At 45.7% G+C, this 121,896-nt stretch overlaps 3 protein-coding genes and 1 pseudogene across 3 annotated transcripts; all 4 read left to right on the top strand.

The window, feature by feature from the left end:
• The first annotated feature begins 1,985 nt into the window (after positions 1-1,985).
• On the top strand, positions 1,986-59,400 carry STRIP2 (striatin interacting protein 2). Its single transcript, XM_050782520.1, has 21 exons — positions 1,986-2,189; positions 7,323-7,392; positions 11,646-11,720; positions 19,621-19,755; positions 21,236-21,356; positions 22,159-22,227; positions 22,437-22,543; positions 23,260-23,387; positions 24,463-24,666; positions 26,239-26,474; positions 26,736-26,801; positions 27,539-27,602; positions 28,636-28,707; positions 31,244-31,318; positions 32,325-32,422; positions 32,893-33,019; positions 35,620-35,720; positions 38,916-38,982; positions 51,560-51,664; positions 53,579-53,783; positions 56,300-59,400. Exons 1-21 carry the CDS (start codon positions 2,061-2,063, stop codon positions 56,548-56,550), a joined length of 2,505 nt encoding a protein of 834 aa, XP_050638477.1. The 5' UTR covers positions 1,986-2,060; the 3' UTR covers positions 56,551-59,400.
• On the top strand, positions 38,989-44,493 carry LOC126949767 (small nuclear ribonucleoprotein G-like). The gene has a single exon (XM_050782551.1). It carries the CDS (start codon positions 44,196-44,198, stop codon positions 44,382-44,384), a length of 189 nt encoding a protein of 62 aa, XP_050638508.1. The 5' UTR covers positions 38,989-44,195; the 3' UTR covers positions 44,385-44,493.
• LOC126951898 (uncharacterized) lies at positions 55,227-55,379 on the top strand (annotated as a pseudogene).
• A 16,459-nt stretch (positions 59,401-75,859) lies between the features above and the next one.
• SMKR1 (small lysine rich protein 1) lies at positions 75,860-88,845 on the top strand. Its single transcript, XM_050782550.1, has 2 exons — positions 75,860-76,195; positions 88,161-88,845. Exons 1-2 carry the CDS (start codon positions 76,193-76,195, stop codon positions 88,353-88,355), a joined length of 198 nt encoding a protein of 65 aa, XP_050638507.1. The 5' UTR covers positions 75,860-76,192; the 3' UTR covers positions 88,356-88,845.
• The last annotated feature ends 33,051 nt before the right edge of the window (positions 88,846-121,896 follow it).

The following is a 121,896-nucleotide window of genomic DNA, read 5'->3' as shown; positions in this document are numbered from 1 at the left end:
TGAAGCAGTGATGAGCAAGGCGTGGGTTGTGAATTTTAAAGCAGAGTGTAATTTTTTAAGAGTTTAACAAATTATACCCTGAAAAAACTCCAAAGTCAAGTAGTTCAGGCCTTGAGCCAGGGACTTTCTTGGAAATTCATATCAATTCAATTCTGTAAATGCCCCTCCCCCCCCCCCACCACCAGGGACATTTTTCAGTATCTGGAGAGATTTTTGATTGTTGCACTAGTGGGAGGATACTACTTACTGGCATCTAGTGAAGAGAGGCCAGGTATTCTGCTAAGCATCCTACAATGCACAGGACAGCCCACTACAATAAGTGTTCAGCCCCAATTGTCAATAGTAGAGAGACTGGGAAACCCTGTGTTAAACGTACTTAAATTAGGGGCATACAAAAATGAGCTAAATTTGGTCTTACTCGCAAGTAGCCTATATGTGGATGGGGAGAGGAGAGGGACTGGAAGAAGAAAGGGAAGATGGGTGGGTACAGTAAGGAGATATTGAGGACCAGGGTGAGAAAACCCAAAAAGCTCCAAAGAGTGCTCTCAAACTTGCCTTGTTCTGTCACCTATGAACTGGCAAAAGGAAAAGTGAGAGAGAGAAAGATGGTAAGAAAGGGACAGAGTTGTCCCTAAGATATGGGAAGGTGGATTAATTCCTCTAGACCCCTTGCTTTGGGTATATTGTGGAAAATGTTAGGATTTTGGATCTAGGCAGAACTGGCTTGACACCAACACAGCCTGAATGAGTTGAGGGCCAAAAGGAAAGCTTTGTGGAGGAGGAGGAGGTGATAACTAACTAGAATCTTTAAGGGAAGGGAGAAAAGGAATCAACCAGGAAAAGAGAAGACAGTCTCCTCCAGAGAACCGCATAGGCAAGACCCTGAGACGAGATAGAATGATACCTTGGGAACTGCAGGGAGGAATCTGCAAGTGCCGGTTTCCTCATCAGTAACATTGGATTCGTAAAAATACCCTGTCGGGGAGAGGTATGATGTGATATCTGGAAAGCGCCTACTGCAGTGCCTGGCACCAAGCACAGTTCAACAATCCCCCAGACCCTTCCGAAAGCAACCAGGCTAGGGAGAGCGATTTGGTCCCACCCGTTCCCCTGGGCCTATGTCTTTGGGGATTCTATTGCCAAGTCAGACTGTCTAAATATTTACTACAAGCTGCTTTTTTAAATTCAGGAGAGGGCAGATCAAACAGCTTCTTTTGCTCCCAGTAACAATGAGCCCTTAGGAAGCATGTTAGAAAAGAGAGAGGAAGGAAAGAAAGGACTGGCGAGCAGGTGAGGTGAGGGTGGTGGCTTGCTCTCCAGCCAACATTTACACACCATGAGGAAGAGGCCCCCTACAGCAGAGAAGGGCAGATGACAGGAGCAGCCCTCGAGGGCATCACCAATTTCAGTGACGGAAAAACGCCCCCAACACACCCTTAGACCCCCAGTCTCCCAGCCAAGCCCTAGCTCCGGGCGAGATGCGTTCTCTTCAGAAAAACGCTGAGAATTCTCAGCTTCCGGAGACAGCGAGTCCCTCGTTTCGGGCGATGTCCCTGGCCACCTGGCGGTGCCATCCCTCCTCTGCGACTAAGCGGGATATGGGACGTGTGCAGAAGCCGGGATGTGGGGGTCCGGGTCGGTGGTAACAGGGAAACGGAGGCTGCAGTGGAGCAGGAGGCGGAGACTAGAGCTCCAGAAAAGGTCGCTACAGGGACGGGGGTGAGTGCTGAGAGACACCGAGTGAGGAGCACAGAGATAAACCTCCTGAGCTCAAGGCCCAGCTTTCGCAAGTCGTGGAGTCTGTAGCTAACCTAGGAGTCTCTGGCTGCCAGCAATGCAGCAGGACTAAAAAGATACCCCCAAAATCTCTTCAATGAGCCCCCACCTCCTCGTGTCCCGCTCCGGCCGGTCGAGCAGCCAATCGCCTCGCGGGGCGGGGTTGCGGCCAGCGGCCGTAACCAATAGCGGCGGAGGGGGCGGGTCCTGGCTCCCGGCGCGCGGCTGTGGGGTGGCCCCGGGCAAAGCGAGCTGAACCCTGAGGGGAGCCGCTGACTAGCAGCATGGAGGACCCCGCCGTGCCCGGGACCGGGGGCCCTCCCGCAAACGGCAATGGCAACGGCGGCGGCAAAGGGAAGCAGGCGGCGCCCAAGGGCCGCGAAGCGTTCCGAAGCCAGCGGCGGGAGTCAGAGGTGAGGAGCCCGGAGAGCTTCGGCTGGGGCCCGGAGACGCTCGCGGGCGGGAAGCGGCGGCTGAGGTGATTCGGCCTCGGCCCCGGAGCCCTCGGCGCGCTCGGTCAGCCCCGCGCAGTGGGCGCCTGCGGGGTCCTAGCGGCTGTACTCTGGGCTTTTTGGCCCCGACCCTTGTCCGCACGTCTCCTGCCGCGGGTTGGGGGCTTTCTAGCCCTCTGGCTTTCCCCCGCTGCGCGAAGATGAGCGCGATATTGAGCGGACCAGATACTTTCCAAATATTTATCTCACTTAATCGCTGCAGCCCCTTGAAGCAGAAATTCCGATCCCAGTTTATGGAGGGGGGAACAGGAGCGGAGAGGTGAAGTGACTGGCTTGAGGGATGGAAGGCTGGAGCTCAGCTGCAGGAAAGCAGGATTGGCGAGTGGGGCAACCGCACTCCCCCACCCCAGGCTGCCTGCGGCGGGCCCCTGGACAGATCCACTGTGGCCGAGGGACTTCTGCCCGTTCCCTGCCCATCCCCTTCCCCCACATCCCCCATAAGTCTTAGGCCGTTTAGGGAGAGCCTTCCGCGGACATCAGGCCCCTGCAGTCCAGGAGTGGCTATCTGGAGGGAGCAGTCCCAGGATACAGATAGGAGTATGAATATTTCGATCTCTTCCTCCTCTCCTGAAAAAAGAAACGCTACCTAGGAAGATGAAAACATTGAATTATTATCACTCCCCTATCCTCTCATTGAGGCAGTTTCCATCAGTTGGATCTGAGCGGAGCCGGAATCAGAATAGATGACAAAATGTCAGATGTGGCAGGGTCTGCAGAAATCATCTGGTATAGCCCTTTAATTTTACAGACCTAAAAGAAAGAGGAGTGACTTGCCCAAGATCAGACATCTGGCATACTTTGTGGTCAAGAACACCAGGCTTTGGAGTAGTCGGACCAGGTTTTGAATCCCAGCCCTACCATTTACTGCCTGTGTGATTTTCGGCACATTACCAAACCTCTCTGAGCTCCAGTTTCTTCATCTGTAAAATGAGATTAACACTGCCTACCTCAGAAGGTTGTGATAAAGTCAAAATGAGATAATTGACTATAAAATGTTTGGCACAGTGCAGGCACAATGCATGTAATTAGTCAGTACATAGTAACTCTGAGTATATTACTATCGTCATCATCATCATCATCAAGTGGCAGAGCTGGTACTAGAAGCCAGGTCTTTGGCATTCCAGACCTTGCCTTACCATTTAAATAGCATTTCAGTTTCCAAAGTGATTTCATGTATGCTTTCCATTTTGATGTAGGTAGAGTAGGAGGAATCCCTTCATTTTTTAAAAGGTAGAAGTGGAGATGAAAAGACTGGCCCAGAGTCACCACCTTGCAGAGGAAGAGCTCAGCCCTCCTGTCTTGCTAGATGATATCCACCACATCATCTCCCTCCCTACCTCAAGATGAGTCTGATCTTTTAGGGCACCCTGTACCTCCTTCCCCCACAAAGACATTGTTCTCGCTCAAATGTTTTTTTGGTGAGGTGAGCCATTCATTAATTCAATAATTATTTATGGAGGACTTTCTGCCAGTCACTATTTTAGGTGCTAGGGATATATCAGTGAACAAGATAGGGTCTTCCCCCATGGGGAGACAAATTGTGAGTAAATAAATAAAATAATTTCACAATCGTATGTTCTATGGGGGGAATAAAAGTCTCTGCCTGGGTCTCCCTTCTAAGGTTGCAATCTGTTCCCCACCTGTCAAGGCTTCTTCAGGCAAAGGCTCTGAGAGTACAGTCATTTGAGACTCGAAAGCTTTCCACCTGCACCGCAGTTTACCTGCTGATTGTCTGCAGCTGCACTCTTCATGCCTGGAAATGAACAACTGCTGCAATCATCTCTATCTGGGCTCATTGCCTGCCGAAAGCCTGGCTGGAAAGATTAGCTTTCCTTTACCTTCTGCGGCAGCAGAACTCCTTTTACCTGCCAGTACATCCCTTATCACCACAGTACCCAGGTGCCAGATCTGCTTTTCTTCTCTGCTTCTTTTTGCTTTCCCGTGGAAGGCAGTCCTTAGAGGAGATGGGGTTTTTTTTCCTCTCCAGGGCTTTTAAAAAATCACTAGAAGAGAATTACTGTGGCACAAGTTAAGAGAGTCTCATCATGTATCACTGTTTATGGAAGCACTGTTGACCTACCTTCTCCCACTGGCTTCGTGTGTGAACGAACATCCCAACCTAAAAAGGAAGCTAAAGAATAATTGTTTGCTTAATAAGAAGAGTCTTAACCTAACAAAAGGATTCACCTCAGACCTCTTTTAGCCAGATCTGGTTTATTGATCTCCAACTCCTTGACAAAGTTTTAACTGGTCTGTGGTAAAACGAGGAAAATTCAGGTCATCGAAGTGACTTTTTCTAAAAATTTAGTTCAATATATTAAATTTAAGGATGTATACAATTTAAAACAGTGTTTTCCAAACTGTTTTAGGGGGCAACTATTAATTGAGGCTAAAATTTTTATTTTAAAAAATAAAGCCAGTGTGATGGCTCATGTCTTTTATCCAGCACTTTGGGAGACTGAGGCAGATGGATAGCTTCAGCTCAGGAATTCAAGACCAACCTGGGAAATGTAGGCAGACCCGATCTCTACAAAAAATAAAAAATAAAAAAAAATTTAGCCGGGCATGATGGTGCGCGCCTGTTGTCCCAGCTGCTCAGGAGGCTGAGGTGGGAGAATCACTTAAGCCCAGGAAGTTGAGGCCACAGCGAGCTGTGATTGTGCCACTGCACTCCAGCTTGGGTGAGAGGAAGACCCTGTCTTTAAAAAAAAAAAAAAAAGAAAAGAAAAGGAATAAAATAATATAAAATAGTGCATCATATGCAGTAAAGGTAAATACTTTGTTAAACTTTTGTTCCAGTTTTGTGTGTGTGTGTGTGTGTGTGTGTGTGTGTGTGTGCGCGCGCGCTGGGATATAATGTAAAATGTATCATTTTTCCAAAAAGTTTGAAAAACAGTTTTTAATGGCTGTTCTTTATTCTGAGATTCTGTCCTTCATTTTGGGGGTTTAAACAGTTCTTTTTTGAATTTTTTAAAAAAGTTTTTAAAGTCCGTGCCTATCAGAATAAAACAGCAACAACCCTCTGTCATTTGCCACTCTCCACCTTTTTCTTTTTCCCTACTGTTCCCTGTAATCCAAAAGTTTGGAAATCTTTGCTATAGTGGATTTAAACATGATTCGCCTTGTTGACAGTATAAATTGACGTAATGTTTTGGGGGAACAACTTATATACAAAGAGCTTTAAAAATGTTCATAAGATTTGATTCATTAATTTTCTTTATAAAAATCTGTGCTTAGGAAATATCCTAAATATAGAAAAAAGCATAAGTCTATTACAGTTTCATGCATATAATAAAGGAAAATTAAAAACAATTTAAATATTCAACAGTAACTAGTTAAGTAAACCAATAAATGTACATCCATTTATACAATCGTTTAAACTAATAGTCATAATAATATGAGAAGAATGCCTTTATAATATAATATTAAAATCATAAATAGAGTGACCACCCACATAGTGCTACCAAGTGCTAGGCTGTGTGCCTTTTTGTATTAACTCATTGAGTCCTTAAAATAACCCTATGAAGTAAGTCCTGTTATTATCTTCATTTTACAGATGGGAAAACTGAGCAGGTAATTTTCCAACAATTCCCTGACACCAACTAGATGTCCAGCAATTCAATTCAATTCTGACACTAACTACCTAGAATTATCACAGACCCTGCAAGTTAAGGGCTCAGTCCTACAAGGCCCTACTTTAGACGCCAACCATAGGTGGGATCCCCAAGCTATCTACACTTCAGCCTGGCCAACTACAAATTAAGCGGTTATCATGATCTTCCATTCAGGTTCCATAATTTGCTAGAATAACTCACAGAATTCAGGAAAGCATGTAATTAGAATTATAATTTTATTATAAAGGATACAACTCAGGAACAGCTAAATGGAAGAGATGCAAAGGACAAAGTATGGGTTTGGGGTGGTGCAGAGCTTCCATATACACCCTGGGCAGCACTCCTCTAGCACATCTGTTTATTCCCCAACCCAAAAGCTGCCTGAACCTAGTTGTTTCTGGGTTTTCATATGGTGTTTCATTATCTAGGCATAATTAAACTATTGGCCATATGACTGAACTTAATCTGTAGTACCCCTCCCCTCCCTGGATGTGGGGATGGTGCTGAAAGTTAAACACTAATCATGTGCTTGGTCTTTCCTAACATAAGTCACCTCATGAGCATAAATTCTGGTAAAGCTGACAGTGACTCATTATGAATAACTGACACTCCTATCACTCAGGAACTTCTAAGAATTTCAGGAGCTCTGTACCAGGAACCAGGGGCAAAGAACAGTATATTTTTTATGTCACACTGAGGTTCAGAGAGGTTAACTTGTCCAAGATCAAATAGTATGTGACAGAGCTGAGACTGAGAATTTTAAAAATTAATATATATTAACATATACAGGAAGGAAATATCCCAAAATGTTTAAATAAGTTAGAAGATGGGATTATATTAAAATATATTTAATAGGATTAACTTTATACATACATCATCATAGGAAATCTAATCTTTACTACAACTTGGCGTGGAGATGTTGTATTATTTGACAGTCCTAAAGTTGCAGAATATTAGAGCTAAAAAACCTCTTTAAAAATAAGGAACTATGATCCACAGCATGAGACTTGATCTATATCATACAGTGGGTTGATGACAGAACTAAAGCTAGAATCCAGTGCCCTTTGTTTCTGTCTGTCTCAAATTTATATAAATCAGCTAGATGCTCCTCTGGTCTGTGTTCATGTAGATTAGATGTGGACACAGACCGTAGCTTTCATATGTTTTTGAGATCCTGGCCCTTTATTTAGACTTTCTGATTTTGCATGGGAATCCTCAGCCCCTCGCCACACTGAGCCTCAAGTTTTGGCTTGGTATAGGGTACCTCTGAGATGAAAGACCCAAATAGGACTCTCCTAACTGTCTCCCTGATCTAACCTTGGCCTCCATGAGGGGAAGAAGGTAAGTAAGGGTACAGTCTTCCCTTGGCAACCCCTTTTTCCAAGTTATCCCAGTTACCAACAAGATTTCTCTGTTACAGGGCTCTGTGGACTGTCCCACTCTGGAGTTTGAGTATGGAGATGCAGATGGGCATGCAGCAGAGTTGTCAGGTATGAGGTAGATGAGTCAGTAGCTAGTGGAAGAACGGCCAGGAGGAGAGGGAAGGGGCCTGTGATCTCCCTGGAAGCTTGTCTGTTCTTACCAAGTGGCTGTTGAACCAAGGCTGTTCTCCACATTCCTTTTTCTCTCCACCCCAGAGTGGTAAATATCTCTTTATTTGTCTTCACATTTCCTTCTGTGATTCTCCTTGGCTATGGTATTCTTCATTCTGTCATTCTATCACTCTTTCCTGCTCACTCTTCTTTATTCTCTTTGAAAATAACTGATTTGGTGCACTCTCAAATCAGTTTTCTCTCCATCTTCTCCCTATTCCTCCTCTTTCTCTTCCTGTCACCCGTATCTTTGCCTGCCTCCTCCTTTCTGCTACCTTTTTCTATCCCATGCCATCTCTTTTTCCTTTGTCTCCTCTACCTCCATCTTTTCCTTCTTCCTCTCTCATCTGCCCCTTATTAAAATCTCAACAAAGTCTGAGGAAAAACTCCATAGTCAACTGGCCAGCTGAGCAAGGCTGGACCATCATAGTGGAGTTCTGCTTGGATGTTTATGAGCTGGAGTTAAGTGATTGCATTCATCTTTCAGTGCTGGCCTGCTTCTCTCTGTCTGGATTTTTAGCTTAGGATAAATGTGATCTCCTCACATTAAGGGCCTCCATGTTACATGTGCTACAAATGCCAGTTATTAATACACGAGCTTTGGGTGAGATGGTGTGAAAGTTAAATATTCTGTCACATGGAAGTGATACTTTGAGACATGCTTTTTCAGAGAAAAGAGACAATTTTAAAGAAGTTCTTGTGCATAAGCACAAGGAATAAATTTTGTGATGAGTGACAGAGAAATAGAGAGCTAAGTTTAATAACCAACGAAGGATTAGAATTCATAATAGGAATATGATACAAATATATATATATATATATAAAAGAGAGGAGAGAGATGAGCAACCCAACAGAGAAGTGGGCAAATAATGTAAATGGGAATTTATAGAAGAAAAAGCCAAATGGTCAATAAATATATGAAAATATGTTGAACTTTATTAGTAAATGAGGAAAAACAAATTAAAATAATATTATTTCACAATCAGCTGGGCGCGGTGGCTCAAGCCTGTAATCCCAGCACTTTGGGAGGGAGGCCGAGATGGGCGGATCCCGAGGTCGGGAGATCGAGACTATCCTGGCTAACACGCTGAAACCCCGTCTCTACTAAAAATACAAAAAAATTAGCCGGGTGAGGTGGTGGCGCCTGTAGTCCCAGCTACTCGGGAGGCTGAGGCAGGAGAATGGCGTGAACCCGGGAGGCAGAGCTTGCAGTGAGCTGAGATCTGGCCACTGCACTCCAGCCTAGGCGACAGAGCAAGACTCCATCTCAAAAAAAAAAAAAAAAAAAAAAAATATATATATATATATATATATATATATATAATTTCACAATCATCAGAGTGCAAAACTTAAAAGCCTGGGGTTGGTGAGGGTGCAGAGAAATTAGTACTTTTATGCACTGCTAGACATTGGGGAGCAGAATATAAAATTGAAAAGCATTTTGCTTTATAAAATTGGAAAGCATTTTGCTTATATCTTGCAAAGTTGAAGATATACACATATTGTGACCCAACAAGTCTACTCCTAAATATCCATTCTAAAGAAAATTACACTTGGGCACAAGAAAATATACAGAGATGTTTATTGCAGCCTTATTTATCAGTGTAAAAAGTTGGAAACAACCTACAATGCTCATCAGTAGGGAAATGGATAAACTATAGCATATTAGTGCATTAAGCTATTGAATAGCCATTAAAATAATTGATCTAAATCAAGATATTTATTTATTTATTTATTTATTTATGTTTTTGAGACAGGCTCTGGCAATGTTGCCTACGCTGGAGTGGCACAATCTCAGCTCACTACAGCCTTGACCTCTTGGGTTCAAGTGATCCTCCCATTCTATCCTCTCAAGTAGCTAAGACCATAGGCATGCCCTATCATGCCCAGCTAATTTTGTGCCACCATGTCCAGCTAATTTTGTTTATCTTTTGTAGAAACAAAGTCTCACCATGTTGCCCCCAGGCTGGTCCTGAACTCCTGGGCTCAAGTGATCCTCCTGCCTTGGCCTTCCAAAGTGCTGGGACTACAGGTGTGAGCCACCACACCTGGCCTCAACATGTTTCAATATCAATAAATGCTTGACCGGGCACGGTAGCTCACATCTGTAATCCCAGCACTTTGGGAGGCCGAAGCAGGTGGATCACCTGTCAGGAGTTTGAGACCAGCCTGACCAATATGGTGAAACCTCATCTCTACTAAAAATACAAAAATTAGCTGGGCATTGTGGCGTGCACCTGTAGTCCCAGCTACTCGGGAGGCTTGAACCCGGGAGGTGGAGGTTGCAGTGAGCCAAGATCGCGCCACTGCACTCCAACCTGGGTGACAGAGAAAGACCCCGTTTCAAATAATAATAATAATAATAAGTGCTAAAGACAAAATTGGGAGAAAGGAGCAGTAACAAAGGAATTTATACAATGGGATACCGCTTGGATAAAAAAGTTTTTAAACAGAACAATATCATATGTTTATAGGCATATATGCATATAGCAAAAGTAGAAAAATAGGCATATGAGGATACACACCAATTTCATTATAGTGGTTGCCTCTGGAGAAGGGAAGAAGATAGACTGGGGAGCAGCAGTCTGAAGCAAATATAACAAATGCTAACATTTGTTTGATCTGGGTAGAAGATAATACACAGGTGTCTTAAATGTACTATTCTGTACTTACCTGTATATAAAAATTCATAATCTAAAATTTAAAAATAAAAAGACCAGAACTACAGTTCAGTACCTAAGAGCCTTGCCCACTTTTCTGATTTGGCTTATGGTGCTTTACTCTTAAAAATATATATATTCACCTTCTACACTAATGACTGAAGAATTTAAGATTCAGTGATGGGATTTGCTTCTGGTCACTCCTGGATTCTGGAACTTAGGACTCAAAAGCCCTGACTCCCAGACAAGGTGTTTCTCAACCATTACACAGCTGGCTGGAGCATACGTGAACTTCTCTTGCCTTGTGAATTACCTGTGACCTAGTTAAATTTCCAGGAAGGGTCTCAGGTAGGGAGCAGAGATTTAAAGGAAATCTGTTCTATCTTTTGTTGACTTCTGTATTTCAGTTCTTCATCTTCTGTAAGATGAAAGTACGTATATAATGTTCTGCAGAGAGACAGCAAGAGAGTAGGAAAGGGCATTTTTATTGCTTTTCTTTTTTCTTTCTTTCTTTCTTTTTTTTTTAAGAGACAGAGTCTCATTCTGTTACCCCAGGCTGGAGTACAGTGACATGATCATAGCTTACTAAAGCCTCAAACTCTTAAGCTCAAACGATCCTCCACCTCAGCCTCCTAAGTAGCTAGGACTACAGTCATGTGCCACTACACCTGGCTAATGTTTAAATTTTTTGTAGAGATGGGGTCATGCTATGTTGCCCAGGCTAGTCTCGAACTCCTGGCCTCAAGCAGTCCTCCTGCCTCAGCCTCCCAAAATGCTGGGATTATAATCCTATAGGTCTGAGCCATCACACATGGCCGGCATTTCTATTTCTCATAAGCTTTCTGCATTTTGTATTGAGAAGCTGCTGTTAGCAAAGTTAGATTTTCCTGAGTGCAACAGCCCTTTGACAATCATAGCTGTTCTCTAGAGTTTTTTTTTTGCAGCCTCTGCTTAGTGGCTGTGGGCAGGAGTCTAAACTTGTATACCCTTTGAGGAAACTTAGCAGGGAGAGAATGAACTGGCTCCAATCCTGAAGAGCCATCTAGCACTTACTTTTCAGCCCTTGCCTTGGTTTCCTGATCCAGCACAAGGATCTTTCCTCTAAATTTCAGGAGTTGTGTTGCCCTCCTCTTCCCTTAGAGACAGGATAGTTCCTGGTTGGGTTGACAAAGCAGGAGTTGCAGCCCTGAGAAACAGGAGTGATGAGATTAAGCTCTCTGTGCTCCAGTCCTCCTGGCCCTCACCAAATGTTGAAGGCTGCCTTCTCTGCTGCAGCAGCCAGCTGGCAGGAAGAGGACAGGTTTGATGGTTTAATCTCCCAGGGACACAAGTGGCTATTTTTAACTGCTCTGAAAAGGAGGAAGCTGGCTTTGGATTGAATTGGACACAGGAATGTGTTGGAAGCTTTAGCTCTTTCATGCCACCCTCTCTACTTTGGGCCGCTTCTTTAAGGATCTCCCAAATGTGACTGTTCTGTTTTTCCTGCCACAGAATTGTATAGTTACACTGAGAACCTGGAATTCACCAATAACAGGAGGTGCTTTGAAGAAGATTTCAAGACTCAAGGTAATTCCAGATCTTTATTCATAGAGACCTGCTTTTTCCTTCTATGATATCCCAGCCTGATCTAGTAAAAGGCTAAAACAAAGTGGGATCCCTCATCCTCTCTGTATTAGTTAGGGTTCTCTTAGAGGGATAGAGCTAATAGGATAAATAGATAGATATATAAAGGGAAGTTTATTAAGTATTAACTTACACAATCACAAGGTCCTACAATAGGCTGTCTGCAAGCTGAGGAACAAGGAGAGCCAGTCTGAGTCCCAAAACTGAAGAACTTGGAGTCCGATGTTCGAGGGCAGGAGGCATCCAGCACAGGAGAAAGACGTAGGCTGGAAGTCTAGGCCCATCTCTCCTTTTCATGTTTTTCTGCTTGTTTTATATTTGCTGGCAGCTGATTAGATTATGCCCACCAGATTCAGGGTGGATCTGCCTTCCCCAGCCAGCGGACTCAAATGTTAATCTCTTTTGGCAGCATCCTCACAGACATACCCAGGATCAATACTTTGTATCCTTCAATCCAATCAAGTTGACACACAGTATTAACCATCACAGATCCACCCCTTGTCAACTGGAACTCATACACATCTCCTGAGATCATACATAATCTTCAAATAAAGACAAAAATAAGGGCATAATTATGCCTAACATAGTACAACTATCCTTCGTACAACTGGAAACTCACCAGTACCCAACCCAAATAGTATTATATAAAGTTAACAATACTTAAATGCTGATATGAAGTCAATAAATCTTATGTCACATGATAAAGGAGAAAGGAAATAAAATGAAGATATTAGTACAAGTGTATACATGCACAAACATGTTTTTAACAAAAGAAGGAGGAAATACTCATGACAATTACAGTCCTCATTTCTGCAGCTAGTCACTTGGTTGTAGCTGGTTTTGATGACTACCTTCTTCTACTACCCATTCTGTATTCCCTTTGCCTTCAGCAAGCAACTTGGCAGGTCGTGGTTTTTTCCTGGTGGAGTAACCCAAACCTTCATTCCTGAGGGGTCCGGGTCATTTGTAGTCCTGCCTGGATTGGGTTGTTGTGGTTTCCCATCAACCTTAATCACAGGGCATAGTAATACTAAGAGACACCCTAATGGATCTCCTGTATTCCATGCATACTCTTTCTTACCTCCATTGTGGAGTAGTAGACTGATTTCATCTTGATAGTCTGGGTCAATCACCCGAGCCAACACTGTAACTCCCTTCTTAGCCTGTTGACTTAAAGGTAGAAGGACCCCAAAGTGTCCAGGTGGCAATCTTAACTTCCAGTTTAATGGAATCATTGTTGTGTCTCCTGGTGGCAGTGTTCCTCCCTCTGGAGCTAAAACCTCTAGGCCAGCGTAACGTAATGTCGCGGAAACAGGAAGCAAAAATTTTGCTAGCAGATCACTAGGGGTGATGGTGAGTGGTGCCACTTCCACCCCTTGATTCCTGGACCAGTGAATCCTGACTATGGGAAAAACAGTACCATATACTGGATGCTGATTGAGAGCATACACGGCCTTCTGGAGAACTTTGCCCCAGCCCTGCAAAGTATTGTCACCTAGTTGGCATTATATTTGTGATTTCAAAAGGCCATTCCACTGTTCTATCAATCCAGCTGCTTCAGGATGATGGGGAATGTGGTAAGACCAGTGAATTCCATGAGCACGAGCCCACTGCCATACTTCTTTAGCCATTAAGTGAGTGCCTTGGTCAGAGGGAATGCTTTGTGGAATACCATTACGGTGGATGAGGCATTCTGTGAGTCCATGGATGGTAGTCTTGGCAGAAGCATTGCTTGCAGGATAGGCAAACCCATATCTGGAGTAAGTGTCTGTTCTAGTGAGGACAAACCTCTACCCTTTCCATGATGGAAGAGGTCCAATACAATCAACCTGCCACCAGGTAGCTGGCTGATCACCCTGAGGAATGGTGCCTTATCTAGGGCTCAGTGTTGGTCTCTGCTGCTAGCAAATTAGGCACTCAGCAGTGGCCATAGCCAGGTCAGCCTTGGTGAGTGGAAGTCCATGTTACTGAGCCCATGCGTAACCTCCATCCCTGCCACAATGGCCACTTTGTTCATGGGCCCATTGGACGATGACAGAGGTGCTGGGGAAAGAGGCTGATTGGTGTCCACAGAACGGGTCATTTTATCTACTTGATTATTAAACTCCTCCTCTGCTGAGGTCACCCACTGGTGAGCACTCACATGGAATACAAATATCTTCAGTTTTGACCACTCAGAGAGGTCCATCCACACACTTCTTTCCCCAATCTTCCGTCACCAATTTTCCAATCATGCTTCTTCCAAGTCCCTGACCATGTAGCCGAATCATTGGCTATAGCCCATGAATCAGTATATAATCGCACATCTTGCCATTTCTCCTTCCATGCAAAGTATAGAACCAGGTGCACTGCTCAAAGTTCTGCCCACTGGGAAGATTTCCCTTCACCACTGTCCTTCAGGGATGTCTTAGAAAGGGGCTGTAGTGCTACAGCCATCCACTTTCAGGTGGTGCCTGCATATCATGCAGAACCATCTGTAAACCGGGCCCTAGTCTTCTCTTCCTCTGTCAACTTATAGGGAGTTATAGGGAGCTTATAGGGAGCCTCCCCATGCAGGCTGGGGGTGGCAGGACTGGAGACCATGGGCATTTGAGCCACTTCCTCATGTAACTTACTTGTGCCTTCAGGACCTGCTTGAGCCCGATCACGTATATACCACTTCCATTTGATGATGGAATGCTGCTGTGCACGACCCACTTTATGGCTTGATGGGTCAGAAAGCACTCAGTTCATGATAGGCAGTTGAGGTCACATGGTGACTTGATGGCCTATAGTCAAACGTTCAGTCTCGGGCCGGGCGCGGTGGCTCAAGCCTGTAATCCCAGCACTTTGGGAGGCCGAGACGGGCGGATCACGAGGTCGGGAGATCGAGACCATCCTGGCTAACACGGTGAAACCCCGTCTCTACTAAAAAAATACAAAAAAAAACTAGCCGGGTGACGTGGCGGGCGCCTGTAGTCCCAGCTACTCGGGAGGCTGAGGCAGGAGAATGGCGTAAACCCAGGGGGCGGAGCTTGCAGTGAGCTGAGATCCGGCCACTGCACTCCAGCCTGAGTGAGACTCCGTCTCAAAAAAAAAAAAAAAAAAAAGTTCAGTCTCCACCAAAGACCAGTAACAGGCCAAGAACTGTCTCTCAAAAGTAAAGTAGTTATCTGCAGAAGATGGCAGGGGCTTGCTCCAAAATCCTAGAGGCCTCTGCTGTGATTCACCTATGGGAGCCTGCCAAAGGCTCCAAACAGCATCCCCATCTGCCACTGACACCTCAAGCATCATTGGATTTGCTGGGTCATATGGCCCAAGTGGCAGAGCAGCTTGCACAACAGCCTGGGCCTGTTGCAGAGCCTTCTGTTCTGGACCCCACTAAGAACTGGGGGGGAGGGGGTCCAGATAAATGGGCAGGAATAACACACCCAAATGAGGAATGTGTTGCCTCTAAAATCCAAATAGGCCCACTAGGCATTGTGCTTCTTTCTTGGTTGTAGGAGGGGCCAAATGAAGCAACTTATCCTTCACCTAAGAAGGAATTTCTCAACAGACCCCACAGCACTGGACCCCTAGGAATTTTACTGAGGTAGAAGGTCCCTGAATTTTAATCAGGTTTATTTCCCATCCTCTGGCACACAAATGTCTCACCAATAAGTCCAATGTGTTTGCTACTTCTTGCTCACTGGATCTGGTCAGCATAATGTCATCAATGTAATGGACCAATGTGATATCTTGTGGAAGCAAAAAGCGATCAAGGTCTCTCCGAATAAGATTATGACTCAAAGCCGGAGAGTTGATATACCTCTGGGGTAGGACAGTAAAGGTATATTGCTGTCCTTGCCAGCTGGAGGCAAATTGCTTCTGGTGGGCCTTATGGACAGGAATGGAGAAAAAGGTACTTGCCAAGTCAATGACCACGTGCCAGGTACCAGGAGATGTGTTAATTTGCTCAAGTAATGAAACCCCCTGATACAGCAGCTGCAATTGGAGTCACCACTTGGTTAAGCTTACGATAATCCACTATCATTTTCCAAGATTCATCTGTCTTCTGCACAGGCCAAATGCGAGAGTTGAACAGGGATGTGGTGGGAATCACCACTCCTTTGTCTTTCAAGTCCTTGATGGTGGCATTGATCTCCACAGTCCCTCCAGGGATATGATATTGTTTTTGATTTACTATTTTTCTAGGTAGAGGCAGCTCTAATGGCTTCCATTTGTCCTTTCCCACCATAGTAACATTCAACCTACCGGTCAGGGAGCCAATGTGGGGGTTCTGCCAGCTACTAAGTATGTCTATGCCAATTATGCACTCTGGCACTGGGGAAGTGACCACAGGATGAGTCTGGGGGCCCACTGTAAGTCAGGCCTGAGCTAAAACTCCATTAGTTACCTGACCTCTATAAGCCCCTACTTTAACTGGAGGACCACAATGACATTTTGGTTCCCCTGGAATCAAGGTCAGCTCAGAGCCAGCATCTAGTAGTCCCCAAAATGTCTGATCATTTCCCTTTCCCCAACGCACAGTTACCCTGGTAAAAGGCCAGAGGTCTTCTTGAGGAAGAATCGGAGAAAAATTCACTGCATAAACTGTCGGTGATGTAGTGGGGTCCTTCCTCAAGGGAACCCGGCCTCCCCTTCATTCAAGGGGTTCTGGGTCTATTAACTGGCTCAAGTCTGGAAATTGATTAAGGGGCCATGATTCTCTGTTTTTATAATTCAAATTAGTCTTTTGTCCATTCGACCGAGGAGTTTTCTGCTTGTATAATTAAGTAGGAATGCAGTAGGCTTCCTATCAGTTTCACTTCTAGGAACACCGTGATGAATTAGCCAATGCCACAGCTTTACATGAGTCAGACTGTTCTGATTGCTCCTTTGCCTCTGCTATCCATTATGGTAGCTACACCTACCTTGCCTTTGATGGTCGAGTGCTTCCACTTGGCCCCTGCTGCCTAGGGATCCAATTATTCCCATTGTATTTAAATTTTGCAGTTGAGTGACTGTGGTTCCCACCATTACATCTGACATAAGGAGAAAAGCAATTACAGGACTCTTCAAAGATGAAGTAGCTGCCTTCACAAATCTGTTTTGTAAGGCATTGGTCAAGGGTGTATCTTCTGGACCCTCCCAGCTGGGATGAGTAGGTCTAAAGTGACTAATCCACTCCACCATCCCAATCTCCCTAAGCCTTTGGATCCCTTCCTGTATATTAAACCAAGGGAGATCAGGCATTTCCAGCTCACTCACAGTGGGCCATCTTTTAATCCATAATTCAGCTGAACAAATAAACTATTAGAACCTTTTTTAACTCCCCAAGCTGCAACATTAAATGCAGAGTCCCTACTTAGTGGGCCTAAATCAATAAATTCAGCCTGATCCAACTCTGTGTTCCTTCCTCCATTATCCCACACCCTTAATTCCCATGCCTGTTCTCCAGATTGCTGTTTATATAAATTAGAGGACTCAAATAGTTCTTTTCGAGTGTAGCACACCTCCTCATGGGTCACACTCTCAATCTCACCTCTAGGGGCCTGCCAGGACTTTCGTCTAGTTATAGGTCTAGAACCAAACAAAGGTGTTGGGGGTAGCTTCTGAGGAGAAGCAGCATTATCTTGCCTGGCAACTGTTTCAGGGCAACTGCCATCACTGTTGCTTCAGGCAGCGCAGGGTTTATCTCCTCAGACAAAGGTGGAAAGGCTGATGGCAGCATGGGTCAGGGAGGAGATATTGCCACTACTGGGGATGGGGAAGCTGTTCCTCCTGGCAAAAAAGGTTCATCAGAGTTTACAAACTCAGTGTGCCCAGCTTCACCAGGGTTCTCCCACATGTCCCCATTCCAAGTTTCAGGGTCCCATTCTTTTCCAATAAGTGCCCTCACTTTAACAGTAGACACCTGACAAGGCTATAAATGTATCTTTAAATGCATCTTTCATTGCAGGTCAGCCACTCGCATGACAAGAGTTTGTGTCTGTTTTTCCACAATTTCAGCTCTTTCTCTACAGGAGATAAGACTCTCACTCAGGGCAATCTTAGCAGATTTGAGGCTCAGTATCTGCTTCTGAAGCTGGGAGACAGAATCCCTGAGTTCATCATTTTCTTTCATCACTTTGTCCACTGAACTTAGGAACAACCAACCAGCTTTCTTATGTTCCTTGGTTCTCCACATATGGTCAAAGGTATTATGTATAGTCATTAACTCCTTGCCTCTCATGACCGGTGAATCAGGAATGTCAAATGCATTTATTTTGCATAACTCTCTAAATAGTTTCTGCCAAGGACTATCAGTGTTCTCCATACTATTAGAAGTAGATTCCTTAGCATTTTTGGATCTAATCATATTAAGCAGCCAGCTCCAGAAATCTCAAAACCACTGAAAGAACTCCATTCTTAATATTCTCTTCCTCTAGAACCACTCCTGGTACCCAAATCTGTATTAGGGTTCTCTTAGAGGGATAGAACTAATAGGAGATATATATATATGGAGAGAGAGAGAGGAGTTTAAGTATTAACTTACACAATCACAAGTATTAACTTACACAATTAGAAGGTCCCATAATAGGCTGTCTGCAAGCTGAGGAGAAAAGAGAACCAGTCTGAGTCCCAAAACTGAAGAACTTGGAGTCTGATGTTCAAGGGCAGAAAGTATCCAGCACGAGAGAAAGATGTAGGCTGGGAGGCTAGGCCCATGTCTCCTTTTCATATTTTTCTGCCTCCTTTATATTTGCTGGCAGCTGATTAGATGGTACCCACCAGATTAAGGGTAGATCTGCCTTCCCCAGCCGGCTGACTCAAATGTTAATATCTTGGCAACACCCTCACAGACATACCCAGGACTAATACTTTGTATCCTTCAATCCAATCACGTTAACACTCAGTATTAACCATCACAACCTCCATAACCATGTAGACTTTCCTTCTTGCTTATGGGATACAGGGTTCTCTGTGTCTCAAGTGGAGAGCAATGGAGTAGAAGCATGAGAAGCTGGTCCTGTGCTGCCTGATACAACCCTTGACCTTAATGTTTCACCCCATCTTCAACTTTGTCCTACTCTCAATAGTAATTTCATGTGCCCACACTGTGACATTCTCAGACATTCTCATCCATTTCCTTACTTGGTCAGTGGCAATTTGATTTTCAGTTCAACAAATGTGTGGTGAGTATTCTGTGTCAGATACTGGAGGCAGGAGTGAGAAGCAGCTTTTACAAAGAAGTTAAGAGCAGAGGCATCATGTGCACATCACAAAACTAGCTGAGGCTCAAACAATCCTCCTGCCCCAGCCTCCCAAGTAACTAGGATTACAGGCATGTGCCACTATACCCAGCTTCTGCCCAAGGGCCTTCTCACGCAGCCTATACAGGGCAGCCAGAAAGTGCAGGGAATCAGTGTGCTCCTCTAGTTTAGCACCCTTCATCCAAGAGGAAAATGCTGTATCAGAAAAGTTTAAAAAGTGTTGGGGAAGCAGAGTATTTGGCCAGAGCATTAGTGAGAAAGGTCATTTTATATTGGGCATGTAAGAGTGGGAAAGAGGTCATTTTGTATTGGGCCTGTAAGGATGACTAGGAATTGAATATGTAGGGAGACAAAGGGAATTCCTTGAGGAAAGGCAGAGAGACAGGACAGTATGGGCTGTGTGTGGAGGATAGAGGGGATGTTGAAGATGAGGCTATAGACTGGGTTCAGGCCAGAACATTTTGGGTCCTTTTCCCATCCCTTATTCTTTCTCAGTGAAATAAGGAAAGCTTTTGGAGAAAATAATCTTTTTGGGGGGAGCTGAGATCAGAGGTGGCTATGCTATGAGAAGCCTTTCCAGGAAAGGTGGCAATAGCTGACACTAGATGTATATGGCCTTTTATTCCCAGTGCAGGGCAAGGAATGGCTGGAGTTGGAAGAAGATGCCCAAAAGGCCTATATAATGGGACTCTTGGACCGGCTGGAGGTGGTCAGTAGGGAACGGCGGCTGAAGGTGGCCCGGGCTGTTCTCTACCTGGCCCAAGGTGAGTGACTACCCTTGCTAGCTTTAGAGGGGTGGAGGCTTGAGAGGGAAGTGGGCATTATCAGGACTGAGATGATGCAGGCTGTGCTAGGAAAGCAAGGTTTCTTGCCTCTCAAGGACAGATCTTGTCACGTGCTAGGAGTAACCTGTGCTTATGGGGAAGATGAGATAGTGTTGAGTGCTGTTCTAGATCCCTTGGGATCTGCCATTATCTTACCAGGCATGTCAGAATTTTTTATAGGGTTCTTCTTTTCCCTACCCTGTACTGTAATCATATGTGAATACTAGCAAGAGGGTCAGTGTGGCCAGAGCTGATGATGTACCACCAGCTGATCATGGAGACAAGACATCAACTGTGGCCTGGCCCCAAAACTGAGGAGAAATAGGAGAGCGTCACAGATACACATGGACCCCTTGCATTGTTTCTCACTGGCATTTTGAAAGTTCAAGCCAACATAGCTGCAGGAGTGGATGCTGTGAGTAATTTGGAGATGATCAGACCTAAATAGAGTAACTGGGGAAAGCTGGTCAGAAGAAACCTGTTAGCCAGGTGTTGGAAAGGGAAATGAGATAGCCTAGCTGGAGTGAAAATAAGCCTACGATCATAAATATGAGGCTTGTTAACAGAACCAACCAGTTGGGAGCTAAAAAAAAAATTCTAAAAAGAAATAATAAAGAAGGGAAAGGGTAGACATTAGGTGAAGAGAAGACTAGCAAATAGGACTGTGCCCTCCTGTATCTCTAGGATCTGGTGCTCTGGCCAACTTCTAACTCCCAGTACCTTCATGTGTTTGCCCAAGGACTTTATTTATTTAATTTTTTTAAAAACAAAGTCTCACTATGTTTCCCCGGCTGGTCTTGAACTCATAGGCTTGAACTATCCTCCTGCTCCAGCCTCCCAAGTAGCTAGGATTACAGGCATGTGCCACCATGCCCAGCTTCTGCCCAAGGGCCTTCTCTGCAGCCCATACAGGGCATCCAGGAAGTGTAGGGAATCAGTGTGCTCCTTTAGTTTAGCACCCTCATCCAGTGACTGACAGGAGTTAGTAGAGGGATAGCCTGACTGTCTCACCCCTCTTGGATAGAATAACTGTGAGTTGTGTGTTTTATACTGTTTCCAAAGTTATCCCCTGAGTGAACTCTTTTGGCTTCGTTTTCTTCCCTATCTCTACTGATGATTCCTGGGAATGATTCCCAAATAAGCTAATTGTACTGGAATCCTTACTTACCTCAGGATCTGCTTCTGGAAGAACCCACCCTTAAGATGATAGGCCATTGATGAGCACATTGGACCTAACCCTAGAGACTACCTCTCTTCTCCCCTGACTCATTCCAGGAAGTTCTTGGGGTCCCTGTCATACCTATGTCAGCCTAATTATTGGGCAGAGTATTATAGGAAAATCTTAAGATCATGGGGCAGGGTAGAAAGAACTGGGATACTGCCATCTCTCAACCCCTGTAACAACTGTCTGCTCCTTTAGGTACTTTTGGGGAATGTGATTCAGAGGTCGATGTGCTACACTGGTCCAGGTACAACTGCTTCCTGCTGTATCAGATGGGGACCTTCTCCACCTTCCTGGAGCTACTCCACATGGAAATTGAGTGAGAAGCCTTAGGGGAAGGGCTGGCCTACACAACCCCCATTCCTTAAAGGGGCCTCATATTCTATGCTGCTTCCCTTACTATAGAGAGCCCCTGTGAGGAACTGGGTCTACTCACACCTCAGCCCAAAGCTCATTGACAGTTTCCCTCCATCCAGCCATGTTCTCTGATATTCTGTTCTCCCTCCCTGAGGTTGGATACATCTGCAGCTTCTGCCTCACTTACAGCTTTAATCCTGGGCTTCAGGGGCCTATCCTGAGTGGGTTCTCTTTTTTATTCAAGGACTCTCTTAGCTCAGCCTAACTCTGTAATTCAAGAGGGAAACTGTTCTGAGTGCATGACCCAAGAAAGACAGGAAATCAATTCCTGTCACTGTCCCCAATTCTTTCCCTCATGGGCTATAGTTCTAGAGGTTGCCTTATTTGCTGCTACCACTACAGTGACCCCTTGTTTTGTCTCATGCCCATCACCCAGGAGTTTGAGATAGGGTGCAATCTGCTTATTATTCATCAGGTGTTTCTTAGCATCTGTTTTATGTCCAGCACAATACTAAGCATAGTGGGGAATGCAAGATGAGTGGATACCACAGATCCTGCCCTTGCCTTGTCTTCACCATATTACGATAAGAGAGTTTGCTGAGGTGGCAAGGGAATTCTGTCGGCTCCTTTACCCTAGACCAGTTTCATTAGTGGCTGCCTAGCCAGGGAATGGCAAGCACTCATGTTTGTGTGAGTGATAAGTAAGAGCACAGAGAGAAAAGAGGTCTTATGCATTCCTGTTCTTTTTCTCCTCCCCCTGGCAGCAACAGCCAGGCCTGTAGCAGTGCCCTTCGGAAACCAGCTGTCTCCATAGCTGATAGCACAGAGCTCAGGTGAGTGGGGCTAACTATGGGCTTGGAACAGGGCGGATGATTAGCACCTGGGTTACCTTTTCCCCAAATCCCAGATGACTCAGACCATTAGGAAGTTGCCCTCTAGCTAATCTCATTGGGTTGGGCTCCCACAGAGACCATCCCTGAGGTCTCTGACTGTGGGCTGGGAATTGCCTTGGGAACCTCTTGTGACTCTTCTGTAACCCCAGGGTGCTGCTAAGTGTTATGTACCTAATGGTGGAAAATATTCGCCTGGAGCGAGAGACGGACCCCTGTGGGTGGAGGACAGCCCGGGAGACCTTCCGCACTGAATTAAGTAAGAAATGGCACTTGAGGAAGGTGTGGATGGGGTGCTAATGGGAGAGGGGAAGCAGAGCATCTGCCTAGGAGAGGCACAGTCCTTTTTTTCTTTTGTTTTCTTTTTTAAAATTAATGTCCTTTCTTTTAGGACAGAGATACTGCATGGCAGGCACAAGGGCTGGGCTTGATTGCCCCCCTGTATCTATGAGCTAAGACCAGCCATGTAACTTCTCTATGCCTTGGTTTCCTTGGTTATAAGTGGGAATAGCCGTTCCTCTCCCACTCCATCACGAATCCCACATGAAAAAATGAGTTGAGTCACCTTGAAAACTGAGTTCTGCTCAAATGTAAGTTGGTGTTGTCATCTGACAGGGATAGGATATGAAGGCCTATGGGATTTTAAAAATATATTTATTGATGTGGGAAAGTGAATGACATTGAGTCTTTTAGCCAGAAAGCAATGTCTTCATTATTGTTACTTCTAGTTTGACATCCAACCCCAGAGCGTCACCCTAAGCTCTGGGGCCTAAGCCATTTTAATTCCATTGCCTACCTTCCTGCCCTTGAGGGGCTTCCTTCTGGGAGGCTAAGCCTCCTTCTCAGGACCAAGTACTCTGGAATTCTTCAGGGGAGGTGAGTGTCTTCCTCTGTGTGTCCAGAATCAGGGTTACATGAACAAGGTTTTAGCTGCCTCATCCTCACTTTCTCATTCCCCTCTCTCTTCACCCCTAGGCTTCTCCATGCATAATGAGGAGCCTTTTGCCCTTTTACTCTTCTCCATGGTTACCAAGTTCTGCAGTGGCCTGGCTCCTCATTTCCCCATAAAGAAGGTCCTGCTTCTGCTCTGGAAGGTGGTCATGGTGAGTGATTCTCCCCAATCCCACATTATCAGATCAGCAATACCCTATGCCACCTCACTTTGTTCTAGTTGCATTCCAGGAGCCTGGAGCCAGGGAGCAGAATAGGGCAGCCCTTAGCCAACTGCTAATTTGGAGGGGCAACAAGGCTGTCCTAGAGACATCAGATGTTCTATGTTAGAATAGGTTTCATGTTTCTATTGGATGGATGGGATATGCCACTCCATAAATTGGGGATATCAGTGGTACCTTCTCTTATTAAAGCCAATGTTTGATGGAAAGAACACTGGTTGAAAGTTGGTAGATCTGGGCTTTGCTGATACTGAGAAACTTTGGGCAACTCTCTGTACCTCAGTTTCTCTAGCTATAAAAGGTTGGGATGAGTGCCTGCCCTCCCTCCAGATAAACAGAGGATATGTATTTTTTTTTTTAAATAAAAATAATTTTTTTACAGACAGGCCTCCCTGTGTTGCCCGGGCTGGTCTTGAACTCCTGGTCTCAAGCAATCCTTTCACCTTGGCTTCCCAAAATGTTGGGATTACAGGCATGAGCCACTGTGCCTGGCCAGGATTTGCTTTTTAAAAAATAATGAAGTTCTTATAAATATGTGGTTACGTTTTTGTTACTAGTTATTCAACTTGATCCTTCATTTTTGGCTCCCATCTCATAAGGCAGGCCTAATAGGGGGAACTGCCTCTTGACTGCAGAGGAAATTGAGTGACTCTGGGGATTTATAGCACCTGGATGTGTTCATTAAAAAGGGAGCTAGCTTCCTATTTTTTTTCTTTCTTTTTTTTTTTTTTGAGGAGGCCCCCAGGAATTCCTTTCCTAACTTCTGTGATATTTCCCATACTGGGGCAGTAAATAATGCTTTATCCTGACCCCTGAGCTCCTCAGTTGCCGTGGGGATGGTAATCATATTTGCCTCTTTCTGTTTTACTACCTCCTTATTAAGGAAAAGCTCTGAAAGGACGGGAGGTTGTGGCTCTTTCTTTTCATCCATGTTTCCCTGACCTTGACTCTCTCTTACTTCCCTTCCTTCCTCTCTCTCTCTGCCCCTTTCCTGTTTCTTCCTTAGTTTACCCTCGGTGGATTTGAGCATCTGCAGACTCTCAAAGTACAGAAGCGGGCAGAATTGGGCCTGCCTCCACTGGCTGAAGACAGTATCCAGGTGGTGAAGAGCATGCGTGCTGCCTCCCCGCCCTCTTACACTCTTGACCTGGGAGAGTCTCAGCTGGCACCCCCACCATCCAAGCTGCGAGGCCGCCGTGGCTCTCGAAGGGTATGGACTGAAGCAGACAATGGTATTGTGGCACTCACTGGCCAAAAGTCAAGATTCTAAGCTACTCTGGATGTAGTAGGAAAAAGCAGTAAATGACCTGGCTCATCCTGCCTGGGTTGGCCCTGTGACCAACCTGAAATCTTAAGAGTCTCCAGTTTGACTCTATCCCCCAGCCCTGACAGCCCTCTGGGCTATTGTGATGTGACACTGTGATATCACATCATATAGCCATGTCTTGCTACAGAATCATTGGCCTGAACTTCAGTGCCTGGAGTTCCTTACATTCTGAACAACACTTAAGGGTATAATCCTGAGAATAGGGACCCAGGGTACTGGAACAGGTCTCCAACCTAATCCATTTTTCTGGGGTAAGGCATTTTACTATTTTGAAGCAGCAGGAAGGTTTACTGTCAGCCAGCCATACTCTTAACTGGCCCCGGAACCAAAGGCTTACATTTAAGAGATGACTGGGTAGGGGTCTATGTATATAACCGTGTGACACTTAACGACAGGGATACAATCTGAAATATGTGTCATTATGCAATTTTGTCACTGAGCAAACATCATAGAGTGTACTTACACAAACCCAGATGGCATAGCCTACTGCATACCTAGGCATATACCCTATTGTTCCTAGACTACAAACCTGTACAGCAGGTTACCATACCGAATACCATATGCAATTGTAACCCAATGGTGTTTGTGTATCTCAGCCTAGAAAAGGCACAGTAAAAATACAGTATTATAATCTTATGGGTCCACAATTATGTATGCAGTCCATTGTTGACTGAAGCATCGTTGTGCAGCACATGACTGTAGTCTGCTGTCCTAAAAAGGTCAGAATGACAGGTTATACTGAGACCTGACTATGTTCTTACAAACTCCCTTGCCTGACCTACTTGAGTTCATCAACAGGCTAGACAGCAGTGCTCAGTAATCCAATCTCCATTATCTGCAATAAAATTTTTTAACCTTTATTTTTGTTTTATAAAGTAATGCTTACTCATTGTAGAAAATTTGGAACAAATATAAAAATGTGATGACGGGAGAAAAGAAAAATCACCCACAATCTTAACAACCAGAGACAGTCACTGTTAACTTTTTGGCCTATTTCTGTCCAATCTTTTTTTCTCTGTCACAAGATTTAAAATTCCAAACTTGCTTCCCTCTGCCTAGCAGCAAGCTTCTGTCCTCCTCTTCCTCAGTCAGCCAGCTGGTGTATGCTCACAGAAGGCAAACTAATTGAATGTTCACCTAAGCAGAGCATAATTAGGAAGGAAAGTGCTGGCAAAAAAAGGCATCACTGCTTTCTGAAAGCTAAGTAACTGTGACTTTGGGATTATCTATGCTCTGTTCCCTGGCTAATGGCAGGGTTGCCTGAGAACTTCTTGTTCTGTTATTGGTTCGGGTGGGGACAGTAGGGTTGAGATGGGGAATTGGATGTTTTCACAAGGGCTGTGTTCAGATTCCATGTTCCCTGAAATCTGGAGGTCTGTGGATATGGAGTGGCCTCAGACAAGGATGCCCAGAGTGAGCTCTCTGTACGCCTACCCTCTTTTCTTTCCCCTCCAGCAACTCCTCACTAAGCAGGACAGCCTGGACATCTACAATGAAAGGGATCTCTTCAAGACTGAGGAGCCAACCACAGAGGAGGAAGAGGAGTCTGCTGGTGATGGAGAACGAACCTTGGATGGAGAGCTAGACCTGCTAGAGCAGGACCCTCTGGTGCCACCTCCACCCTCAGAGGCACCCCTCTCTGCTGAGCGGGTGACTTTTCCCAAGGGCCTGCCCTGGGCCCCAAAGGTCAGGTAGGTTTAATAGCATCAGGGACCCCTATGCTTTGGGGTTTCAGTCTCTAAAGGCCCAAGATGGAGTAGTCTATGTATTCAAGGCTCGTTAAGTTGGTCTGGCAGTCAGAACTCCTGGGTTTGAAATTCCTTCTGTTGATTGCTGCCTTTTTCCACCGCTCCAGTCCTCTGATTGGAGGGGTAGGAGCCTGGAAAGTTTCTCTCTCTCAAAGTTTGCTTTTCTTCCCTTCTCTGGGATTGGTCTTTCCACCATCTTCTCAGACAGAAGGACATTGAGCACTTCTTGGAGATGAGCAGGAACAAGTTCATCGGATTCACCCTGGGGCAGTAAGTGACTGGTTAGAACTGGCTATAGAGTGGTTCCTAGGGGCCAGAGGAGCAGGTAGCTTGGAATGAGGGATGGTGCGTGGTAGTCATAATGTAACCTAGAGCCCCTAGGCCGTGGACAACTCCCAGTGACTACTTTGGGTTCTTTATATGGATTTTTTTTTTCCTTGAGTTTCTTCCACTTTTCCTCAAAGAACTTTTGTGTTTTTTGCCAACTGTAGGACTTTGAGCAACAAGTCCTTTCTCTTTTGGGCCTTAATTTTTTCCTGAGGTTATTGAGTTAGATGGTTTCTATGGGCCCTTCCTGCTCGAATGGGCTAAAATTCTGTGAAGAAGAGACATGGTTAGAACGGATCCAATCTTCCCCCATTTCCCCATCTTCATGAATCCTTCCCACTGACCTCTTGAAAATTGAGTCTTTATCAGTGGAGTTTCACAGTCAAGATGTCATTGGGCTATACCCCTTTTAAGTAGGAATCTACCACTCCCACACCAAGTAAGAACCCAAAAGACTATAAAAGTCTCCTGATTTCCAGGAACATTTCTGTGTGCTATTATTATATTTGTGTCCTGAAGCACTGATGTGGGATCTACAAGCTTGCAGAGGAAGGTCTAGGGTACTGGGGGTAGATGTTGTTGAAAGTAGCATGGTCCGTGTGACTCTAGGGGGATATTGGGGTATCAGTAGTTCTCTGTACTTTGGAAGCTTATGATCTGGTATGTCTGGCCTTTTACAGGGACACAGATACATTGGTTGGATTACCCAGGCCCATCCATGAGAGTGTGAAGACCCTAAAGCAGGTGACCAGGGTGGGCTCTCAGTCTTCAGGGATAGGGAGCCATCAAAGCAGGTCAGATTACCAGGCTCCTGGATACTGGGTGGGGCTTTTTTTTTTTTTTTTTTTTTTTGAGACAGAGTCTTGCTCTGTCCCCCAGGCTGGAGTGCAGTGGCGCGATCTCGGCTCACTGCAAGCTCTGCCTCCCGGGTTCACGCCATTCTCCTGCCTCAGCCTCCCGAGTAGCTGGGACTACAGGCGCCCGCCACCTCGCCGGGCTAATTTTTTGTATATTTAGTAGAGACGGGGTTTCACTGTGTTAGCCAGGATGGTCTCGATCTCCTGATCTTGTGATCTGCCCGCCTCAGCCTCCCAAAGTGCTGGGATTACAGGCGTGAGCCACCGCGCCCAGCCCGGGTGGGGCTTTTATACCGGACTCTTTCTGGACCTTCTGTATTCCCCCTGCAGTCCTTTGGCCGGTTAGGAAAACTTAGGTCTCTCTTTACTTACTCAGTTTCCCATATTCAGGTAGATTTTAAAATTCTCCTTTCTTCCTCTCATTTCTTTTTCCTCTTCCCATTCTTCTCTCTCTCTTCCCATTCCTTGCTTCTTTTCCTTTCACTTCTCTCTCTCCATAAGTCCACTGACTTCCAAAGGCCCAGGATTGAATAGGAGCCTGCTCTATATCCATTGTATGCATGGAGTCATCACTCCGTGCATACATGCACACGCATCAAAACTCTTAGGGCAGTGGTCCAGGGGCAGGGGCCTGTTTCTGGCTTCCCCTTCCACTTTGTTTGAAGATAAATGCTTACGTATTTGCTGCTCTTCCGCGAATGTAGAAACAGAATAAACAGAAACACTGTGCACAAAGCACTTTGACTGGTGCTGATAATGCGGAGGTGATTAAGACTCCTGCCTTGAAAGAGTTCATGTCTATGTGGGGTGACAAACGCATAAGCAGAACATTTCCTTGCTTTTGGGGAATTTAAGTAAGAGATTGGTACACATGTGAATGAGGCCCTCAGCCCTTGTTGATGTCTTCTTATCTTTGTCAGCACAAGTATATCTCCATCGCAGATGTGCAGATCAAGAATGAAGAGGAGCTGGAGAAGTGCCCTATGTCTTTGGTGAGCCAAGGAGGTCCTGCACAGGAGAAGAGTAGAAGAAAATCTGTCTTCAGTGTTGTCACAGAGCATGTGTGCATGCATTCATTTCAGCATATTAGGCTCTAACTGTGTTCCAGGCAAGACAAGGTCCCTACTTTCATGATATATTGAAGTTGAGGAAGAAAGATAAAAAACAAAAAGTTAAGTAAACCAAACTATCAAAGAATGGTAAATACAATGAAGAAAATTTAAACAGGATAACATGAAAGAAGCATTGGTAGACTACTAAGATTGGGCAGCCAGTAGGTGGACCTCTGAGAAGGTGACATTTAAGCCAAGATCTGAGGGACAGGGAGCCAGCCATAGGAACATCAGAGGAAAGAGCATTCCAAACAGAGAGAACAGCCTTAGCAAGGGGAAAGCAGGTTTAGAGTGTCAGAGGTAGTGAAAGAAGGCTGTTGTGGCTAGAACACAGGGCCGAGGGCCGGGATCCTACAGATAGAGTCAGAGAGGTGGCCTAAGGCCACTTTGCCAAGGGCCTGTAAGCAAAAGTAGAGAGCTTGAAGTAGACTCACAGTCAAAGGGAAGGAAGCCTTTGGAGATTTTAAGCAGGGGAGTGATATGATCTGATTTATGTTTCTAAATACATTAGCTTCTGTGTAAAGATTGGACCAGAAAAGTGTAGACCCACTCCAGGGAGATTAGTTAGGAAACCCTTGAAATAGTCAAGGTGAGAGATGATGCCGACCTGGATTTGGAGATGTAGCTGACAAGACTTACAGTGCATTTAGATGTGGTTAGAGAGGCAAAGAAAGGAATCAAGAATAAGTACCATTTGCCAGGATGTGGGGGGAATATCAAGAGTTCTGTTTTGGTCATACTAAGTTTTAGATGCCCATTAGATACCCATGTGGAGCTGCAGGCAATTGGAAATACAAGTCTAAAATTCTAGGGAGAGGGCTGACTTTGAGAAATAAATTCGGAAGTTGTTTGTAACACTTATAGGCAGTGTTAAAGGCCATAGAACTGACTGAGATAACCCAGGGAGGGAGTAGAGACAGAAGAGAATGGAAGGCAGGACAAAGTCCTGGGGCACACCAGTATGTTGAGGTGGGCATGTGTCAGGAAAGGAGCCAGAAGAGTACGAAAGACAGTGAAGTGGCTGGAAATCCAGGAGATTATGATATCATAAAAGCTAAGAAAGTCTTTCAAGAAAAAAGGAGTGATCTGCTGGGTAAAATGCTACTAATAAGTGGCATTATGGTAAGAACCAAGGTGCCCATTGGATTTGGCAACATGAAGATAATGACCTTGATAAGAGCAACTGTAAGTGAAGTAGTGGGACTGAAAGCCTAATTGGTATGTATTGAAGGGAATGTCAAAAAAGGAGGTAGATGATATAAAAGTTTTGTGAAGAGGAGAGAAAGTGGATGGTAGCTGAAGGAGAATGTGAGGTCAAGGGGAGGATGTTTTATAGCTGAGAGATACTAGAACATTTTTTTTTGTCCTAAAATAAATGATCCAAGAGGGGATAGTTGCAGGACTGAGGCATTCAACAAAGCAAATGGGTGTGGGATCCTGAGCACAAGTAGGAGACTGGCCTTTGTTCGAGCACAGGCAGTTCATCCTTCATGTTAAGAAGGAAGGAATAAGACTCTTTGTAGATGTAGTGTTGAGAAGATGAGTGTGTGCCTGTCTGAGTGCTTCTGTTTTCTCCATGAAGCATGAGGCAGGATCAGCAACTGTTTAGGCATGGTGGGCAAAGGAGTTGGTTTGAGGAGAGGGAAGATGGTTTGAAATCGGCCTTTTGGAGAGCAGGAAGGCAAACATGCCAGGATTGCCAGGCTCCGCTGAATGTCCATTTAGGACTTACATCCATTTAAGCAGCAGATGAGTTGTGTGGGACAGAAGGAGGCTGGTTATTCTTCCCTGGCTCAGGGTCTCATGGTAGTGAACCCTTGCCCTGTAATAGGCCTGAGCAGCCTATTGGGTCCCTGAGGCCCCAGCCTCCTCACTCTGATAAAAGGCTTAGTTAATGTCATCAATAGGACAGAGATAGTTATATATGAGGGGGCTGGTCAGAAAGGAGAAAGTGATGTAGGGGTGAATGGAGAGGGGAAGAAAATCATTTCCATCCACTTAAAAGCTTCTTTGCTGATATTCCTTCCTGTTTCACCAGGCCATATGTTACCCAACTTCCTTTTAAACCCTCACTATTGAGCCACCTACCTCTCCTTCCAGGCTTACAGAATGTTCTAGAGTTCTCAGCCTCAGATCAACACTATAGGAAGTGCTTCTGTAGCATCTGTTCCAGTTTCCCAGGTCCTGAGAGGTCATCCAGGCCAACCTGATGGTCCTATTGAAGAGAAAACTAGGACTCAGAGAAGGAATGTGACTTATCCAAGGTCATACAGTGAGTCATTAACACAGCTAGGGTAGAAACCTAGATCTGACTCCCAGCTTAGTGCTCTTTTCAGGTCACCCCTCACAACCAAGAAAATAAAGCCTTTGGTCACCTGGAAAGTGGCATTGGCAAACCATGTATTTCTTGCCATAGGGGGAAGAGGTGGTACCAGAGACGCCATGTGAAATCCTCTACCAGGGAATGCTGTACAGCCTCCCTCAGTATATGGTAAGGAGATGGTTAGGCCAGAGCTGCCCTTCTCTGCTACAAGGAACAGACAGCTAAAAACCATTTCAAGCGGACCTGTCCAACACTTGAACTTGTTTTCTGAGCCTTTGTGCCTTTGGCAAGGCATTCTCTGACACGTGAAAATTCTGAGCTTTCCTCAGTGCTCCTCTGATGGTGCTGTTCTCCCTAGTCCTTCTTTGGGAAGGGTGGGGAATAAGTTGGGGTCTCTACAGGATACACTGGGGACCCACCCTCCTCCGAGATAAGTACTGTAGTCCCTCTGAGATCTGCTGTGGTCTGTCATGTACTAGATAGCCTCAGGCTGGGAGTGGGGAAGATACCAATGGTTCGGGTTAGAGGAAAGAAAAGAGTGGGAGAAGTTGGGCTTATGCCTCCCACCTTATTTCTACACACTGTCCCTCTCACTCTGTTCCTTCCATCCTCCCCTTTGAAAAGAACAGTCTTTTTTTTTTTTTTTAAGTGGAGTCTCACTCTGTCGCCCAGACTGGAGTGCAGTGGTGCGATCTCGGCCCACTGCAACCTCCACCTCCCAGGTTCAAGTGATTCTCCTGCCTTAGCCTCCCGAATAGCTGGGATTACAGGCATGCGCCACCACACCAGCTAATTTTTGTATTTTTAGTAGAGACGGGGTTTTACCATGTTGGCCAGGCTGATCTTGAACTTTCGACCTCAAGTGATCTGCCTGTCTTGGCCTCCAAAAGTGCTGGGATTACAGGCATCAGCCACCATGCCAGGCCCTGGAAAGAACAGTCTTAAAGCAGAACAGCCAATGTGCTCCCTCTGGCTTTCTGCTTAGCCTCACAGGCAGGCCTCTCAGGACTGGGCACCTGTTTGCTCTTCTGGACGCTGGGGAGATATGGTCATTGAGGGAAAAACTTGGAGAATGGCTTTAAAACACTTTTTATAGGGCAGTTAGGGTGCAGAAGAATCACTCCCTTGCTGAGTGGATTTGACAGTGGTGAATTTCTTTATTTCTACTTCCCAGATCGCTCTGCTTAAGATTCTGCTGGCTGCAGCTCCCACCTCCAAGGCTAAGACAGACTCTATCAATATCCTGGCAGATGTCCTACCTGAGGAGATGCCGTGAGTGCTTCAACGGGGGCAGCTGCTGGATACTAGCTGTCTTGTCTGCAGGCTCTCTCTAGTCCCCACTCACCTTGTTAACACTTACAGAGATTGTCTCCAAAGAGATCTCCTCCTCTCTGCCCACCAGTACTCCCTTCCCCCTTCAGGGCTTTCTGCTTTGCTCTTTTTAGCTCAAAACTCAGGATCTGGAGGGTGACACCAGTGTCAGCGACTGGCTGCCCAGGTATTTGGGTGAACATTGCCAAGGGATGAGCTTGCCAAAAGAGAGATAGAAACAAAGAACTCAATGGAGCATTTCTTCAGACAGGCTCATAAGTGGGAACTCTGGAGGTTTCCCTGGCACAGAAGTTCAAGTTTCCCAAGTTCTGGCTCTCTTGTGTATATTATATCACACCCAAATACCTGGATCCCTGCAGGGCTCCCTTTTAGGCCACTTTCTGCGCTAATACCTTCTCTCGCCATTGTAGCATCACTGTTCTCCAGAGCATGAAGCTGGGCATCGATGTGAACAGGCACAAGGAGATTATTGTAAAGAGTATCTCTACCCTGCTTCTGCTACTCCTCAAACACTTCAAACTCAACCATATTTACCAGGTGAGCAGCTAGGAGCACTTCTCCACAGGTCTTGGGTGTTTCCCAGGCCCGATCTCTCAAAGGAAGGGTGCGAGGGCCCTTTTAGTTCTGATGAGCATCTTCCAGCCTTTTCTTTGTTCTCCCTCAGGGAATCCAGACACCCACTGCATGAGTTTGGGATAGGGTTATGGAGTGGGAACTGTCCTAGAAAGGTGCAGATGTCTGTGTCCCTTGTAAGTTATCCCAGGGTTGTGGGTAGGAATCTCTAGCTTCTCAGGAATATGCCCAGCCAGTTTTTAGAACAATGCAAGAGAGAATGTAAGCATTTCACAAAAATGGGGGGGAAGGTATATTGACCATAGTTTCCTATATGTGAAGCACTTTTCCAACATTTGAGATATAATTCTGAGAATAAGGCACAGTTCTGGCTCTTCAAGGCCTTGAAATCTTATAAAGGATACAGATACATAAGTAGCCAATTATAGAGAGATAAGTGTGCTGATACCGATAAGCACTGGTTGCTATGGAAACACCTAATCCACCTTGAGATGGAGAAGAAATGACTTCTAACCTGAGTCCTAAAAAAACAGATGTTAGCCAGGATATGGGAATTGTTAGGGAAGGAGGACAGGAGGCATTTCAAGCAAAAAAGCTGATATGCAAAACTCCAGAGGGGGAAGAGAGAGCAAAGTACCTTTAAAAACTGTTATTAAATGTTGCTGGAGTTCTGCCTGGGGTGGGAAAAGATGGGCGTGGTCTGGTGACACATGAAGCTGGAGGAATCGGCAGGGAGCATATCATAATCTATATGCTAGCACACAATTACTGAGCACCTATCCTGTGCCTAGCACCCTGTTAAGCTTGTCTAGGTCCTCATTTAATTCTCTCCACCCTATGAAGTAGTCTTATTTAATACCTCTTTTATAGATGACAAAATCAAAGCTAAGAAAAGTTAAGAAGCTGCTTTCCCATAAAACATTGTTTGCTATGCTAAGGAGATTGGACTTGGTTTCATGGGCATTGCCAAGATATAGGGACAAGATGGGGACAGCAAATGGATGCTGTCTGTGAGGAGACCATGGAGAAAAGAGGAATGCTTCTCATTCTTGCCCAGAGGCTCTACCCCATTTTCCTCCTATGAAGTCAGAATCAAGCTTGCTGGTAGAAAAGCAGGTCCTCAGAGTACAGAGAGGCTTCTGCAGGGTCTATGTCCATGGCCTTATCAACCAGAGTATTTCCACTTTCATGCATTCGAAGACATCATTGGGTGTGTTTGGTTGCCCTGAGTGCTCCCACTTTTGCCAGTGTTTGCTGAGCAGCAGCAGGGCTGGGAGGAGTAGGGGTAGGTAGGAGATAGTGTTTCTAGTGGAAAGAGAACAGAGAACTGTGGATGTGTGTTTACTTCTGCTTTTCTTGGTGGGAAGCGTGTGGATTCATAGCCAGACAGGTGGATGGCTTGATGGGCCTTGCCAGTGTGTGTCAGTGAATCCTGACAGGGCCACAGGCACATCTCAAACTGAAAAAAGTTTTCCATCAGATGATACTGGATATGTGTTGGCTCTTTTGTCTGGGGCTTTGGAAAATACCCTGGATTTTACGAATAAAATAAATAACTTTCCAGGGAGAAAATATTGAACAGAAGAGGGAAGTGGTCTTGGCATAAGCTGACTCCACTGCTCTAACTACATACCCAGGGCCGTAAGGCAGCTTAGCTTGCTGCTTGGCTACTTGTTGGCGATCAGAGAGCTGAGGATTTAAAACATCACAGTTCTCTGCTTTCTCAACCCCATTTCTATACTAGAATACTAGGTTCTGGATCTGGAGATAAACTGTGTTTGACACTCCTTAGTGTGTCATGGGTAACATAACCCCCATGACACTGCTCTTATGGCAACTTGCCCTACTAGGTTGTCCTGTATACAAACCACATCTGGATTTGGGAGAGTAGAATGGAGTCTCCACATTCTGGGATTTAGCCTATCAAAGACACCTTAGACTTCTCAATGCGGTATCTGTTGGCTGAAGGGCTCTTGTTCATTCATTCATTAAAATATTTACTAATATTCTTTTCCCCCTCACCCCATACTCCAAGCAGCCAGTATACTTACTGATATTCTAAATACTAAGGATAATATGGTATATCAGACATACTGGAGCTGGAGCCCAGTGGTCCATTTGGTTATTATGTGCTGTCACCATCCTGACTGAGTGATGCCAGGAGTAAGCTGCAGCTGTCCCTGCTATATCAATCACAGTTGAAACATTATGAGCCAGAGGTTTGGCATGGAAAACAACTCCCTCAGGGAGCCTTCCCTTCCTTTTGGGCTTAGGAACAAATCTCACAGCAATTCTTTCTATGTTTTGGAGTGAGATTTTATTTTCTGGCTTCTTTATTTTGTGCTTGTGACATATACTGCAGATTATCCCCCTCCATGTAGGATGGGCTGGGTGAAGATGATTCTTCCCATTTCCCAGACAGGAAGACTGATAACACAAGTGGATAGTAGATAGTAGATATTCTCAGGAATGGGTATTAGATTTGTACTTCCTCTCTTTTTCTCAAACATATTTTCCATTCTCCTCCAAATAAGCAGCCCTTTCTGCTTTGATTTTTAATTCAGTTTGAATATGTATCGCAACATTTGGTATTTGCCAACTGCATCCCCTTGATCCTGAAGTTCTTCAATCAAAATATCTTGTCATACATCACTGCCAAAAACAGGTATGAACTCTGGACAGGTTTATTTCAAGGGGCTATTTTGGGGTGGTTGAGAAAATTACATCATCTCCGAGCCTTTCAGTTTTCCTGGTGTCCCTAGTCCCTCCTGTCTTAGAGCTGTCACTGTTAAATTTAATTTTCTTGAAGTGTTAGCTGATGGAGCGTATGGTTTGCCTTCTTTAGGGAGGTATTTGTATTTTAATAGTTTTAAACACTGAAAAATGTCATGACTTAAATTAAGTGGCAGCGATGAATTTTTAGCTCTGTCAGGTGGATCCAGGGGTTGTTTTTTGTGAAACAACTTGCTTATCTGGCCAGGCCTTATTTTAGTATAAATCATAAGTTGGAGCAATTGGAACAGTTATGCTGTTTCGTAAACTGTAATGCATTATACAAAATTTATAACTGAAGGTATGTAATAGAATTTACTGGGGTACGTCAATTTGTAGTTTAAAAAAATAAGGTATTTCGCATTCATTATTTAATCTCCTCAGCAATGCTAAGAGTTGTTATACATTTTATTCTCATTTTGCCAATTAGGAAACAAATTCAGAGATATTAACAAAATTAACAAGCTGGTGAGACCCCTGAAGTAAGCATCAGAGACAGGATCAGAACACAGGCTTCCCTGTGAATACAAATTGCTTTCCATTCGTCCAGCCAAGCAGGGACTTGGGGATTACAGAATAGATCCTTGTTCCTTAATATTCTACTTTCACAAGAACTGGAAATATGTTAATCAGTAGAGTTTACCAGAGGCAAAATTCCTAAAGTAGAAGTAAGAGGGCTAATCTCATAGTTGGGGTGACTAGAGATATTGCCACACTAGTCTGTCAGTACTGCCTGAAATTCCACCATGGAGAGGGAGCCTACTTATATGTAGCTTAAAACACACACACACATCCCCTATGGAACCTGAAGTCATGAGACCTGGATTCGTGACCTGGATCTGCCACTTGCTAGTTATGTAATCTCAAGCAAGACACTGTTTCTCTGAACCACAGTATTTTCATCTTTAAGAATACCTTTTCTGACTGTATCATAGAATGTTGTAAGCATTGGTTAATATTAGCATATGCAAGATTGCTTTAAACACTGTCCCTTGAGGGTAAGCATTGGAGGATGGGTTTTTCCTAATGATATGGAGACCTGTGCACTAACCCCTTTAAAATGGGCACTTCAGATGTGCTACTTGAGTTACCAGGGAAAATGAAGTACAGGTCAGGCTGTATCAGGGTCAGAGCTGCAAGCAGGCACCTCTGTGTATCAGTCAACGCTCTGGGTTATAAGTAACCAAAGCTAGCTGGACTAGACTCATGCAGAATAGTGACTTTGTCAGAATGAAATGACGTGTGTCATCTTGAGGAACCTAGGACAGCAATGCAGCTCTGGACCTCAGGGTTGGTCTGTAGTGTGGGGAGGCCAGAAAGCCTTCCACTTCTATCTGTAAGACACCAGGCCTCTGTATTTCCACTCCAGTTTCCTCTCTCACTGACAAATGTATCAGACTGCGTTGTTTGCTTCTCAGGCCGCATAGTGAAATATGTCTATGTGAGCTGAACATGCCCCACCTCAGAGACTGAATTGACTCTCCAATCCCTATTCCAGATTCCCTAGGTTCACCCCTAAATCAACTGTGGCTAGGGGAGTGGTATACAGAAACTTAATGTTCTTTCTGCACCCATGGACGTAGAATGGGGGGGACAGACAATTCAATAGATATCCATTTGGTTCAATTTGGAGTTGGAAGAGTGGTAGCAACAGACTACACCTTTTGCTAAGGTTGGCCTGAACAAGATGATCCTCTTATGCATGAACTGTAAGTTTTACTTTTGAATGATCTCTGAGAACTTGGAGATCACAACTCATTATTGCAGAATTTTCTCATGGATCTTACAATCTAGATGTTCTAGATACTTGTAAATTAATTTTATGCCCCCTTAGGCTAGATTTCAGTTCACTAAGGGAAAGGCACAAATCCATCTTTGATTTCCCACCCCCATTTCCTGGTCGCCAGCACCTACTTTGCCATAGGGCTTCGTCAGTAGGAGGTGGGTGGATAGGTGAATGAGCCAGCCAAGAATGTTCATCCTAATGGAGCAGTACAGAACTGGCAACCCTGGGAAAATCTGATAGAGTAAATCAAGATGATGAACAACATTACAGGTAGTTTGACACAGTCCTGTCCCAAGCTGACTCTTCTTCTCTCCTACTCTGGTCCCCCAGGTTATCTTTGTCTGAGTTTCTTGGACAAAGGTAAACATTTCTGGCCAAATAAATTGTTGCCTTTTGCTTGTATAGAAATTTTGACTTTTGAAATGTAGAGACAGGTTCATTATAGCAGTGTGAACTCGTCTTTATAGCCACTGCTTTACCAACATCCTTTATTCATTTCCAACTGCACTAGTTCAGATAGATTGGTGTTCAAAACCTCATGGAATGTCAGAACCAGAAGGAGCATTAGAGATTAGCTAGTCCAGATTCTGTGTTGTGTCAATGAAGAAGGGAGAAGAGGAAAGAGAGAGCTGTCATTTATTTTGTAACTATGTCCTTGTCATAATGCAATGCCTTATTTCCCCTCCTAACTCATGCCTGCTTCCCTGGGCTCACCACAGAGCTGTAACTTGCAGTCCCCCACTGTCAGCTATTATCATTCTTGAGTTCCTAGATTAACCTTTCTATAGGAAGCTGCCCCTGTCTCAAGCTTCCTTTAGGAGTGGCTTCTGTAATCGTTCCCCAGAGCTCCCAGCTTTCAGAAAGATCTGGTGAGAGACACAGGAGGATCATTTCATCCTCACATCCTCAGATTGTTATCCAGTGGGATGGGTTTGGACCATGTCTGTGGGAGCAGTTATATTCACACATACAGTTAAATGCAGAAACACAAATGCACTTAAGTTTACGTATTCCTTTAAAGAAGCAAGGAGTGCTAAGAAAAGAGGCTCTCTTTCTGCTCTTTTTTGCATCTACCAGATGGGGGCCAGCCTCAAAGAACTCATTGGTTCCTCTCCTGATAGGAAAGGAGACTGGAGCTAGAGTTGCCTGGCACCAGAGCCCTCAGTTTCAGCTGAGGTCACTAAGCAATTTGGGAACTGGATAGGGGCTGCTGGAGAGAAATAACTCCTGCCCTTTTCAGATACAGCCAATTCCTGCTGTTGTCATTTACCTAAAGCCTGTCCTTATCTCTGCATCTTACAGCATCTCAGTCCTGGATTACCCTTGCTGCACCATCCAGGATTTGCCGGAGCTTACTACTGAAAGTCTGGTAAGCAGATGGGGATTTGGTAGCCTTTGAAATTGCTAGGTGGTACAGGTTGGCATTTGCTCTTTCATTTCTTCTCCAACCCCTTAATGCCCTGGTTTGAGAGTCTTAGATCAATGAAGGTATATTGGCAAGAGCACAGATGCAGCAGGGGTTTAGAGTTGCTGATCCAGTTGAGAAAGATCTGGAAAAGCTTAGCCTAGCATTTTTCAGAGAAGAGGAAACAGCCAGTGAAGAACACCAAGGAGGAGAGGGAATTTAGAAACATAATGGGACTGAAATTGAGTGTGAATATCTATGCTAAATGCAGGAGAATCTCTTCTGGTCTAGCTCAAATAATTATCTGTCTTCTTTCTGCTGTGCTACAGGGAGTTCACTTCTTATTTTCATATAGGTTATAAACCTAGCAATGTGTACCTGAGAAAATACTTGTCTAAGTCTCTCGGAGGCAAAAGTCTGTATAGCCACAAAAGGATTGCCCAGAAAGTTTCTCATCTTGAAAACAGCTCTAGGCAAAGAAAAGTCACTCACAGTTATTCTCAATTCCATGAAACTGACTGAACAACAGCCATACTGAAGATGAGGTACCTACCTCATCATGTATTGCCACAGCTCCTTAGATATGCCACAATCCATACCTCCAGCCTGTTGCATTGTAATTATGCATTTGTGTCTGTTTCTCAATTTGACTGTAGAATCCTTGAAGGAAGAGATAGTATCATCATTTTTATATCCTTAGAGTCTAGCACCTTGTCTGGTACATTGAAGAGCTCGATAAATGTTAAATGATTGAATCATTTAACCGATGTAGTAACCGATGGTTACTACAACCCTTTGTCCTCCAATTGTAATTCTTGCAAAATGTTGAGTCAGAAAAGTATATTATGCAAAAATAGAAGGACAACCTCTGTGGTACAAGTTTTATAGAACCATAGGATTCTTGGCTGGAGGGGACTTAAGAGGGGGCTTAAGAGCCATTTGATCCATCCCCCTTATTTTGAAGATGAGAAACCTGAAGGCCCAGTGACTTGTCATGGTTTACTCCTCATAGGTGACAGAGCCTGAATTAGACATGAGTCAAAAGACCCATGTCCTGAGACACCAACCTAGCACCGTTTTTTACCACTGGGATAGAGAGATTCCCTGGTCTTATTTAGACATGGCCTTAGCAGCCAAAGGAGTTGGAAGCTTTTTATTCCTACAGAGAAGTAATAAATTTTCTAACCTTCTTTATGTTATTTATGATGCTAGTCAGTCTTTTATCAAATTTTTTATTAAAAAAATTTTTTTACCCACACTACACAGATGTAGCTATTCAATCATTAAAACTACTCTATGAGGTTGTATTACTATTTTATAGATGGAGAAGTTAAATAGCTACCAGTTGAAAGTGGAAGTCAGGGTAGAAAGACATGCATCCCCTGCCATTCAGAGTTGGAATGAAGAATACGTTTTCCACAGAAACAGTGGTACACAGTAGCATTAAAATTCTGCTATTAGTAGGACATTTCAGAAGATAAAGTCAACTTTTATGGCCTGAATTTATTTCTTCCTATAATGTGTTCTTTATTTTCAATTCCAACCCCATTTGTTCGTATATAGAAATTGATAGGAACCACGATTTCACATCTCTCCCAATTGACCTTTGGGATATGTGCATAAAATTATTGAAATGAAGTGAACATAATAATTTATTATGTTTTCTAAGAAGACTAGTATTATCCCAGAGTGAAAGCGTGTATTTATTCTTCCTAAAAAATAGTCATGCTAAGTATTTTACTCCTTTCTGTGAAGCAATAGTGGCACCTGGTGGTTCCATTTAGTAACCACAGACTTTTTGTTTTGCTTGAATTTTGAATGAACCCAGTCATGGGCTGCAGTAACTGGTGAGTCTATTCCACATATGTCCTCAGTATGGTTTATCTAAACTTGTGACTTCTATGCTCAGAAAGACTAGTGTTCAGATGAGTAAGATATATCTCTTTTTTTCAGGCTTAACAAATGGCAAGCACAGAAAATGTACTGGCTATTTGAATATATAGGATTTTCTTTTCTTTTCTTTGAGACAGAGTCTTGTTCTGTCACCCAGGCTGGAATGCAGTGGTGCGATCTCAGCTCACTGCAACCTCCACCTCCTGAGTCCAAGTGATTTTCCTGCCTCAGCCTCCCGAGTAGCAGGGACTATAGGCAACGTGCCACCATGCCCGGCTAATTTTTGTATTTTTAGTACAGATGGGATTTCATCATGTTGGCCAGGCTGATCTCGAACTCCTGGCCTCAGGTGACCCACCTGCCTCAGCCTCCCAAAGTGCTGGGATTTCAGGCGTGAGCCACCACGAATGGCTATAGGATTTTCTTTAAGTTTTTTTTCTGATATTAAAATAAATATATGTATTGCAGAAAATTGGAGAAACAGAAAAGTATGAGGAAGAAAAATACTCTTATGTCACCTACATATAGCCACTGTTAATATTTTGCTGCAATTATATATATATATTCACTCATATATAAACACATTAACAAAACTAAGACTTTATACATAGATGTTTCATTTGGCAGCAAAATTTAAATGTTCACAATATCATTAAACATTCTAGAGGACAATATTTTTCTTCCTTTTTTGAAGGCAAGGTCTTGCTTTGTCACCCAAGCTGGAGTGCAGTGCACTCGGCCTGAAGCACAGCCCACTGCAGCCTCAAGCTCCTGGACTGAAGTGATCCTCCCACCTCAGCCTCCCAAGTAGCTGGGTGTAGCTGGGACCACAGGCATGCCACCATGCCAGGCTAATTTATGTATTTTTTGTAGAGACGGGGTCTTTGTGTTGCCCAAGCTGATCTTGAACTCCTGGGCTCAAGCAATTTGCCCTCCTTGGCCTCCCAAATTGCTGGGATTACAGGTGTCAGCCACCACGCCCAGCTGAGGACATAGTTTTGATTTTTTTTATTATTTATTTATTTTTTTTATTTATTCATTTTTGAGATGGAGTCTCACTCTGTCGGCCAGGCTAGAGTGCAGTGGCGCCATCTTGGCTCACTGCAACCTCTGCCTCCCAGGTTCATGCGATTCTTCTGCCTCAGCCTTCCGAGTAGCTGGGATTACAGGCACATGCCACTACACCTGGCTAATTTTTTGTATTTTTAGTAATTTTTTGTTGTACTGTGTTAGCCAGGATGGTCTCAATCTCCTGACCTCATGATCCGCCCTCCTCAGCCTCCCAGAGTGCTGGGATTACAGGCATGAGCCACTACACCTGGCCCAGGACATAATTTTTAATAGTTACACATAATATTCCACTATTTAGTTTCAAAAAAGATTCTTCTCTGTCGTTGACATTTATTTATGTTTTCCTTGTGTAACTCCAAAACAAACATCCTTACATGCGAATCTTTTTTTTTTTTTTTTTTTTTTTTGAGACAGGGTCTCGAAGTTGCTCAGGCTGGAGTGCAGTAATGTGATCACAGCTCACTGCAGTCTTGACCTCCCAGGGTCAAATGATCCTTCCACCTCAGCCACCCAAGTAGCTAGGACTACAGGCACATGCCACCATGCTTGGCTAATTTTTAAATTTAAAAAAATTTTTTTTAGAGATACAATCTCCCTAGAGACAGAATCTCCCTATTTTGCCCAGACTGGTCTCAAATTCTTGGGCTCGGTGATCCTCCTGCCTTGGCCTCTCAAAGTGCTGGGATTACAGGTGTAAGCCACTATGCCCAGCTGCACGTGAATCTTTGATTATTTCCTTTAGATTCCTAGAAGTGGAACTATTGGGCTGAAGTAGTCTTTTTTTTTTTTTTTTTTTTTTTTTTTGAGACAGTCACCCAGGCTGGAGTGCAGTGGCACAATCTCTGCTCACCACAGCCTCTGCCTCCCAGGTTCAAGCGATTCTCCTGCCTCAACCTCCCAAGTAGCTGGGATTACAGGTGTGTGCGTGCCATTGCTGCTCAGCTAATTTTTGTATTTTTTAGTGGAGGCAGGGTTTCACCATGTTGGCCAGGCTGGTCTTGAACTCCTGACCACAAATGATTTACCTGCCTTGGCCTCCCAAAGTGCTGGGATTATAGGCTTGAGCCACTGCTGGGCTGAGGTAGTCTTGATTTATATTTTTTCACTTTTCTGAATTTGAACTGAATTCAATTCAACTTTATTTGAAACTCTAAAAAGCATGATGAACATGAAATAAAAGTAGAGCTAATGGCATATTAATTTCTGAAGTATTCCCATTTTGTCAAAACAATTAGCTATAGATAGGCCATCCTCACCAATATACTGAGTAGTTTCCCCTCCCACCTGGTACAGGAAGTTTAAAAATTTGTGTGTCTCCAAATGTTGGTATTCATACTCAATCCACTAAGCTAGGAAAAAATTGAAATAAAATTCCAAACTTAAATGAAGGATGGTGAACGTATGTTATGTGGAAGTTAAGTGTGGTCTTTGAAAGGAGATTGCTGGAGAAGGCAGTGGATGTGGACTCAGCATGTATTTTGCAATGCTTAGCATCTGAATGGTTGTTGAGAGCAGTGGTATGAAATGTAGGCTGTGCAAGGAAATGCTTTGGGGGATGGAAAATATTTTTATATGTATTATACTGATATCTTTTTTACTTTCTATACTTATGTGTACATTCCTACAATGTTATTTAAAACTATGCATTTATGAGTAAACATACATGTATTTCAGAGTTATACTGTAAATGTACCATAAGGCATATATCCATTTTCCATGAGTTATTTATGCAAAGAAAGGACCATGGATAAAAATTTTTTAGCATTATATCAATTTTCCTGTTGGTCACTATTTCTGTAATGGGTTCTTGGGGAGATTAGAATCTCCAGGATGATTTTTCAAACTCACATATCCAGGTATGTTAGTGCCCCTTACTGAAGCACTTGTAGTTTGTTAAAGTTTCCCAAACAATCTTGAATTTTTTTTTTCTCCTTCCTCCTAATCCACTTATTTCACTTGAGAACCATTACTCTCTTTTAAGCTATCCAGATCTATGTCCTTAATCTAGCAGTAATTTATCAAAAACCCATATGATAAGAAAATTATTCTATAATAGTGTTGGTAAAGAAAAGACTAAAATAGAAAAAAAATGCCGACAATTGATTGGCTAATGAGGTGGGTGATGCCAGATGCAAGACTGCTGAGCCTACCACAGGAGCAAGAGAGAGGACATGCATTCCATCTTAAGGCATCTATGAGCCCATGTAGACACCATGAGCAAAACTCACCCTCCCGTGTTGAAAAAGTTTATAGACAAGAAGTTATCATTGAAATTAAATGGTGGCAGACGTCCAAGAATATTGTGGGGATTTGATCCCTTTATGAATCTTGTGATAGATGAGTGTGTGGAGATGGCAACCAGTGGGCAACAGAACAATATTGGGATAGTGGTAATACAATGAAAGAGTATCATGTTAGAAACCTTGAAACAAGTATAAATGATGGCTGTTCAGCATAGAAATCCATGTCCCCTCTCCAAAGAGCCTGTTTTACTATGATGTAAAAATTAGGTCATGTACATTTTTTTTTTTTTTTTTTTTTTTTTTTGAGACAGAGTCTCGCTGTGTCGCCCAGGCTGGAGTGCAGTGGCCAGATCTCAGCTCACTGCAAGCTCTGCCTCCCGGGTTTTTACGCCATTCTCCTGCCTCAGCCTCCCGAGTAGCCGGGACTACAGGCGCCCGCCACCTCGCCCGGCTAGTTTTTTGTATTTTTTTAGTAGAGACGGGGTTTCACCATGTTAGCCAGGATGGTCTCGAACTCCTGACCTCGTGATCCGCCCATCTCGGCCTCCCAAAGTGCTGGGATTACAGGCTTGAGCCACCGCGCCCGGCCATGTACATTTTTATATCGGACTTTTTTTTTTTTTTTTTGAGACGGAGTCTCGCTCTGTTGCCAGGCTGGAGTGCAGTGGCGCGGTCTCGGCTCACTGCAACCTCCACCTCCTGGGTTCAAGCGATTCTCCTGCTTTAGCTTCCCAAGTAACTGGGATTACAGGCACTCACCACCACACCCGGCTAATTTTTGTATTTTTAGTAGAGATAGGGTTTCACCATGTTGGCCAGGCTGGTCTTGAACTCCTGACCTTGTGATCCACCCACCTCGGCCTCCCAAAGTGCTGGGAAAATTACGAAATATGAAAATTAGCTGGGTGTGGTGGCAGGCATCTGTAATCCCAGTTACTTGGGAGGCTGAGGCAGGAGAATCACTTGAACCTGGGAGGCAGAGGTTGTAGTGAGCAGAGATCGCACCATTGCATTCCAACCTGGGCAACAGGAGCGACACTCTGTCTCCAAAAAAAAAAAAAAATTTGTTAGATAAACTTGTAATAGTCAAAAAAAGAAAGTTTAAAATAAAAATAGGATTTCATTTTCAGTTATGTGAACCATAATAGATAAATGAATCAAAAGAATCATTTGTCAAGTCATAGTTATTACCATGAATTTGACATCAGTTAAGTATTAAGACCTAGCTTTTTTTTTTTTTTTTTTTTTTTAAGACAGAGCCTCACCCTGTCACCCAGGCTAGAGTGCAGTGGTGTGATCTTGGCTCACTGCAACCTACCCTCCGGGCTCAAGTGATCCTCCCACCTCAGCCTCCCGAGTAGCTGGGACTAGAGGCACATGTCACCACGCCTGGCTAATTTTTTATATTTTTTGTAGAGACAAGGTCTTACTATATTGCCCAGGCAATTTTTAAATTTTTTGTAGAAACAGAGTGTCACTATGTTGCCCAGGCTTGTTTCAAATCCCTGGTCTCATACAATCCTCCTGCCTTGACGTCCCAAAGTGCTGGGATTACAGGTGCGAGCCACCATGCCTGGCCAGCATAAGTTTTTTTAATAGTTTCAAATAAATGCAGGGCTAACATGGCCAGGAAAGCCTGAAGCACAAAGCAGAGAAATAGACTAGGTAGTATGGAAAAGACAAACAAACCTGGCTTTGCCACTTATAACTATAAGGGATCTTGAGCAGGTTTCCTGTAGGCTATAGAAATTTCATCTATAAAGGAAGGAAGGTTGAGTCATTAGATAAGCATCCAACTTTCCTTGGACTATAAAATTCCCCTACATTCATTATAAAATAACCAAGTTAATATTAATAATTTTGATTTATCAGTGCAGAGCTCGTTTGTCACACAGGGACTTCAGTAAGCTGTTGAGGAGGTTTGAGATATAGTATTAGATCTCACCCTTAGTAGCCCTTCTTTAAAAGTTCAATCTGATCATAGGCTGACTAGATTCAGTCAAGTGCTTCCATTTAAAGAAGGAAACCTCACTGTTTTTTGTTCTTGTTTTTCCTGGGAACGATTATTTTCTTCTGGTTTGAAGTACGAATTATGGTAGGACCAAAGAATGTGCTTTTCCACCATTGAGTCTTCAAGAAGCTCGGAAAGCAGGGGATCCAACTAAATTTCCTCTGAATTGCCTTCTGTGTGCAGGATTCCAGAAGTGCAGCTAGAAGGTGAACAGTAAATAAAGAGTCTTCAAATGACTGAGTACTGGTGATTGGGTGCTTAACATGTGACCTTGGGCAAGCCCCTTCCCCTTTCTGGGCCCCAGTTTTTGTTTCTGTGGATGACAGAATTGGGACTAGAGCAACTACATTCCTTCTGGTGCTCACATTCTAACCAATATGATTCCTCAATCCAAAAGGAAGAAATGCTCCATTCTTCCCTTAGTCATCTGAATTAATTAGCTACATAATTGGCATAGCCTAGATTTTATTTGGCTTGGCTCACTCACCTGGGTGATGGATGGATCTTTGAGAATACAGCCCTCTTAGTGCCCTGGAGATACTCTGAAAGGGTGGGATGTAGTCCTTGAACTGAATATTTAGACCTAAGGCATACTGCAAACAAATATTCGTGAGAGTAGGTTGTGGGTATGTTTTCTTTTTTAACTTTAGTTAATACAAAGGAAGTAAAGGTCTTGCTTTGGCTAGTATGAAGTACCAGGAACAAGAGAATGTGACGTGTGCTGCTGTTCACAAATTATATCTCCTCATAGAGGCTTCCATTTTAATATGCTGGGTCTTGGAAAAAAAAAAAATAGAGAAAGGTGACCTGCCTTAAATGAATATAAACATGAAGAAAAACTCTCAAGTTTGGCAAATGTGAACAGGTACCTGTGGAACCAAAGACCTGTTGGGAAAAAGTTATCTGTTGGGTTGGAACAGGCACAGGCTAGAGCAGTGCTGCAGGTAGAGCCTGCTGCAAGCAAGGGAGACAAAACAAGCTAGGGTTTGGTGGCCATCCTGAGAGAGCCACTGACCAGTGTATGTGCTTTCAGTGCCAGCTCCTGGCAGCATCTAATGTGAGAAGTAGAGCTACTTACAGTTGTCTGGGGAAGTAGTATCAGAGGGAAAAGAGAGTTGGCACATGCCTATAGTCCCAGCTACTTGGGAAGCTGAAGTGGGAGGATGATGAGTTTGAGCCCAGCCGGGGCAAAATAGTAAGACCCAGCCAGGTGCAGTGGCTCACACCTGTAGTCCCAGCACTTTGGGAGGCCAAGGTGGGCAGATCACCTGAGAGTCTGGAGTTTGAGACCAGCCTGGCCAACATGGTGAAACCCTGTCTGTACTAAAAATAGAAAAATTGGCTGGGCATGGTGGCATGTGCCTGTAATCCTAGCTACTTGAGGGGCTGATGCAGGAGAATAGCTTGAACCCAGGAGACGGAGGTTGCAGTGAGCCAAGGATAGCGCCACTGCACTCCAGCCTGGGCAACAGAGTGAGACTCTGTCTCAAAAAATAAAAAAAAAAAAAAAAAAAAGAAAAAAAGAGGAGGAAAGGAGAGCAAGGCCATGGGCAACTGAGACTATCTTCAAAGAGGAAACTGGAGTTCCTTTCCTGGAATTCTTGAGACTGAGCCCTAAGGAAAAGGCAGCAGCCACAAATGGCTTACCCTTACTCAAAACTTCACTTTTTTTTTTTTTTTTTTGAGACGGCATCTCACTCTGTCACCAGGCTGGAGTGCAGTGGCGCAATCTTGGTTCACTGCAACCTCTGCCTCCCAGGTTCAAGTGATTCTCCTGCCTCAGCCTCCCAAGTAGCTGGGACTATAGGTGTGCGCCACCATGCCCTGCAAATTTTTGTATTTTTGGTAGAGGTGGGGTTTCACTGCGTTGGCCAGGATGGTCTCTATCTGACCTTGTGATCCGTCCGCCTTGGCCTCTCAAAGTGCTGGAATTACAAGCGTTAGCCACTGCACCCAGTCCAAAACTTCACTTTTAAAACTGCTTGGTGGGGCACGGTGGCTCACGCCTATAATCCCAGCACTTTGGGAGGCCGAGGCGGGTGAATCACTTAAGGCCAGGAGTTCAAGACCAGCCTGGCCAGCATGGTGAAACTCCATCTCTCCTAATACAAAAATTAGCTGGGCGTGGTGGTGCACATCTATAATCCCAGCTACTCAGGAGGCTGAGGCACGAGAATCACTTAAACCGGGTTGCGGAGGTTGTAGTGAGTTGAGGTGGCGCCACTGCCCTCCAGCCTGAGCGACACAGCAAGAGTCCGACTCAAAACAAAGAAAGAAAACTTTACTTGATTAATCACCAGTCCATTTCTTTTTGGGATTTAAATATGGACCCTCCCTCAGAGCATCTCTGCTAGGTAAGTTAGCAAAGTTGTTTGGATTACAGTCACATATCCCAAATGCCAAATGTTATAAGTCTAAGATTATTCATTGCAGCATTGTTTATAATAATGAACAATTGGGGTCCAGGCATGTGGTAGCTCACGCCTGTAATCCCAGCACTTTGGGAGGCCAAGGCGGGTGGATCAGTTGAGGCCAGGAGTTCAAGACCAGCTTGGCCAACATGGAGAAACTCCATCTCTACTAAAAATACAAAAATTAGATGGGTGTGGTGGCCTGTGCCTGTAATCCCAGCTACTTGGGAGGTTGAGACAGGAGAACAGCTTGAACCCAGAAAGTGGAGGTTGCAGTGAGCCGAGATTGATCCACTGTATTCCAGCCTGGGAAACAGAGCTAGACTCTGTCTCAAAAAAAAAAAAAAAAAAAAAAAAAAAAGACCAGGCGTAATAGCTCAAGCCTGTAATCTCAACACTTTGGGAGACCAAGGCAGGCAGATCACCCTAGGTCAGGAGTTCAAGACCAGCCTGGCCAACATGGTAAAACCCCATCTCTACTAAAAATAGAAAAATTAGCTGAGCGTGGTGGCAGGCGTCTGTAGTCCCAGCTACTTGGGAGGCTGAGGCAGGAGAATTGCTTGAACCCCGGGGGGGCAGAGGTTGCAGTGAGCCGAGATGATACCACTACACTCAAGCCTGGGCAACAGTGTCAGACTCTGTCTCAGAAAAAGAAAAATTGAAAGATTGGTAATAACCTAAATGCCTACTAATATAGGGCCAACTGGTTAAATAAATTATGGTACATACTTGCAATACAATATTAGGTAACCATTAAAAAGAATGAGGTAGTTCTTTTCAACTGGAGAAAGTCCACGTAAATCACAGAATTATAGAATGCTCAGAGCTGAAGTGATCTTAAAGATTAGCTAGTTCAACCTCCTACAAGAAACAAGGAAAATGATTTACCTAAGATCATACAGTCAGGGATGAGGCCATAATCCAGGTATTCTGGTATCTATTCCAATGCTGCTTCTACAAGGGGATGCCTTCTCTCCCATATTATTCTTTGAGATACTGAGGAATGCAAGGCTTTTTATGCCTCTACTGTATTGAAAATCAGGATGAAGGAAGCTCACAGTAGAAATACACTTGCTTATCCCATATGTTTTGTGTTTCCCTTGTGTCTTAAAAATTTAAAACTCTGGCCGGGCACGGTACTCACGCCTATAATCCCAGCACTTTAAGAGGCTGAGGCAGGCGGATCACCTGAAGTTGAGAGTTTGAGACCATCCTGACCAACATGACCATAGAGATCCTGACCATCTCTACCAAAAATACAAAATTAGCTAGGCGTGGTGGTGCATGCCTATAATCCCAGCTGCTCAGGAGGCTGAGGCAGGAGAATCACTTGAACCCGGGAGGCAGAGTTTGCGGTGAGCCGAGATTGCCCCATTGCACTCCAGTCTAGGCAACAAAAGCAAAACTCTCTCTCACCAAAAAAAAAAAAAAACTGAAAGTCTGCCTGTCTCTCTTAACCGCACAAGATATAATGTCTGTAGAACTTGGTCTATTTGGGGCAGGCCAGACTAGCTGATGCACTAGAGCAGAAAGTCCCATAGAAGTTTTCCCTAGAAGCAGACAGATGGTTCTCCTGGGACAATGTTGAACATTTACTATAGGATGGAGAATATTATTTATAAATAATATTTCTGTTGAGATGGAGTTTCTCTCTTGTTCCCCAGGCTGGAGTGCAATGGCGCGGTCTCGACTCACTGCAACCTCTGCCTCCTGGGTTCAAGTGATTCTCCTGCCTCAGCCTCCCAAGTAGCTGGGATTATAGGTGCCTGCCACCATGCCCAGCTATTTTTTTTATTGTTTTAGTAGAAATGGAGTTTCACCATGTTGGCCAAGCTGGTCTCGAACTCTTGAACTCAGGTCTCGATCTGCCTGCCTCGGCCTCCCAAAGTGCTGGGATTACCTGATCTATAAATAATATTTCTAAACAAGAAATTTCCCTGAAACTTTTTGGCTCTCGGTATTAGGTATTAGGAAAGCCTAATACCCTCAAAAACCTCAGATGTTCATTCCACATTAGCTATATGCCTGTGTTGCTTCAAATTAATTTGAGGGAGGAAGAGGTAATTTTCCATTCACCAGACAGCAGCTCACTTCTACATGTCGTCTACTCCTACATTCTCCTATCACATTGTGGATGTGAGGAATTTCCAAGATGTTAGTTTGGCTGTCATGTGTGCTCATTGATTTATATAGCTTCTGACACCAGTATGTATTTGCAAGCCCCAAATTCACATAAGGACTCATATTTTTATTTCTGAAAAATGTTTCTATGAGTAGATACCTGCTTTTAATCTGACATCCATCTGTTGTCTCTGGTTAGGTGTTCACAAACTATCAAAAAATAGATAAGAAAAATACCTGATTAGAATAAACCATCTGCCATTTTTCCTTCCATGCTGAAGAATTAAGCATCTGACTGTAATATGGTTTGATAAAGGAGGGTTGAGTTTGATAAAGGAGGGTTGAGGTTGATTTAAAAAAAAATTCAATTATAATAGATATCAGAGCCATCCAACATAGTTTAAAATCTATAAGAATTAGACCTAATCCTAACAATTACATAGTTTATATAAGTGCAAAGTACTTGTATATAGGGGTAAAATCCTCTCATCTCTTTTCTGATCCTAGAGCAATAAGCTATACAAGAAAACTTTCTTGAATCAGGTTCCTGTGTTCATGTATCATCTGTCTAACCAAAACATGCTGTAGATAGAGTCTTCCAGGATTGGCAGCTGAGGGGGTTTTCAAACTGTGGGCTTTGGAGACCTCAGTGTGTTAAGAAACAGGAAGGTGAGGAGGTATTATTTCATACAGGAAGGCCTCACCTAAACTGACCAACATTGACTTCCAGGCTTCTGTGGGAATTAAAGCCTTGTAGGTATTAAAATAATGATGGATGTTCCCTATTATAGGAAGCTGGAGACAACAGCCAGTTCTGCTGGAGGAACCTCTTTTCCTGCATCAACCTCCTGAGGCTGCTCAATAAACTGACCAAATGGAAACATTCCCGGACCATGGTGAGTGTGGTTTTACATCATGGAGTTGTCCATCTGACTGAATTTTTAAAAGATCACTAGTAAATTTTTGTGTGCTGCCTGGTTTGTGATCTCCATATATAGACACTGAATGCTGCATGAGATTTAGCATCTTATAGTTCTGGGCACTTATTCTATATTAGATGATTACCTATCAGTCCATTTCTTTTCAGGGGTCCCAATCTCAGACCCTCCCTCAGGGCAACTCTAGCAGGGAAACTAGCAATGTTGTTTGGATTACACACATTCCCAAATGATACAAGTGCAAGGTTTATCTTTGCAACATTGTTTATAATAATGAAAGCTTGGCTGGGTGCGGTGGCTCATGCCTGTAATCCCAGCACTTTGGGAGAAAGAGACAGGCAGATAACAAGGTCAGGAGTTCGAGACCAGCCTGACCAACATAGCGAAACCCCATCTCTACTAAAAATACAAAAAGCCAGGAATGGTGGCAGGCACCTGTAATTCCAGCTACTCAGGAGGCTGAGGCAGGAGAATCACTTGAACCTGGGAGGCAGAGGTTGCAGTGAGCTGAGATCATGCCACTGCACTCCCGCCTGGGCGACAGAGCGAGACTCCGTCTCAAAAAAATAATAATAATAATGAAAGCTTGGAAACAAGCTAAATGCTCATTAAGCAGGACCAACTGGTTAAATAAATGATGGTATGTCCTTATAATAGAATGTTATGCAATCATTAAAAAGAATGAGCAGCCAGGCTCAGAGGTGCATGCCTGTAATCCCAGCACTTTGGGAGGCTGAGGCAGCACGATGGCTTGAGCCCAAGAGTTTGAGACCAGCCTGGGCAACATGGTAAGACCCCATCTCTATTCAACAAAAGTAAAAGAATGAGGCAGTCCTATACTGATATGGAATGATTTTCAAAATATATTCAATAAAAAAAAACAGGTAAAGAACAGTGTGGCAGGATATGTAGTTGGCTACCATTTGTGTTAAAAAACAGAAATAAGCTGGGTGTAATGGCCCATGCCTGTAATCCCAGCACTGTGGAAGGATCACTTGAGGTCAGGAGTTTGAGACCAACCTGACCAACATGATGAAACCCCATCTCTACTAAAATTAGCTGGGTGTGGTGGCGGGCGCCTGTACTCAGGGGAGGCTGAGACAGGAGAATCGCTTGAACCCAGGAGGCGGAGGTTGCAGTGAACCGAGATTGCACCACTGCACTCCAGCCTGGGCAACAGAGTGAGACTCCATCTTCAAAACAAAACAAAAAAATATAAGTAATGTATGCATACATAGAATTATCTCCAGAAAATAAAAAACTGTGACAGTGGAATTGATGTGTGTGGCTGACAAAATTTTCTTTTCATTTTATACCATATGCTTTGAATATTGAAAACTTTGAATAATAAAATATGAATGGAATAGTTCTCTCTCTCTCTCTCTCTCTCTCTCTCTCTATATATATATATATATATATATATATATAAAATTTTATTTTTTTGAGACGGAGTCTCACTCTGTCACCCAGACTGTAGTACAGTGGCATGATCTCAGCTCACTGCAACCTCCGCCTCCTGGGTTCAAGCAATTCACGTGCCTCAGCCTCCCTGGTAGCTGGGATAACAGGCCCATGCCACCACGCCTGGCTAATTTTTGTATTTTTAGTAGAGATGGGGTTTCATCATGTTGGCCAGGGTGGTGGGTGATCCACTGGCTTCAGCCTCCCAAAGTGCTGGGATGACAGACATGAGCCACCGTGCCCAGCCCCCCTATATATTCTTGAAGATTAGATCTAGGTAGAGCCTGGATCATAGATCCCTGAAAGCTCCCCAGGGACTTCTGAGGCTAGCTAGGTTTGGTTTAATTTGTCTGTAAAGTGGAAATTCCAAGAAACGTTAGATGTTTATCCCACCCCTCTTTCAATGAACAGATGCTGGTAGTGTTTAAATCGGCACCAATCTTAAAGCGGGCCCTCAAGGTCAAACAGGCCATGCTGCAACTTTATGTCCTAAAGCTGCTAAAGATACAGACCAAGTACCTGGGGCGCCAATGGAGGAAAAGCAACATGAAAACCATGTCAGCCATTTACCAGAAAGTGCGTCACCGCATGAACGATGACTGGGCTTACGGGAATGGTGAGTCTTCCCAAAGCTCTTGACTTCCTGGAGTTTCCTGGGGTTTAGACAAAACTAAATAAATATTTATCACTCCTCTTTTGGCATGAATTGTTACATATTTTAGATGAAAAAGTATGTGATTATAGGTCAGGCATTAATACGCCAAACTTTAAGGTTATGCCTCAAATTCTAATATGTACCCTTGTCCTATGTAAATTACGAAAATCCATTTTATAAAACAAGTAAATGGAGAGATAATTGCCTTTCCAAAACATTCTTTTAAATGGCAGCTTTCTCCAAAAGATTTTTTAAATTAAAACAATTTGTTATTATTACAAAGCAGTTAGGAAAAAAAAGATAGAAAATATAAGCAAACAAACATTTTACTATATTATATTTATGCTGTATTTGTACTATCCAGAAATTGCCACCATTAACATCTTATTGTATATTCCTCCAGATCTTTTTCTATACATATATATGCATATTTTATTAAAATGAAAGCAAGTTATGTATGCTATTTTGTAATTTTCTCTTTTAACATCATCTCTACCTTTTCATGTTAGTACATTTTCATTTCATCTAATGAAGTTCATATTCACAATTTTCTAGTTGTCCCAAAATGTACTTCATAGCGATTTTTCCAAGTCAGAATCCAATCTAGGACCACAGGTTACATGTGGTTGTTATACATATGTTAATTATTTTTGTTTTCTGGTTTTGTTTTTTTTTTTTGAGAGAGAGGGTTGCTCTGTCACCCAGGCTGGAAAGCAGTGGCATGATAATGGCTCACTGCAGCCCCGACATCCTGGGCTCAAGTGATCTTCCCAGCTGCCAAGTAGCTGGGACTACAGATGCATACCACCACCACACCCAGCTAATTTTTAAATTTTTTTTGTAGAGATGGAGTCTCTCCCTCTGTTGCCCAGGCTGGTCTTGAACTCCTGGACTCAAGGGATCCTCCTGCCCTGGCCTCCCAAAGTGCTGGGATTACAGGCATAAGCCACCATGCTTGGCCTCTAGCAGTCTCCCCACACCCACCATTAATGCTAACTAATTGAAGACCTAGGCCAGTTGTCCTGCAAAAGGATTTCTCTGTTTTCTTCTTTGTGGTGGTATCTACTTTATTCCTCTATCTATGGTATTACCTGTAAACTTGAAGTTAAATCTAAAGGTTTGATGAATTCAGTTTAAACCTTTTTGGCTGTAGTATGTTCTAGGTAATCTTGGGAACTGTACATTGCCTCACCTCAGAAGGCAAGATATGGTTGAACTACCAGAACTTGTAAGATTGATCAGAGTTTGGAAAAATTTGTTTTGGAGAGCTTTTTTATTGTTTTGTATTTGACGATTATTTCCATAATTGTATTTGAGAATTTTTGGTAATGACTTGTCTTTGCTGGGTTTGTAACCTGCTTGAATTTTAAAGGATGATGCAGTAAAGAGTTCAGAGAACTCTACTTACTTACCTGGCAGGGAAAATACCATGATCATGAAGGTGGTTTTCCCAGGACAAGGCTTATCCATTTTACTCCAGATATGCTGACCCCTGCTATTCCTCCAAATGTGGGAAACTCAACTGCATAATTTGTGGTAGTGAGGGACTATCTTTTCACTAAAAAAGGGTTTAGAGAACTAAAGGAAACATATGATAGGCACATAACAAGCCAGGATGCAACTTCTGCTATAAGACATAAAGCACAATTATCTATTAAATTATTGTACATTTTTCAAACATGAAAATGTTTTATCCTGCAAATGGCACATCTGTTGTTGCTGCCATTATGAGCCCAAACTCACACTACACTTCCTTATGATAAACCCTTGCATGTGGGACATGAGAGATCTGGGAGATTTGTATCTTTAGCCCTGAAATAAGTGTCTAAGTGAATAGAAGCAAAACAGATTATCTGTTTTCTGTTTTTACCTTCATTGAAGCTGTCACCTCATCATCTTAAAATAAGCTGATATATAGATTTATCACATGCTGGAGGAGATTCCACAGAATCAGGAAAGTCTTCAGTAATTGGTCCATTCTGATTCTCCATGTTATACCCCTCTTGCCCCTTCCCATTCCTTGAGAGCTGGCTACTCCATTCAGATGGCACTCTCATCCCCTAGGGTAAGCTGCATAAAAGGAATTTAATTACCCTTTTGGGAAATATAATACATATAACTAGTAATACATAAAGCTAGTAAGAAAGGGAAATAATGAAAAGGAAATATAATAGAAGAAGTCCACCTCCCTCTGGGCCCTCATTTCCTTTCTCATAGGTAACCACTATTACTACTTTCTAGGCTACCCTTCCAAAGGTAATTTCTGCATATACAAGCTTATGCATGTGGGCATATGTGTATTTTTTAAACCTAAGTGTCAGCATGCTGTATACTTACTTTGTACATTGCTTTTCACACACACACACACACACACACACACAAATTTCTGAGCAGTTCCATTTTTGGAACCATGATCTGTGGTAAGACAAGCAGTGTCTTGCATTAAATGTATTTTTCTTCCTCTCTTTCCAACACAGACATCGATGCCAGGCCATGGGACTTCCAAGCAGAAGAATGTACCTTGAGGGCCAACATTGAGGCTTTTAACAGCCGTCGGTATGACAGACCCCAGGACTCTGAATTTTCACCTGTGGATAACTGCTTGCAGAGTGTGCTGGGGCAGAGGTTGGATCTGCCTGAAGATTTCCACTATTCATATGAGCTCTGGCTCGAGAGAGAGGTGTTTTCACAGCCCATCTGTTGGGAGGAGCTTCTCCAGAATCACTAAGTTCTTGTCAACAAGCATCAATAGATGGAGGTCAGCTCCAGTAAATGGTGCTCTGCCTACCCTTTCCATACAGACTTTGTTACCAGTTCTAGGAGTGCTTGCCACAGGAAGATCAGCCTAAGAACATCCAGTATTGTTCAGGGCTCTTCTGGGGGCTCTTGGTCCTAGAGATGGTGCAAGGGTGGGATCCTGAATCACAACAAAATGATCAACTTGCCCTGGGGTCAGTTGGGTGCCCAGTTGGCCTAGGAAATCTTTTGGTGGATCAGTCCTAGACAAGCTCTTTGGTAGGACCTCTTCCTGCTTTAGTCTTGGCTAGAACCAGGCTAGCCTTTGCTGGCTCTAAAAGAGGAAATTTGTTACAGCATTTGACCCATGGCATTCATCACAGATAGTGGGAGGTACCAGTCATAAAATAAGGAGAAAGTTTTCTTCTTGCTCACCCTGGATTCCTAGGACTTATCAGAGATTTGGAAAAACCAACTTTGAAATTAAGTTTGCATTTTAAATTTCAAATTTGGACAGCCTCTTTCTAAAATCATTAACTCTAAGATTATTTTAGAGCACCTGCACCTTCTTTGTGAAGGATGATGATTTACTATTCCCTCAATACTGCATGTTATAGAAAAGGGTGTTGTGTAAAGTGTTTTTTTCCTCATTCTGTAAGAGATCTATATTCAATGTGAAAATTATTTCCTTGTGTACTCTGTATAGGGCATGGAATGCTCTGCCATTTTTAAAGAGCCACAACCAATATGAAATATTCAGGTCCTTTCTAAGGATGTTTCGTATTTTTCTTAAATGACTCCAGTCTTAAAATGGCTGAGCACACTGCAGAAAATTATCCTTTTCATCCAATTCATTTTTTAAATGACAAGTTAACTACAGGAGGCTTTATTTATTCAGATGGTATGTCCACTTGTGCTCATGATCAATATATTTTTCTAATTGAAAAGAACAGTAAGAGCATCACGGCTTACCATTTTTCTTTTTCTCCAATGTTGATTAATGATTTTTTTCCCTTTTATTGCTAACAGTTTCAAAGTGTCATGTGGAGATTTAGCAATACTGTTTCTACCTAAAAGTATTGCACGTTTCATTGAAAATGTAAGAATTGATATACCAGCCTCTTTATATTTCTCTTTTATAGCAAAATCACATACTTCTCAAGACAAACAAAGTTTTTTAAAAAGTTTCTGATTTAGTTAGGATCATATGTTTTTGTTTTTGATTTTTGTGGGTTTTTGTTTTTTTTGTTTTGTTTTGTTTTTTGTTTTTTTGAGACTGAGTTTCGCTCTTGTTGCCCAAGCTGGAGTGCAATGGCACAATCTCGGCTCACTGCAACCTCCGCCTCCCGGGTTGAAGTGATTCTCCTGCCTCAGCCTCCCAAGGAGCTGGGATTACAGGCACGCACCACCATGCCTGCTAAGTTTTTGTATTTTTAGTAGAAACAGGGTTTCACCATGTTAGCCAGGCTGATCTCAAACTCCTGACCCCAGGTGATCCGGCCGCCTCAGCCTCCCAGAGTGCTGGGATTACAGGCGTGAGCCACCGTGCCCGGCCTCTCAAGCTTTTTTCTTTTTTTTTTTTTTTTTGAGACGGAGTCTCGCTCTGTCCCCCAGGCTGGAGTGCAGTGGCCGGATCTCAGCTCACTGCAAGCTCCGCCTCCTGGGTTCACGCCATTCTCCTGCCTCAGCCTCCCGAGTAGCTGGGACTACAGGCGCCCGCCACCGCTCCCGGCTAATTTTTGTATTTTTTTAGTAGAGACGGGGTTTCACGTGTTAGCCACGATGGTCTCGATCTCCTGACCTCGTGATCCACCCGTCTCGGCCTCCCAAAGTGCTGGGATTACAGGCTTGAGCCACCGCGCCCAGCCTCTTCAAGCTTTTTTACTATAAATGTTGCCCCTCTCCCCCAACTTAGTCACTACTGAATCTTTTTGTGATGGCACCAGGTCACTTTATGCTGGGAGATCTAGTCAAAATTTGTTTATTTACTCTGCCCCTTGTCAACCACAGTATAATTTGGAGGACATGAATAAAATACTTGACAGTATCCAAGGGAGCAATACCAAAATCTAATAGGTAAATTTTGGATTTTACTTCTTTGTGCTTTAAAGTACCAGGATTTCTGTCTTTATGGATAGGTCTTGGAGAATGTAAGTAATGGACGAAACTTTTTTAAATAATTTGTAAATTTTACCTAAGTAGGAGAGTAGTCCTTATTGCAACCAAAATAATTTACTGAGCATGACTCCTGTAAATTAATCTACAGTCAGACTAGTATGATTTTAATATGATTTGAGTAAAAAGATAATTTTCAAGGAAAGAGTAATCATCCATCAATTTCTTTTAAAGCCAGATAGTATTCAATTTATGTCAAGAACAAAGAAGTTGCCCTTTTAAAAGCATGTACATGAATGCTTTTTGAGGCACAGAAGTGTGCTAAGCTTTAACATTTTGTATTTATTTACAACTCTTCTCTAAGGGAAGGTTACTTCTCAGTGCAGATGGAGAAACTGAAGCATTAAGGATAAATGATTAGTTCTCAATCACATCATTTTTTCACAGATTTGCTGGGACTAGCTTTCAGGTATTGACAGCCAGCCCCATATATTAAGGTAACCAGGCTGAATCTCCCGATTTAAGAATCCATGTATGTGGTTAGGAATAAATTCAAATTCACCAGTCTCCAATGGTGATTACTTTTACTACATAGAGAAACATTATTTGAATGACTTATAGAGGATTTTTTTTTGTGAATATTTCAGTAAAGTTTGGGTTGATTGTTGATAACACTGTTCATCTACTGAAGCACTTTAATAAAAATAAAATGAACTGGAATTAGAAATTTGGTGTTTAAATTCTTCAACACAAGAGAACCTCAAAGTCAGATATAGAAAGGAAGGATATAGGCCAGGCGCAATGGCTCATGCCTGTAATCCCAGCACTCTGGGAGGCCAAGGCGGGTGGATCACCTGAGGTCAGGAGTTCGAGACCAGCCTGACCAATGTGGTGAAACCCCGTCTCTACTAAAAATACAAAATTAGCCAGGCGTGGTGGCGCATGCCTGTAATCCCAGCTACTGGGAGGCTGAGACAGGAGAACTGCTTCAATCCAGGAGGCGGAGTTTGCAGTGAGCCAAGATCGCGCCACTGCACTCCAGCCTGGGCAACAAGAATGAAACTCTATCTCAAAAATAAAGAAGGATATAATAAAGTTAATATATAAAATATTATTTTACCCCCAGAGTGTTCCCTGAGGATAGACTATGACAAGCAATAACTCCAGATCTTAGTGACTTTTGACAAATGTTTCTTGTTCACGGGTCTGGGAGTCAGCCGCAGCTCTGCTCTACTCAGCTTGGCTTGCTTGGCTTGGCTCTGCTCCACAGTCATCTTTTTTTTTTTTTTTTTTTTTTTTTTTGAGACAGAGTCTCACTCTGTCGCCCAGGCTAGATTGCAGTGGTGCTGTCTCGGCTCACTGCAAGCTGTGCCTCCCAGGGTCATGCCATTCTCCTGCCTCAGCCTCCCAAGTAGCTGGGACTACAGGTGCCCGCCACCACTAATTTTTTGTATTTTTTAGTAGAGACAAGGTTTTACCGTGTTAGCCAGTATAGTCTTGATCTCCTGACCTCGTGATCCACCCACCTCGGCCTCCCAAAGCGCTGGGATTACAGCACAGTCTTCTTTTTCTGGCACTAGACTGATGGAATAGCCCCTACTTGGGACATACACTTTTTATAGTGAAGAGCAGGAGCAAGAGACAAACCATACCATGCAAGCACATTCAAAGCTCTTGCTTGAATATGGTATAAATAAAATTGTTCATATACCATTGACCAAAGTAAATCATGTGGACAAGCCTAACATGAGACTGGAGAAGCATACTCTACCTACAGAGTGGTAAACACAGGTGGTATAATACTCTCATAGTAGAGAAAGTGAATTGGTCATGAATATCTGCTCCTATATTACACATAACACACAGCCCCTCCTCAAGGAAGACCAAAAATCTTATCCAGTCATGTGAGACCTAAATTCTAGGATCTCATCTAGATGAAGGTGTAGATGAAGTGTTTCTTGATCCCGTGACTTGTTAACTTAAACAACAAGATATGTCTACCTAAAATGAACAACAGAGACCAACTCTCCAAAGCAGAGTTTATTTGGGAATAGCAGGGGATTGCAATCTGGGATATGTGTGCTATAGCTGACCACAGGCTCATCCAAAGGGGTTGTGGCAAAGGGGAAGCTTTTAAAAACAAAAAGTCCACATAAACTGTTTTGAAACAAAGACCATTGTTGCAGGAGTTTGTTGCAGGAGTTGGCAGTAGCTCATGGGTGGAGACATTGATTGTTAGGTGAGTATCCTTGTGTAAGTGGCTTATCTAGAATACTGTGGTTTTGAGGACTTTTTTGCATAGTTCCCATCACAGGCATACTCAAATGAGGGCCCCTCCTCCATGACCTCAAGTCCATTTTGTTTGTTAGAGTTTGACATTAGTGACTCCATTTTGATAATTTCACAGTTAATGCATTGTGGTGATCATTTCACAATGTATACGTATATCAAAACATCAAGTTGTACTCCTTAATTATATAAAATTTTTGTCACTTTGATATCCAGGCTACATGAAGTATAAACCTATGTGAAGTATAAAACTTGCCACACTGGTACTCTGGGAACATTGGTGATAAGTGTGTGTTTAGGGTGGTTTGTAGGGGCAAAGAAAGTCTTGACATTATTTCAGAAATCCTAGGTACACCAATTAACATCTGCTTTACCTACAATAATAGGTCCAGGTCAGACTTTTTGATAATAGTGTTAAGTGTCATAGAATGTTTTCTGTAGTAAAAGAATGTTTTACAAAATACAGAATTTGCTATAAACATTTGTGAAACACCCAGTAGATTCTTTAGCAGCTGGTACTATTCTGACGTATGGTTAATGCTAACATATACAGTTGGCCTTCCACGTCCATGGGTTCCACATCCATGGATTCAACCATTGTGGATCAAAAATATTTTTTAAAGTTGCTTGTGAGGCCAGGCGTGGTGGCTAGTGCCTGTAATCCCAACACTTTGGGAGCCCGAGATGGGCAGATCAACTGAGGTCAGGAGTTCAAGACCAGCCTGGCCAATATGGTGAAACTCCGTCTCTACTAAAAATACAAAAATTAGCCAGGCATGGTGGCTCATGCCTGTAATCCCAGCTACTCTAGAGTCTGAGGCACGAGAATCGCTGGGAGACGGAGGTTGTAGTGAGCCGAGATCATACCATCGCACTCCAGCCTGGTCGACAGAGTGAGACTCCGTCTCAAAAAAAAAAAAAAAAGAAAATTGCTTGTGTACTGAACATGTAGAGTCTTTTTTTTCTTGTCATTATTCCCTAAACAATACAGTAAAACAAGTATTTACATAGCATTCACATAATATTAGGTATTATAAGTAATCTAGAGATTATTTAAAATATACAGGAAGATGCACATAGTTATATGCAAATACTACCTACCATTTTATATCAAGGACTTGAGCATCCAAGGATTTTGGTATCCTTAGGAGGTCCTGGAACCAATCCCTCACAGATACTGAGGGACAACTATATTGTCTTCGTCTGTTTTCTGTTATAAGACTACCAGAAATTGCATAATTTTATATAAACAATAGAAATTTATATGGTTTACAGTTCTGGAGGTTGAGAAGTCCAAGAGCATGGTGCTGGTATCTGGTGAAGGCCTTTATGCTGCATCATCCCATGGCAGAAGGCAGAAAGGCAAGATAGCACACTAGACTGAACTAGGAAAAGGGGGACAAACTCATCCTTTTATCAAGAACCCACTCCTGAGAGAATCAACCTAGTCCCACAATAACTCCATCAATCCCTTCATGATTGCAGCATCTTCATGATCTAATGACTTCTTAAAGGCCTCACTTCTCAACATGATTGTGTTGGGAATTATGCTTCCAACACACAAACTTTGGGAGACATATTCAAACCATAGCACTTCTTTTTTTTTTTTTTTTTTTTTGAGACGGAGTTTCGCTCTTGTCCCCCAGGCTGGAGTACAATGGTGTGACCTTGGCTTACTACAACCTCTGCCTCCCAGATTCAAGCAATTCTCCTGCCTCAGCCTCCCAAGTAGCTGGGATTACAGGCATGCGCCACCATGCCCGGCCATAGCACAAATTTTATATGATGTTTTTTGACATTAGAGACCTCAAAAAGACATTTGAGAGTAAAAATGGCTACAGTATGATTTTATTATCTATATATTAAATATAAACTTTATCTGCCTCTGAGTCTCCTCCTTTCCCATTTTCTCTGAACAAAAAAAAAAAACTAGAATGAAGAGAATAATTTACCTCCCTTATCTCACCACTTAACACAGATTGTTTATATGGTGGTGATTTAACAACATAAGGAAATGTGTAATCTCTAAAACAGAGTAGAACAAATAGATCAAAGCTCTATTAATATTGGTAAAGCATTGTAACAACATGCAAATTATTTCTGGAAATGTTGGTATAGGTAAGTCCCTCATGTGTTTGGAAAACACATGAGTTACCCTTACAGCTCATATGTTTTTATTTTTCCAATAGTGAATTTTCAGTAACCTCTGGTATTCCATTAGAATTGCTGGTCTGGGGCCAGGTGCGGTGGCTCACGCCTGTAATCCCAGCACTTTGGGAGGCTGAGGCGGGCGGATCACAAGGTCAGGAAATCGAGACCATCCTGGCTAATACGGTGAAACCCCGTCTCTACTAAAAATACAAAAAATTAGCCAGGTGTGGTGGCGGACGCCTGTAGTCCCAGCTACTCAGGAGGCTGAGGCAGGAGAATGGCGTGAACCCAGGAGGCGCAGCTTGCAGTGAGCCGAGATCGCGCCACTGCACTCCAGCCTAGGCAACACTCTGTCTCAAAAAAAAAAAAAAAAAAAAATAGAATTGCTGGTCTGGAAAGTTTATATAAGTCCTGAGCACCTTATACCTTCAAACACCTTTCTAAGTGAATGACTTCTCTAAATATTTGCCTATTCTAATATTCTCCTTAAAATGTTAAACCTTAATACTTGCAAACAAATTATCCTGCAGAAATATGTTGAAATGGGCTGTTTATGTTCTCCCCAAAATACATATGTTGAAATGCTAACCCCAGCCGGGCGTGGTAGCTCACGCCTGAATTCACAGCACTTTGGGAGGCTGAGGCAGGTGGATCACCAGAGGTCAGGAGTTCTAGACCAGCCTGGCCAACCATGGTAAAACCCCATCTCTACTGAAAATGCAAAAATTAGCCAGGTGTGGTGGCAAGTGCTTGTAATCCCAGCTACTCGAGGGGCTGAGGCAGGAGAATCACTTGAACCCGGGAGGCAGAGGTTGCAGTGAGAGCCAAGATCACGCCATCATACTCCCCTGGGGGATAAGAGCGAGACTTCATCTCAAAAAAAAAAAAGAAATGCTAACCCCTAAGTTGACAGTATTAGGAGGTGGGGCCTTTGGGGGATGATTAGGCCATAGGGACAGAGCTCTCATGAATGGGAACAGTACCCTTTTGAAAGTGGCCCAAGAAAGACCTTTAATCCCTTCCACCATGTAATGACACACCAAGAAAGCACCACCTATAAGCCAGAAAGCAGACCATCATGAGACACTGAATCTGCCTTGATCTTGGACTTCCCAGCTTCCAGAACTGAGAGAAATAAACTTCTGTTGTTGATAAGCTACCCAGTTTATGGTATTTTATTATAGCAACCTGAAGAGACTAAGACATGTTCTTGAGCTGAAAGGGATCTGAGGTTACCGAAGCCAGTCTCCATCCAATGCAGGAATTCCTTTACTAGCATCCCCTAGGTGCTTATCTATCCTCTAATATTTTTACTGACAAGAACCTTACTACTTCACACTTTCATTAGTAACAACTGAACTGTCTATGACAGAATTAAGTGACTCAATACAATACTATCTTTTGGTATTATTTGGGCCAGAAGAACCATGATTACATTTACGGAATCCAGAAACCAAACTTTAGCTCTTAGTTGCACTTTCTTCCCCACTGTATTAGTTTCCTAAGGCTGCTATAACAAGTTAGCAGAAACTAGTGGCTTAAAACAATAGAAACTTGGCCAGGCACGGTGGCTCACGCCTGTAATCCCAGCACTTTGGGAGGCTGAGGTGGGCGGATCACGTGAGGTTGGGAGTTCGAGACCAGCCTGACCAACATGGAGAAACCCCGTCTCTACTAAAAATACAAAATTAGCCAGGCGTGATGGCGCATGCCTGTAATCCCAGCTACTTGAGAGGCTGAGGCAGGAGAATCACTTGACCCTGAGAGGTGGAGGTGGTGGTGAGCCAAGATCACGCCATTGGACTCCAGCCTGGGCAACAAGAGTGAAACTCCATCTCAAAAAACAACAACAACAACTAAAAACAAAAACAAAACAAACCAGTAGAAACTTATTCTCTCTCTCTCACACTCTCTCTCTTTTTTTTTTTTTTTTTTTTTTTTATGAGACAGAGTCTCACTCTGTCGCCCAGGCTGGAGTATAGTGGCACAATCTCAGCTAACTGTAACCTCCACCTCTTGGCTTCAAGCGATTCTCCTGCCTCAGCCTCCCAAGTAGCTGGGATTACAGGTGCCTGCCACTACGCCCGGCTAATTTTATCTATTTTTAGTAGAGACGGGGTTTCACCATGTTGGCCAGGCTGGTCTTGAACTCTTGACCTCGTGATTTGCCCACCTTGGCCTCCCAAAGCGTTGGGATTACAGGCATGAGCCACTGCGCCCGGCCAATTATTCTCTCTCACAGTGTGGAAGCCAGGTGCCTGAAGTCAGGTGTCATTAGGAAGGTGCTCCCTCAAAAGATGGGAGAATCTGTTCCCTGCCTCTTCCAGCTTCTGGGGGCTCTGGGAATTCCTGGGCTTATGGTGCATCACTCCAGTCTCTGCCTCTGTGGTCACAATTCTTCCTCCCCTTCTCCCTCAAAACTCCCTCTGCTTCTCTCTCATAGAGATGCCTGTGATTGTATTTAGGGCCCCCTTGGATGATCCTCCTCTAAAGATCCTGAACCCAATCACAGCTTTGGCCATATAAGGTAATATTCAGTTTCCTGGGATTCAAATGTGTAAAAATCTTTTTTGGAGCCACCATTCAACCCACTTTACCCACTAACACTCATCAAAAATCTAACAAATAGCAACACTGATTCACTTACTCCCTCTCTGTCATCATTAGTAGTGTAAGGCAAGTCCCAGAAGTTATTTTTAATTGAAAAATGTTTGCAACTGTAAATGTAGTCAAAGGACATTCAAGTAAAGAAAGATTTTCTGGCTTGGGTAGGGGATATGCCATGAAGAAGCAGGTATCCAGTTGAAGAATACACTTCTGTATTTATTGATATTTTAATTAAGAATATACAGGTTAAAAATTCAGAGGATACAAGAGTACGCAATGAAAAACGTAATTTCCTCCCGTCCAAATCCCTATCTCGTTCCCCAGAAGTAATGACTACCAATATTGTTTTATCCTTTCAGAAAACTTCCACAGTACTCATCCATCTCCTCCCTACCAACATTGTTTTTTACACAATTGGGAACACAAGACATGCTGTTCTATATTTGTCTTTACCATTCGTCTTGGGTATCTTTCCATATTAACATTCTCTCATATGACTATAAATTAATATACTCAGTTAATAATGTATGATTTTAATTACTTAATAAATAAGTCTTCCCTAACACCACCTTCAAATACGTTTCACCTAAGAAGGGTATAGAGGGGAAGAATCGTGTGTAGCGTGTGTGTGTGTGTGTGTGTGTGTGTGTGTGTGTTGCAGTGGGGATGAGGTTAAGGGAGATTCACTCAGTTCCTGTAGCAATAGGTCAAAACAGTCTGACATATCATTTCCTTCCAGCAGTTCTGGTTATTCAGACTCCCAAATCCTGTAAATGTAATGAGACGGTGCCCGAGTGTGCTATGGGGAGGTGTTCAGGCTGTTTGCTCCTTTAGTAATTAGCCAGATTTAAATTTCAAAAATCAAGAATTATAAATTTTTACTTTTATTTTATAGAAAAGAAAATAACCAAAGTCTTTCTAGGGAACCGCAAGACTACAAAAGTCATCCCACCTCTGCACAAACACCTTCAGGGAAAGTGACTTCTTTACTAAGTAAGACAGTGCCATCTGTCCCCGGGCCTCCAAATGGAAACATTACTTCAAACATTCTGTAACTTTTTGTTCAAATGCTTAATGGAACTGGCAGGACAAAGATCTTCCATGTGGATGCCTGTGAAAATATGTCTTTGCCAGAAGATAATATTTTACCCAGAAAGGCAGTACAGCATAATGGCTCAGATAGAGGGTGCTAGACCCAACTTGGTGAGCTATTGTATCACGCTCTGCCTCTATTAGCTGTGTGATATGCGACAGATGATTTAGTCTCTGTATGCTTCAGACTCCCCATCTGTAAAGTGGGGCTAATATTCCTACTTACCTTCTATGGTTGTATTAAATGAGTATACATGATTTGTATATATAGTGCTTAGGAGAATGCTTACTAAATATGAGTGCCCAATAATTACTATTATTTTTCCTACCTCATTCCCCTCCCTCTCAATTCCCCAGCAAGAATAATAAATAGCATTTTAACTCTCTAGATCAGGGATTGGCAAATTAACAGCCCATGGGCCAACTCTAGCCTACTACCAGTTTTTATACAGCCCATGAGCTAAGAAAACATTTTTACATTTTTAAATGGGAAAAATCCAAAGAAGAAAAATATGTTCTGACACATGAAAATGAACACAGATGTGCTCATTTGTTTACATGTGGTTTGTACGGTCATGCATTGCTTAGTGATGGGGACACTTTCTGAGAAATGCATCATAAGGCAATTTCGTCCTCGTGCGAATACCATAGAGTGCACTTACACAAACCTAGATGGTATGGCCTCCTGCACACCTGGACTATATGGTATAACCTATGGCTCCTAGGCTACAAACCTGCACAGCATGTTACTGTACTGAAGACTGCAGGCAATTGTAACACAAGAGTGAGTATTTGTGTATCTAAACATAGAAAAGATACAGTAAAAATAAAGCAAAATACAGTAAAAATGGTAGACCTGTAGAAGGCACTTATCATGAATGGAGACTGCAGGGCTGAAATTGAGTGGTGTGTGAAGGTGAAGGCCTAGGACATTGTTACATACTCCTGTAGGCTTTATGAACACTCTACACTTAAGCTACACTAAACGTATTTAAATTTTTTAATTCAATAACAAATTAACCTTTGCTCACTGTAACTTTCTTACTTTATACACTTTTTAACATTTTTAAACTTTTTGACTCTTCTGTAATAACACTTAGCTTAAAACACACACACATTTTTGTGCAGCTGTACAAAAATATTTTCTTTCCTTATATCCTAATTCTCTTAAGCTTTCTCTATGTTTAATTTTTTTTTTAGTTTTTAAACTTTTTTGTCAAAAACTAAGAAACAAATACATTAATCTAGAGGCCTACACAGGGTCAGGATCATGAAGACACCACAGGGTGATGAGAGTTTTTCAGTCCCATTATAATCTCATAGGACCACTGTTGTATATGTGGTTTACCACTGACCAAAATGCCGTTATGTGGTGCATAGCCTATAACTGCTTTTAGGCTACATCAGCACAGTGTAATAGTTGTAAAAGAGGACACAAGGCCGGGTGAGGCGGCTCACACCTGAAATCCCAGCACTTTGGGAGGCCGAGGCAGGTGGATCACGAGGTCAGGAGTTCAAGACCAACCTGGCCAACATGGTGAAACCCCGTCTCTACTAAAAATATGAAAATTAGCCAGGCGTGGTGGCAGGCTCCTGTAATCCCAGCTACTCAGGAGACTGAGGCAGGAGAATTGCTTGAACCCAGGAGACGGAAGTTGCAGTGAGCTGAGATCATGCCATTGCATTCCAGCCTGGGTGACAGAGCAAGACTCTGTCTCAAAGAAAAAAAGAGGACACAGGGCCCACAAAGTCTAAAATTTTTACTCTCTGGCCCTTCACAGAGTTTGCTGACCTCTGCCCTGAATATGGATGATTCCTCTCCTAAGTCTGCCCCAGCTGGCCTTGCATCCCAACGTCTTGCATTCTCACTGCTAGGACTCTAGTGGGTGACCAGAGGAAATTACCTACAAAGAGCGGTTTATTTTTTCTGTAACTTCTTATTTAACATAAGGGCTACCAAGGGTGGGGCTATCATGAAATGAATCCAGTGATATACTATTGCACTTAATGAAATAGAAAGAAAAAGAGAAAGAAAAAAATAAAGGAAAGATGGAAAGAAGATGCCACCAGAGTAGAAAAGAGGAAATAAGAATTTTTAAGTGTAACTTCTAAGAAAGATAGTGATAGAATATTCTAAGTTTAGATTTTCTAAGAATGCATGCTTCAATTCTGGTAATTTTTAAAAAGAACAGCACAGTTAGCATTACTATTTATAAAGAAGACATAAGGATGTGTATTCATAAATAGATAAAATTAACTAGTGCTATTCTGATGTGAGAATAGTTATCTAAATTTAACATCTTCTTCCACTTTACACAGGAAGATTTGCTCAGTTCTTGTGGAATAAACATCTAAGGTCCTAAACATTGAGTGATTCTTAAGTAAACTGGCATTTAAGACAAATGCATATATAATCAATGATGTTCTGATACTAGCAAGAATCTGAAATATGTGCTATAACAAAGTCTACCATCCAGCCACACACCTCAGCAGCCCTCCTTACCTCCCTGCAGGTCAATGCTAAGGCTTTCTTCCGTGTAAAGGCTGAAGATCCATTTGGTTGATAGAAAACAGTCCTGCCACTGAAATTGTTTCAATCATCACTAAACCATTCATTTTATATCCTGCCTGTCCACTGGCAAAACATGCTTGCTTGTGCTTTATATCTTTTAAAGCAAGGCTTCTTGGAAACACTTTAAATTTACATAGCAGGCCGGGCGCAGTGAATCATGCCTGTAATTCTAGCACTTTGGGGGGCCAAGGGAGGATCACTTGAGCTCAGGAGTTTGAGACCAGACTGAGCAACGCAGGGAGACCCTGTCTTTATAAAAAATTAAAAATAAAAAAAATTAGCCTGGCTTGGTGGTGCTAGCCTGTGGTCCCAGCTACTGAGGAGGGTCAGGTGGGAGGATCACTTGAGCCCAGGAATTCGAGGCTGCAGTGAGCTATGATTGCATCACTGTACTCCAGCCTGGGCAACAGAGCAAGACGCTGTCTCAAAATTAATTAATAATAATAATAATTAATTCACATAGTACTTTCACAGTTATTCTATCATATTGCTTTCACAGCAACCTAAGGGGAAAAAGCGAAGCTCAGAGAATTGCCCAACTAATAAGTAGTGAGGCCAAGATGTGAACTCACATTTTCTGGCCTCAAGTCCAGGGCACCTTCCTAAATAATTATAGTGGTTAACAGCACAGGCTTGACAGGCAGACAGAGCTGGCTTTGACTCTGACTGTGAACCTGGGAAAGTTACTTTCTCACCTCGTGTACAAAGTGGAGAACATAATGGAAACGACCACACTGGTTATAGTGAGTGAAAATGCAATATGTGTGCAAACGCCCCTTCAGTGTTAGCTACAATTTGCAGTGAGAAAAGGATGAAATGATATGGATATCAAGGGAGGGACTGATACAAGAGCATTTCCAAAGGACACCTAGGCCTGACCAATGAACTTATCATTCTAGATGGATGAAGATGAGCTAGAGGAGATGAAAGGCAGGAGCCTGGGAGAACGGTGCAGCCAGTGGGGACCGGACAAGGCAGGACGAGGGGAGATGCCCAAAGTGCAGGGAATGATGGGGGCTGAGGACCAGAACTCAGAGGGCAGCCATTTTTCACCACAGAAACTGTGTCATCATGAGAGTGGTAGGCACTGACGTGACTCCCTGAGCCAGCAGGGGAGGGGACATTGAGGGAGAAGCGCACAGGGCTGAGGAGTGGGCTTTGAGATCATCCCCCACTTGGAGTGCAGCAGGAAGCAGATAGGCACGTAATGACGATGTAGGCCGGGATGAGCAAGGAGCAGAATGTATGCCTCAGAAACAAGTGGGGGACTTAAAGGAGGAGGGGAGGCTAGCAGCCTTCACTTAGGCTCAGAGGTCAATGAGAATGAAGTCTCCGGGCTTGGCAGAATAAAGGCAATAATACTTCCCAATGGACCATGAAAATTATTCCATTAACATCTATCTTACTGCTGTGGCATACAATGAGGAGGCTAAAGGAGGCTGCTCACTGTGGAGGAGACAAGGAAACCTCTCTCTAACTGAAGTCCAGATTCGTGCAATGCCAGAGGCTGAGGCTGAGTTTAACGGGCACAAAGTGTCGCCAGTGATTAATGAGCTCACAGTTTGTGCTGGGCCTTGAAGGTTGAACAGGCTTCTGATGATAAGCAAGGAGGAGAAAACACTCCAGCTAAAGGGGACCACATAAGTAGAGGCTGGGAGGCATGGAGCACCACAAATCCCAGAGACAGAGGAGAGTGGCCAAAACCAGGCATGAGGGGCCAGCAAGGGTAAGTAAAACTAGACAAGCAGATGGAGGCAAGATTCGGAAAGACTACACATATTCATACCATACTAAGGAGTGCTTTGTAGGAAATAGTCATCAACAGTTTTTGAAAATGGGTGAGACATGATTAAATCTGTGCTTTAGAAAGAATACCAGATGGAGTGCAGAAGCCTAAGGAGGGAGCAGGGCTGGTCAGGAGACTTCTATAGCAGCCCAGGCCAGAGACAGCACAGGCCTGAGCAGGGTGGTGATCTGAGGAAGAGCAGGGTGGGGAGGGGCGGTCCCCCAGAGGGACAGGGCTTGGCAAGCAGTGCAGGAGGGTGCACTGAACGGCTTGCAGCGGGGTGATTGGGAGCAGGTGGCACCATCCACAGACTTAAGAACGTGAGGGTCAGGTGTGGTGGCTCATGCCTATAATCTGAGCACTTTCAGAGGCTGAGGCGAGAGGATCCCTTGAGCCCAGGAGTTCGAGACCAGCCTGGGAAACATAGGGAGACCCTATCTCTATTAAAGAAAAAAAAAATTAAAAAAAAGAAAGAAAGAAAAAAGAAAGTCAGCTGGGAGCAGTGGTTCACACCTGTAATCTTAGCATTTTGGGAGGCCAAGGTGGGCGGATCACCTGAGGTTAGGAGTTCAAGACCAGCCTGGCCAACATGGTGAAACCCTGTCTCTACTAAAAACACAAAAAGTAACCAGGCTTGGTAGCACACACATGTAATCCCAGCTACTCTGGAGGCTGAGGCAGGTGAATCGCTTGAACCCGGTGCGGGGGCAGTGGCTGCAGTGAGCCGAGATCGCACCACTTCACTTCAGTCTGGGTGAAAGAGCAAAACTCCGTCTAAAAAAAAAAACAACAAGTCAGGAGATAGCCTCAAGTAGGTACAGATGAGAGTGTTCTAGATATAAGGAGAGAGAGGGATCAAAGGTGACCAGTTCCTAGCGTGGGTACCTAGATGGTTGCATCATCCAAACAGAAGGAGATGCACCTTTGCTGTAAGAAGTGTTTGAAGTTTTTGACTTTATTTATTTAGAGGCAGGGTCTTGCTCCGTCGCCCAGGCTGGAATGCAGTGGTGCGATCGCAGTTCACTGCAATCTTGACTTCCTGGACTCAAGCGATCTTCCCGCCTCAGCCTCCCAAGTAGCTAGGACCACAGACGTATGCCACCATGCGCAGTAAATTTTGTATTTTTTTTTCCATAGATGGGGTTTCACCATGTTGCCCAGGCTGGTCTCGAACTCCTGAGTTCAAGCGATCCACCTGCCTCAGCCTCCCAAAGTGCTAGTATTGCAGGTGTGAGCCACCACACCCAGACAGGTTTGATTTTAGATGCGGCAGGGTAAGGTTCCTAAGAGTTGAAGTTTCAAAATCAACTTCATCAAGGTATAATTCATATATTGTAAACTGTACTAATTTGAAGTATATAATTTAATTAATTCTGACAAATGTATATACTTGTGCAGGGCCAGGTTCATGGGCTGTTTGACCCCAGTGAACACACAGAGTCCTATTTTTTTATTTTTTATTTTTTTTTGAGAAGGAGTCTTGCTCTGTCACCCAGCCTGGAGTGCAGTGGTGCAATCTTGGCTCACTGCAACCTCCGCCTCCTGGGTTCAAGCAATGCTCCTGCCTCAGCCTCCCAAGTAGCTGGGATTACAGGCGCCCACCACCATACCTGGCTAATTTTTGTATTTTTTAGTAGAGATGGGGTTTCACTGTATTGGTCAGGCTGGTCGTGAACTCCTGACTGCAGATGATCCACCCGCCTCGGCCTCTTAAAGTGCTGGGATTACAGACTGCGTGATCTGTAATGAGTGAGACACTGCGCCTGGCCAAGTTCCACTCTTAGAAGGGCCACAAGCTTGGGGTTTAATGCTCTGAGTTTCACAGTGTGAAAATTTCTTAGTAATTTTACCTTTGAATTTGTGTTTTGTCAATGAAATCCGAAGGGAAAATGGAAAATGGAGCATGTTGGGGGAAGGGGGTTGGTGCCTTAGCTCCTGCTGAGTCTCACCTCTTGTCACCCCCCACCACCCCCAATCCCCACCCTCGCCCTACCCCACCCCCACCCCCATCTAGCGCAGGGCATGGCAGTATCCCAGCACATTCAGAGTGAGACATGCGAGTGTCCTGTCCACCACAGTCATGACACCGAGCACATCCTGGCACAGAGGGTGCAATCCCTTGAGGGTCACCCATCTGCTATGGGAAGACAGCTAGGAAAGGTAGTGTTCCCGTACCCAAGGAAACACATTAAACAGTAAATAAAAACAGCGTAACAGGTTGATAGAGACTGCAGAGAAAAGGAAAGCATTCTAATTTAGTACCTTTAGTGGCACTTTTCCCTGCTTCTTCCTGTTTTCATTTTGTACTGAGCCATGCAAATGATGCAGCCAGCCCTGCACCTGTGTAACTACCGCCACAATCAGGATGGAGAGTATTTCCATCGCTCCGGAACTTTCCTCTTAGCGCACTGCAGAGTCAATCCTCCCCCGCCCATGGCACACCTCAACCACTGATCTACTTTCAAGACAGCTGAGTTTTAAAACTTGTAGCAGGAGGCCGGTGCAGTGGCTCACGCCTTTTATCCCAGTGGGAGGCCGAGGCAGGCGGATCACCTGAGGTCAAGAGTTCGAGACCAGCCTGGTCCCTATCTCTACTAAAAATACAAAAATTAGTCGGGCGTGAGAGCACATGCTTGTAATCCCAGCTACTTGGGAGGCTGAGGCAGGAGAATTTCTTGAACCCAGGGGGCGGAGATTGCAGTGAGCAGAGATCGTGCCATTGCACTCCAGCCTGGGCAACCGAGCAAGACTCCATTTCAAAAAAAAAAAAAAGAAAGAAAAAAACAACCTTGTGGCAAGGCTCTGGATCTCTGATCTGGAGCTCAGGAAAAGCAGGAATGGAACAGATTTGGGAGTGATCCCATAGGGGTAACCTTGGGAGAGCTGAGATAACCCAGAGAAGTGTAAGCAGCTGGGGTGGGCCGGCTCCATCCAGGGATGAAGACAGGGCAAGCAGAGAAGAAACTGCAGGTGGAGGGCAGGAGAATTTGCCATATCCAGGGCATATGGACTCATAAGAAAAACTCACAGACATATTAAAAGTAGTTGGAAGTTGGGTTTGCTTTGTTAATGAAGGATTAGGGAAAGCATATGTAAGAGAACCTAGAACATAAACACTCCTCTTTGGAAGCCAGTTCATCTTTCAGGAGAAAAAAACAAAACACCTCATCCTTGCAGAGCCTTCCAGGACCCTACTCCTGCTTCCTGGTCTTGCCTCCTCCTCCTCTCCCTAATTTTGGCATAATTGACTGCTCCTTGTCATCCAGATGTGTTTTAAGGTCACCTCCTCAGAGAGGCCTTCCTCAGTCAGCAATCTAAAAGAGCACCCAGTGGTCACATCAATTTAATGCAATATGCCATACTGTCCCTATCACTTTTAATGTCTGCCAGGCCCTCCATTTCAGCCTTGACCACCTCCCCCAAATCACCGCTTAAAAGAACAAGGACTTTGCCTCATTCAGAGCTCAATTTCCAGGGCCTGGAAGAGTGTCAGGCACGTGGCAGATGCTCAATAACTGTTGAATAAAAAGCATTGACAGGCCGGGCGCGGTGGCTCAAGCCTGTAATCCCAGCACTTTGGGAGGCCGAGACAGGCTGATCACGAGGTCAGGAGATCGAGACCATCCTGGCTAATACGGTGAAACCCCGTCTCTACTAAAAAAATACAAAAAACACTAGCCGGGCGAGGTGGCGGGCGCCTGTGGTCCCAGCTACTCAGGAGGCTGAGGCAGAAGAATGGCGTGAACCCGGGAGGCGGAGCTTGCAGTGAGCTGAGATCCGGCCACTGCACTCCAGCCTGGGCGACAGAGACTTTGTCTCAAAAAAAAAAAAAAAAAAAAAAAAAAAAAAAAAAAAAAGCATTGACAGGCCGGGCGCGGTGGCTCACGTCTGTAATCTCAGCACTTTGGAAGGCTGAGGCGGGCGGATCGCCTGAGGTCAGGAGTTCGAGGCCAGCGTGACCAACATGGCGAAACCCCGTCTCTACTAAAAACACAAAAATTAGCCGGGCATGGTGGTACGCATCTGCAATCCCAGTCACTCAGGAGGCTGAGGCAGGAGAATGGCTTGAACTTGGGAGGCGGAGGTTGCAGTGAACCGAGATCGTGCCACTGCACTCCAACCTGGGCGACTGAGAGAGACTCGGTTGGAAAAAAAGAAAAGGAATGACAAGTCATAGAAAAGAATGAGTCGTACCACCCAAAGTGTAGCCTTCCCCTGCGGGGAGTGAGGCGGAACTGTACCTACTGTATCTTTCTTGCCCAGTCCTACTTGCACATGAACTCCCTCCCCACCCCTTTAGTCTCTCGGGCTCTTACTCTGTTTACCTGGCTCTTTTGCAAACATTTCCCATGATATTCTCCCTTCACTGTCATAGTCCTTATGCTCGTTTTCTAAAAGAGGTTCTCCGATGATTTCTCCCAGGTCGGCTGCGTGAGCCGCCTAGCCTGTGCTCTCACGCCAGCGCCACCCCAGTGGGAGAGCCGCCCGCGCCCGCCCCTTCGCCCCGCGCCCGCTGCTCCGGCAGCCCAAACCCAGACGCTACAGCGCCAAACCGGGGTTCCGGGTGCTGGAGGCCGTGGTCGGCCTCGTGCTTGGTGAAGCCCGCGCGCGCGGCCCGGGAACCCAGCTCCTCCCACCCTCCGCGCGCGGCAGTGTTGCCCTGGCAACGGTTACCACGGCGAGGCCCTGCCCCACGCCCGCCGATTGTGCGCGCGGCCCCGCCCCCGAGGCGCACGCCGGCCCAGCGCCCACAGCTGCTGCGGCCTAGGGGCCGCGTGGGACGAGCAGGCACCTCGCGTCCAGGCGGCTCCGCGGCGGGCTGCTCCCTGAGCCGGCCGCGCTCCTCCGAGCGAGGCGTGGCGGGGAGGCGTAGTGAGGCCGGGCCCGCGGCGGTTCCCTGAGGAGGGCGGAGAGGGGGCCGGGGGCGCTAGGGGAACGGGCTCTGGGGCAGCGGCCCCGGTGGATACTAAGGGCTTCGGGATCGGGAGTCCACCACGCCTGCCTGCTCAGCTGAGAATCGCCATGGTAATCCCCGTCTCCCTAAAGTACCGGGGGCCCGGGCGCGCGCCGTGGAGCCCTAGGCTGTCCCGGAGAGGCGCGGGCGCCGAGGTCACCGCCTCTCCCTGGGGGCGACCTCAACGCTTGGCAAAAAGATGGAGGGGACAAGGGGTGCAGCAGCCGCGGAGTCAGGCGAGCCCTCTTTCCGGGTTTTAGGTCGTGGCCCTGTTGAGCAGCCCTCACACCCAGACGGTTGATGTGGGAAATAAAGGGAGGGTGGTACTGTGGCGTGGCACCTCAGGGCGCCAGGCCATGCCCACGCCCACAGTGACGGGTCCGGGCTCTTAGCTGCCGTCGCCACCCTGGGTCCCTGCGCGGGATTCTCCGCTGCTCTGCAGACTCAGGAAGCAGAGAGTGAGCCCTCGTGCCACCACCTTGCTGTCAGCAGCATTCCTGTTCTCCGCCCTCATCCAGTCACTTGCGACCTCCTTCCCACCTTCGCTGCTCTTTCCAGAAGGGCTGTGACTTTCCAGGCCCTGCCCCAAGTCCTCAGGGAGGCACCATTGTCTGCTAAACTAAGTACTGCACGCTTGAGCTGGGCGCACAGAGCCCTTGCTAAAGGGGCCTCAACCTCGAGCTTTCTCTGCTAAACAACAACAAACAAACAAAACCCCGCATCCCACACTAAACCCGCATTCTTCTGGAAGCCTCTTGTGCCTTCCCTGTCTTGATCCATTTTCTTTGAGATTTGGCTCAGAAGGACCGTGCCTCCTGCTTCCCCATCGCTCCTTCAGCGCCCACAGCCATTTGCACCTCACCTCTGGTGCTTTGCGTGTTTTTCCTTGGAAAGCCTTACTCCCCATTAGACTCTGGTGTAGAAATCATTAAGTTTCTGTGTTATTTCCAGTTTGTTTGCTGTAAAAGGGTTAAGTAAAAATTTATTGGTTTGAGAGTCATTCCATGGTTGCTATTGCCTTTTTTTTTTTTTTTTTTTTTTTTTTTTTGAGACAGGGTCTTGCTTTGTCACACAGGCTGGAGTACAATGGTGTGATCACAGCTAACTGCAGCCTCGTCCTCTGGGGCTCAAGTGATCCTCCCACCTCAGCCTCCCAAGTAGCTGGGACCGTAGGCAAGCACCACCATGCCCAGCTAATTTTTGTATTTTTAGTAGAGACGGTTTCGCCAGCTTGCCCAGGCTCATCTCAAACGCCTGGGCTCAAGGGATCCTCCCGCCTTGGCCTCTCAAAGTGCTGGGATTACAGGCGTGAGCCACTGTGCCCAGCCAATTGCCATTTCTTTCAGGGCCCAGGGAACTGAGGCAGAAAGCTGTACATAGCCATTTAAGCAAATGCCACTTAATTCATGCTCCTTGAATGAAGGTCAAACAGAGTGCACAGAGCCTGCAGAGCGGAACCTTGCCTACCTTTCCTGCCTCAGCTGCTCTCACTGGCCTCCTTGATTGCCTGTGGGCTGGCCATGTTGGCCTTTTTTGGGTTTCGGTCTCTTTGTACACCTTCTCTCCGGCCTCAGAGCCTTTGCGTAGGCTGTTGGCCTTGGAATTACCTACCTTCAGCCCACAGGCCACTCTTAGCGAACCCTTCCTTTGACGTCCCAGACTAGGTCAGCCCTTGCCCATCCTGTGCTATTATAATGCCATGTGTTATAGGCATTATAGGGCCTTTATTAATTTCTTTGTTTTTTTTTTTTTTTTGAGACGGAGTCTCGCTCTGTCACCCAGGCTGGAGTGCAGTGGCCGGATCTCAGCTCACTGCAAGCTCCGCCTCCCGGGTTCACGCCATTCTCCTGCCTCAGCCTCCCGAGTAGCTGGGACTACAGGCGCCTGCCACCTCGCCCGGCTAAGTTTTTGTATTTTTAGTAGAGACGGGGTTTCACCGTGTCAGCCAGGATGGTCTCGATCTCCTGACCTCGTGATCCGCCCGTCTCGGCCTCCCAAAGTGCTGGGATTACAGGCTTGAGCCACCGCGCCCGGCCAATTTCTTTGTTTTTATTTATTTTTTTAGAGATAGGGTCTTGCTTTGTTGCCCAGGCTGGAGTGCGATGGCATCATACGTAGCTCACTTTGGCCTTGAATTCCTGGGCTCAAGGGGTCCTCCCACCTCAGCCTCCTGAGTATCAGGGACTACAGGTGTGTGCTACCGAACCCGGCTAATTTTTTAAATTTTTGTAGAGACAGGATTTCACCATCTTTCCCAGGCTGGTCTCAAACTGGGTACAAGTGATCCACCCACCTCGGCCTCCCAGAGTGCTGGGATTACAGGTGTGAATCACGACACCTGGCCAATAGGGCCATTTCTTCACAGCATGGATTGTGAGTAAATATGTTTGTGATTAGGTGACTAGTGTCTTTCTCAGACCTCACTGAACTGTAAGCATCGTGAGATATCTTTTGTTCCCCATCTAATACAGTGCCTGCTACACAGTAGATTTTTGTTAAATACTTCTTTTTTTTTTTTTTTTTTTTTGAGACGGAGTCTCGCTCTGTCACCCCGGCTGGAGTGCAGTGGCCGGATCTCAGCTCACTGCAAGCTCCGCCTCCCGGGTTCCCGCCATTCTCCTGCCTCAGCCTCCCGAGTAGCTGGGACTACAGGCGCCCGCCACCTCGCCCGGCTAGTTTTTTGTATTTTTTAGTAGAGACGGGGTTTCACCGTATTAGCCAGGATGGTCTCGATCTTCTGACCTCGTGATCCACCCGTCTCGGCCTCCCAAAGTGCTGGGATTACAGGCTTGAGCCACCGCGCCCGGCCGTTAAATACTTCTTGAATGAATGAAGGAGGCATCTTAAAATTCAGAAAAGCAGAAATCCACATTTGCTTTCTAAATTCTGTTCTTGCATTGCATCTCAGTTGCGATGTATTCATTCACTCAGCAGATATTTGTGCATCCTTGCAGTGCGGCAGATATTGGTGTAGGCTGGGGAATTCAGTGGTAAATTTACAGACAGAATCTCTGGTGAGGGAAACAAACAATAAACATAAACAGTTACTATTAACTAGTGAAAAGTGCTGCGGGTAAGGAGATGGACAGTGACTCTACTGGGGTTGTTGGGAGACTGTTAAAGACAGACCACTGTACCTACCCCCCGTCCCTAGCCTGGGACAGTCTCAGTTTATGTTTGTTTATATTTGTTGAAGTATCTTGGTTTGGACAATAAATTATATGGTAACTCCAGTTATAGACAGAGTATAGACATGGTGTCAGGGACGTTTTTCTTTTTACTTTTTCTTTTTCTTTTTTTTTTTTTTTTTTTGAGACAGAGTTTTGCTCTTGTCGCCCAGGCTGGAGTGCAATGGCACAATCTCGGTTCACTGCAACCTCCGCCTCCCAGGTTCAAGCAATTCTCCTGCCTCAGCCTCCTGAGTAGCTGGGATTATAGGCATCCGCCACCATGCCTGGCTAATTTTTTTGTATTTTTAGTAAAGACGGGGTTTCACCATGTTGTCCAGGCCGGTCTTGAACTCCTGACCTCAGGTGATCCACCTGCCTCAGCCTCCCAAAATGCTGAGCCACTGTGAACCACCATGCCCGGCCCGTCGGAGGTTTTTCTAAAGAGGTGGTATTTGAGCAGAGGCTAGCATAAAGAGAAGCAACAAATTCTGCCCTTTCAATTAGAAGGTCTGCAGGAAGAACAAGCATTGCACAGGGAGAAGCTCGGAGTGTTGGGAACTAGAAGAAAGTCCAGTGTGGCTGGAGTCAAGTGGTCTTCCTTAGGGAGTTTAGAGGGTTTTAAGTTGGGAGCTGCATGTTCTGAGACCAGGAACAGCCAAGAGCCACAAAGTTGTATTGATTCAACCCAAGGAATGGATGGGCCCAGAAACAAACCCTCCCATGTAATAATTTCTTAACAGATTTATTGAGGTGGAATGTATATACAATACATTTTACATGTTTAAAATGCATACTTTGGACATGGTGGCTCATGCCTGTAAACCCAGTATTTTGGGAGGCTGAGGCGAGAGGATAGCTTGAGCTCAGGAGTTCAAGACCTGCTTGGGCAACATAGTGAGACCCTCATCTCTACAAAAAGTAGAAAAAATTAGTTGGGGCCGGGTGCGGTGGCTCACACCTGTAATCCCAGCACTTCGGGAGGCCGAGGCAGGTGGATCACGAGGTCAGGAGATCGAGACCATCCTGGCGAACATGGTGAAACCCCATCCCTACTAAAAATACAAAAATATTAGCCGGGCGCGGTGGTGGGCGCCTGTAGTCCCAGCTGCTGGGGAGGCTGAGGCAGGAGAATGGCGTGAACCCGGGAGGTGGAGCTTGCAGTGAGCGGAGATCGCACACTGCACTCCAGCCTGGGAGACAGAGCAAGACTCCATCTCAAAAAAAAAACAAAAGAAAAAGAAAAAATTAGTTCGGCATGGTGGCGCAAATCTGTAGTCCCAGTTACTCAGGAGGCTGAAGTAGGAGGATCTCTTGAGCCTGGGACATCGAGGCTGCAGTGAGCCTGGGCAACAGAGTGAAACCTGTTTCAAAAAATAAATAAATAAAAATAAAATGCACATTTTGATAAGTTTGGCAAATGTGTTCATTCATTAAGCCATCACCACAATCAAGATTGTAAACACAGCCATCACCCATTTTTTTTGTAAGCTACTTTTCTCTCGCCCCTCTCTGTACCCCTACTCCTTCCCAGCCTTCCCAGGCAATGACTAGTCTGCCCTCTCTCTAGATTAGTTTATAGTTTCTAAGATTTTATATATATGCAGTCATATATTATAGTTTTTTTTTTATTTTACTTTTTTTACTTGAGTAATTATTTGGAAATTTATCCATGTTGTATCATGTATCAGTAATTATTCCTTTTTAGTGCTGAGTAGCGTTCCGTTGTGTGGTTAAACCATGGTCTATCCATTCACCTGCTGATGGGCTTTTGGGTTGCCCTTCCTTTCCTTCCTTCCTTCCTTCCTTCCTTCCTTCCTTCCTTCCTTCCTTCCTTCCTTCCTTCCTTCCTTCCTTCCTTCCTTCCTTCCTTCTTTCCTTCCTTCCTTTTCTCTCTCCTTCCTTCCTTTTCTTTCTCTCTCTCCTTCCTTCCTTCTTTCTTTTCTTTTCCTTTCCTTTTCTCTCTCTCTCTCCTTCCTTCCTTTTCCTTCTTTCCTTCTTTCCCTCCCTCTTTCTTTCTTTTTCTTTCTTTTTCTTTCTTTCTTTCCTTTCTCAGGATCTTATTTTGTCACCCAGGCTGGAATGCAGTGACATGATCGTGGCTCACTGCAGCCTTGACTTCCCTGGGCTCAGATGATCCTCCCACCTTAACTGGGACCACCACACCTAATTTTTTTCTTTTGTGTTTGTTTGTTTGTTTTAGACAGAGTCTTGCTCTGTCTCCCAGGCTGGAGTGCAGTGGTGTGATCTTGGCTCACTGCAAGCTCTGCCTCCTGGGTTCATGCCATTCTCCTGCCTCAGCCTCCCAAGTGGCTGGGGCTACAGGTGCCCACCACCACTCCTAGCTAATTTTTTGTATTTTTAGTAGAGATGGGATTTCACCGTGTTAGCCAGGATGGTCTCAATCTCCTGACCTCATGATCCACCCGCCTCGGCCTCCCAAAGTGCTGGGATTACAGGCGTGAGCCACCGCACCCAGCCAATTTTTTTTTTTTTTTTTAATATAGGTATGGGGTCCCATTTTGTTGCCGGGGCTGATCTTGAACTTCTGGGCTCAAGTGATCTTTCTACCTTGGCCTCCCAAAGTGCTGAGATGAGAGGCATGAGCCCCTGCACTTGGCCTGTTTCCAGTTTTTAGCTATTACAAATAAAGCTACTATGAACATTCATGTAAAAGTCCTTGAGTGAACATATGCTTTTATTTCCACCTTAGGAGTGGAATGGACTGGGTCATATGGTAGACATGTGTTTAACTTTTTATAGAGACTGCAGACTGTTTTTCAAAGTGGTTCTGTCATTTTAGATTTCCATCAGCAGTGTATGAGAGTTTCAGTTTCTTTACATCTTCACCAATACTTGGTAGGATCAGTCTTTTTGACTTGAGCCAGTCCAAAATAGGTATGTGGTGGTGTCTCCTGGTTTTCATTGCATTTCACTAATGACTTAACGTTGAGTATCTTTTCATGTGCTTATTTGCCATCTGTATATCTTTTTTGGGGAAGGGTCTATTCAACCTTTGAACATGTTTTATTAAGTGGTTTTCTTACTATTGTGTTTTCAGGGTCCTCTGTTCTCCATATAGGCCTTTATGAGATTTATGATTGGCAGATATTTCCGCCACTTTGATGCTTGGCTTTTCATTGTCTTAATAATATCTTTTGAAGAGCAAAAGCTTTAAATGTTGATGGTGAGTTTATCAAGTTGTTTTCTTGAGTTGTGAAACATTTGCCTAATAATCCAAGGTAGCAAAAGTCTTCTCTATTTTCTTGCAGAAGTGTTATAGTTTTTGGTTTTATATTTAATTCTATTATCTATTTTGAGTTGATTTTTACATATGGTGAAACCGTGGGTTGAGGTTAATTTTTTTGCAAATGGATATTCATTATTCCAGCACCACATGTTGAACAAGATTATCTTTGCTCCACCAATACCTTTGTTGAAAATTAGTTGATCAAATACGTGTGGATCTATTTCTGGACTCTATTCTGTCCCATTGTTCTAGTTACCTTTCTTGAAACCACTATCACACCATCTTGTTACGGTAGCTTTATAATAATTCTTAAAATAAGGTAGTATTAGTCTGCCAATTTTGTTCTTTTCTTTTTCTTTCTTTTTTGAGACAGGATCTTGCTCTGTCACCCAGGCTAGAGTGCAGTGGTGCATTCTTGGCTCACTGCAACCTCTGCCTTCTGGGTTCAAGCGATTCTCCTGCCTCAGCCTCCTGAGTAACTGAAATTACGGGTGCCTGCCACCACAGTCGGCTAATTTTTGGATTTTTTGGTAGAGACCAGGTTTCACTGTAGTGGCCAGACTGGTCTCAAACTGCTGACCTCAGGTGATCCACCTACCTCAGTCTCCCAAAGTGTGAGGATTATAGGCGTGAGCCATTGCACACGGCCGGTTCTTTTTTATAAGTCCTTCTCTTTTCCATGTGAATTTTGGAATCTTCCACAAAAAGATGAGAACTTTGAAAATAATGTCAAACCTTTATCTCACATCCTTTGCATTTCCATATGAATTTTAGACTCAGTTTGCCATTTTTGTACAATAAGATGAGAACTTCAAATAAAAATGTCAAACTCTTATGTGAATTTTAGGTCCCAAACCATTTTAAAGATTAAAACACATTGAGTCAAGTGTGGTTGGCATGCAAAAAAGTACAAGGTCATAAAGAAACAAAGACCCAGGCCAGGTGCGGTGGCTCATGCCTATAATCCCAGCACTTTGGGAGGCCGAGGCGGGCAGATCATGTGGTCAGGAGTTCAAGACCAGCCTGGCCAACATGATGAAACCCCATCTCTACTAAAAATACAAAAATTAGCCAGGCTTGGTGGCAGGCATCTGTAGTGCCAGCTATTTGGGAGGCTGAGGCAGGAGAATTGCTTGAACCTGGGAGGCAGAGGTTGTAGTGAGCCAAGATCATGCCATTGCACTCCAGCCTGGGCAACAAGAGCAAGACTCCGTCTCAAAAAAAAAAGGAAGGGAAAGAAAGAGAGAGAAGGAGATAGAGAGAGAGAGAGAGAGAGAGAGAAAGAGAGAAAGAAAATCAAGACCCAAAGTCTTTCAGAGTTTCTGGTAAAATGTACATCCCATACCTGATGGGGTTGTTTTACCAGGAGAATGCAGTTAAAAGAAAGGGAGGGAGGGAAGGAAGGGAGGGAGGAGGAAGGAAGGAAGGAAGGAAGGAAGGAAGGAAGGAAGGAAGGAAGGAAGGAAGGAGGAGGGAGGGAGGGGGAGGGAGGGAGGGAGGGAGGGAGAGAAGGAAGGAGGGAGGGGGGAGGGAGGGGGGAGGGAGGGAGGGGAGGGGAGGGGACAGGAGGGAGGGAGAGAAGGAAGGGGGAGGGAGGGAAAGAAGGAGAGTGAGAGAGAGAGAAAGAAAGAAAAGAAAAGAAAAGAAATCAAAACCTAAAGTCTTTCAGAGTTTCTGGTAAATTGTACATCCCATACCTGATGGGGTTGTTTTACCAGGAGAATGCAGTTAAAAAAAGAAAGGGAAGGAAGGAAGGGAGGAAGGGAGGAAGGGAGGGAAAGAAAGAGAAAAGAGAAGAGAAAAGAAAAGAAAGGAAAAAAGAGGAAATAAATCAAGACCCAAAGTCTTTCAGAGTTTCTGGGAAAATGTACCTCCCATACCTGATGGGGTTATTTTACCAGGAGAATGCAGGTACATAGGATTTTCAAGTGGATTCTGCATTGCAAGATATGTCTCATTTTCATTACTGGGTTTTGTATCTAGGAATGTACTCCATTTCACCTAGCAAAAATGTGTTTTAGTAGGTTTTTTTTTTTAGATGGAGTCTCTGTCACCAGGCTGGAGGGCAGTGGTGCGATCTCGACTCACTGCAACCTCCACCTCCCGGGTTCAAGCAATTTTCCTGCCTCAGTCTCCTGAGTAGCTGGGGTTACAGGTGTGCGCCACCATGCCTGGCTAATTTTTGTATTTTTAGTAGGGATGAGGTTTCACCATGTTGGCCAGGTTGATCTCGAACTCCTGACCTCATGGTCCACCTGCTTCAGCCTCTCAAAGTGCTGGGATTACAGGTGTGAGCCACCATGCCCAGCCTATTTTAGTAGTTTTAACACATGAACCATGTTCCTTTTTGTTTAACTTGGGATATTTTTCGACTGCAATGCTGTGAATAGGATACCTATTTTATATAAATGGTTACCCTTGCAGGTGTCCTTGAACATTTATACCTTCCTCTCCTCTCCCTTGCCTACAGGAGACACTTTTTTTTTTTTTTTTTTTTTTTTTGAGACGGAGTCTCGCTCTGTCGCCCAGGCTGGAGTGTAGTGGCCAGATCTCAGCTCACTGCAAGCTCCGCCTCCCGGGTTTACGCCATTCTCCTGCCTCAGCCTCCCGAGTAGCTGGGACTACAGGCGCCCGCCACCTCGCCCGGCTAGTTTTTTGTATTTTTTAGTAGAGACGGGGTTTCACCGTGTCAGCCAGGATGGTCTCGATCTCCTGACCTCGTGATCCGCCCGTCTCGGCCTCCCAAAGTGCTGGTATTACAGGCTTGAGCCACCGCGCCCGGCCAGGAGACACTTTTTAATAATATACTTCCATCTGTTATTTTCTGTATGTGTGGGTCAGAGGACATAGAGAAGTTCAACTCAGTTTTGTGCAGCTCTAGCAAATATAAATGTAAAACCAAAAACTATAACACTTCTAGAAGAAAATATAGACGATGTTTGTTACTTGGGTTAGGCAAAGATTTCTTGGGTATGACAAAAGCACAATCCATGAAAAACAGGTTGACAAGCTTGAAGTATAATAGTGTATTTCCAGATTAGGATGGTATCCATTCATTTTCCCAGAGAACACTGACCTTATGGGGTAGTCATGGAAAGAGAATAGACACCAAGCCTGGTGGACGCTGGTTTCTGTGTGCTGGGTAGCCTAACTGAGCCCCTACATTTCCATTTTGAAGGCAGGAGTAATACCTAGAAATACAGCTCTGCCAGGTGCGGTGGCTCACACCCGTAATCCCAGCACTTTGGGAGGCCGAGGCGGGTGGATCACGAGGTCAGGAGATTGAGACCACCCTGGCTAACACGGGGAAACCCCATCTCTACTAAAAAATACAAAAAATTAGCCGGGCGTGGTGGCGGGCACCTGTAGTCCCAGCTACTCGGGAGGCTAAGGCAGGAGAATGGTGTGAACCCGGGAGTCAGAGCTTACAGTGAGCCGAGATCACGCCACTGCACTCCAGCCTGGGCGACAGAGTAAGACTCCATCTCAAAAAAAAAAAAAAAAAAAAATCCCAGCACTTTGGGAGGCCGAGGCGGGTGGATCACGAGGTCAGGAGATCGAGACTATCCTGGCTAACATGGTGAAACCCCGTCTCTACTAAAAATACAAAAAACTAGCCGGGCGTGGTGGCGGGCGCCTGTAGTCTCAGCTACTTGGGAGGCTGAGGCGGGAGAATGGCGTGAACCCGGGAGGCGGAGCTTGCAGTGAGCCGAGATCACGCCACTGCACTCCAGCCTGGGAGACACAGCGAGACTCCGTCTCAAAAAAAAAAAAAAAAAAAAGAAATACAGCTTTGAGTGTTGGTGGTGTTACAGATGATGGCACAGGGGCACAGTGGCTCAAGCCTGTAATCCTAGCACTTTGGGAGGCTAAGCTGGGAGGCTTGTTTGACAGGAGTTCAAGACCAGCCTAGGCAACATAGCGAGACTGTCTCTACCAAAAAGAAAAAAGAAAAAATTAGCCAGAAATGATGGCTCATGCCTGTGATCCCAGCCACTTGGGCGGCTAAGGTGGGAGGATCGCTTGAGCCTGGAAGGTCAGGGTTACAGTAAGCTGAGTTTGTGTCACTGCACTCCAGCCTGGGTGACACAGCAAGACCTTTTCTCCAAAAAAAAAGGAAGGTGACGACAATCATCATTTATTGAGTAATTATTTCACATCAGACATGGTGCTAAGTGTCTTTTTTTTGCGGGGGGCGAGGGGGAGGCAGAGTCTCACTCTAGCCCCCAGGCTGAAATGTAGTGGCATGATCTTGGCTCACTGCAACCTCCGGCTCCTGGGTTCAGGCAATTCTCCTACCTCAGCCTCCTGAGTAGCTGGGATTACAGACGTGTGCCACCACGCCCAGCTAGTTTTTGTATTTTTAGTAGAGACAGGGTTTCACCTTGTTGGCCAGGCTGGTCTTGAACTTCCTGACCTCAGGTGATCCGCCCGCCTCCGCCTCCCAAAGTGCTAGGGTCACAGGCATGAGCCACCGCGCCTGGCCTGTGCTAAGTATCTTATATTTGTGTCTCATTTAAACCTCATGACTGCTTAATGAGGTAGAGACTACTTGTAAAACAAGTGCCAACATACATATTTGCATCCTGATTATCAAACTTGTTTTAAATTTAATGTGTATTATGAAAATTTCCAAACATAAATGAAAATAGAATTGTAAAGTAAAATCCTCATATTCATTTCTCAGATTCAGAAATGAGTAGGACTTTGCCATATTTACTTTATGTGTTTTTTCTGGGTGGGGGGCAGTGGGGGAGCTGCAGTGTTTTACAGCAAACCTCAGGCCTTCTTTGATTTCATCCCTGCAGATTTCAGTGTGTACTTCAGAAACGTGTGAACATTTTCTTCCGTGATTTGCTGCCATTGTCAGACCTAACAGAATTACTAATAATTCCTTGACATGATCAGATTTCCCTGATTAACTCAAAGACCTCTTTTTACAGCTTGTTCAAATAAGAATGCAAACAAGGGCCACACCTTGCATTAGGTTGGGTCTCTTTTAATCAGGGTGCTTAATAAACATTTGTCAAATTAGATTGCATGTGACTTTCAGAAATTATTATAATTCTGGGTCGGAATTAAGCTGCTCTCAGAAGGCAGTTCTAGTTGCATTAATTGTTTTCTTTTGCCAAAGGGGGTTTGTCATTTAGAGAAGACACGACAATGCAAACTGTTTGTTGTGGCTGCTGTTTTGACTTATTTCCTTTTAGGAATTTTTTTTCCTTGTTCAATACAGAAATACTGAAAATGATACCAAGTTTATAAAAACTAACTCAGCCTGGCACGATGACTCACACCTGTAATCCCAGCACTTTGGGAGGCCGGGGTGGGCAGATCACTTGAGGCCAGGCATTTGAGACCAGCCTACCCAACATGGTGAAACCCTGTCTCTAATAAAAGTGCAAAAATTAGCCAGGTGTGGTGGGGCACACCTGTAATCCCAGCTACTTGGGAGGCCAAGGCAGGAGGATCACTTGAGCACGGGAGGTAGAGGTTGTAGTGAGCCAAGAGCATGTCACTGCACTCCAGGCTGGGTGATGGCAGTGAAACCCTGTCTCAAAAAAAAGAAAAAACAAAAACTAACTTCCCTCCTCCCATATTTATATTTGTCTTTGAAAGCCAGCTAAAGGGAAAAAAGGAAAAGGCCAGGGCAAGTCTCATGGGAAGAAACAGAAGAAGCCAGAAGTGGACATTCTCAGCCCCGCGGCCATGCTGAACCTCTACTATATCGCCCACAACGTCGCTGACTGCCTACACCTGCGAGGCTTCCACTGGCCGGGTGCTCCCAAAGGAAAGAAAGGGAGAAACAAGTGACAGCATTTCACAACACATCTCTGTTACAGAGAACAGGACTTGGGAAAGAGAAGTCAGGATAACACAACTATTGCCAGCAACATAGACTTTACTCCAGACCACTTGAGATGCAAATTAAGTGTGCTTTTCTGTGATGGTTGATGATGGGGAAATGCACCTTACTTCCTCTGTTATGCCAGATATGGTTAGCCACTTTGGTTTTTTAGGAGTTATAGGGTGAGAAAAGCCTGAGTAATTCCTACACAGTGTGGTGAAATTAATAGAACTTTCAGAAATTATTACAATTCTGGGTCAGAATTAAACTTTGCTCCCAAAAGGCAGTTCTAGTTGCATTAATTGTTTTCTTTTGCCAAAGAGGGTTTGTCATTTAGAGAAGACACCGCAAAAAGCACTGGGTTTCCTTAGGAACATTGCTCTCTTGGGCACTATTTCCTTTTTTTTTTTAATGGAAAATAATAAATACTTTGTTTCTATAATTTTCTTCTCAGCAGTCTGACTCTGTTTGATTTGAATTAGCCACAGGCTCCGCGGATGCTAAGATGGTCACGAATGCTCTGACCCTGCCAGTCCTGCAAGCAGATGGTGAGAAGCGGCTGACAGTTGCGAAACGGCTGGGTGCAGGGCAAAGGGGGCAAATCCGCCCATCCCTTTCTTTTTTCTTTTATTTTTCGGACAGAGTCTTGCTCTGTTGCCCAGGCTGGAGTGAAGTGGTGAAATCTCAGTTCACTGCAACCTCTGCCTCCTAGGTTTAAGCGATTCTCCTGCCTCAGCCTCCCAAGTAGCTGGGATTACAGGCACACGCCATCAGGCCAGGCTAATTTTTTAATTTTTAGTAGAGACAGGATTTTACCATGTTGGCCAGGCTGGTCTCGAACTCCTGACCTCAGGTGATCTGCTCGCCTCAGTCTCCCAAAATGCTGGGATTACAGGCATGAGCCACTGTACTCACCTCGGCCTCCCAAAGTGCTGAATTACAGGTGAGAGCCATCACACCCGGCCATCCCTCTTTTTTCCCTTTCACCTGACTCTTCTCCCGCCTCCCCTCCACACTCTATTTCTTCCCATCTTCTGCATACTTTGTTAAACTTGGCTGGCCCCGAGTTATAGAATTGGTGCCAGGCACTTGCCCCGGGCATTCGGCTGATATTCTAGGATCTCCCTAGCCCTGTAAGGAGACGCCTAAGAGGTGAAACTGCAGTTCTTTCTCCTCTGCCCAGAGGCCTGAATTCTCCAGATGTGAAAGCCAGCGTTCTATAAGTGTGGACGCTGTCTCTGACTCCCTGAGCACTCCATCCCTGCTTCCTGCTCTGTCTTCCTGCCTCTTCCTGCCCCTCCCCAGCCCCTGCACTGTTGTCTCCATTCACCGTTCTGAGCCCAAAACTGACACACTCTAGGCAGCACCTCCGGGGATGTTCTAGTTTGTTGGAATTATAATTATGCTGCAGGTGGCCTTGTGAGGATTGCAAGGATTCATGAGGTTTGCTAAGGGAGGCTGCAACTCAGGACTCAGGCTTTCATATGCATCAGAGAAAAAAAGGAAGCTCCATGAATCTCTGTGCTAGAGAAGCGGGGTGTCCGTGACCCACATCAGCCTGTTGGGAACAATATTGTCTACCTGCACCACCTGTGCAGTTTCCAGAGGAGCCCTCACTTGGGTGAATCTGAAGGGAGGTCTCCTCTGCTCTCTGTTTTCTGGCTTTGGAGACAGGGAGCACCTTCCCACCCTGTTAGGGACTGCTGAACTCCTAACTCCAGTGCAGCAGTTCTCACACTTGAGCGTGCCTCTCGGTCACCTGGAACACTTGGCTAAGTGCAGATTGCTGGGCCCTACCCCCGCAGAAAGGATGGGCTCAGGGATTTGTGTTTCCAGTACGTTGGCAGGTTATGCTGCTGCTGCCCAGCCACACAGGTAGAGAGCCACCGCTCCAGTTAATGCTGCCTACCCAGAAGCTAAAAGGCTTGTGGAATCCGAACCTGTAGGATGTATAACGTCCTTTCCTGCCTCACCTGGGTTCAGGAGCTTCTATTTGAGCAGTTGGTTATTGGAAGGTTGGGGAGAAGGCACCTGCAGAGCTTCCTTTTGATCCCTGACTGCCCGCACCTGCAAGGCTTCCATTGGCCAGGTGCTGCCAAGGGAAAGAAAGGGAGAAGCAAGACTTAAGTGACAGCATTTCACAACACATCTCTGTTACAGAGAACAGGGCTTGGGGAAGAGAAGTCAGGATAACAACTATTGCCAGCAACATAGATTTTACTGCAGACGACTTGAAATGCTGCTCACCTGCAGCACAGATCCAGGCATTTACAGGCTAACAAGGTTTGAAAGCGGCCATGCTCTTTTGAGACGATGAAATGATGAGCCAGGACTGAGGTGCTGGAATGGGGGAAGCACTGGTCTGACTGGCTGGGGCACCGTGACTCAAGGCTCACCCCCAGTTTAGCAGACTGGTTGAGGCTGTCTCAGTATCGTGCTCGTTGGAGCCCTGGGGTTCTGAGAGACGCCGTAAGAAATTTTGGGTTCTAATAGCCATGCTCTAGTGTTACCACATATACATAAAGTTATAAACATTACACACTATATAAAGGTTATGATGCATTTTACTTTTTGAGAAATTATTATTTTAGTGAAACACTGAACTTAAAACTTTTTTCAACAAAAGCTATTTCAATACATTAATTGAGCATCTATTATGCTTGGCACGAAGACAAGGATAGTACTGGTATGTCTATCCTACTGATCCCTACTGATACGATTTAGCTGTGTCCCCAGCCAAATCTGATATTGAATTGTAGCTCCCATAATTTCCACGTATCGTGAGAGGGTTCGGTGGGAGATAATTGAATCATGGGAGTGGTTTTCCCCATACTGTTCTCATGGTAGTGAGTAAGTCTCACGAGATCTGATGGTTTGATAAGGGCTTCCCCTTTCACTTGGCTCTCATTCTGTTTTGTCTGCTGCCGTGGCCATGTGAGATGTGCCTTTCACCTTTCACTGTGATTGTGAGGCCTCCCCAGCCATGTGGAACTGTGAGTCCATTAAACCTCTTTTTCTTTATAAGTTACCCAGTCTTGGGTATGTCTTTATCAGCAGCATGAGAACAGACTAATACACTTACTCTCAAGGAGCTTCCAGTCTGGTCAAGAAGGCTACTACCCAGATTAACAGAGGGCAACTAAGTTTCTATTTCAACTTTGATAAAGTACATTCATGGGCCAGGCGCGGTGACTTAAGCCTGTAATCCCAGCACTTTGGGAGGCCAAGACGGGCGGATCACGAGGTCAGGAGATCGAGACCATCCTGGCTAACACGGTGAAACCCCGTCTGTACTAAAAAATACAAAAAACTAGCCAGGCGAGGTGGCGGGCGCCTGTATTCCCAGCTACTCGGGAGGCTGAGGCAGGAGAATGGCGTAAACCCGGGAGGCAGAGCTTGCAGTGAGCTGAGATTCGGCCACTGCACTCCAGCCTGGGCGACAGAGCGTGACTCCGCCTCAAAAAAAAAAGTACATTCATGATGCAATTTATGAAGGTGATTAAGAGGAGGGTGGGATTAAGACCTCTAGAGGACATCTGGAAGATATCTGATGATAAAATATATCCTTGAACCCTGCTGTTTTTATTTCCCCTAAACCCAAATTGGCAAGAATCCTGATTCTTGCTGCTTTTAAAGATTCAAAGAGGAGCTTGTGAAAGGCACAGGGTATTGGGTCATTTTGCATTGCTATAAAGAAATACCTGAGGCGGAGGCAGGCAGATCACTTGAAACCAGGAGTTTGAGACCAGCCCGGCCGACATGGTGAAATCCTGTCTCTACTAAAAATACAAAAATTAGCTGGGCAGCTGGTAGCTCATGCCTGTAATCCCAGCACTTTGGGAGGCTGAGGCGGGCGGATCACAAGGTCAGGAGTCAGAGACGCCTGGCCAAGATGGTGAAACCCTGTCTCTACTAAAAATACAAAAAATTAGTCAGGCGTGTTGGCACACACCTGTAGTCCCAGCTACTCAGGAGGCTGGGGCAGGAGAATCGCTTGAACCCGGGAGGCAGAGATTGCAGTGAGCCGAGATTGCACCATCGCGCTCCAGCCTGGGGGACAGAGTGAGCCTCCGTCTCACACGCTCACAAATTAGCTGCACGTGATGATGCACGCCTATAATCCCAACTACTAAAGAGGCTGAGGCAGGAGAATTGCTTGAACCCAGGAGGCGGAGGTTGCAGTGAGCTGAGATCTCACCACTGCACTCCAGCCTGGACAACAGAGTAAGACTGTCTCAAAAAAAAAAAAAAAAAAAAAAAAAAAACAGGTTTAATTGGCTCACAGTTCTGCAGGCTATACAAGCATCACACCAGCGTCTGCTGGGCTTCTGGGGAGGCCTCCAGAAGCTTTTACTTATGGCAAAAGGGTGCAGGCACACCACATGCCTAGAGCAGGAGCAAAAGAGAGAGGATTGTGGGGAGGTGCCACATGCTTTTAAACAACTAGATTTGGCAAGAACTCACTATCTCGAGAACAGCACCAATCCATGCGGGATCCATCCCCATGACTCAAACACCTCCACCAGGCCCCACCTCCAACACTGGGGATTACAATTCCACATGAGATTTGGGCAGGGACAAATATAAGCAGTGATAGGAAAGTCCACATACAGGCCATGAGGGCTACCTGGAGGAGGCAACAGCTGAAGTGAAGGCCTTGCTGTGAAACTATGGGGGCTTTTTGTGAGGAAGGCTCTATGCAAGGGAGAGGATGGATACGGGACTTGATGGTTAGAAAGTGGGAGAGAAGTCCAAGTGCAGTGGCTCACACCTGTAATCCCAGCACTTTGGGAGGCCAAAATGGGTGGATCACCTGAGGTCAAGAGTTCGAGACCAGCCTGGCCAATGTGGTAAAACCCCGTCTCTCCTAAAAATAAAAAAATTAGCTGGGCATGGTGGCAGGCGCCTGTAGTCCCAGCTACTCGGGAGGCCAAGGCCAAGGCCAAGGGAGAATGGCTTGAACCTGGGAGGTGGAGCTTGCAGTGAGCCAAGATCACGCCACTGTACTCCAGCCTGGGTGACAGAGTGAGACTGTCTCAAAAAAAAAAAAAAAAAAAGTGGGGGAGAAGGGAACGGTGACTACAGGAATAGAAAAAGTGTCCACTGAGGAGGAAGGAGGACTTGGCAGTCACATGTGGATGGGGCAGACATGTTTTAGGATGGAATTTTCCTTACAAAACTGAGGATAGAATCCAGAGAGACAGTGACAAGTGTCAGTGAGGGTGGGAGAAATTGCAACCCTCATGCGTTGCTGGTGGGGATATAAAATGCAGCTGCCATGGAAAACAGTTTGGCAGCCACTCAGAATGTAAGTAGAGTTACCATACGGCCCAGCAATTCCACTCCCAGGTGATGCCCAGAGAACTGAACACACGGTCACACAACATCTTGTACATAAGCCAGGTGCAGCGGTGCTCGCCTATAGACCCAGCTACTCAGGAGGCTGAGGCCAGAGGGTATCTTGAGCCCAGGAGTTCGAGGCCAGCCTGGGTAACACAGTCAAGACCCTGTCTCAAAAATACCAAAAACAAAACAAAACTTACATACAAATGTTTATTACAGCATTTTTCATAATAGCTAAAAAGTGAAAATAACCCAAATGTCCATCAACAACAGAGAAATGGAGTCTATCCATACTATGGAATATTATTTAAATGCAAAAAGGAATGAAATAGTGATATGTGCTACACCGCATGGATGAACCTTGAAAACACCGTGCTAAGTGAAAGAAGCCAGATACAAAGGCTACATATATTGTAATCCCATTTAGATGAAATACTCACACAAGCAAAGCCCTAGAGACAGAAAGTGGATTAGTGAGTGCCAGGGGGAAATGAGAAGTAGTGGCTGTTAATGGGTCTGTAACCCTTGGGTCCTTTTTTGCATGGTAAAATGTTCTGGAATTCAATAGTAGTGATGTTGCATAACCTTGAGACTATACTGAAAACCACTAAGCTGTACATTTTAAAAGGGTGAATTTGATGGTATGTGAATCATGTCTCAAGCTGATGACAGCTAGAAAAGGTCTAGAAACAAGACTGAGAGATAAAGAGGAGGCAAGTCCCAGATACCAGAGCAGGTGGCCCCAACAGAGACGAGGCCACGGAATAGGGAACAGGGCCCGGTCAGACCCTTGCAGCTAGATCCTGGGACAGAGGAACTTGGGAGCTATGGCAGGAGGGACCGCACACCCGAGCTGTCCAACGTTCCTGCCAGGGCTGAACTCATCTTGAAAAAAAAAAAAAAAAAGGCTGGGCACAGTGGCTCACACCTGTAATCCCAGCACTTTGGGAGGCCGAGGCAGGCAGATCACGAGGTCAGGAGTTCGAAACCAGCCTGGCCAACATGGTGAAACCCCCTCTTTACTAAAAATACCAAAATTAGCGAGGCATGGTGGCACACGCCTGCAATCCTAGCTACTCAGGAGGCTGAGGCAGGAGAATTGTTTGAACTCGGTTGCAGTGAGCTGAGATCACAGTACTACACTCCAGCCTGGGTGACAAAGTGAGACTCCATCTCAGAAAAAAAAAAAAGTACACAGGGAACACTTGGGAAAAACAAGAGCCACAAAGAAGACAATTAGAATCACCCCAAGTCCCGCCCATCTGTGGCTAAGCTGTGTCAGCCATTTGTCACATTTGGTGTATACTCAGGCTATTTTCTACGTGCTGGTATAAGTGTATCTCCATGTACACGAGGGTACATATTTTTATTCTAGGTCAAGTCTGTCTTCTGCATTTTCAAGCTCTTCCTCCCTGCCAGCTCCTTCCTCACAGCCTGGAAAACAGAGACTCTTTTCCCCACTTTTTAATGCAAGAATCTGGGGCTCACTGAAGTTAGGAGTGAGGGTGTTCCAAAGATGTGTGGACCAGTAAGAATTGCACATTCATTAAATGAGTGTTTATCAAGGACCTGTGTGTGCCAGGCACTGGGCGACAGACATGAGGCCAACAGATATATGGTCCTGTTCTCCTGGGGCTCCAGTCTATGGGGAGCTAAAGGTGAGTAGGTATTAGTTGGTGCTGCTTGGCGTATCAGCACTGTCCAGGAGAATCGTCTCTGATAATAGAGATGTTCTATGCTGCACTGTCCATCACAGCCTAGAACCACATGGGGCAGCTGAGCATGACATGTGGTCAGTGCAACTGACGATCTGAATGTCTGATGTGGTTTCATTGTAATTCATTCAAATTTAAGTAGCCCCATGTGGCTAGTGGCTATTGTATCAGACAGCGCAGAGCTACCTGCGGAAAAGCTCTGACCTAGTTGGGGACGGGAAGAGAGGCAGGAAGGTGTTACTGAGGAAGCGATGTTGGAGTTGAGAGCTGGAGAGGGATTTACCACGAAGCCAGCGAAGCCGTGGCCTTTTGTATTCATACTGTTGTGCTCTTCTTCTTAAAGAAAGTTCCCAAGCTCTAGGCCCCACAAAACCTGGCTCTGCCCTTGGACTAAGTTAGACAGGGCCAGAGAATGTGCAAAGGCAGGAAGGAGGGAGCGTGGCAGGGCGAGGAGACTGAACAGAGCAGAGACAGGGGAGGGGGCTACAGGAATCTTGTGGAACCCTAGTGAACCCCTTCAGGCTAGCCTGGTGGCTCCAGGATCCCAGCCGGGGCCAAGAACCGCAGCAGCAGCGTGGTGACTCCTCGCTCCTGAGCTGCTGTAGTGAGAGGACAGACTCCACGAGCCCTGGCTGCCTGGTCCTCTTGGCTCTGCCCGGCTTTCTCCGCCTGTGAGTTCTGCCTTCTGTCGGCGTCAGCGTCTCCACCACCGCAGCTTGTTGTGATCCTCCAGGATCTCCTGTGACTCCTGCTGTACTTTCTGGTCTCTGTCTTTGCTTGCGTTGAGCTCCAGCTTCCTCTCCTAAATGTCTTATTATCAGGGTTTGACAGGAGCAAGAGTCTGATTGACTGCCCTGGTCTTTCCCGGCCGGGCGGGCTGTGTCGTGGCAGCCACTGGATGAGCTGTGGGGGGTCTGGGGCTTCCCACCCCCATCAGGTATGCCTGAGGCTGGCAATGGTCAGGAGCTGCAAAATACCCACCAGGGATCTGCCTTGGGGTTGGGGGTGGGGACCGCAGGTTGCCTGAGGGTTTGCTTCTGTCTTTTTGTCTCTCCCTCAGGCTGAAGACCATCCCTTTAGAGTCAAGATCCTGGGAAGAACTTGCTTACCCTTCGGTCTTTTTCCTTTACTTTCTCATCTTTCTGTCACACATTTTTTCCCTCTCACTTTTTTTTTGGTTGCCACCTTTGTATTTTATTTATTTATTTTGAGTCTTGCTCCATCACCCAGGCTGGAGTGCAGTGGGGCAATCTCGGCTCACTGTAACCTCGGCCTCCCAGGTTCAAGTGATTCTCCCACCTTAGCCTCCCCTAGTAGCTGGGGCTGCAGGGCCGCGCCACCACACTCGGCTAATTTTTGTATTTTTATTAAAGACGGGGTTTCACCATGTTGGCCAGGCTGGTCTCGAAGTCCTGACCTCAGGTGACCCGCCCACCTTGGCCTCTCAAAGTGCTGGGATTACAGGTGTGAGCCACCATGCCCGGCCCTAACTTTGTATTTAAAAAAATTAAAAATTGGCTGGGTGCAGTGGCACATGCCTTGTAATCCCAGCTACTCGGGAGGCTGAGGCAGGAGAAGAGCTTCAACCCGGGAGGCAGAGGTTGCAGTGAGCCGAGATTGTGCCACTGTACTCCAGCCTGGGCGACAGAGAGACTCTGTCTCAAAAAAATAAAATAAAAAACTAAAAATCTGCAGAAAGGTTGAAAGAAAGTACAGTGAACACCCAGACTTTTCGCATAGACGAAGGCTCTCAACCCCAGCACCCTGGACAGTTTGGGCTGGATAATTCTTTGTGCTGGGGGCGTCTGGGTGAATTATAGGACACTATAGCCTCCGGTGCCAGCACCTGCTTGGCTGTGACAACCAAACAGACATTGCCAGGTGTCCCCTCTGGGCAAAATTGCCCCCAGGTGAGAGCCATTGACCTGGCTTTATGAATTAACATTTTGTCACATTTATTTATACACACTCTTCATATACATATATATATATATAATATGCAGATATCATACAAATGCATATATGTATATATACACATAAAACATTTACATCAAGAAATTTGCATCCATATAGTATTATTTAATGTATACTCTGTATTCACTATTCAGTTTTTCCTAATTATCCCAATAATGTTTTTAATGGATTTTTTGATCAATGATCCAGTCAAGGATCATATTGCATTTAGCTGTTATGTCTCTTTAGTATCTGGTAATCTGAAACAGTTCTCTCCTTTTTTGTGGGGGAGGAGTCTTTTATGATATTGACTTTTTTTTTCTTTTTTGGCTCCCTCTGTTGCCCAGGCTGGAGCAGTGGTGCAATCATGGCTCACTGCAGCCTCAACCTCCTGGGCAGAAGCCATCCTCCCATTTCAGCTGTGACCACAGGCACGTGCTACCACACCCAGTTAATTTTTTGTATTTTTTGTAGAGATGGGGTTTCATGGTGTTTGCCAGGCTGGTCTCAAACTCTTGAGTTCAAGTGATCCTCCCACCTGGGCTTCCCAAAATGCTGGCATTACAAGCATGGGCCTCCATACCCTGCCGACATTGACCTTTCTGGGAAGTCCTGGCCTGGTTGTTTTGTGGAATGCTCCTCTGCCTTTTTTTTTGAGACAGAGTCTCGCTCTGTTGCCAGGCTGGAGTGCAGTGGCACCATCTCAGCTCACTGCATCCTCCACCTCCCGGGTTCAAGTGATTCTCCTGCCTCAGCCTCCCAAGTAGCTGGGACTACAGATGCCCGCCACCACGCCCAGCTAATTTTGTATTTTTAGTTGAGATGGGTATCCACCATGTTGGCCAGGTTGGTCTCGATCTCTTGACCTCGTGATCTGCCTGCCTCAGACTCCCAAAGTGCTGGGATTATAGATGTGAGCCACTGCGCCCAGTTGCTCCTCTGCCTTTTCAACCCATTGCATTTGGACGTCAGCCCCCACTGCTCCAGTGGAGCGGCTTCATAGCTGCCTTTGTTCCATGAGTTCTAAGAGTCCATGGCTTTTAAGCCATTCTGTCACTTTACCACTAAGAGAGAAGGAAGAAAAACACCCCACCACCGTTTAACAATGAAGTGCCATCTGTGGTGCGAGACATCATTCAAGCATGAAAGGGGGTCTTTGAATGGATGAAGTTTGGTAATTGCCAAGGCAAATCCCCTGTTTTCACTCACTCCCGTCTTGCAACTCTGTCCTCTCTTGGTTGCTTTGATGCCTTCTCTCCGACTCTCCTCCTGTCTCTGACTGTTCCTCTACATCCTTTTGCTTCTCCTCTTCCTGTGGTCTCCACTGATGTGTTAGTCCCTCTGTGGCCCACCTACCCCAGCTGTGCTCTGTACCTCTTCCCCCGACCCTTCACTGGCCTGGGCAAATGGGACCAGGGTGGGATCACGGGCTGTACAACCAGAGCTGGATGAATCAGATTTTCTCTCTGGAGCCATGAAGATGGCTGTGGAAAATGAGGGAGATGCCTGATTTGGGGAGTGGTGAATTTGGGATTAGGGCTCAGAAGCGAGGTACTGGCCGGAGGGGAGATTTAGACACATTCAACTGTAGGTCATGGTTGGAACCAAGAACTGGGAAGGAGAGTGTAGAGGTAAGAGTTACAGGCCAGGCACAGTGACTCACGCCTGTAATTCCAGAACTTTGGGAGGCCGAGGCTGGCAGATCGCTTGAGCCCAGGAGTTCAAGACCAGCCTGGCCAACATGGTGAAACCCCGTCTCTACTGAAAATACAAAAATTACCCGGGTGTGGTGGCGGGCACCTGTAATCGTAGCTCCTCAGGAAGCTGAGGCACGAGAATCCCTTGAGCCCTGGAGGTGGAGGCCACAGTGAGCCGAGATTGCACTACTGCACTTGGGCCTGGGCGACAGAGTGAGACTCCATCTCAAAATAAATAAATAAATAAATAAATAATTTTAAAATTTTTTAAAAAGGAGTTAGAAACTGTGGGAACGACCTCCCTTCCTTTAGGGGCAGAAGGAAGAGGAGGAGCTGTGAAAGTTGAGGGAGGAGCTGAGAAGGGCGAGGAGCCTGGAGAGGCGTTTGTGGAAGAAAAGGAGGGTCCACCGGGCCATACACATTGCAGAGATGCCAGGGAGGATGAGGGATGGGGACAAGGACAAGGGTCCTCATCAGGCTTTGCTGAAAAATAGGAGCTGAGAGTAAATGTGGAAGGGAGGAACCAGGGGCTTCAGCTGGTGCTAGTAATAATACTAATAATAACAATGAGGGTACAGACACTTCCTGGTCTCCAAACCCCGGCCTGAGCTGTGCTGAAACAGGCATGGCCAGCGCGTGCCCCCTCTCTGGGCCAAGGGAGGAAGCAGGGGTGTCCTGAGTGGCGTGAGAAGCTAGAGATGCAGCCAGTTTGAAGCAGCGTCCCTGGAGTGGCTGCTGCTCCTGAAGACTGGGCAGAAGTGCCAGCAGAGCCACCACTGCGGGGCTTGTGGGACTGTGGCCTATCCTGTCGGATGGACAGAGTGGACGTGGTTTCGGTTTCTCTTCACCTGATGTTTCTTATCACACACAGTCCCCGTCGGCCATTGGTCTTTGAAAGCAACAGTGGGCGTTGGGGAGAGGCACGCTGCTCCCCTGCCTCAACACTTCCATCACTCCCATCGCGTGGCTCTTGGGATGAGACCTGGGCCCACAAGCCCTGAGTGGCCTGGCCCTGCCCAGCCCCGGCCCCGCTAGCCCTTCCTCACCTTCCTCCTGGCAGTCCAGCCACCCAAGCTCCCTTCTGCCTTTGCCTGCCACACTGGTCTCCCTTCTCCCTGCCTAACTCCTGTTCATCTTCCACCTCAGCTTTCCATCCTCCAGGAGCAGCTCTCCCCAATCCCTGGCAGGCAGGTCACCTGGCTGCCTACACTCTTCAGTGCCCTGAATTTCCTCATACTTATTTTGGAGACAGGGTTTTTCCCTGTCACCCAGGCTAGAATGCAGCAGCATGATCACCACTCACTGCAGCCTTGACCTCCCGGGCTCAAGCGATCCTCCCCAGTTGCTGGGACTGCAGGTGCATGCCACCACACCTGGCTAATTTTTTTTTTTGTAGAGACAGGGGTCTTGCTATGTTGCCCAGTTTGGTCTCCAACTCCTGGCCTCAGGTGATCCTCCCACCTCATCCTCCGGAAGTGCTGGAATTACAAGCATGAAGCACCACGCCCAGCCTCTCCATACTGTTACAACAAAATGGTGAATTGTACAATGGGTTGTTTATGGCTCTCTTCCCTGCTAGCATGTAGCTCTCTGAGAGGAGAGCTTGTCAGCTTACTGATGGCTTTGTTGTTCCCAGCTATATTGCCAGCACCTTGACACGTAAGTAAATATTTATGGAAGATTTTTTATAACAAGTTATATTACAGTAACAACCCCCAAACCTCAGCAGCTTAGTGCAACCAAGGTTTATTTCTTGTATAGGCTTTGTGCCCACTGAGGGTAGATGGGGGAGGCTGCTCTATGTCACCCTCCTCAGAAGTATAAATTGCACACAGATTCTTTTTTCTTTTTTCTTTTTTTTTCTTTTTTTGAGATGGAATCTCACTCTGTCACCCAGACTGGAGTGCAGTGACATGATCTTGGCTCACTGCAACCTCAGCCTCCCAGGTTCGAGCAATTCTCCTGCCTCAGCCTCCCGAGTAGCTGGGATTACAGGCACCCGCCACCACGCCTGGCTAATTTTTGTATTTTTAGTAGAGATGGGGTTTCACCATGTTGGCCAGGATGGTCTCGATCTCTTGACCTTGTGATCCGCCCGCCTTGGCCTCCCACAGTGCTGGGATTACAGGCGTGAGCCACTGCACCCGGCCACAGACTCTTAGAGTTCCCACCTGGAGGGGAACCTTAAGTGACAGGTGCCACTTCTCGTTTTGTTGGCCAAAGCACATCACATAGCCGCACTTCACTTTCAGGGAGCAGGGAAAAATGATGACACAACAAGCCCCAGAGGAGAACCAGAAATAGTGGCTGGATAGCACTCACTCTGTCAGACAGGTGCCACTTTTGTAATGAATTTTTTTTCTTTCTTTTTTTTTTTTTTGAGATGGAGTTTTGTTCTTGTAGCCCAGGTTGGAGCGCAGTGGCACAATCTCTGCTCACTGCAACCTCCCCTCCCCAGTTCAAGTGATTCTCCTGCCTCAGCCTCCTGAGTAGCTGGGATTACAGGGGCCCACGACCACTCCCAGCTAATTTTTTTGTACTTTTAGTAGAGACAGGGTTTCATCATGTTGGCCAGGCTGGTCTCGAACTCCCGACCTCAAGTGATCCGCCTGCATCGGCCTCCCAAACTGCTGGGATTACAGGCGTGAACTACCATACCCTGCCTGTAAAGAATTTTTTAAAATTCAGAAAACAATTTTAAAAAAGCAGAAGGCTGAGAGATAGCTGGCATCAGGAGCTGAGTGGAAGAAGAGGTGGAATGATTGGTACCTATTCCTCAACGTGCTGTTTCTGTGCACTGTGTTAATTTCTCCGGCCGCCTGTAGAGGTATCCAAAGCCTTCAGGATGCCTGAACAAAGCACGGAGCTTCAGGTCTCAAAACTCTTCTTAATCTCTGATCGCATTTGTTTCTGCACCTCCAACTCCTAGAGAAACCATTCTCTAGGAAATCATTCAAATAAGATGTCTGTCCTGAAATATTTTTCATTAGTGCTTACATTTATCAAAATGCAATTCATAATTCAGCATTTACACGACTATTTGTGTTGATTTCCTGATCAGTGTGCTTCCTGATCTCCTGTGTGAAAAAGTGGAGGCCAGGCGTGGTAGCTCATGCCTGTAATCCCAGCACTTTGGGAGGCCGAGGTGGGCAGACCACCTGAGGTCAGGGGTTCCAGACCAGCCTGGCCAACATGGCGAAGCATCGTCTCTACTAAAAATACAAAAATTAGCTGGTTGTGGTGGTGGACGTCTGTAATCCCAGCTATTCGGGAGGCTGAGGCAGCAGAATCGTTTGAACCCAGGAGGCAGAGTTTGCAGTGAGCCCAGATCGCGCCACTGCACTCCAGCCTGGGCAACAGAGTGAGACTCCACCTCAAAGAAAAAGAAAGTGGAAGATTTTTTTTCAACTGCAAAAACTCTTAGGAGTTCAGCCTTCCCATTTGTTCAAAGCAGAATTAACAACAAAAGAATCTCATGGAACATGACGTCTTCTGTCATGTCTTCTTCTCCCGGCCTGGCAGAGTCATGGAGCCTTAGAGATTACCCTCCAGCCCTCAGAGCAGTGTGCAGCCAAAGCTGGTCCCTGGAAGCTCGCACACAGGCCCACCCCAGCCCCCGGGTCCTGCCTCTGTGGCTGCAGGCAGGTCTATCTACCCTGCTGCAAAGTGGCCTTTCATAGCCCTGGGAACAGTTCTTTGTGAAGAGGGACGCCTCAGACACCCGCTCCCTTCAGCCGCTTTTTACTTGACATAACTCCCTCTTGGGTCGCCCTCTTTTGGATGCAGCCAGTTTGTCATTGTGCCTCTAAGATGGGACCTCCACAGTTGACTATGTGATTTCATAGTGCAGTGAGGCTCTGGGCTCCTGAAATTTGGCTGGTAGACCATCCCTCCCTGCCAAGCATGAGGCTTTTAGAATAGATTCATTCTTCCTTTAAAATAGATCAAAGTGGCCAGGCATTGTGGCTCATGACTGTAATTCCAGCATTTCGGGAGCCTAAGGCAGGAGGATCACTTGAGGCCAGGAGTTCAAGACCAGCCTGGCCAACAGAGAGAGACCCCGTCTCTACAAACAAATTTTAAAAATTAGCCAGGTGTGGTGGGTCATGTCCCTAGTCCCAGCTACTTGAGAGGCTGAGGCGGGAGAATTGCTTGAGCCCAGGAGTTCCAGGCTCCAATGAGCCGAGATTGCACCACTGAACCCCAGCCTAGGTGACAGAATGAGACCTTGTATCTCTTTAAAACAAAACAAAACAAAACAAAAGGCCGACATGGTGGCTCAGGTCTGTAATCCCAGCACTTTGGGAGCCTGAGGCAGGCGGATCAACTGAGGTCAGGCATTTGAGGTCAGACCAACATGGTGAAACCCTGTCTCTACTAAAAATCACAAAAAATTAGCGTGCATGGTGGCGGGCACCTGTAATCTCAGCTACTCAGCAGGCTGAGGCAGGAGAATTGCTTGAATCCGAGAGGTGGAGTTTGCAGTGAGCGGAGATCATGCCACTGCCCTTCAGCCTGGGTGACAGAGTGAGACTCTGTCTCAAAAATAAAACATAAAATATTTTTTAAAAATCAAAGCCGGGCGCGGTGGCTCAAGCCTGTAATACCAGCACTTTGGGAGGCCGAGACGGGTGGATCACGAGGTCAGGAGATCGAGACCATCCTGGCTAACACCGTGAAACCCCGTCTCTACTAAAAATACAAAAAACTAGCCGGGCGAGGTGGCGGGCGCCTGTATTCCCAGCTACTCCGGAGGCTGAGGCAGGAGAATGGCATAAACCCGGGAGGCGGAGCTTGCAGTAAACTGAGATCCGGCCACTGTACTCCAGCCCGGGCTACAGAGCGAGACTCCGTCTCAAAAAAAAAAAAAAAAAAAAAAAATGGCCGGGCGCGGTGGCTCAAGCCTGTAATCCCAGCACTTTGGGAGGCCGAGATGGGCGGATCACGAGGTCAGGAGATCGAGACCATCCTGGCTAACACAGTGAAACCCCGTCTCTACTAAAAAATACAAAAAACTAGCCGGGCGCGGTGGCGGGCGCCTGTAGTCCCAGCTACTCCGGGGGCTGAGGCAGGAGAATGGCGTGAACCCGGGAGGCGGAGCTTGCAGTGAGCTGAGATCCGGCCACTGCACTCCAGCCTGGGCGACAGAGCGAGACTCCGTCTCAAAAAAAAAAAAAAAAAAAAAAAAAATCAAGATTTGGTGCAGCCACTGTGGAAAACATTTGGATATTCTTCAAAAAGTTAAACATAGAACATGACCCAGCAATTCCCCTTCTAGTGGTATACCTATGAGAAATGAAAGCAGGGAGCCAAACAGATACTTGTCCACAATTTCCATTGCAACATTATTCACAATGGCCAAAAGGTGGAAACAAATCAAGTGTCCATGAGCAGACAAATGGATAAACAGAATGCGATGTGTTCAGGCAATATTCAGCCCTAAAGAGGAAAGAAATCCTGACACATGCTACAACAGTGATGAACCTTGAAAACATTCTGCTGATGAAATAAACCAAACCCAAAAGGACAAATATTCTCTGATTCACCTAGGTGAGTAATTTAGAATAGGTGAGTTCATTGACACAATGTAGAATAGTGGTGGGCGGGGGTTGGGGGGTACTGAGGAGGGGCTGGAATGGAAAGTCATTATTGTTTTTGTTTTTGTTTTTGTTGAGACAGAGTCTGGCTCTGTCACCCAGGCTGGAACACAGTGGCACAATCCTGCCTCACTGAAACTTCCACCCCCAGGCTCAAGTAATCCTCAGGCCTCAGCCTCCCAAGTAGCTGGGCCTGGGACTGCAGGGTGTGCCCCCACACCTGGCTGGAAGTTATTGTTTAGAGCATTTGTTTGGGATGATGAAAAGGTTCTAAGTGGATGTCAGTGATGATTGCACAACATTGTGAATGTACTTAATGCTGCTAATTTATACACTTAAACATGGTTAAAATGGTAAATTTTGTGCATTTTACAACAACAAAAAATACAAAATAAAATCAGGGCTTCTCCCTTTTTGTTCCAGGTCTCTGGGAGAGGTGGTGGGGGAGGGGCAGCAGAGGCAGGGCAGAGGCCCCCATGCCCCAAGGGTTTCTCTCTGCATGGGGGTGGGGTGGGGCAGGTGGCAGATAGAAGGGAGGGGCTTTCTCAGAAGGACAGGCCCCAGCCCCAGTCCTTTGCTCAAAGGCTTATTTCTCCTCTCCCCTCACGGTGCAGAGAAGCCAATCCTCCCTCTGTCCCCGCACACCTTGCCCTCCAGTCTCAGGGCCATACCTGGGCCACTATTCCTGGCCCACCCCACCCCTCCATCCTCTGAGGCCTCGAACACACCTCCCACAGAAAACAGTCCACACCTGCCTGCTCGCCCTTCACTGCTCCTGACACGCCCGTCTGGAATCTACGTTTCCTAATCCTCATTCGCACCTTGAATCTGCCATGCCGTGAACAGCCTTCCGCAGTTATTTCAATTTTGTGTTTTCTCTCCCTGACTAGGATATAGAAGGTAGGATATAGACTAGGTGGTAGAGAAGCTGTGATGAGATGTCAGGCTGGAGGCAGAGCCTCAGAGTGCAGACTCGGGGAGGCCATGCAAACCATGGCTGCGAGCTCAGGGGCTCACTCACGTGTCCCCAGTCACTGTCGTGCGGACCATCATCGTATTTGCCAAAAATGCTTCACAAGGGGAGCTATAAACAGCAGTGTCCACCCAATGGGGCCCATGCCTTGGCCTTGGAGTTGAATCGTCAGCACCACTTGACCCCTTCTCTCTGTGTCCTTCACCCTTGACCTCTTTGGCAGTGTGGCGCTGGGTGTGTGCAGCCTGAGGGCTTCTGTTCCGGGACATGGCTGAGCTCCATCCACCCTGCTAAATTCAGCCTCCAAGAGCCACGGCAACGCTCTTGTACAGCCAGGCTGTGTGTGTCCATGTGCGTGTGTCTGTGTGCATGTGTACACTGTGTGTGTCCGTGTGTGCGTCCGTGTGCGTGTGTGCATGTGTCCGTGTGCCTGCGTGCACACCCTGTGTGTCTGTGCATGTGTACACTGTGTCCATGTGCGTGCATCTGTGTGCATGTGTCCATGTGCGTGCGTGCACACTCTGTGTGTCTGTGCATGTGTACGCTCTGTGTGTCCATGTGGGTGCGTCCGTGTGCATGTGTGCATGTATCTGCGTGCATGCACACTGTGTGTGTGCATGTGTACACTCTGTGTGTCCATGTGCGTGTGTCCGTGTGCATGTGTCTGCGTGCATGCATACTCTGTGTGTCTGTGTGCATGCGTACACTCTGTCCATGTGCGTGCGTCCGTGTGCGTGTGTGTGTGTGTGCGTGCACACTCTGTGTGCATGTGTACGCTCTGTGTGCATGTGTGTTGTGTGCATGCACACCACCACCAAGTGAGCTCAGATGGAGGACAGAAGAGTTTGAAGGTGTGGCTAATGTTGATCTTGAGAGGCGATGAAAGGGCGGCGCAGGGTGTGGGAGGGGCGGGCCCTCGGTTGCTGTGGTGGAGAGAACCCCTTGGCCCAGCTTTGCTTTGATGGATGGTCAGCTGAGGTTCTCCTTGTTTAGGCCTCTGGTCAAAACGCTGCAGCCTGCTGACAGGTCCTTCCCTCGAATGACAAGTCTGGCTCACCACGGTGCCCAGTCAGAGGCATCTGCCCCTGTGCCCCAGAGCCCTCCATTCACGGGCCCTACTGCAGTCTCTGTCTCCCCAGCGCCGGTAAGTTGACCTCAGCCCCCTGAAGCCTCCATGGACAGACAAGGAAGGTCAAGTGCCTTCTCCAGCTCCACCTTGGGCAGCCACCATGGCTCCTGTGGCCAGCCCACCCAGAATGTCTCCAGCTGCCACCATGTACAGAAGGTGGGGGCAAGAACTGCCTGTTAAGAGCTGAATGTTTTTATTCCTTCCCTCTTCAGTTCATTTGTTGAACCCCTAACTCCAAATGTAATGGTATTTGGAAGCCGGGCCTTTGGGAGGCAATTAGGGTTAGATGAGGTCACGAGGGCACGAGGGTTGTGATGGTGAATATTGGGTGACTGCATTGAGGAATGCCTTGATGGCTGTAAAGTACCTTCCTGGGTGTGTCTGTGACGGTGTCGCCAGAGGAGATTGACATTGGGTTGAGGACTGGGAGAGGAAGACCCACCCTCATTGTGGATGGGTGCCATCTAGTCGGCCGGCTGCCAGGGCAGCTAGAACAAAGCAGGTGGAAGAAGGGGCCAGCTTTGCTGGCTGAGTCTTCTGGTTCTAGTTTTCCTTCTGGTGCGGGATGCTTGCTTCCCCATCTCCTGCCCCGGGACAGCAGACTCCAGGTTCTTTGGCCTTTGGACTCTGGGACTTGTACCAGTGACTTCCCAGGGGCTCTCAGGCCTTCAGCTGCAGACTGGAGGCTGCACTGATGGCTTCCCTGGTTTTGAGGCTTTCGGACTTGAACTGAGCCACTACCGGCTTCTCTCTTTCCCCAGCTTTCAGACAGCCTATCGTGGGACTTGGCCGTGTAATCGTGTGAGCCAATTCTCCCTAATAAACTCCCCTTCATATATACATATATCTTACTGGTTCTGTCCCCTGGAGAACCCTAATGCAAGGGTGGAATCCCCATGATGCGATTAGTGTCCCTTTCACTCGCGTTTGTGTAAAGAGACCACCAAACAGGCTTTGTGTGAGCAACAAGGCTGTTTATTTCACCTGGGTGCAGTCGGACTGAGTCCGAAGACAGTCAGTGAAGGGAGATAGGGGTGGGGGCCGTTTTATAAGATTTGGGTAGGTAGTGGAAAATTATAGTCAAAGGGGGCAGGCAGGGGTGGGGGTCACAAGGGGCTCAATGGGGGAGCTTTTGAGCCAGGATGAGCCAGGAGAAGGAATTTCACAAGGTAATGTCATCAGTTAAGGCAGGGACCGGCCATTTTCACTTCTTTTGTGGTGGAATGTCATCAGTTAAGGCAGAAACAGGCTTTTTTTTTTTTTTTTTTTTTTTTTTGAGATAGAGTCCTGCTCTGTCACCCAGGCTGGAGTGCAGTGGCGCGATCTTGGCTCACTGCAAGCTCCACATCCCGGGTTCATGCCATTCTCCTGCCTCAGCCTCCCAAGTAGCTGGGACTGCAGGCGCCTGCCACCACGACCAGCTAATTTTTTTGTGTTTTTAGTAGAGACGGGGTTTCATTTCACTGTGTTAGCCAGGATGGTCTTGATCTCCTCACCTTGTGATCTGCCCGCCTCGGCCTCCCAAAGTGTTGGCATTACAGGCGTGAGCCACCGCGCCCAGCCAGGAACAGGTCATTTTCACTTCTTTTGTGATTCTTCAGTTACTTCAGGCCATCTGGATGTATACATGCAGGTCACAGGGGATACGATGGCTTAGCTTGGGCTCAGAGGCCTCGCAGTCCCTATAAGAACAGGCACTAGAGAGCTCACCCTCTCTCTCCACGTGTACACGCAAAGAAGGGGTCATGTGAACACAGCAAAATGGCAGCCACCTACAAGCCAAGAGAAGAGGCCTCAGAGTGAAATCTCCCACCTCCGACCAGGTGCAGTGGCTCATGCCTGTAATCCCAGCATACTTTGGGAAGCCAAGGTGGGCAGATCACGAGGTCAGGAGTTTGAGACCAGCCTGGCCAATATGGTGAAACCCTGTCTCTACTAAAAAAAAATTACAAAAATTAGCCGGGCGTGATGGCGCAGGCCTATAGTCCCAGCTACTTGGGAGGCTGAGGCAGAAGAATCACTTGAACTTGGGAGGCGGAGGTTGCAGTGAGCCAAGGTCGTGCCACTGCACTCCAGCCTGGGCGACAGAGCGAGATTCTGTCTGAAAGAAAAAAGAAACCTAACTCCTCAGCACCTTTCTCTTAGACTCCCAGCCTCCAGAATGAGAAAAATAAGTTTCTGTTGTTCAGACCATCTAGTCTATGGTATTTTGTTACGGTTGCCTGAGCAGACTAATATACTGCCTAACCCCCAAATCCAGAAGACATTTGGGACCTTTAAAAAATTGTATTAGGCCGGGCACGGTGGCTCACGCCTGTAATCCAAGCACTGTGGGAGGCCGAGGCGGGCGGATCACCTGAGGTTGGGAGTTCTAGACCAGTCTGACCAATATGGAGAAATCCCATCTCTACTAAAAATACAAAATTAGCCAGGCGTGGTGGTGCATGCCTGTAATCCCAGCTAGTCGGGAGGCTTACCCAGGAGAATCTCTTGGACCCAGGAGGCAGAGGTTGCGGTGAGCCAAGATCGCGCCATTGCACTCGAGCCTGGGCAACAAGAGCAAAACTCCGTCTTAAAATAAATAAATAAATAATTGTATTAACAGTTTTATAACAGCATTACATTGTTAAGAAATAAAAAATAATAAAAATAATAACCTGGATTCTCCCATACTAATACAGCAACTGATTTTTTATTTTTTGAGACAGGGTCTTGATCTGTCGCCCAGGCTGGAGTACAGTGGTGCCATCTCGGCTCACTGCAACCTCTGCCTCCCTGGCTCAAGTGATCCTCCCACCTCAGACTCCTGAGTAGCTGGGACCACAGGTGTGCACCACCATGCCCGGCTAATTTTTGTATTTTTAGTAGACAACGGGGTATCACCATGTTGCCTAGGCTGGTCTCAAATTCCTGGGCTCCAGAAATCTGCCTGCCTCAGCCTCCCAAAGTGCTGGGATTATAGGCGCAAGGCACCACATTTGGCTCTGACTTTTTTTTTCAACAAAAAATTCATCCAGAAATATTGATTGAATACCTCATATGTGTTAGGCACTGGGTAGGTACTGGGGGTAACAAGATAAATCAGATTTGATCACCCTTCTTTTTGTATTTTTTCCAGTCTTTCCAGGCCATTTTCAAATATAGTCAGTTTGCTATTTACATATTTTTTATTATAATAGCCGAAAAAATATTATGTTGTGTTTTTCACTTAACATTATAAACTTTTTTTTTTCTTTTTTTTGAGATGGAGTTTCGCTCTTTTTGCCCAGGTTGGAGTGCAATGGTGTGATCTCAGCTCACCGCAACCTCCGCCCCCCGAGTTCAAGGGATTCTCCTGCCTCAGCCTCCCAAGTAGCTGGGATTACAGGTATGTGGCACTACACCCTGTTAATTTTGTACTTTTAGTAGAGACAGGTTTCTCTGTGTTGGCCAGGCTGGTCTTGAACTCCTGACCTCAGGTAATCCGCCGGCCTCAGCCTCCCAAAGTGCTGAGATTACAGGCGTGAGCCACCACTCCTGGCCTATAAACATTTTTTTACAAAGCCTTGTCCTGACCTTAGGTAAAAAGTAATTTTCAGACACTGAACTGAATTATAAAAATTTTTACTTGTGGTTTCATCACCTTTACAGCTGCCTGTTAATGGCTGTGTAGTGTTCCACTGAGCTGATGTACCCAAGGCTGCAGTGCAATGGCACAATCTCGGCTCACTGCAACCTCCACCTCCAGGGTGCAAGCTATTCTCCTGCCTCAGCCTCCCGAGTAGCTGGGACTATAGGCATGTGCCACCACATCCAGCTAATTTTTTAATATTTTTCATAGAGATGGGGTTTCGCCATGTTGGCCAGTCTGGTCTTGAACTCCTAACCTCAGGTAATCTGCCTGCCTCAGCCTCCCAAAGTGCTGGGATTACAGACGTGAGCCACCGTGCCTGGCCATTATTTTTCAATTGACTTACAGACCACTGGCAATGACTGGATTCTCACACTTGTAGTTGAACCTAAGCATTTGCTTCTGCCTGGGCAGGTATAGCAAAGTGATAATGCAGAAAGACAGAATTCAGGGAATGACCAGCCCAGGACAGGATCCCTGTCTGGTTATCTGCTGCAAAGTTTGTGCAGATGGACAAAACCCCTCCCGCTGGCTTTGGATTTTGGATGTCTTTGTAAAATATAAATTTCCTTAGCTTGGGGGTTAAGTCGTGGGTTGTAGAGCAAGATGCTTGTAATCAAATCCAGGCTCTACTGGGTAGATGGATGTGTAATCCTGGGGAAAGTTCCCTAATTTATCTGTGGCTCTGTTTTCTTATTCATAAAATGGAAGATTAAAAACTGAACTTACTTGATAAAGTATTGTGAGGATTAAATGAGATAATACATGTGATATGGTTTGAAACTGTCCCCCAAATGTCATGGGTTAGAAACTTAATCCTTAAATTCATATGTTGATTGGAGGTGGGGCCTTCGAGAGGTATTTACGATTAGATAAAGTCATCAGGGTGGGGCTCCCATGATGGGACTGGTGGCTTTAGAAGAGGAAGTGAGGACCGGGTGTGGTGGCTCAAGCCTGTAATCCCAGCACTTTGGGAGGCCGAGGCCAGGAATTCACCTGAGGTCAGGAATTCAAGAGCCTGATTAACATAGTGAAACCTTGTCTCTACTAAAAATACAAAAATTAGCCAGGCGTAGTGGCGGGCGCCCGTAATCCCGGCTACTCAGGAGGCTGAGGCAAGAGAACTGTTTGAACCCGGGAGGCAGAGGTTGCAGTGAGCCGAGATTGCACCACTACACTCTAGTCTGGGCGACAGAGCCAGATTCCGTCTCAAAAAAAAAAAAAAAAAAAGGCAAGGAAGAGAGACATAACTTGACACACAATCTCTTGCCCTCTCTCCATGCAATGCCCTTCACAGTGTTACAAAGCAGCAAGAAGACCCTTGAAACATGCCGGCCTCATGCACTTGGACTCTCAGCCTCCAAAACTGTAAGAAATAGTCTATCTTCGTAAATTATCCAGTATATGGATTTTGTTATAGCTACAGAAAACAGATGAGGACAACATGCTATGTGGTTAGCCTAGTGCCTAGCATGTGGTAAATACACAATACATGTTAGTGTTCTCAAGGACTGATTAAGGAATGTGTCACTGACACAGCCTCCTATTCAGACTGTGGGTTTGGTTTCTTCCTACCTTCAAGTTTGTTCCCACACACAAATCCTGTGAAGTTAACTATTTAAAATTCTCAACAGAAACTTAATTCTGTACATCAGAGTGGAGAGTTTAAACTCAAAGCCAGGCGTGGTGGCTCACGCCTGTCATCCCAGCACTTTGGGAGGCTAAGGCAGGTGGATCATCTAAGGTCAGGAGTTTGAGACCAGCCTGGCCAACATGCTGAAACCCTATCTCTACTAAAAATACAAAAATTAGCTGGTTGTGGGGGCGGATGCCTATAATCCCAGCTACTTGGGAGGCTGAGGCAGGAGAATTGCTTGAACCCGGGAGGCGAAGGTTTCAGTGAGCCGAGATCATGCCATGGCACTCCAGCCTGGGCAACAAGAGCAAAACTCCATCTAAAAAAAAAAAAAAAGTCGAACAAACTGACAATTAAGACTATGCAGAGAGTGCTGAAGAAGTGTGTGTTAATGTCCTTGAGCTCAAAGACCTTCCATTTTTCAAACATTTAGCTTTGAAAGAAAGAATGGATGCACAGACCTTGAGTCTGAAAGAGCAGGGACCATCAGCTCAGCTGGCACTGCCCTGACACAAGGGGTTCTGGGGCTGGGGTGTGGGGGTAGAGTGAAGCATAGCTCAGGAAATGGTTACAATTTTGTGGTAGGAGTGACAAGTTTGTCCTCAAAGCTGAAGGTAAGAATATGCATTTACAACAGATCTGCTCTCTTCAGAATGGCAATGGTACAACAGAATCTTAAAAACAACAACGATGCACATTTTCCTCAAAATAAAATTCAAAGAACAAATGAAATGGAACTCCAGTGGCATTCTAGTTCCCAGGAACCCAGGACTTCCTGTCATTCCATTGTTAAACCCTCTGAACTCTTCTGAGTTCAGGGTCGCCGTGGGCGTGGGTTTTGTTTTCCATATGACATTAAGATAAGCGCCACAAAATTCTCTTTGTTTAAATCTACTTCTGTTCTCATGGTAACGGAGGGTCCATCAGCACCGAAATATATAAAGGCACCGAGGCAGCGTGAAGATGTTACTACGACAACTGGAATTTAGAGGAGACATTTTTAAAGGTGTGTGGGAGGCTTTCACTTCACTTTCTTCATGAAAGCCTGGGCAGGATGAGTCAGGCGTTTTAGAAAACAGGGGTACAGGGGTACCCTGGGGTCTAAGGTCTGGGTGGTTCCATGATCACAGTGCTGGCTGGGACATGGGATGACAAAGAGTCTTTTCAACGAAAGGTTGCTCTGTTATCAGGAATTATATAGAGATATCTTTGTGTTGAGAGGAGGTGAGATTGGGGAGTATTTGCGGAGATGAACTCTAAATGTTTAGTCTTCATGGAATTTGTAAGAGAAACAATCTTACTTTAAGAAACAGGAGAAACAATCTTACTTTAAAAAAGGTCCATTCAGGCTGGGTGCGGTGGCTCACGCCTGTAATCCCAGCACTTTGGGAGGCCGAGGCGGGTGGATCGCTTGAGTCCAGGAGTTCAAGACCAGCCTGGTCAACATAGTGAAACCCCATCTCTACTAAAAATAAAAAAATTAGCCAGGCATGGTGGCGCGTGCCTATAGTCCCAGCTACTCAGGAGGCTGAGGCAGGAGAAGTGCTTGAACCCAGGAGGCGGAGGTTGCAGTGAACCAAGATCATGCCACTGCACTCCAGCCTGGGCGACAGAGCAAGACTCCATCTCAAAGAAAAAAAAAAAAGGTCCATTTTCAAAGTAAACGAATGGTCCGTTCTCCAGTTTGGAATGTACCAGGAACTTGAAAAGGATGTGACATTTCCATTTGCCTTTGAGGTTGTGAATTTATTTCTCATCCTGGGCCTAACAGAGCTGAAAGCGTTGTCTTTGTTGTGTGTTTACGCTACATCCCTCATTTCAGTATTCGGGCTACAACAGATCTGTGGACCAGCCGAGGGATGCCCGCCTGCTGCATGTGGCACTGGAAAAAACCTCCCACTCTGGGGTGAGCTCTGTGTCCTAGGCCCTCAGAGCCCCCTTCCAGTCCCTTCGTGATGACTGCCTAGCCCAGCCAGCCCTCCTAATTAATGGTGTTCATTTTCACCTGCTTGGGGTGATTTGACATTGCCCCAGTATCTGCCTGTTCTTCCCTGAAATGTCTCCTTAAGACAGTCACGGCCGGGCGCGGTGGCTCACGCCTGTAATCCCAGCACTTTGGGAGGCCGAGGCGGGCGGATCACGAGGTCAGGAGATCGAGACCATCCTGGCTAACACGGTGAAACCCCGTCTCTACTAAAAAAATACAAAAAACTAGCCGGGCGAGGTGGCGGGCGCCTATAGTCCCAGCTACTCGGGAGGCTGAGGCAGGAGAATGGCGTGAACCCGGGAGGCGGAGCTTGCAGTGAGCTGAGATCCGGCCACTGCACTCCAGCCTGGGCGACAGAGCGAGACTCCGTCTCAAAAAAAAAAAAAAAAAAAAAAAAAAGGACAGTCACTTCTGGCCGGGCACATTGACTTGCCCCTGAAATCCCAGCACTTTGGGAGGCTGAGGCAGATGGATCAGTTGAGGCCAGGAGTTCAAGACCAGCCTGGCTAACGTGGTGAAACCCCATCTCTACTAAAAATAAAAAAAAAAAAAAAAAAAAAATTAAGGGCCAGACAAGGTGGCTCTCGCCTGTAATCTAGCACTTTTGGAGGCCGAGGTGGGCAGATCACTTGAGGCCAGGAGTTCGAGACCAGCATGGCTAGCATGGCAAAATCCCATCTCTACTAAAAATACAAAAATTAGCCTGGCATGGTGATGCATACCTGTAGTCCCAGCTACTTGGGAAGCTGAGGCATGAGAATCGCTTAAACTCAGGAGGCTGAGGTTGCAGTGAGCTGAGATGGTGCCACTGCACTCCAGCCTGGGTGACAGAGCGAGACCCTGTCTCAAAAAAGCAAAAACAGAAACAAAAATTAGAAGGGGGTGGTGGTGTGCACCTGTAGCCCCAGCTACTCAGGAGGCTCAAGAATCCTTGAACCATGGAGGTGGAGGTTGAAGTGAGCTGAGATGGCACCACTGCACTCCAGCCTGGGCAACAGAGCAAGACTCTCTCTCAAAAAAAAAAAAACTTCTCTTGGCCTTATGATGTATCCACAGTTTATTGAGCATGACCCAGGCACAGGTCATACGAAGGTAGAGTCAGGACCTTCCCAGTCAGCTCCAGAGGGACCTCAGGCAGGAGTTATGCAGCTCAGAGCAAGAAGCCTAGGTAGAGAAGCTTCTGTACACGGATTTCTTTAATTCTCGCAACAACCCTCCCAGGTTCAGAAGGGAGAAGTAACCTGCCCAAGGTCACACAGAAGTAACTGATAAGTGAAATTGAAGCCCAGGAGAGGGTGACAGTGTAAGTTTCCACCAGCTGACGTCAGAGTTGAGGGAACCTGGAGCATCTTGCTGTGACTTTGCCATTTTGGCTCTTGGGCCCTGCGTCACTGGGTGGGGCTTACAGAGAAGTTGCAGATCCTGCAGAGATTCGCGGATGCTTTGCCACATTCTGGCAGATATTACTCTTGTTTTTTATCTTCTGTATTTTGTGATGCTTCGACATCTTGGGGCCTTGTGAACCTGGAGAGAGACTGCTCTTATACCAGGGCTAGTTAATCCCTAGTGATAGCAGACAACTCACCTAGGAGCTTGCCTTTCATATGCAAACCAGCCACCTCTTCACCCTGTCATGCAGGCTTGAGTGGCAGTGCCACGATTATGGCTCATTACAGACTTGGCTGCTTGGGCTCATGCCACCCTCCTACCTCAGCCCCCTGAGTAGCTGGGACTACAGGTGTGCACCATAGTGCTTGGTTAATTTTTAAAATTTTTAGTAGAGAGAAGGTCTTGCTATGTTACCCAGGCTGGTCTCAAACTCCTGGGCTCAAGTGATCCTCCTGCCTTGGCCTCCCAAAGTGATGGGATTCCAGGCATGAGCCACTGAGCCTGGCCCAGACCAGCCCCTTCTGAGTCTACACTCCCAATCTGTGTCCTTTGATCAGGACTGGCTCCTGCAGTCCAGGACACTATCCCCTGGTCTGAATCACTCCAAGGCCAGGTAGCAGACAACTAGGGACCACCCCTGGAGCCCACCGAAATTATTCAAACTATCTCATCCAGAGCCTGCTCAGCTTGCATACCCTGCCTTGCGCATGAATTCCCACAAAACTCTGGCCCGTGTTTCCACCCCATAAACCCTTCAGCCCATAAAGGCTCCAGCCCATGTTCCCCTTTTATCGCCTCTGCCTCCTGACCAACCCTGGTGCTGCCCTGTGTGAGCCTGTGTGGTGTGGTGTGCCCCTTCCTCATGGGAACTGTGAGTAACAAACTACTTTTTCAAAGGCAGTCATCCCCTGAGCTGTTGCTCTCTTTGCTTGAAAAACAAAGCCCCGGATTCATTTTAAGCCACAGGAAAGAGGGATGAGGAGGGCCAGAGTGGGCCACTCTCATTGAAGCTGCCCCCTCTCCCATTTATAAGGGGGCGTCCTGCACATCACCCGCCTGCCTCTTACATTAGGGTGAGTGGCCTCTTCTCCCCCCTTCTCTAGCTCCTGACTCTTCTACCCTTTCCCCTAAAGCCCAAAGGCTAAGCCTGGGTTCACGGAGAGGCCAGGCCTGGGACAAGATCAAGGATGTGACCTATTTAGTTCCCTCTATTTCCCTTGCTCTCACATCAGTGCCTGCTTGAATCCACCAGAGCTCTGGGGAGAATGCATTTACCTCCAGAAATTTTTCCAGCCACAAGGTGAGAAAACTCCTTCATGTGAAGTTGCGTCTCCTCACATTGTGGATTTGGCAGCCTCAGTGGGGTAGCTTGGCTGGGGACGAGGCCCAGGAGCGTGGCAGAGGCATGCCGCTCCCCATATCTTCCCATCTCCCCGGGCCCTCCTGGGGTGAACAGGCCATCTTTCAGCCCAGGGCCACATGCTGTCACCAGGTCCCTGTCTTTTCTCTCACTTATATAATTAATTTACGCAACTTGAATCATCAGCTCTGTTTTCAGCATTTATGGTCTTTCTCTTCTTTTTTTTTTGAGATGGAGTTTTGCTCTTGCCACCCAGGCTGGAGTGCAATGGCGCAATCTTGGCTGCAACCTCTGCCTCTCAGGTTCAAGCAATTCTCGTGCCTCAGCCTCTGGAATAGCTGGGATTATAGGCGTGAGCCACCACACCCAGCTAATTTCTGTATTTTTAGTAGATACAGGGTTTCACCATGTTGGCCAGGCTGGTCTTGAACTTCTGACCTCAAGTGATCCGCCCACCTCGGCCTCCCAAAGTGCTGGGATTACAGGGGTGAGCTACCATGCCTGGCCTGGTCTTGCTCTTCTTAGCAGACTATTTATAGTTTGGGATGGTAGTAACAGTAACAATATGATGACCCAGGACAATGACAACACTGATCAGATTGACAGAGCACGTGACATGGGCTGGTTCCTTCATCACAGAGTGAATTTGGTAGCAGCAGGCGAGGCAGCAATGAGGAGGAAAAGCCTGGATGGAGGGAAGACTGGAGAAAGGGCTGTGACCTGGCTGTGATGGCTTGGAGCGTCAGGTGAGAGGCTCAACCCTGATTCTGCGGGATACAGTCCCTCCCAAAGGTCTGAGAGGGGTGTGGCCAGGTGTGTGTGTGACAGAGAACCTTCATGATGGAGGCCATATGTATGGGGACAGGAAGAAATGAGGAAATCATCTGCCAGAGCCCAAGTGAAGATGAGCACGCAAATGGGCCTGGGGAGCAAACAGCACAGGAGCTCCAGAGACGTTGTAGAGGCGATGGAATGGGTCCTTGTCATTCATGAGGGGCACTTTTGCAGACCTTCAGGAATCCCCGGCTTTAAGAGCATCACCCATTGCGCTGAAGGTGCTGCAGGCGGTCGGGGCTCCCTTGCTAAACGATTCATTTCCCTCTCAGCAACCTGGATGCCTGAAGCACATGTTCCTGCCAGGCCTCTGTAGTGCTCCAAATGCCTGAGGGCAAAGACTTCCAAGTTACTCACAGTCACAAGTTTGGGTTGGGACACAAACAGGAAGGTGGTGTAAAATATGAGTTCTGATTTTGAGCCCAGGTAACTAGGAAGATGGAGAGAGACCAAGGAGGAGGACTGTTAGGTGAACAAAAGTGACGAATTCTCTTTGGACCTGTTGACCTTGAGGGTCCTGAGGAGCACATAAGTGACAACATTTGCAAGAGCAGCATCAAGCTCCTTGTCTGCACAAGGCTCACAGGTCGTTTACGGCCATATGTCACATTCTGCATGGGAGAGTTGGCAGAGCTCTCCCCGATGAAGTTAGAATTACTTTCTGAGCCGGGCGCAGTGGCTCACGCCTGTAATCCCAGCATTTTGGGAGGCCAAAGCGGGCGGATCACGAGGTCAGGAGATGGAGACCATCCTGGCTAACACGGTGAAACCCCGTCTCTACTAAATACACAAAAAATGAGCCGGTCGAAGGCCGGGCGCGGTGGCTCAAGCCTGTAATCCCAGCACTTTGGGAGGCCGAGACGGGCGGATCACGAGGTCAGGAGATCGAGACTCATCCTGGCTAACACGGTGAAACCCCGTCTCTACTAAAAAAATACAAAAAACTAGCCGGGCGAGGTGACGGGCGCCTGTAGTCCCAGCTACTTGGGAGGCTGAGGCAGGAGAATGGCGTAAACCCGGGAGGCGGAGCTTGCAGTGAGCTGAGATCCGGCCACTGTACTCCAGCCCCGGCGACAGAGCAAGACTCCGTCTCAAAAAAAAAAAAAAAAAAAAAAAAGCCGGTCGTGGTGGCGGGCGCCTGTAGTCCCAGCTACTCTGGAGGCTGAGGGAGGAGAATGGCGTGAACATGGGAGGCGGAGCTTGCAGTGAGGCGAAATCGTGCCACTGCACTCCAGCCTGGGAAACAGACTCTGTCTAAAAAAAAAAAAAAAAAAAAAAAAAAAAGAATTACTTTCTGAGATGAAAATTTAGAATCAAAATGCGAGAGAAGACATTGGCTAGATAGAACAAATAACAAAAGCCATTTGTAGCAAGAGTGACTGAAAGGTTGGGACAACCCCACAAAGCAGTTGGGGTGACTGGACAGGAACCATGGGGACAGGTAGGATGAACCCTGCCTCAGGAGAGGAGAAGCATGAGGCTCTTCCCTTTTAATTTTTAATTGTTTTAATTTTTTTTAATTTTGAGACAGTCTTGTTCTGTTGCCCATGTTGGAGTGTAGTGGTGCGATCTTGGCTCATTGCAATCTCCGCCTCTTGGGTTCAAGCGATTCTACTGCCTCAGCCTCCTGAATAGCTGGGACTACCAGGCACGCACCACCACACCTGGCTAATTTTTTTTGTATTTTTAGTAGAGACAGGGTTTTGCCATGTTGCCCCGGCTCATCTCGAACTCCTGAGCTCAGACAATCCACCCACCTCGGCTTCCCGAAGTGCTGGGATTACAGGCGTGATCCACTGCGCCCAGCCCAGGCACCTCCCTTCTCTAGCTGCATCTCTCTGCTCCTTCTGACACCTGCCGGCTGGCTAGATGTGAAAAGCTTCCTGACCACCTCCCCCAACCTACGCTGACCCTCCGGGGCCCCCTTCCTGCTTTCCAGAAAAGTCCTTTTTGATCTGACAAATTCCTTCCCAAACTTCTCTTCTAACCTCTCTCAGCCTGGACGTTGTGCCTCCTATTTTGTTTTTGCTCTCACACCCCCATGCCAATTATTCATAAATTTTTGTTTAGTCTGTTTATTTTTTTTCTTTTTCTTTCTTTCTTTCTTTTTTTCTTTTTCTTTTCTTTTTTTTTTTTTTTTTTTTTTTTTTTTTTTTGAGATGGGGGTCTCACTCTGTCACCCAGGCTGGAGTGTGCAGTGGCACAGTCTTGGCTCACTGCAGCCTCAGCCTCCTGGGTTCAAGCCATCCTCCCATCTCAGCCTCCTGAGTAGCTGGGATTACAGGCACACACCATGCCTGGCTAATAGGCTTTTTCATTTAAAAGTATTTTTACTTTCATTTTCATTTAATCCCACAAAAACTTTGTGAGGTTGGAACATCACTAGGAGTAGTTCCTTTTTGCAGGTAAGGAAACTAAGCCCAGAGGTTGAGAAACTTGCCCAAGGTCACACAACCTAGACCTGACCCTTTTTCATGGTCCTTTGACCCCAATATCCATGAATAAAATTAGTAGTATTTTTCCTACTTTAAAATATCTTTATAGCTATTCCTTTGCCACACCTGGAATACCTGCCCACCACCCAACCCTCTAATCCACCTGCTGCTCACTCCAACCGCCAGCTTGATGAGTTTCTACTTCTCCAAAGCTCAGCTGAAATAGCACCTGCTCAGTAAGGACTTCCCTCCTTACCCAGGGAAGGGCAATCGGATCCTCACTCAAAGTCCAGGGCAGGTGCATCTGCTCTGTGTGTGCCTAGGACAGGAGTCCACACCCAGCTGCCGGGAGGGTGGGAAGGTAGTTTCTGGACCTTCTAGCTTCTGCAATGGAAGGCAGCCTCTGCCTGTCCTGAGGCTCATGAGGCAAGGAATGCCCAGGACCCAGAGATGGGGTGTTGAGGAGCTGGGCGGTGAGAACGACAGAGGCCCACCAGAGCCCACATCTCTGACTGCTTGGCAATGTAAACAATTATCCCTGTTTTCATACTTCAAAAATGAAAATGTTGTCACTGATACAAAGATACAATCCTTTGTGTAATCAGAAGTGGGCTGGGTATGGTGGCTCACACCTGTAGTCCCAGCACTTTGGGAGGTTGAGGTAGGCGAATCACCTGAGGTCAGGAGTTCGAGACCAGCCTGGCCAACATGGTGAAACCCCATCTCTATTAAAAACACAAAAATTGCCGGGCGCGGTGGCTCACGCCTGTAATCCCAGCACTTTGGGAGGCCGAGGCGGGCGGATCACAAGGTCAGGAGATCGAGACCACGGTGAAACCCCATCTCTACTAAAAATACAAAAAATTAGCCGGGCGCGGTTGTGGGCGCCTGTAGTCCCAGCTACTCGGGAGGCTGAGGCAGGAGAATGGCGTGAACCCGGGAGGCGGAGCTTGCAGTGAGCCGAGATCGCGCCACTGCACTCCAGCCTGGGCGACAGAGCGAGACTCCGTCTCAAAAAAAAAAAAACAAAAAACAAAAAACAAAAAACAAAAAACAAAAAAATTAGCCAGGCATGGTGGCACATGCCTGTAATTCCAGCTACTTGGGAGGCTGAGGCAGGGGAATCACTTGAACCTGGGAGGCAAAGGTTGCAGTGAGCTGAGATCGCACCATTGCACTCCAGCCTGGGTGGCAGAGCAAGACTCCAGTTCCAAAAAAAAAAAAAAAAAAAAAAAAAGAGACTGTTCTCAAAAAAAAAAAAAAAAGAAGAAGTGTATGCATTACCTGTAAAGGGAAGTAACCCAGAATCTCATTAGTGCACATCCACTTCTGGTCCAGGATTTCTATTCCCACCTCAAAGCCTCTTTGTAAAACAAATATTTTACTACACTGAATGAAATTCAGAGGTAAAACATCCTAACTACATAAATGCATTTTAAGATCTATTTATCCATCTCTCTATCTCTATTCCTAACTGTATAATAAAGGAGAAATGAATAATTTGTGAAAAATAAAGATAAAATGTATTTAAATAAGTAAATTCTCAGGCATAACAATTCTAGATGCCATAATAAAGGAGTCAGTCACCCTGCCACCAGGTAGCTGGCTTCCCTACTCAACAAATGTGTCCAAACAGTGTACATAAATGTGGAATTATGTTGCCGCTGAGAACCATAGAGTTCCACTTAGTATTATGCCTCTTTCTTAGTGATGGTGCTGTAGAGGACAACTGCCTCTAAACTATTAAAGGATGCTAGAGTGTATACACAATGGAACACCATTCAGACCTAAAAAAGAAGGAAATTGGCCGGGCGTGGTGGCTCAAGCCTGTAATCCCAGCACTTTGGGA

Source organism: Macaca thibetana, chromosome 3 (assembly GCF_024542745.1).
Source record: "Macaca thibetana thibetana isolate TM-01 chromosome 3, ASM2454274v1, whole genome shotgun sequence".
NCBI classification, from domain to species: Eukaryota; Metazoa; Chordata; class Mammalia; order Primates; family Cercopithecidae; genus Macaca; species Macaca thibetana.
The sequence above is the reverse complement of the archived record's forward strand: the minus strand, read 5'-3'. Positions and strand labels throughout refer to the sequence as shown.

What these genes read in the sequence shown, in the direction of transcription:
- STRIP2 (XM_050782520.1), top strand. Translation starts at nt 2,061, where the DNA reads ATGGAGGACCCCGCCGTGCCCGGGACCGGGGGCCCTCCCGCAAACGGC. An exon ending in TACATCACTGCCAAAAACAG is followed by an intron (nt 35,721 to 38,915) that starts GTATGAACTCTG and finishes TGCATCTTACAG; the next exon opens with CATCTCAGTCCTGGATTACC. An exon ending in TGACTGGGCTTACGGGAATG is followed by an intron (nt 53,784 to 56,299) that starts GTGAGTCTTCCC and finishes TTTCCAACACAG; the next exon opens with ACATCGATGCCAGGCCATGG.
- LOC126949767 (XM_050782551.1), top strand. Translation starts at nt 44,196, where the DNA reads ATGAGCAAAACTCACCCTCCCGTGTTGAAAAAGTTTATAGACAAGAAG.